Genomic DNA, 110,072 nt, shown 5'->3' on the forward strand with positions numbered 1-110,072 from the left:
AATGGTTACCTCTGCTAGGCGGGCCCTCTTTAAACAAACCCTCAAACACATCTTAGTCACACTCTGTCCTTAGGAATCAAGGCCAGTTTTCTAGGATAAACATGTTACATCTTCCTGAAACATCAATTTTACCAGTCTAGGGGAAAAACATTTTAAAATATGAATTTTTGAACACGGATAAGCAGTGGTCTAGATTGAAATCTCAGATACGTTTTACATAGCAAAAGTTGGGGACTGGCTCCTTCAGAGTCTGCCGGCAGTAGGGTATGTGTGCCACTGGGGGGTAGATTTTACAGCACTGGTGTGGAAACGGTGGGGATTTTAAGGCCGAGCTGGGGTGGGGGACGCCCTAGGGGTCCCAGCCGAATCTCGAGGGCCCGCTGCCCGGGTCGGTTCTGGAGAGAGAGGTCCTGGGCCTCGGCGCGCGGGCCTTGGGAAGAAACCGCAGGGGCTGCGGGGGCCGGGAGCCGGGGCGCCCTCCTCTCTCCGCTGCCCGGTGGGGCTGGAGGTGGGAAGTGTGGCCACCGGTCTGGCCGCTGAGAGAACTGGGGGCCGCAGCCGGCCGGAGGGCGAGGGCCGCAGTTGGGGGCTGCCGGGGTGGTGCAGGGGCCCGGCCGTTCCGCGCCCCGAGCCCCTCGCGGGTTTGTCCCGGGGTCCTCGGAGCGCGCCCCTAACCGAGAGACCAGAGGCTGGGAGACCCCACACTGTCTCCCTCGTCGGGGGCTTCTTCCCCCCGGTGCAGCGCCTGCAGTGGGCCTCCGCCGCCCGCCGGGTGCAGCGAGGGCTCAGCTCCCAAGCTTCCACCGCCCGCCCCCGGCCGGGGAGGGGGCGGTGGCAGGCGGCGGGCGCTGGGCGCGGCTACCCCGCGCGGAGGCCCGGGCCCCGCCGCGCGCCCGCCCGCCCTCCTCTCCCCTTCCGTCGCCGGGCCGTAGGCCCACGCCCAGTCTCCCGGCTGCTGTGTTGCTCGCGGCCTTTCTTTCCCGGGCTGGCTGGGCTCGCTCTCGGCTCGGCTGGGCTCGGCGGGCGGCGGGAGGAGGAGGAAGGAGGGAGGGAGCGGGCAGGCAGGCGGGCGGAAGGGGGAGGAGAGGAGCGAGCGGAGCCAGTCCGGAGGGGGCCCGGAGCTCGGACGAGGGGAGAGACGGAGCAGCGGCTCCCGGCCGGGCCAGCTCCGCGACGCCGCAGCCGCCGCCGAGTGAGTCGGAACCCGCGCCCGGGAGTCCGCGGCGCCGCGCGCAGGGGTGGGGAGGCACGGGGCGCGGAAAAGTTGGGAGAACTGCGGGGGCCGCGAGGACGCGGCTCGGCGGACAGGGCCTGGCGGGGCCGGGAGCGGGCCGTGGAGCGGAGCGAGGCGCGGGCGCACACCCTCGGGCGGCCGGCGCTGGGCGCCGCCGCTGGCTCTGGGGCCTCTGCCCCGCGCGCTCATGGCGGCGGCGGGCCTGGCGGAGGGCGGGCCGGAGCGCCTCGCGGGAGCGGCCGGGCCCCCAGCGCCGCCTGAGGGCAGGCTGGCCGGCCGCCCGGGCGTCCTCGAGCGCGCCGCCCGGAGCGCGGAGGAGTCCTCCTGGGCAACAGGTAGGAGCTGGGAGTTGAGGACGCGGGGCTGCCCACGGACGGCCGAGCCTCCGGCGCCCTTTTTTGGGGAGGAGAAAGTCCGGTGAGCAGTTGCACGAGAGCCCCCTGCTTGGCAGAGAGCCCGCGGCGCGGCCCCTGGCTGGGGAATCCCGTGGCTAGAGTGAGAGGAGAGTGAAGCTTTTTCTAATCGGTTCACTGTGCCCACTCCGGGAGGGAGGTCAGGGCGTCCATGTGCTTAACGGGAAACAGGAAGGAGTGGCTCAGAGTGTCTGCCCCTGGCCCCCGCCCCGTGGCTAAGGCTCTTATACCGTTATGGGGTGTGTGGGGCAGGGGTAGGGGGAGCTGCTGGTGAAACTGGTTTTCTGGGCCTCCCTTTGCTAATTTCTGGCCCGGAGGCTCTCTGGCAAGTAGGTTAATTGCATGTGTGGGGTTTTAATCTGTGGCCTGAGTTTAGAGGTTCACTTCCTAAGGTAGACTCTTGGTGTCAAAATCTGATCGATTCTTCACCTGAGTTGCTAGGTACAGGAGATAGGGGGTTCTGAGGATCCTGAGGAATGGAGTGAGCCCCTCTTTCTGGAGAAGTGAATCAGGAAAGGCCTCCAGCAGGCAGTCACTCCCACATCTGTCTTAGCGGAGGTTGCAGTCCCATAGCGGAGTCCAGGTGGCTGGGCCTAATGTGGGTGGCTGACTGGGCTTGTGATGGTGCTCCTAAGGGTAAGGACTGTCTGCAGCCTCCTCCCTCAGGGCCTGACCCTAATCATACAGTGACCTGCACAAACCCTGTTTTGAAGAGAGAGAGAGTTCCTTGTCTTCCTTGGTACCCCACAGTCCACTCCCTTCACTGGGGCCTCTGGCCGGCTTCCCCTCTGGGAGGGAGGGCCTTCACTTTCCCGTCACTGGCCACAGGCTGGCCGATCCTTCACTGTGCCTTTAGCATGCCCCCTGCCCGCCCAGCCCCCCACATCCCCATCTACTTCCTGAATTTGCCAGTCATTCTCTCCCTCTGGGGGCTGTAATCTCCTGCAGTCTTTGGCTGTGTTGGGGCCACAGAAAAACTAAAATTTTGAGACCTCTACTTCAGCCTGGAGGGATGACACACCTCTTCTTGGCTTCATCCATTGCTCACAGCTTTCTAGTTTGTGACCTGGTGTAGCTGCCTGAAAAAGTTTTCAACAAGCTGGACTATTCAGGTCCTCTGCCACTTCTTTCCACTTCTTTTTTGTAGACCGCCAGGCTCCAGTGAAAGCTGGGAGCCTCTGGGATCCTGTCTTTGTCACTCTCTCTTCCCTTACTGATTGTATTGTATCTTCTTCAATTATTTCTCCACACTCTGAGAGCCGTTGGGACTATTATCACGTTGAGTCTGTGAGATCTCTTCCTCATAGCCTCAAACTTCTGCCCTCCTAGCAGACTGGGTCTACAAGTCCCCTTGGGGACTCTCTGCCCCTTTTCATCTGTCTGTGGGAGTCTGGGATGGGTCAGTCAGAGTTGGGCAAAAGGTAGCAGCTGGGTGGAGCTCTGTTCAAGTTCCTGGTAATCCAATGCCCATGAAATCCCTGCTCAGCTGGCCGTTCTCCAGCCTGTGCCTCATAAAGTGGTGTCTGTGTCTCTGAGGCAGGTGTATTTGTGCATGAGAGAGACAGAGACACATACACATGCACACACCCTATTGTTTCTTCATGTGTGTGGGGGAGTAAATCGTTTGAGTGGAAAAATACCTACAGGTGTGATTTTCTCCACCAGGAAATTAAGTAATGTGACCCAGAAAAGCAAGCACGAAGGCACATTCCCTTTTCTTGACCCACCTTTTTGTTGGTGGGATCCATTGCTTGGCTTGGTGTGCCAGGGACGCCACTGGGAGTGGACTGGTAGGTTCTGTGGGGATGTATAAGTGCAGCTGGCGGGCCTGGCCCAGGAGCCCCTATTGTCTTCCCTTCCCCCTCACATGGAGTCCGAAGTCCTGACCCTGCTGAATCTGGTGCCTCTTCCTGCTGGGCTAGGCTCCAGGGGTGAGGGGCAGGGTCCAGGCCACCACTCCTCTGCTAATGGAAGTGCTGGGCAGTAGGGGAGGGCTGTGGTCACAGAAAGCCTGAAACCCGGGGGTGAGAGAGCCCCCATTCACAACTCCCAAAACATCACACTCTCTGCTCACACCATCTTCTGCTGTCCCTGTTTGGAGCAGGCAGGGGCCAGGTGCTACCTTGTCCTGGGATTGAGATAGTTGCGCTGTCCAGGCGCTTGCCTTTGACCCATCTCTGACTTTCTGCCTGCTTCTCTGCCTCCTCACCTTCTTTGTAGGCATGAGGCATTCCTGGGCCCCCGGGAGTCATGGAGAGGGACTCTATGCTTGGCCTCCAGGATCCCAGCCAGCCCTCTGAGTCTTTTTAATCCTCAAAATATCTGTGACAAAAGAAACTTACCTGCCGGTTTCCACTGACCAGGGTAGGAATGGGGCCCAATGTCTAGGCCAGACAGTACCCTTGGCTTTAGTCCTCAATGGAGGACAAATTGGGCCCCAAGGGACTAGCAGTCAGGTGACTGAGTCAGGTCTGTTTCTTCACCTCCAATCAGACTAAGCAAAGAAGGTGGCAAGAAGAGCTGGAGGGGTGCCACCGCATGTAGGCTTTCTGCCTTGTCCCTTCTTTACTAAATTTTCTACAACTTCTCTCAAAGAAAAAAGTGTGTCTGTGTGCACTGTCGTGTGGGGAGAGTTCTACTCTGATAACTGTGTTTAGTTTTGTTCAGTTCCGAAGGCTTCCATCTCTTTAACTAATTAAATATTTATTCTGGCCAAGGTGGAGAGGGAAGGGGCAGTGTCCTCAGGAGCTGAGGCCTGGAATGTGTGTGTGTGTGTGTGCGTGCGTGTATGTGTGTAGAACCCGTGCTGTTGGGGGCGGGTGGAGCTGAAACTCCTTTACTGTCAGAGCTGCCCTCTGCTTTCATCTGAAAGAGCAGTGACCAGGAGTGGGGACAAGAGGGTAAAGTCCTTGAGCTGAAATGCTGACCCGTGACAGGCTGAGAGGGATTTCGCAAGTGCTTCTGTGGTGGGTGGGGGCGGAGCTGTGGAGCAGCCCAGCTCAGCTGTGATATGATCAGCCTTCAGCGAGGCACCGGTTGGTCTCCAGTTCACAGCAGAGAACAATCTCCCAACTCTATTTCCTCCGCAGCAGGGAGGGGACCACCTTCCTTCTGTGTCAGCTTTTAGTCTCAAGGCCAGCCTGGAGACCACCTACCTGGCCTCCCTCCTCGGAGGATGAGGGCTTGGTAGCCTGGAAGCTTTGCCCTTGTCATCCTACTGGGTTCACTGCTGAGTCCTAGGACTGCCAGTTGTGTGGACCACCATCGCTGATTCTACACCATCATCTTGCTCCTTCTCTCAGCTCCAAGCAGCTGCTGTTCCCGCGTGAGCCTCAGATCGTACCTTCCTTCACTTGGTATCCAAGTGGTCACCACCACCCTGTAGATCCTTTCTCTTTCCGTGGACGAAACGGGGGAGGGAGGTGGTACAAAGCAGCAGCTCTTTCCTGAGCACTGAGGGTATTTGTGATGGGTGTTCCCTGAGCAGACTAGTATTTTATTTTCCAAAGGAGCCTTAATCCAAGTAGCTCCTAATTCTACCAGATGTCTTAGTCTGCTGTATCGACTCTCTATCCTCCAACTCCTGACTCCCTGCAGCCTTGTCTTCATTTTGTTTCTGAGAATAGGCTTCACATAGAGTCCTTCTGCCTTATGTTTGGGAATGGATGGCTTGGGCATGGGCTATTAATTTTGTGTGCAGTATTTTGATGTCCATTGATTGTCCTTGAGCTCAGCACTATTTGGGGGCATGATTTTGGTTTATTCTGGCCTCTTAATTTTCCCTAGGACCTGCTGCCTCAGTGGGTTATAGGGAAGGGGGAGAAAGGTCTTGCCCCAGCCCTGCAATCCTTTCTTGGGCTCCCTGGCAAGGAAGCTTCCAGTTATGGGTTGATTTGGGAGCTCTGATGGTTCAGATGGTAAAGAATCTGCCTGCAATGCAGGAGACCTGGGTTTGATCCCTGCCTCAGGAAGATCCCTTGGAGAAGGGATTGGCTACCCACTCCTGTATTCTTACCTGGAGAGTTCCATGGACAGAAACCTGGCGGGCTCAGTCCATAAAGTTACAAAGAGTCGGATATGACTGAGTGACTAACACATGGGAGGTCTAGGAAGAGGTTGGAGGGTGGGGGGAAGGGATGATGACTCTGATTTCACTTAAGATTTTTGGCCACGGCTTCTAGGCTAGATCCTGTCTAGTTTCCGTGTAAGAATAGCAAAATGATGGCGAGACCCCAAGGTTCTTGTCTAGGGAATCAGGACTTCCAGGGGATGTTAATGTCACCTTTGGTTGATATTAAGAGTAACTGTTAGAACTGGAAAGCCACTATATTACAGATGGGCACACTGATTCATCCACATGGCCAAGACCAGAGCCCAGGGCCTGAGTCTTTGCCCCTGCTCTTTTTGTTACACTGTGAAAACTGTCTTCCGTCTCCTTCTGCACTGCTGCCTGCTTTGATGCCCTCTACTTCTCCCTTCCTCACTCAGGATGCTCCAGACCTTACATGACTACTTCTGGTGGGAACGGCTGTGGCTCCCTGTGAACTTAACCTGGGCTGATCTAGAAGACCGAGATGGACGTGTCTACGCCAAAGCCTCTGACCTCTATATCACACTACCCCTGGCCTTGCTCTTCCTCATCATTCGATACTTCTTTGAGCTGTGAGCATACCAACCTACCCCCATGCCTTCCTTGGCTCCCAGCTGCAGTTTCTTGTACTTCAAGTTTGTCTCTTGCTGTTTAATTGGTCCTGCACACTGGTGTTCTCACCACCCAGGTCCCTGCCTACTGTGTGCCCCCCACTAAAGGCAGCATTGTCTTTCTGAGGGCTCAGCACCCCCAGGCCCATTCCTTCAATGGTTATTTGTTCTTGCCCTCCACCCGCCTGGTGGCTAGTGAACACAGGCAGCTTTGTCAGCTATGGGCAGCCCAAGGCAGCCAGAGAGGGGGTTGCTGGGAAACTGAGGCCCAGGATAAAGTTGCCTGAGCTTGCAATATCCCCCTCCAGGCCCTCTAGTTTAGGGGCTAACAGGCTTGCCTGCTTCAAGAGAGTCAGACACCCCTCACTCCTATCCCTTCCCCAGTTACGTGGCTACACCACTGGCTGCCCTCCTGAATGTCAAAGAGAAAACCCGGCTGCGGGCACCTCCAAACCCCACTTTGGAGCATTTCTACATGACCAGTGGCAAGCAGCCCAAACAGGTATGAGCTGCAGACCCTGTTCTGGGAGTTACTGAGTCCTGGTAGGGAGTGAGGAGGTGGGGTGCAGAAATGGGAAGGCATCTCCCCTTCCCTTCAGATGGGGCCAACTTGGGTCATTACTGGCAGAGGGGCGGGGAGGGCGAGTGAAGCAGAACATAATGGGCTTCTCACCCCACCCAGGCAGATGTGGAGCTTCTGTCACGGCAGAGCGGGCTCTCTGGCCGCCAGGTAGAGCGCTGGTTCCGCCGCCGTCGCAACCAGGACCGGCCCAGTCTCCTCAAGAAGTTTCGAGAAGCAAGGTAGGGGCAGTTGAGGCAAGAGAAACTGGGTGGCAGAGGAAGGTCTACTGTGTTTTGCTGGGAGGTGGGGCTGCAGCTGTATGTGGAGAAATTACTCCCGGGTGAGGAGGCACATTTGGTTGAGTATTTCCTTGAGAGGGTATCTGGGGGGAGGGCTGCGCCGTTCTTCCATTCCACTCTCCTAGCCATGTCTGCTTCCTCTTCCAGCTGGAGATTCACATTTTACCTGATTGCTTTCATCGCCGGCACGGCCGTCATTGTAGACGTGAGTGGGGATTACTTGGGGAGGGCAAGTGGGGGAGTAGGTTCTCTGGCAAGGTGGGGTGAAGCCCAGAATTTAGGTGCCTCCTCCTTTAACCTCTTATTACCATTTCTCTGCAGAAACCCTGGTTCTATGACCTGAGGAAAGTTTGGGAGGGATATCCCATACAGGTACATGATGGGTCCTGATTCCTTATATGGGGTAATTAGTCCTTATGTGGGGTGAGAATCAGTGTAGGATAGGATTGGGACATACACATCCTTGTGAAGAGTTGATCTCAGACACGTGGCAGAAGGGACTGCAGTCATGGTGTTAATCTTAAGTGCAAGGAGGGCTGGGTTTGGAGAGGCGAGACCATTGGGTCCAGTGGCTCTGGGGTCCGTTAAACTTCCTCTTTTCTCTCTCAGAGCATCATCCCTTCCCAGTATTGGTACTACATGATTGAACTGTCTTTCTACTGGTCCTTGCTCTTCAGCATTGCTTCTGACGTCAAGCGAAAGGTGAGTCATGGGGCTGTACCACTGAGTAGGAGCCAAAATGAAGCGCGGTATGAACCACCTCCCCTTTGACTTCTGGGTGCTTTGGATGGAGTTGTGGGATAAGTGGAATTAAAGGGGGAAGAACGGAAGCTAGGGAACAGGAAACAGTCCTCTGGAGGTTGCATCTTTTCTACAGGATTTCAAGGAGCAGATCATCCATCACGTGGCCACCATCATCCTCATCAGTTTCTCCTGGTTTGCCAATTACGTCCGAGCAGGGACTCTTATCATGGCTCTGCACGACTCTTCTGACTACCTGCTAGAGGTCAGGCTTCCTGGGCATTTCTTCAAGCCTAGAGACCTTGGTGCAGGTTCTTCTGTCCCTCTATCCTTTGCTTGGGGTAGTGGTGGGTGGGGGTGGGTGTTCCTGGGACCAAGGAGGTGGGGGCACAGAGCTAGTGTGGTTAAGTGGGATGTATGTATGAATGTATATGGGAGTCAGGAGCCCGTGATGATCGGTGGGGGCTATCTACACAGTCAGCCAAGATGTTTAACTACGCGGGATGGAAAAACACCTGCAACAACATCTTCATCGTCTTCGCCATTGTCTTCATCATCACCCGACTGGTCATCCTGCCCTTCTGGTGAGTAGGATACCAGACTAGACTGTTTGAAGAAATCAGGAATCTTCTCCCTGGCCCCATTTGTCTGTCCTCAGTCTTGACCCCCTCTTTTCTGTGTTAACAGTTCTTGTCTCTCCCCATCCCAAGGATCCTGCACTGCACGCTGGTGTACCCACTGGAGCTCTATCCCGCCTTCTTTGGCTATTACTTCTTCAATTTCATGATGGGAGTGCTACAGCTGCTGCATATCTTCTGGGCCTACCTCATTTTGCGCATGGCCCACAAGTTCATAACTGGAAAGGTAATGGTTCTGTCTCCATTCTGTAGGCCCTACTACTCTCAACTCTAGGAACGGCCCAAATTCCCTCCCATATCAGCAACCCTCTAAAACCTACTGTGGGGCCCTGGGTATAGCTGGAAAAAGCCCACCGAGAGAGGCAGTCCTTAGGGGTTGGTAACCCTGCTCATCCCTTTCACAGGTAGTAGAAGATGAACGCAGTGACCGGGAAGAAACAGAGAGCTCAGAGGGGGAGGAGGCTGCAGCTGGGGGAGGAGCAAAGAACCGGCCCCTGGCCAATGGCCACCCCATCCTCAACAACAACCATCGTAAGAATGACTGAACCATTGTCCCTGCTGCCCCTCAGATTAACGTATAAAGCCAAGGAAATACCCCACCCTCCCCACAGGGTCACTTTAAGCTCTGGGGAGAAGGAGAAAGCGAGAGGAGCGTGTTCTTCTCTGTGCCCCACCCCCTGCTACTGTCACCCAGTTGCCTTTAAACCAAATTCTTATCAGCCCATCTCCAGGAATGGGAGGTTGGCTATATCCTTTGTTGGGGGAGGGGGATTGGTCTTATTTTCCAAGTTGTCCTTTCTACTGATTTTGAGACCTTTCCTCAGTTCTGGGGGTGGGGGTTATAAGTCACATTCCTTACTCTTCAGAATCTGGCCCTGTCTGTCTGCCTTTGACTCCCTGACCTCCAGAGCCAGGGTCGTGCCTTACTGTCCCACCTGTGGGCCTCATTCTGCCAAAGTTGGACCAAGGCTCACCTTTCTAATCTCCCTAACTTGGACCAGAAACCAAAGCTGAGCTGACTTTTAACTTTTTCCCTTCTAAGATCCAAATGAACTGAGTGTAGGTGGGTGCACGTGACCCTTATCCTACCTCTGCCAAAAAGTGGGGGCCACAATGTGGACTGCTCAGACAGTCTTCTGTTACTTCTCTGCCAGCTGTCCCTGTAGTCACAGGTCCAAGATCTTACTGCCTCCTTTCTCTGGCCTCTTTCCCTAGGCTAGCTGGTTTGGAGTAGAATGGCAACTAGTTCTAATTTTTATTTATTAAACATTTGGGGTTTGGGTTTTAAAGCCTGAATTACAGCTAGCACCTGGCATTTCAGCAGAGGGACCACTTCAGACCAAAATGTACTGTTAATGGTTTTTTTTTTTAATTAAAATATATTAAAGATTAAGTAAAACATGGCAACAAGTGTTTGAGACTCTTATGAACTGAGAAGAGTGATCAACTAAATAAACTAAGGTAGTCTTCCTCATGCCTTCCTCATGGTTATGTAACCTTAAAAAATATCACATGGCAAATAAGAAAAAGCAAAGTAGAGAAAGGTCAGGATTAATGACAGCTGCCTGTTGGGAAGGGTGGGGGAAAAGCTCATCTCTCATCAAGACCTAGAACTGGGAACTGAGGGAAAGAAATCAAATCACAATCTTAGTTTTAACATCTTGTTACTTTCAAGAAACAATACAAACCAGGGATAGTAAAATACACAGCCCTCATTCTAGGAATAAAGTCTGTTAAAAGGATGAACACTTGAACAAATGTAGGATGGGAGGGGTGAGCCACAGGAGGACTGGAGGGATGTCAGGCCCAGGTTAGAGTGGTAACCTCTCCCACCCCCAGTGCCTCAGGAGGCAGGGGAGGGGCCCTGCCTGCTAGCACCGCAATGGAAGGGGTCTCCTGATCCAGAACCCCCATTTCTATCTACTAGGAGCTGGGGAGTAGCTAGACTAGAAACTTGGGGGTCAGAATTCAATAGTCAGGAAGACCCAGTTCCTGAGGAAAGGGCAGTTCAGAAGGTTAGGAGGAAGGCTGTCCTCTAAAGAAGACGCCCTCGGCATTCGATGGCCCCGCAGCAGCAAAGCAACTCCTTGCCTTCCACGCTGCCCACCTCATAGTTGTAGTCCCAGGTAAGCTCGGTGCCAGCCCGGATTCTCCTGAAGAGGAAGAGGAGGAAGGGGTGTGGTCAAACAGCAGAAACCCAGGCCTGCGATGACTGAATGTGCAGGGGGAGCTGGATCCCAGATGGAAGAGAGGCCCTTTGAATGTCCTGGCCCCTCCCCAACCTGGGCTTTTCCCACCCACCCATCCCCTTTCCTGATTCCCTCTTACTTGCTGGCGAAGAAGGCCACCCACGGGAAGCGGAGATCATGAGTATCCACGAAGACATTCTGGACAAACAGGTTAGGGCTGCAACTGTGCTGTAAGTTTAAGTACAGATTCACTTTGGAACCAAGGAAACAGAATCTGGTTTTGTGGGGTGAGTGAGAGCTGGATGAAAACAATGCCATTTGATCCTCCCATGGCAACAGAGATTTTGAAAGGCACCTCTTTAAAGATCCTTTGCAATCAAGAATTTTAATGAGAAAAGATGGGTTTATGGAGTTGTATTTAAAAGAACTAGAAATGTGAGGACTAGGGGATAACCAGCACATACAGGTGAGCGAAAGGGGTCTCACATTGAGGTAGCGGCCCAGGTTGCCTTCAAGCTTGGCATCGATGATGTAGCAAGACTCCTCCCCATCATAGAACTGGCGTGTGTTCTTACGAATGGGTGCACTCTCCCCCTTTTCCACAGATGCCATGTTGGTTGATTTAATGGCAATGCCATGGGTTGATTTCAAAGCAAAACCCCGGGTGGATTTTACTGCCACTTGGCGCTTCATTGGACCTGGAGAAGGAGAAGAATGGGGCTAGGTCCACCCCACCTCATGATTGGACCTTCTACTTCCTTTTTTTTCCTGCTTCCATTTTTATCCCACCCAGTGCACCTCAGGAATACCAATAAGCTGGGACTCTGAGGCAAAGGCCCAAGGTGGCAGTTTTTTTCAAGCAGGATTAGATCTGCTGGATACAGAAGCAGAGGGAAAAGAACTAGAAAGAACAGAGGGAGGGGATATGTCACACATTATTAACAGTTTAGCTGGAAGTCAGGGAGTCTTCCCAGGGATGCTTCCTAAGATCTGAATTTTTCCCCTACTGGTTCCTTCCTACTACTCCACAAATTCTTCCAGACTACCAGACATGTTCTTCTTGTCCTCAAAGTCATCCCCTTCAGAGCCAGAGGAGATGGTCTGGATATCATCACTGTCCACGGCTGCGGCTGAAGTCTGGCCAGCAGTGGGCTTCCGGCTGGTCCCACTTTCCCCCTCACTTTCTGTGCTGCTGGACAGGGTCAGGATATCCTGAGGAAGCAGAAGGGTGAAAAGAAGGAATAAGAGTAAATGGAGAGGGACTTCCCTGGTGGTCCAGTGGCTGGGATTCCACACTCCCAGGAGAGGGGACCTGGTGTGGATCCCTGGTCAGAGAACTGGATCCCACAAACTGCAACTAAAGAAGATTCTCCATGCTGCAAGGAAGATAGAAGATCCCGCGTGCAGCACCTGGGGCCTGGTGAAGCCAAAAAATATATATGTATAAAAAAAACGAGTAAATGCAAAGGACCTCTTGGAATCCCTGCTTTTAGGTACAGTTAGGCATGAAGGGGTTGAGACTATAGCAAGATTAGATGCTGGATGAAGGAAAATGAGGCAGGAAGTCAAGGCCAGAGAAAAAGGAAAATATCCAACAGTAATTACGGTGACAGACTTGACACGAGAAGAACGCTCCTTTACTCGCGCTCTAGAGTAAAACAGGAGGCTGGGTAAGGCACAGCTTGAGAAAGGCCACTTACATCAGGGTTTGGCTGAGCAGAGGCCATGAGTCGTCGGCTCTGATGCATACTAGTTTTACTTGGTGGGCGGCGAAGTCCTTCAGGCTTCACAGGAGAAGGATTGTAACCATAATTTCGAGAGCTTTCAGTAACTCTGATGGGAGAGGAAGACATGAGAGGGGTCAGGTTTACTGGCTGTTTCTCAGGCTGATTTTGTAGGCTCGAGAGAAGGAAGATTTGGAAACAGGTAAAAAAGCAAAGCACTTACATTGACATCCTGTTTCGGTCATCAGGGTCCTGGAAAACAGAGCGAGTGAACGGCTGAATGTCTCCATGGTTCTAGATAATATATCCAACAACTGTAGACTTCACCTCAGATGACCTCTAAAGATATCAGCCAGCGAGAGGTACACTATCTCAAGTGGGGTGTGTGTGGAGAAATTACTCTCCAACTTGAGAATAACGATCATTTTCATCAGGAAGCCCCACTGGGAGGGGTCTTTAACCCTTCCCAATAATAGGGCATTACAAAATGTGCATGGAAAACACCATGGGCAGAATATTCTAAGGACAAGGGACCGTTCACCACCTGTAATGTGCTAAGTTTCAACATCATTAAAAATATGTTAAGATCAATTCTTGTTTTTCTACTATAATGAAAACAATGATGTAGATAAATTGAGGTAGCAGTTTTAAAAAATTATTTTTAAATCCCCCACTTTGGAATGAATCAGGTACTTTCCCCACAGCAGGCTGATTTTAAAATAATTTGGTTCTTCAAACAAACACGGGGTCACAAGAATCAGACACGACTTAGCAACTACACCACCACAGGAATGTATCAGGGGGAAGATTAATCAGGTTTGCCATAAAAATCCATCAAATAAATCATCTGCATGTGAAGACTCATGGTGAGGGAATTCCTTGGCAGTCTATCCCGTGGTTAGAACTCTGTGCTTCCACTGCAGGGGACACAAGTTCAATCCCTGGTCAGGGAACTAAGATCCCCAAGCCATGTGGTATGGTCAAAAACGATAACAAAAGCACTCATGGTCTCGTCGTGAGATTGCGTTAAGTTTGTCACATCAAACTTATGTAACAGCCACAATTCTTAGAGTTTCCTGCCACTGCTTACCTCTTTCTTGGCCTGCTTGATGTCTCCCTCATCCTTGAAGCCAAGCCCTGAGGTGGAAGCCTTCTCAGCTTCCCCTCTGCTTCCCCCAGTGCGGCCTTCCCCACCTTCACTAGTCTTGAAGGATGAACGGCTATCAGAGTCAGCAAAGCCACCTTCACTGACACTGTTGCAGCTCAACCACGAGGCCACTTTGTTCTTAGGTGTCTCTTCAGAGGAAGGTGGATTGCAGCCACCTACAGGGATTGATGGAGGGACAGGAATATGTGGGGGCCCTAGGTCTGGGGGGCGAGAGTCCTTGGAAGACATCTCAGACAATCCATTCTCCTTCTGGCCCCGGGTCTGCCGTCGGGTAGCATAGCTGCGCCACACCGAGCTGGTGCTGAAGTCCTCGTCCTTACAGAAGTTGTCATCTGAGCTGTCGTCATTGGACTCCTCGGGGTCCTCTGTACCACTGTTGCCGTCTTCCTGGTCCTTCAAGTCTACACCACTGCTGTCAGAGGAGCAGGGGGCATCACTCTCATACCCCTCCTTGAAGTTCTCCACGCTCTCAATATGGTCCAGATTGGCAAAGTACTCATCACCCATTTCTAGGCCCTCCTTGTCAGCAAAGTCATCTGTCAGGATCTTCCCTGGGAATGAAGAGAAAGCCTTCCAGGGTTATGAGGAGCTTTTAGAAAGAATAAAGTTCATTTCATCAATACCTAGCCCCACAGTACAGAGTCAAATAACATTCATTATGGTCTCTTGTTTCCCTTTGATGATACCTCCTCCTTAGTGTCTTAACTGTGAGAGTAAGGGGAGCTTTAAATCTTGCCCTTTCTGCCACCCCATTCTCCCTAAGTTATGCTGAATCTCTGGGTAGAGTGATGTGGGGAAAAATGACACATGTCATTTTTTTCTAAAACCATGTCTCTCTCTGCTGAAACATGTCCACAATTTCATCCCTTTTTGTTCTTATTCTCCTGAAGCACTTTTGACCCTTCCTGATCCACTCAGACAGTCACATCACTCATGTTCTTTATAGAAGAAAATTCTGTCTTCTTCTTTCTCCTAGTTCACAGGTTAAGCATTTTATTCTTAAATTCAACTTGTCTCTGATTCAATGTTCCACCATGTTCTAACCCCAGAAAGCAACCCTTTCATCACTAACCTGCATAAATACAGACAAAGGAGCCTTTGGCAATGTCATCCAAGCAACGGATACCCCAGCCCTTGTTCTGGGTCTTGAAGAGCTGCAGACGAACCTGCAGGCCATGCTGTACCAACCGGTTTGTGCACATGTTAGGGTCACATTTGCAGCGTTTGTTACACTCATAAACTCTGGGAGGAGATCACAATAAAATCAATCATAACATGATCACTAGAGCATCTGTTACATTCACAGAACTGTTACAATTTTTAAGGTGTCATCATTTATCAGGTAATGATCTAAATAAGCAGACTTACTGAACTGTCTATGCTCTTCGATTTGTTTGGAAATATAGCTCAAAGAAATAACTCAGAAGGGGGAAAAGTGATTAATACAGATATTTATAGCACTAAAGACAGTTACAGTGAATAAAAGAATGCCCAACACCTGGAGAAAAGCTAAGCGAACCAGGATGTGAATATGGATTAAGAGCCATTAAAATACATCAGCCTGTAGAAACAGATACAATAAAATATATTTAAGGAAATCAGAAGCCCATATAATAGATACTGAAAGGGAGCAAAAGATGAGGAACTGGAAGTTCACGGGACTCTTGCTTTTGGTACTGATTTTCATTCTTTTATTCAGTGAACATTTATTAAACACCAAGAGCTATACTAGACAGTGGGAACACGGCAATGGAAAAGGTCATGATCACTCCTCTCAGGGAGCTCATTTCTATCTAGTTTAAGGTATTACAACTTAACTATTTAAAAAATAAACTATTGAAATTAATCAGAGAGCTAGTAAATATCAACATTAAAGGAAGATAATACACTGAGAAAACTGTCATATTCTTAGGGAGTATCTATTTTTATGCTCTATTTCATGTTATGATTTAACTTCTTACTTTTATGGTGTGTGAATTTAAGGAAGACAATTGCTTTTAGAAAGATGACAACAGTACAGTTAGTTGATGACATCAGTAAAATCTCTCTAGGCAAAGGTAACAGCAGCTTCTATTTACCAAGCACATATACTTTGTGTTTGGCATTATATCAATGCTTTATATACATTCTCTTATTCTATCCTTACAGCAGCCCTATAAAGGTATTTTTTTTAATTTATGAAAACATTAAAGCATAATACACATAGAGAGAAGAATATGTAAAAGTCTACAGCTCACCAATTTTTCACAAACTGAACACACCATGTAACCAATACCACATCAAGAAAGAACTTTGTTAGGTCTCTTAACACTCTACTGGGGTTGGGAAAGTATTAATGTTCATATCCTCTGTTAACTAAAACAGGATCAGTTTGGAAAGGACAAGTCCAGAATGTGAATTCAGGTGTAAGCACCACTAAGGGCTTCCCTGGTGGCTCAGCGGTAAAGAACTCACCTGCCAATGTAGGAGATGTGGGTTCAATCCCTGGGTTGGTAAGATCCCTGGAGAAAGACATGGCAGCCCACCCAAGTATTCCTGCCTAGGAAATCCCACAGATAGAGGAGCCTTGCGGGATACAGTCCATAGGGTTGGAAGAGTCAAGACAGGACTGAGTGATTGAACAACTACTACTAATCACCACCACATGGAACTTTCAGAACAGCTAACAGAGTACCATTCATCCATTCAACAGGATTTACGTGGTTACTATGTGCTGTGCCCTGGGTAAAATCTGCTGATGATACAATGGTAAGCAAGAGAAACAAGGTTCCTGCCCTCATGGAGATTACCTCTTAATGGAAAAAGAGACCAAAAACAAGTCAACAAATAAAATGAAAGTTGTCACAGATACTATAAAAGGACAAACTCTGAATGAGACAATTAAAGGAGTGAAAATGACCTAGTTTTAGAGTGACCAGGAAAGGTCTCTCTGAGGAGGTGACAGCAAAGCTGAGAGCTCAAGGTCAAAGAAGATAATCATGCAAACCACAGTGGAAGGATGCCAAGAAGAGGGCACAGTATGTACAAAGGCTCTCGAGGTAGGCTGGCAAACACTGAGTGAGCTGGATCCAGGCACTGAAGAGTATCAGTGTGGCTGGAACAGTTTTGGAAGGAGAGAGATAGGAAGGGGTCAGACAGTACACCGTCTTGTGATCCAAGATTAAGAGTCAGAATAAAACCCAAAGTGCAGTGGAAAGCTCTTGAAGAGTTTTAAGCAGGGGAGGAACATATTTGTGGTTATGTGAAAATACTTTTATGAAACATTTCAAACCTATAAAAAAGCTATAATGAACCCTCACAGCATTATCAAATCTAAACATTGTTACAGGATCCAATTTTATTACAAGTAAAACATCAATGATACAATGTAGCTAAAGCTAACAGCTGTCTTTTCCTTTGCTTAGTTTTCAATATGCATTCAGCTTAAATTTACGTCCTGATTTCCTCTGATGATACTCAGACACATCAGGCTTTCTATCAAACCCTCTTTCCCACAAGCTTCTCCTGCAGCCAAGTCTGATCTGCTCTCACACTGGCTGTTCTCTACATCTAGGGCACAGCTGTCAGCCTGGAAGCCCCCTTAACTTCACTATCATGTGGGATTCCCCTCACTCTTCTTTGGAGCTGGATCCACTGTTTCCTGGATCAGTATATGCCTTCCTCTGTCTTGTCTTTCCCCCTCACTTAGAACATTTCCAGTAACTTTCTGAGAGGGGAAATAATGGAAAAATCTGAGGTATTTCATGTCTAAAAAAATGTTAGCCTACTTTAACCCACAACTGATAGTTTTCCTGGGTTTAGAACTCTGGGTTAGGAATAATTTTCCTGTGCTTCCCTAGTGGCTGAGTGGTAAGGAATCTGCCGGCCAATGCAAGAGACACAGGTTCGCTCCCTGATCTGGGAAGATCCCACAAGCCACAGAGCAACTAAGCCCATGCAGCACAGCTACTGCACCTGTGCTCTAGGGCCCGGGAACTGCTACGAGCTCACGTGCACTACACACTGTGCCATGACAACGGGAGAGGCCGCCGTGGTGAGGGGCCTGTGCACGGACGGCAACTAGAGTAGCACCCCCCTTGTCACAACTAGAAAAGAGCCTGTGCAGCGACGAAGACCCAGCACAGGCAAAAATAAGAAACAAATAAAATTATATACATATAAAAGAAATAATTTTCCTTAGAATTCGGAATAGATTCCTTAATTGCCATCTAACTACAGACATTATTTTAAGAAGGCTGAAGTTACTCTGAATTCTTTTTGTGGTATCTTTCGCTTATGTAGAAAGTTTCAGTATTTTCTTTTTGTCCTCGGTGTGCTGTGGATATAATGATCATGTTTTACCACGTGCTTTAGTGGGCATCTATTTGCATCTGTTATGCTAGAACCTGATTTCACTTTGGAAACACAGACCCTTTCATTAAGGGGCAGCATCTGAATTATTTCACTGATCATTCTTTCCTCTTTGTCCTTCCTGTTAATTATGTATTGCTTACGTACTAGGCTAATTAGGTCACACATTCCTGTATATCCAACTTACCACATTATGTCCCACTTTGCTCACTGTCCTCTCTCTGCCTTGCCTGTCCTTCTCAATCTCACATGCTGATCTCATGTCTCTTCTCAGTCTTACATGTTTTTATCCCCTCTGTCCAATTTCCAGTTGCAGATCCCAGGACTTACTTCTGGGCACATTCTCTTTTCTATCATCAATGTTCTCTCCAGATGAACTCATCCAAGTTGTAACTACCACTCCTGAGCTGACGATTCCTAATTCTTTATGCCAGTCCTTACAGTTCTCTCTAGAAATCTCAATGCCTTCTTGACATTTCCACCTGGGTTGCCTAACAGACACCTCAAACTTAATGTGACCAGAACAGCTGAATTTCACTCCAACCTGCAACTCTAGCTCTAGTCTTCCATTTTGGTACAAAAACCAACACACACCTAGTTCTTCAAGTATAAAATTTAGGACTTGTCCTTGATTCTCTTCTCCTTCGCATTCCATAGTCAATCTATCACGTTCTGTAGCTCTATCTCCAAGTGCATCCCTGAGCACATGTGCCGCCAACTACTGAAGCTTGTAAGCCCCAGAGCTTGTGTCTGCAAACAGGAGAAATCATGGCGATGAGAAGCCTGTGCACCGCAACCAGAGAGTAGTGCTTCCCCAGCAACAGCTAGAGAAAAGTCTGCGCAGAAAGGGCAACCCACTACAGCCAAAAATAAATATATAAAATTATTAACAAAAAAACCATTTTCCTTAGAATTCTGAATAGATTACTCAATTGCCATCTAGTGTCTAGCATTATTTTGAGAAGGCCGAAGTCACTGTGAATCACTTCTCTTTTGTGGTATCTATCTTCTCATTTCTACTGCCACTTTCATTCTAGGACAAGCCCAGCAACCACCACTTCTTACCTGTGTTCCTGAAATTATCTAATTGAGCTTCCAAATTCTATTGCTGCTGCCCTAGAGCTTATTTTTCACAGAGAAGTCAGAGTAATCTTTACAAGGCGGACATCAGTAGTCTGCTTAAAATACTCTTAACAGCTTCCTATCACATCATGAATTTCGTTCTAATTTTTATTCTGATTTATAAAGTACTATAAATCAGGCCCCTGCCTATTTCTCCTCTCTGAATACGTCTCACTTGCCAGAGTAAACCACAATCTGTTAGAATAATCATATAGCTATGAAATCAGGTCATATTTACTGCAACAGAAAACTACTAGATACTACTCAATCATTTCAAGGAAAGCCCAAAGAAGAAATATGTGCTGGGAATTTGGTAAGTAAGATTTAATTGATAAAATGTCTGTTTCAGGTTTTTTTTTTTTGGCTTCAGTTTTATAATGCTGCTGTTTCCTACAAACACAGACAAACAAGAATTCAGTCTCTGAGGTGCTGAACTTTCCCCTGACTACTTACCCTGTGGGCAGACATTCTTCTAGTCTCTTGTATTGGTAGCCAGAGTTGGGGTTGATTTGGCCTCCTGGGGTGCAGGCTGTAGCCTGGATAGTTAGCTGATGGCAGGCACACTTGGACCTGCATAAAACAGAAGAGTACAACTACTAGAGCTGGGGGACTTTCTTCAGAGGCGAGAAGTACTACTGAGAAAAGGAGGGTGACAAGGTAGTAACATTTCTTTTTCTTCTCCCATATGTGTAAATGAGAAAGGAAAGGACAGTAGGAATATGACAGAGTAAGAGTAAGATAAAGAGACACAGAATAACAACTAGCAACTGAATGCATGATGGGGGGAAGCAAAGGAAAAGGAGAATCAGAGGAAAAAACAAACATAAGACACATGTGTTGCTGTTCAGTTGCTAAGTTGCGTCTGACCCTTTGTGATCCCATGGACTGCAGCACACTGGGCTTCCCTGTCCTCCACTATCTCTTGGAGTTTGCTCAAGTTTATGTCCAATGAGTCGTGATGCTATCTAAACATGTACCCAGGATTATGCTGTGGGGTCCCAGCCTCTCTGGAGGCCTTATAGAAGGAGCTACAGCTAAGAAAGCAGATCAAGGAAGGTGAGGCAAGGAGAAGTGCAGTATAAGGCAAAGAAAGTGGTGGAAATACAGGAAACCACAACAAAGTTGGAGGCAGGGCCACAATTCCCTAAGCAACTCACTTGTCCCGGCACCCATCTTTGCAGTCACAGCCGACAAGAAACTCAGGGCCTGTGTTAATGAAAACACCCTTGCCCGGGATCCGTTCCTTGCTGTAGGCCACCTGAGGTGGGGGAGTCGTGTCAATCTCGTTAACGCAGGATAGAGGAACGTCTTCCTTCCCATAGGTGATGTCCAAAATATAGTAAAAAGGCTTATAGGGCTGAAACTTTCGGTCCACAAGAACATATGGATCCAAACAGAACATCTCCAGGAAGAGGAAGTCACAGCCAGTCTCAAAAAGGTAACGCTCAATCTCCTGCATTGTCCGAAGGCAGAGGCCACAGGGTGTCTTATAGATAACATGAAAGCCCATCTTGCGGTTTACTCGGCGCCGGGCTGTCATTCGCCGAAAGTCATAGAGTAGTGGGACTAACAGAGGGTTCTTGCCCCGATACTGCTCACTTCTCATAGGTCTGACTCGAGACAGACAAGTATAGCTGCAGACATGAGGTAAGTAGAAAAGCTTCTCCATGGGGGCACGGTAGGAGGGCTCTGCAGGGGCCCGCTCCAGCATGCCATGGAAGGCTGGGGGTGCTGGGGGAGCTGGGGGTGCTGGGGCAGAGGTTGTGGAGCCTAAAGGTGACCTGAAAACGAGATGCAAGAGATCAGATCAGAAGGCAACAGGACCTCTCTGTTGTATAAGTAGCCCATTAGCTGGCTAAGCCACTTCTCTAACCTGTCAAATAGCTATACTCTTGAAGCTAAAGATGACACAAGTAAATCAAACTTCCCCTTGTCTTAATGGACAAGGAAACACCCTGGTTACTCTTCATTAACTGATAATAACTGTTTCAACAGTGTGTCTTTTCCTGAATTTTATTTTTTCCTGTGAATTATGGGACTAGCATCCAGTCTTCTATCCATGCTAGTTGCTTCTACTATGTTTCCTATAAATGCCCTTACTGACCTCCAGGATTCAAGGAAAGAGGCTACCAAGTTCCCTTTCTATTGTACTGATGACGACACCATATTCAACAAGCAGTCTTAACAAATGACTTTCTGGTGATTGTATTTCTAGGCACCTAGTTTCTAATTCAATTATTCTTACTTTTTGTTTCCTGGAAAATTCCAAGGTTAAAGCTTTCAAGTCCAAACTTCTCACCATCATAATCTTAACAAGGCCCCTTGTGGCCAAGGAACCTCCCCATACAGTGACCACTCAGTCCACATTGCCAACATTCCCCACAGAGAGCCTGAGATTTTCTCACCTATATGTCTGATTGATCCCAGGTTTCCCACCAGGGGCATTTTCACTGAGTGCAGGGGATGTAGGGGAGGAATGACCAGAGCCCACAGATCCTGGCCGGAAAGATGTGCTTTTTTTGGCTACCTGCTTCCGAGATTGGGCAAGCTGGCCTTCCAAGCTTCTAGGAGATTAGAGATCATACAGTAAGGGATACAGAAAATGTAATATAAAAGAAACTGCTGAAAAAGAAGGAATAGCACTCACTCACTGTCACCTGCCTGGGGGGACAGAGCTGGACCAGGTGGGGCAGGTGGGGCAGGTGGGGCTGTCGGCTGTGGGGGTTCCATAGGCTTGAACTGGGTTCCAGTACTTGTTAGATCCTGAGTGTACTGGACCACAGGACCTTTGCTTCTCACAGCACCTATAAGAAAAGGAAATTGACCATAGAGAACATAAGAGCTGTGCCATTTATATTCATCCACAGATCTGATTCTCAATTTATATAATAAAGCAACAACGGAAACATTTTAAGTGCTAAGACTGTTAGATCTCATTATTTATACCAAAAAGTGGGAATACTGACACAGGCTGACTTTCATTTAAATAGTAAGATTTTATCTTCCCGCCTCAGACAATTTACATTCATAATTATTCTATTGCTGTCATTGTTATTTAACTGCTAAGTCATGTCTGACTCTTTGTGACCTTATGACTTAGCCCACCAGGCTCTTCTGTCCATGAGATTTCCCAGGCAAGAATACTGGAGTGGACTGTCATTTTCTCCTCCAGGGGATGTTCCCAACCCAAGGATTGAACCTGTTTCTCCCGCATTGGCAGGTGGATTCTTTACTACCGAGCCACCAGGGAAGCCAATTATGTTATACTTTGGTAAAAATTTTCAAAAATACACTCTCTGATCAATTGATGTTGTCAAGAAAAATTAACCAAAAAGTATGCCAGGAACATATAAAAACAAAACCAAAATTTTAAAACAAGTTAACCACACGTGGTGGAGAAAAATTAGACTGGAAGGCACGGGATATGGCTTCAATCCCTGAACTGAGAAGCTTCCACATGCCACAGAGCAACTAAACCCATGTGCCATAACTACTGAGCCTGTGCTCTAAAACCCGGGAGCCAGAACTACTAAGCCCGCATGCTCTAGGGCCTATGCTTTGCAACAAGAGAAGCCACTGTAATGAGAAGCCTGGACACTGAAATGATGAGTAGCCCCTGCTAGCTGCAACTAGAGAAAGTCCTTGAGCAATGAAGACCCACGGCAGCCAAAAAAAAACAAAAAACAAAAACAAAAGACCACAGATAACATACACAAAGCAGATAATCCTCATGTGAATAACAGAGGTAGTTACTACCAACAATACCCCTAACCTAAGCCAGTTGTTTCAGATTTTTATGTGTTTTTGAGAACAAATCAGAGCCATAGCATGTTGAGGCAGCAACACAAATTCATCACCACTACTGGAAACTTAGGAACACGTCCTGTTTTCAATGTGGCAGTAGTGTCATCCTGGTAAACAAAGGATATAGCCATCGTACATACACCTCTTTGCTGATTCGTCCATTTCTTCCCTCTCCCAGATAGCTTTCAGGACTTACCCATATTTGGACGTGTTCTGAGCTGTCCCCCTTGCTTCTTCTCTAGTGCAGAGGCGGATGATGTCTTCATGCTGAACATGGGCTCCAGTCGCGTAGAGCCTCGATAGATCCATTCACATCTTTTGTCATCCTAGAGGATTGCAAGGAAGGAAAGGTGGCAGGGGAATGGGTTAAAGGCCAGAATCTACCCTGCCACTTGTGAAGAATACCATGTGCCTCCCTTGGGGGAAATCTCCCTGATGAACGCCCAATTCCCTATCTATTCAATAAATTTATGTGCTAGGCTCCACAACAGGCATCAGGAATTAAACAACAACAATAAAACCCCCCAAAACAAAAACACGTATATTCCTTGTTTAAAAAAATGACAAGAGATAGATGTTTATACTGAGTATAAGACATGTAACAAGGATCATTAGGATCAGAGGGCTGAGATAGCTCAGAGAAGAAATATAATTCTAAGAAAGGTGTGAGAGGGGAGAAAAGGACAAGTACAGAAGATTTAAGAGTTAAGCTGGGCCTTGAAAGATCACCAACACCTCAGAATTCACTGATCCCTCTTTTTTGTCCCATTACACTATCGATAACCGTGGGAAAACAGAACTAGCAGCCTTCTCTGTACCTACATGCATTGTGGATACTCCTGGAGAAAAGCAAAAACCAAAACACTATCATGCAGATTAGAGTCTTAAATTCAGGGACTTTATTTTTAATAACCACGCATAGAGGAATGAAAAAAAAGTAAAACATGACCCAAAACAGTGAGAACAGGTAAGAGAGTAACAAAGAAGAAAAGCTGTGGCATGGCTACATATCCACAGTTATGCTACGCTCCCCCACCCACCCGAATCCCCACCCCTGAGCCTCCAAAGAAGAGTACCAGAAAGAGGATCCTGACTAGGCTGCCGTCCACCTCCTCGACTCGGGACTTCCACCACGTGCCTTCCCACTCGGTCTTGATCAGCTGGCCACTCTTGAGCAACACCATGGGGCGGTTGGGGTAAGCGGTGATATACTCTTCTATGAAGTCTCGGCAGGAGATGTCTTCTATGTCCTCCCAAGTCTTTTTCACTGTCCCAAGGAAGAAGTAGGGCTGAGAGAGGGCAGGTGGGGCATGTCTTGATAGGGGAAAAGGGTTGACAAGGAGACGTTTGGCATTTTTCAAGTTGGGAGGGAGAAAAAAAATAAATGAAGAAATCATAACCTCAAGGGAAGCAAAACCATGACCACTTAAAAGTACTGAACCTAATGTGCAAACGCACACTCAAATTCTGCAAATACTAAATGAATTAGCAGTATGTAAACACAGGTGAGTCACTCATTTCCTAGACATGGATGTTTCCTCTTAGGAAAAGTCAAGTGGAAGTTCTTGCTTACTTGATAAGTCTAAAGGTAAATCAAAAAGAATCAGGTGGCACCATAAACTGATTTAAAAAAAACCTGTCCTTCCTTCTCATGCTCCATCAGGCTTTCAAAGGACCCTGAGTGTATTTACTGCCGTGTTATGTGGAAACAGCCATTTTACTTGACTTTCCTGCAACTAAAAACAGTTGCTTCTATAAGAGTCTCTCCTAAGCCAGAGTCACAAGTATAGAGGACACTATGAAGACCCCATCTAATACAGGCTCTGTAGAAAGCACTCTGAAAGCACTACACAGACTGCAGATTTACACAAATGTTAAACATGAGACTAGGAAAGAAGTAACATCTTCTCAAACTTAAATCACTCAGAAATGAAATTAAAACACATCTACAATACGTGCATCCACTCAAAGTCAGTCATGATCTTCTAATGTCTGACTCTATGGCTGCCAAGACCTAACACTAGACATGAGCAAATAAAACTGTTCTCTCTCAAAGAACATTAATCAAACTTATGCTCTCAGAGACTAAAACACCAAGAACATTAGGGCTTTTCCACTGGTTGTCTTAAGAAATACAAGGTAGAAGAGGAAGCAAAAAGAGCTAAGGAAAAAAGGAGGGACACTCACGTGGCCGGCAAATGGGATACAGTTCAGACTGTGTCACATAGGAAGCATAGCCATCATCAAAGAAAATGAGAAACCTGTAAGGAAAGAGTGATGGTACAAAGACTGCAGGTTATTATATTTAACATGACCAGAAATTATTATAGCTTCCATTCCTCTGGATCACAAACAAGACACAATCCAGGGAACATGTTCCAGTGTACTATTTTCTTTCTACTAGTCTTTCTTCTCATCCCAAGAGTTAAGAATTCTCCCTTAGGTTAGCACATGCAAACTATTATATATAGAATGGATAAACAGTAAGGTCCCACTGTATAGCACAGGGAACTATATTCAATATCCTGTAATAAATCATAATGGAAAAGAATATTAGAATTCTCCCTTAATCTAACCAACATATCCCCACTTTCCCAAAAGTGATTTATTCTTGTTATACTATTGGACTCTCACATTGCTGAAAAATATTTAGTCTCCATTTCTTCCTTCTGTATGAATTCTCTATTCCCCTAACCATTAATCAATCTGGATTACTCTCCCCTGACCAAATTTTCTCTTTGAGAAAAGGGAAAAGGGAAAAAAAGGGGGGAAAGGGAGCAAGAAAGAACCACCCACATGACTCTGTGGCAAAGAAAAGAGAGTTTCCAGCCACTAAGGACTAAGAACATCAGAGCTAACTGTGAGATCTGGGCTATGGCTTAAACAGGGCAGATGATGTGCTCCTGGTTTCCACTCTCTTTACAATCTTCTGTCTAGGTACCTGAGCTTGTTTTTGACGTTTGGTGTCTCAGCTACAATGCCAGCATAGAGCCAGACCTGATTCCCATCTTTGTATTTGGCCACTACTCGACTGCCCACATACAACTTGTCAGCAGGAGGGTGGTAATCGTAGGCAATGTGGTTTCCTGACAGAAGACTCTTTCCTTTGTTGTCAAATTTCACCTTGTACTTCTTCCCTGACCCTGAGTCAAACGGAAAAGAGAAACAAAAATTTTTAAAAACCATCAGTTTCTGTGTGAGACACTGATGCTATGTTCTGGTTGCTATGTGAGAGACAAAAGCCAAAGGCTGTGGGGAAAAGACACAATCAGTGACGGCGGCCTGTGGGCTATGCATTAGCCCTCCCTCTAGCCTGAACATACCAACTGTCTGGATGGCAATAAGGGTGCCTTTGTGCCACGTCTTAGTTCTTTTTTTGCCAAGGATGCGCATGTTGACGACCAAGTCACCATCTTTGCTCAATTCTCCAGGCATCTGACTCAAGGTTCCTAGGAAGAAAGCAAAGTTGCTATAAAGAGATATGGCACAGATTGGGGAAAGAATGGAAAATAAAGAGGGTACTGGGTTATTGGGACAAATGGGGTAATCTCTGATCCTTAACCACTTTTCCTGCTCCCTTGGCCAAGGGCAGAAATATAAGACACAGTTGACTCAACTCTTTACGCTAACAGGAAAAATATGAATTGAAATTCACATGTAACTCAAGACCATCTCACTGTAACCAAATATTTCTGACTCCTTATTAACAACATTAACTATTACTCATTAAATGCCAAGCAGCATGGTGGCTCAGACCATAAAGAATCCACCTGCAATGTGGGAGACCTGGGTTTAATAACTGGGTTAGGAAGATCCCTGGAGGAGGGCATGGCAACCCACTCCAGTATTCTTGCCTGAAGAATCCCCATGGACAGAGGAACCTGGTGGGCCACAGTCCATGGGATGGCAGAGTCTGACATGACTGAGCAACTAAGCACAGCACAGCTTTTATAAATCATTTTCCTGGGAGGGATCTCTTAATAGCTGCATTCTACAAACAAAGCTTCCTTCAGACCTCTTTTTTCGAGTTTGAGTTACTGTTTTCTTTAACCTTCATCTGAAAGAAGGTATCAAAAAAAGAAAGAAAGAAAGAAAGAAGGTATCATTAGCACGGAGCTAAAAAGGTATTTGGACAAAGGCATCACATGGTAGAAAGCCAGCAGACAAACGACTTAAGCCAAGAGATGTCCCCAGTGGTCCAGTGGTTAGGACTCTGCACTTTCAGTGCTGTGGGCCTGGGTTCGATCCCTGGTCAGGGTACTAAGACCCTACAAGCTGAGTGATGCAGCCAAAAAAAAAAAAAAGACTTAAGCAAACAGCAAGGAGAATCTGTGGTATTAAAAGAATCCTACAGAGGTAGAGAAAGATATTGAAATGTTAAAACACAGTCAGTAGCCATGAAATCTCTGTAGGACTTCACCTCTGCACCTATACCAAGATGCCTCCTGACTCTAACCTTTGTGTAGATCCTGGGAATTACTCTTCTTGTTGACAGCATCCATGAACTTCTGGACATCTTGAGCCGATTTTCTTAAGGCAGCCATAGCTTCACGGAGCTGTAAGGAAGGGGATAAGGGAGACAAGTTTTTAAATAGTAGCACCGTTTCTTGAGAATAACAACTTGTCTTTTAAAAAATGAAAAAGACTGAGTTATGTTTAGAAGCTTACAGTTACTTCTAGAAGCTTATAGTTACTCTATCAGGCAAAACTTGACCTTTCTTACAAATCTGGTTCAGAAATCAGCTTAAGGAAGCTTCCCTTGATTAATTAATCTAGCTTATCACTGCCAAATTCTATATTCATACAGCACTCAGTGTATGTATCTATAAGGAGCCTTTGCATTCTTATAACATCTATTAGAGAACTGCAACCCGTGAGGCTGACTTCAGGGTGACTGGTTATATCTTGATGACTGAACTGACTTAACGGTTAGGCCAAAAGTTTCTTCTATCTTCATATTCTTCTCTCTCATCCTTCTCCTACTCATTTCAAGTTACCTTCTGGTCTTTTGGAGTTCTGTTCCCAGCATCACCTAGATAAGAAAAATTGAGTGTAAAAGACTTATACATAAGAATTTCCAAGAAATCAAGAACCAAACTATCATGGGAACACTAATGATAACAACTATGAACCAGATATAGATACACATATCTATGTAAAAGTACAAAAAGCATTCAGAAAGATAAACAGCAAATAGATGACAATTCTTACCTGGGGACAAAATACTGGTACAGATGACAGTCTATGGGATCTGGGATGTTCAAATACTTGAATTTTTATAACTATAATTTTTTTATGGGTTATCTGAATGATTTGAAAAATGAAATGTGGCCAGTGAATTAAGCTAAAATGTTTCTTCTTGAGTAGTGCTGTCCAGTAGATAATGGTGATGGTTGTACAACCTTGTGAATACACTAAAAACCACTGAGTTATACATTTTAAAGGGGTAAATTTGTTATGTAAATTACATCTGATTTTTAAAATTTTTTAGTCAAATTTAAAGGCTTCCGTGATAGCTCAGTTGATAAAGAATCTGCCTGTAATGCAGGAGACCATGGTTCAATTCCTGCTATGATAGACATATTCTGTTTCTGCACTGTCCAATCTATTAAAATTTGGCTACTAAGCACATGAAATGAGTTTTAAATTTTACTGAAGTGAAGTAAAAGTTGCTCAGTAGTGTCCGACTCTTTGTGACCCCATGGACTATACAATACATGGAATTCTCTAGGCCAGAATACTGAAGGGGTAGCCTTTCCCTTCTCCAGAGGATCTTCCCAACCTAGGGACTGAACCCAGGTCTCCCACATTGCAGGTGGATTCTTTACCAGCTGAGCCACAAGGGAAGTCCAAGAATACTGGAATGGGTAGCCTATCCGTTTTCCAGCGGATTTTCTCGATCTAGAACTCAAACCATGTCTCTTGCATTGCAGGCAGATTCTTTACCAACTGAGTTATCAAGGAAGCCTTTGCTGCTGCTGCTGCTGCTGCTAAGTTGCTGCAGTCGTGTCCGACTCTGTGCGACCCCATAGACAGCAGACCACCAGGCTCCCCCGTCCCTGGGATTCTCCAGGCAAGAACACTGGAGTGGGCTGCCATTTCCTTCTCCAATGCATGAAAGTGAAAAGTGAAAGTTGCTCAGTTGTTTGACTGAGTACTGGAGTGGGGTGCCACTGCCTTCTCCGATGGAAGCCTTTAAATTTGACTAAAAAATTTAAAAAATCAGATGTAACTTACATAACAAATTCATCCCTTTAAAATGTTTAATTCAGTGGTTTTTAGTGTATTCACAAGGTTGTACAACCATCACCATTATCTAATTCTAGAACATTTTCATCACCCTGAAAAGAAATCCCACTAAGTATGGGGTTTCTATTAACAGTCATTCCCCATTCCACCATATTGGCAACCTCCAGCAACTACTAATCTACTATCTGTCTCTACGGTTTTGCCTTTTCTATACTTCACATAAATGGAATCATATGTGGTACGTCACATGAGATTTATCTATGTTGCAGCATTATTAGCACTTCATTTTTATGATTAATATTCCATTGTATGACTATATTATATTTTATTTATCCATTCATCAGTTGATGGACATTTGGGTTATTTATACTTTTTGGCTGTTATGAATAATGTTGATAGGCACATTTGTATATGAGTTTTCAAAAATAATTAAAAAATTATTTCTGGCTGTGCTGGGTTTTAATTGTGATGCACATGCTTTCTCTTTCTCTAGCTGCAGTGGGCGGGCACTACTCTAGTTGTGGTGGTGTATGGGCTTCTCCGAGCGGTGGCTTCTTTTGTTGTGGAACACTGGCTCTAGGGTGCTTAGGCTTCAGTAGCTGTAGGCTCAGCAGGGTGCAGCACACAGGCTTGGTTGCCCTAAGGCATGTGGGATTTTAGTTCCTGGACCAGGGATCAAGCCCATGTACCTTGCATTTGCAGGAGGATTCTTAACTGCTGGACCATCAGGAAGTCCCTATATGAGTTTTTATGTGGGCATATATTGTCATTTTTCTTGGATTATGGCTAGGAGTAGAACTGCCAGGCCATAAAGTAACTCAATGTTTAACCTTTTGGTGAATTCAAAGACTTGTCCAAAGTGGCTGTACCATTTTGCATTCTCACCAGCAATTTTAGAGGGTTCCAATTTCTCCACATCCTTACCAATACTTACATTACTATCTTTTTTCTTACAGCTATCCTAATAAGTAGTTTTGACTTGCATTTTCTTAATAGCTAATGATGTTAAACATCTTTTCATATACTTATTAGTCATTTACACATCTTCGTTGAAGAAGTATCTATTCAAATATTTTGCCTATTTTTAAATGGGCTATTTGTCTTTTTACTCTTAAGTTTAAGAGTTACTCATATATCCTGGAAAATACTAGACTTCACATTTCACGTAATTTTTTAATTTTTGGCCCTGCCATGTGGTTTGCAGGATCTTAGTTCCCCAACCAGGGACTGAACCCAGGATTTCCACAATGAAAACTCAGCATCCTAAACACCAGACCACCAGGAATCCTCACATTTCACATAATTTAAATAGCCACATGTGAATGGTGGCTACTGTATTATACAGTGAAGTTTCAGAGATTTATAACATTTAAAAATGGAAGGCAATGGTGATAATCATTTTGCAATAAATATATATATCAAATCATTATGTCTTATACCTTAAATACTATATTATCAACTATATCTCAGTAAAACTTGGAGGGAAAAGTGGCAAAAATAAATAAATGAAAAGCAATGTAAATGACCAAAAATGAAATAAAAATTTAGTGAGATCGTCAGATAAAAAAATCTATATGCAAAAGTCAACTTCATGTCTAAATACTAGCAAAACTATTTAGAAATGTAGTTTTTTTAAAAAGTTAGTGCAAGCTTTCTGTGGAGAAAATGAATCAACCTTAATGAAAAATATTAAGGACTAAATACATTATCTTTGTATGGGAGATTTAAATACTATGTAAATTATTAACTCTCTATACCCAGCTGTGGATGTGACTGGTGATAGAAGCAAGGTCCGATGCTATAAAGAGCAATACTGCATAGGAACCTGGAATGTCAGGTCCATGAATCAAGGCAAATTGGAAGTGGTCAAACAAGAGATGGCAAGAGTGAATGTCGACATTCTAGGAATCAGCGAACTCAAATGGACTGGAATGGGTGAATTTAACTCAGATGACCATTATATCTACTACTGCGGGCAGGAATCTCTCAGAAGAAATGGAGTGGCCATTATGGTCAACAAAAGAATCCAAAATGCAGCACTTGGATGCAATCTCAAAAACGACAGAATGATCTCTGTTCGTTTCCAAGGCAAACCATTCAATATCACAGTAATTCAAGTCTATGCCCCAACCAGTAACACTGAAGAAGCTGAAGTTGAATGGTTCTATGAAGACCTACAAGACCTTTCAGAACTAACACCCAAAAAAGATGTCCTTTTCATTATAGGGGACTGGAATGCAAAAGTAGGAAGTCAAGAAACACCTGGAGTAACAGGCAAATTTGGCCTTGGAATATGGAATGAAGCAGGGCAAAGACTGATGTTTTGCCAAGAAAATGCACTGGTCATAACAAATACCCTCTTCCAACAACACAAGAGAAGACTCTATACAAGGACATCACCAGATGGTCAACACTGAAATCAGATTGATTATATTCTTTGCAGCCAAAGATGAAGAAGCTCTATACAGTCAGCAAAAACAAGACCAGGAGCTGACTGTGGCTCAGATCATGAACACTTTATTGCCAAATTCAGACTTAAATTGAAGAAAGTAGGGAAAACCACTAGACCATTCAGGTATGACCTCAATCAAATCCCTTATGATTATACAGTGGAAGTGAGAAATAGATTTAAGGACCTAGATCTGATAGATAGAGTGCCTGATGAACTATGGAATGAGGTTCGTGACATTGCACAGGAGACAGGGATCAAGACCAGTCCCATGGAAAAGAAATGCAAAAAAGCAAAATGGCTGTCTGGGGAGGCCTTACAAATAGCTGTGAAAAGAAGAGAAGCGAAAAGCAAAGGAGAAAAAGAAAGATATAAACATCTTAATGCAGAGTTCCAAAGAACAGCAAGAAGAGATAAGAAAGCCTTCTTCAGCGATCAATGCAAAGAAATAGAGGAAAACAACAGAATGGGAAAGACTAGGGATCTCTTCAAGAATATCAGAGATACCAAAGGAACATTTCATGCAAAGATGAGCTCGATAAGGACAGAAATGGTATGGACCTAACAGAAGCAGAACATATTAAGAAGAGATTGCAAGAATACACAGAAGAACTGTACAAAAAAGATCTTCATGACCCAGATAATCATGATGGTGTGATCACTCACCTAGAGCCAGACATCCTGGAATGTGAAGTCAAGTGCGCCTTAGAAAGCATCACTACGAACAAAGTTAGTGGGAGTGATGGAATTCCAGTTGAGCTATTCCAAATCTTGAAAGAATATGCTGTGAAAGTGCTGCACTCAATATGCCAGCAAATTTGGAAAACTCAGCAGTGGCCACAGGACTGGAAAAGGTCCGTTTTCATTCCAATCCCAAAGAAAGGCAATGCCAAAGAATGCTCAAACTACCGCACAAATGCACTCATCTCACACGCTAGTAAAGTAATGCTCAAAATTCTCCAAGCCAGGCTTCAGCAATATGTGAACCGTGAACTTCCAGATGTTCAAGCTGGTTTTAGAAAAGGCAGAGGAACCAGAGATCAAATTGCCAACATCCGCTGGATCATGGAAAAAGCAAGAGAGTTCCAGAAAAACATCTATTTCTGCTTTATTGACTATGCCAAAGCCTTGACTGTGTGCATCACAATAAACTGTGGAAAATTCTGAAAGAGATGGGAATACCAGACCACCTGATCTGCCTCTTGAGAAATCTGTATGCAGGTCAGGAAGCAACAGTGAGAACTGGACATGGAACAACAGACTGGTTCTAAATAGGAAAAAGAGTTCGTCAAGGCTGTATATTGTCACCCTGTTTATTTAACTTATATGCAGAGTACATCATGAGAAATGCTGGACTGGAAGAAACACAAGCTGGAATCAAGACTGCCGGGAGAAATATCAATAACCTCAGATACGCAGATGACACCACCCTTATGGCAGAAAGTGAAGAGGAACTCAAAAGCCTCTTGATGAAAGTGAAAGTGGAGAGTGAAAAAGTTGGCTTAAAGCTCAACATCCAGAAAACGAAGATCATGGCATCCGGTCCCACCACTTCATGGGAAATAGATGGGGAAACAGTGGAAACAGTGTCAGACTTTATTTTTGTGGGCTCTAAAATCACTGCAGATGGTGACTGCAGCCATGAAATTAAAAGATGCTTACTCCTTGGAAGGAAAGTTATGACCAACCTAGATAGCATATTCAAAAGCAGACACATTACTTTGCCAACAAAGGTCCATCTAGTCAAGGCTATGGTTTTTCCTGTGGTCATGTATGGATGTGAGAGTTGGACTGTGAAGAAGGCTGAGCACCCAAGAATTGATGCTTTTGAATGGTGGTGTTGGAGAAGACTCTTGAGAGTCCCTTGGACTGCAAGGAGATCCAACCAGTCCATTCTGAAGGAGATCAGCCCTGGGATTTCTTTGGAAGGAATGATGCTAAAGCTGAAACTCCAGTACTTTGGCCACCTCATGCGAAGAGTTGACTCATTGGAAAAGACTCTAATGCTGGGAGGGATTGGTGGCAAGAGAAGGGGACGACAGAAGATGAGATGGCTGGATGGCATCACTGACTCAATGGCCGTTGAGTCTGACTGAACTGAACTGAAGGTTGAAAATTCCATATCCAAAGAACCAGCAAATCCACTCTTACAGTATCCTACGATATCCTAAAAAGATTCTTGCATGTGTGCATCAAGGATCAAGTATAAGAATATTTACAGCATTATTTATAATTGCAAAAAAACTAAAAACAAATGAAATGTCAATTGTTAGGAGACAGATAAACTGGCATGTTCACATAATGGAGTGCCACACTGCAGCAGTAACTGTATGAAGCACCGCACGTCAGCATGATACTGATGAAGTCATCGAAAAATCCATGCAGTGTCTAAGATTCCATTTACCTAGCTCAAATATAGGCAAAATTATAGCACTTTTGGTGATACTGAAGAGACAAGACTGGACAAGCCCCCCATGCAGAAAACAAATACAAAACTGGACAAAATGGCCAAAAAAATAAAATAAAATAATTTCAGGATGCTGGAAACTGTCCAAAGGCAAACAATAGATTGATAAGTATTTATTTCCGAAAAACTGCTTAACCTTATGGTAACAAAAGTGGGAGTCTACGGATCTCTTTCCTGGGGCAGCTCCCATCCCTGTTCCACTGTCAGCATGGTGGGCAAAAACTGTACCTTTACCATCAAAGGGCTAGCACTAACAAGTAGCTCTGCTAGTCTGAGGCTGTAGCTCTTGCTTAAGAGTGAACAACAAACCAGTCAGGGATTTAAGGAGATTCTGAAAATGAGAGAGCCACACTCAGGCTTTAGGTAAATTCTCTATACATTCTTGGGTGACTATTAAAATACGCACATGCAAAGAGGACACAAGTATGCCTGATTAACCCAAGGTCAAAGAAAAAAAAAAAATCAGGAAATTAAAATTTATGAGGTACATGAAAATTAAAACTCAACATAAAAAAACCTATGAGATGCATGCAGCAAAGCAATGCTTAGAGGGAAATTTATAGCTTTAAATGTTTATACCAGGAAGGAAGAAAGGTCGAGTCAATAGTCTCAGCTTCAACTTTAAGGAGGGACTTCCCTCCTAGTCCGGTGGCTAAGACTCTGAACTCACAATGAATGGGCCTGGGTTCACTCCCTGGTGAGGGAACTAGGGATCCTGTGAGGGATCCCACATGCCACAACTAAGACTCCTATGCCACAACAAAGATCAAACATCCTGTGTGCCGCAACTAAACCCTGGTGCAGCCAAAATAAATATTAAAAAAAGGAAAGAAACTAAAAAAAGAAAAGCAAACCAAACCCAAGAAAACTGGAAGGAAGAAAATAATAAAGACCAGAGTAGAAATCAATGAAATGGTTAACAGAAAAAGAGTAGCAAAAATAAATCAATGAACTCCCAATACTTGTTCTTTATAAAAGAACTAAAATTGATTAAACCAGTAGCTAGATTAACCAAGAAACAAGGATGAGATCCAAAAAACCATATCAGGAATGAAAGGGACATCACTATAGAACTACAGAAATTAAAAGGGATCATAAGGGAAAAAAGATCTTCACAACCCAGATAATCACGATGGTGTGATCATTGACCTAGAGCCAGACATCCTGGAATGTGAAGTCAAGTGGGCCTTAGAAAGCATCACTACGAACAAAGCTAGTGGAGGTGATGGAATTCTGGTTGAGCTATTCCAAATCCTGAAAGATGATGCTGTGAAAGTGCTCCACTCAACATGCCAGCAAATTTGGAAAACTGAGCAGTGGCCACAGGACTGGAAAAGGTCCGTTTTCATTCCAATCCCAAAGAAAGGCAATGCCAAAGAATGCTCAAACTACCACACAAATGCACTCATCTCACACGCTAGTAAAGTAATGCTCAAAATTCTCCAAGCCAGGCTTCAGCAATATGTGAACCATGAACTTCCTGATGTTCAAGCTGGTTTTAGAGAAGGCAGAGGAACCAGAGTTCAAATTTCCAACATCCGCTGGATCATGGAAAAAGCAAGAGAGTTCCAGAAAAACATCTATTTCTGCTTTATTGACTATGCCAAAGCCTTGACTGTGTGCATCACAATAAACTGTGGAAAATTCTGAAAGAGATGGGAATACCAGACCACCTGATCTGCCTCTTGAGAAATCTGTATGCAGGTCAGGAAGCAACAGTGAGAACTGGACATGGAACAACAGACTGGTTCCAAATAGGAAAAGGAGTTCGTCAAGGCTGTATATTGTCACCCTGCTTATTTAACTTATATGCAGAGTACATCATGAGAAACGCTGGACTGGAAGGAACACAAGCTGGAATCAAGACTGCCAGGAGAAATATCAATAACCTCAGGTATGCAGATGACACCACCCTTATGGCAGAAAGTGAAGAGGAACTAAAGAGCCTCTTGATGAAAGTGAAAGTGGAGAGTGAAAAAGTTGGCTTAAAGCTCAACATCCAGAAAACGAAGACCATGGCATCCAGTCCCATCACTTCATGGGAAATAGATGGGGAAACAGTGGAAACAGTGTCAGACTTTATTTTTGTGGGCTCCAAAATCACTGCAGATGGTGACTGCAGCCATGAAATTAAAAGATGCTTACTCCTTGGAAGGAAAGTTATGACCAACCTAGATAGCATATTCAAAAGCAGACACATTACTTTGCCAACAAAGGTCCATCTAGTCAAGGCTATGGTTTTTCCTGTGGTCATGTATGGATGTGAGAGTTGGACTGTGAAGAAAGCTGAGCACCGATGAATTGATGCTTTTGAATGGTGGTGTTGGAGAAGACTCTTGAGAGTCCCTTGGACTGCAAGGAGATCCAACCGGTCCATCCTAAAGGAGATCAGTCCTGGGTGTTCATTGGAAGGACTGATGTTGAAGCTGAAACTCCAGTACTTTGGCCACCTCATGTGAAGAGTTGACTCATTGGAAAAGATCCTGATGCTGGGAGAGATTGGTGGCAAGAGGAGAAGGGGACGACAGAGGATGAGATGACTGGATGGCATCACTGACTCGATGGACGTGAGTCTCGGTGAACTCCGGGAGTTGGTGATGGACAGGGAGGCCTGGTGTGTTGCGATTCATGGGATCGCAAAGAGTCGGACACGACTGAGCGACTGATCTGATCTGATGAATAACATATGACAATCATTTAGACAACTTTGATAAAGTGAACAAATTCCTAGAAAGACACAAATGAACAAAACCAACTTGAGAAGGAATAGAAAACTTAAATAAATATATCAGGTAAAGACAATGGAGGGCTTCCTTGGTGGTCCAGTGGTAAAGACTCTGAGCTCCCAATGTAGGGGGCCCAGGTTTGATCCCTGGTCAGACAACTAGATCCCACATGCAGGAACTAAAAATCCCATGTGCTGCAACTAAGATCTGGAGCAGCCAAATAAATAAATACAAATAAGTATATTAAAAGAAAAGAAAATGGATTAGTAATTAAAAGCCTTCCCACAATAAATTACAATGTGATATGCTGAATTGGATCTTGGAACAGAAAAACCAGAAATGGAATAAGGTCTGGAGTTTAGATAAAAAGAAAGTATCAATGTTTGTTTCTCAGTTTTGACCAATATCTAGCATGGCAACATGAGAAGAAACTGGTAAAAGGTATGAAGGAACTGTCTATTACCTCTGCAACTTTTCCACAAATCTAAAGTGATTTCAAATTAAAAAGCTTATTTATAAAAAAGCTTTCCACGAAGAAAAGTCCAAGCCAAGACGGTTTCATTGCTGAATTTATCAAACATTTAAGGAAGAAATAATACCATCCCACACAACTCAGAGGAAGGAACACCTCCCAACTCATCTTGTAAGGCCTGTATTACCTTGATGCTATAGCCAAAGACATCACTACAAAACTACAAACAGCCCTCAAATGTATGTGCAAAAACTGTTAAACATTTGCAAATCCAATACAACAACATATAAAAAGGATTATACACTAAGACAAAGTGGGGAGGGGGGCAAGGATGAGAGATTTATTCCAGGGACAAAAGATTGGTTTAACATCCAAAAAATAATTATTGTAATACATTCTATTAATAGGATAAATGATACAAGCCATATGATCATCTGAGGACAATACAGAAAAAGGAGCTAACAAAATCTAAAATTGAATCCAGTTATGATAAAAGCTCTCAGGAAACTAGGAACAGAAGCAACTTCCATCAATCTGATAAAGGATACCTACAACTTACACCATATTAATATGTAAATAAAATGTTTTCCTGCCAAAATCAGGAATAAGGAAAGGATGTCTGCTTTCAAACTTCTTTTCAACATCACAATGAAGGTTCTAGCAAGCATAATAAAACAAGGGTGGGGGAAAAAAGGACTTCTAGATTAGAAAGGAAGAAGTAAAATGACTATTTCCACATAGCATGATCTAATATATAGAAAGTTCTAAGGGAGCCATGAAAAACTTCCAGGAAATTGATAAGCTGATGCGAAAATTTATTTGGACTATATATGAAATACAAATGAATTTGGAGGATTTTCACAAAGTGATTTTAATACTTACTGTCAAGCTATAGTAATTAAGACAGTGTGGTGCTGGTAAAAAATAAACATTTAGATCAAGTGAAGTGAAGTCGCTCAGTCATGTCTGACTCTTTGAGACCCCATGGACTGCAGCCTAACAGGCTCCTCCGTCCATGGGATTTTCCAAGCAAGAATACTGGAGTGGGTTGCCATTTTCTTCTCCAGGAGATCTTCCCGACCCAGGGATTGAACCCAGGTCTCCTGCATTGTAGGCAGATGCTTTACCATCGTAGCCACCAGGGAAATGTGACCCTCAAATATATGGCCAGCTGACTTTCGACAAGCATCCTGAAAGGACACTCTTTTCAACAAGTGGTGGTGGAACAACTAGATAGCTGTTAAGTGAAACAAACCAACCAACTACCCTCAATCCTTACTTTAAGAATTTTTATTCTTCAAAAGACATCATTAAGAAAATGAAGAGGCCACATCTGAGAGAAAATGTTTATAAAACAGACCTAATAAATGAATAGTACCTAAAGTACAATAAGTCAGGAGACATATATATTGACTTAGAAAAGCCAACAGTAAAAAGACAACCAATTTTTTCAAAAAGGCAAAATGATCTGAACAGATAGTTGCCTAAAATACATACATAAATGGCAAATGTATGTGAAAAGATGCTCAATGTCTTTAGAAACATACAAACTACAATCACAATGTGAAGGAGTCCCCCAGTGGTCTAATGGTTAGGATTCTGGGCTTTCACTGCTGTGGCCCAAGATCCCGCGCAGAATGATACTGTCATGCACCCACTAGAATGGCTAAATGAATGACAATACCAATCACTGACAAGGATGTCTCCCATACTTTGCTAGCAGGAATGTAAAATGATACACTTTGGAAAACACAACAGCAGTTTCTTCAAAACTCATACGTTTACCTTAAGACCTAGCAATTCTACTCTTGGGTGGAATATCCAAGAGACATGAAACAAAACATGGACATTAAAACTTCCACACAAATATTCATAGCAACATTATTCATAATGACCCCAAACTGCAAACAACCCAAATGTTTATCAACTGAGGAATGGATAAAAACATATGGCTATCCATACAATGGAAAGTTATTCAACAAAAAAGGAACAAACTACTGATAAACGCAACAAGGATGAACCTCAAACACATTATGTTAAATGACAGAAGGCAGACATGATAGATGACATACTGTGACCCTACTTAATAGTAAATTTCTAGAACAGGCAAAAACTTCACAGAGAAAGCAAGCAGATCAGTGGTTGCCAGAGGGTGACAATACAGACTAATGACAAACAAGCATGAAGGCACTTTCTGGGGTGATGCAAGAGTTCTAAAACTGGATTGGGGTGAAGACTGCAGTACTATAAAATTATTCACTAAAACTCAACTTGTACACTTAAAGTAGGTGAATTTTATAGTATGTAAATTATACCTTAAAAATTGTTATAGACAAAACCAAATAATCTGCTTTGAGATATATATATATACACACACACATACATGTTAAATGCCATCTATTAAAAAAGCAAGGAAATTTAGAATACAGATTATACAGAATGGGGAAAGGAGAATAATTCAATCAGGAAGTAGCAGGTAGGGAAGATCCATGACACTAACAATCTTCTATTTTTTTTTTTTTCTGTAACAGACAAGTCCAATAGTTAGGAATATGAAGTTAGTGAGAACGGTTTCTCCTCTCTTATCGTCTATCTGCTCATCTTCCCATGTTTCAGTTTCAATCCAGAGACTTTCCAGTCCATAGCCTCATCTCTTACCTGAATCAATACTAAGGACATCATCGTCTTCATCAGGAATCTCAATTATTTCTGTAGGCCGGGAAGCTTCATCTTCAGAGCTGCTGTCCCGGTACTGTAGTCCCAGTTTGGAATAAAAGTCCTTCACCAAAGACTCACAGTTAGTCACTGCCCTAATATTGGAACACATGTAGAAAAGGTCAAAGCCAGCAGAAGCAGGGGTAAAAGCCATTAGAATTTATTTATATATATTTAACTATATAATGACTTCTATTCAAACAGATCATATTCCAAAGTGTCTCTGTTTTGAATTTAAGAGGCTTATCCCATAGAAAAAAAAAAAAAATTGTGGTTTCTTGAAAAATCCAAAGTAAGTTCAAAGCATGGTCCTTTCAACTTCATTATTTACCTTTTGTTGTTTGAAAATACATTCTAAGTGACAAGTAGGGCAAAAGAAACCACTCTTCTGGGGGTTTAGAGTAGAAATAAGGTTCGAGGAACTTGTTAAAGCTTCACAGTTACATAAAACAGCAAATCTTCACAATATGCACTCCCTAGATGATTCTAGTAAGAAAACAAAACAGCTGTTCTGAAGTAGAGTGTAGGATAAAGAAGCGGAAGGGACTCAAGACTTGGACTCCCCTACTGCTGATCAGTAGCTCAGATGGTAAAGAATCCGCCTGCAATGCAGGAGACCTGGGTTTGACCCCTGGGTCAGGAAGATCTCCTGGAGAAGGAAATGGCAACCCATTCCAGTACTCTTCCCTGGAGAATTATATGGACGGAGGAACCAGGTGGGCCACAGTCCATGGGATCACAAAGAGTCAGACAGGACTGTGTGACTAACTTTCACTGCTGATCATATATTAACTGCTGATAGATGAATATTATATGATGACTGTGCAGACAATTTGGGCCTTAACCTTTGAGGAAGAGCAAGGTTCTCCATGTCTGTACCTTCTAAAGTACAATGTCATAACAATTATACTATTTTAAAAATGTCTGCCAATGGGCAGATTTACTATTTCCTATGTGGTTCTTACCTGGATGCATCATCAAAGAGTTGGTCAACATGGGCCACCTCAGATTCCTTTTGTATTACCCAAGTCTCCAACTCTGCTAGTTGCTTCTTGCGCTGCTGTACACAGTCCATCTTTTCCAGTTCTTCATCAATGAACTGTCGAAGCTCCTCCATTGAGATGCCCAGCTCCTCAACCACGGACTGTTGCAGCTCTGCAATTTCTTCAGACTCCACTGCTGCTGTTGCAGCTGCCAAACCAAGGCACCCAGGGAGGGAGGACATATTGCTGTCCTCTACATGGAGCAGGAAACTAAAATTACTTTTGGAGTGATCATAACCACAATAGAGAATTTCAGTCCCCTAATAAAACTCATTCCTACTCAGCTACTTGTTACTCAGATATACGTAGTTAGGTTTGAGTCCATGTCCACCCCCCACCCCCAACCCCCGAGTTCTCCAGTGTCTGAAGCTGAGATTTTGTAGAGTTCTCATCTCCTATAGGCTGTAGACTATAGGCCTGAGTAAAATGAAAAAGTTTGACAGGGCACGGAGGACATATATCACACAAGGAGCTACCAAAAATAATGTTTTAGGAAACTGAAAAGAAGCAATTTATTGAGGTAGATATTTCTGTGACCTGTGTTCCTTGACTAATGAGATAAATCTTTACACGCTATGCTAATTTGAGCAAATACCCCCACCTGGAGGGGAAGGTTTGGTTTACAACTCCCTAATTCGTTGTTTTCTCTTTAATTACTTTTCTCCTTACATCACTTTGTTTTCACGTTGAAAGACACTTAAGTACACAAAAGCTTGCAGCACAAAAGGTTTTCCCAAAGTAAAATGAAATAAAATAATATGGGAATAAAAGGTGGCTACCTAAATCGACACTTCAAATACTCGCACATACAACACACACTGGTGTTAACTGCTTTTTCGATCAAACGGTTAAAGCAAAACTGAAGCCAGAACGCCATGCGACCCCAGTGCCAGTTCTCACTGTCTCCATTTCTCTTTTGACCACACGCCGCCCCACCCCCGCGCTACCCATTTTAGGGGTGCGTCCCACCCACCCGCAAATCCAGTTCAACACCGTCCCCGCTTGTCTCCGGGAAAGACCTCCTTCCCACCCTCGCCCGACCTCTTACAACAAACAAAACATTCCATACAAGCCCTTGGTCTCCGAATACCTCAATTAACAGTATTTCCCACACCTCCCTGCTTCCAGCTAAAGATGGCTCTTTCTCACCAGCCAGACCCCAGACTCACGACGCAGGGGTCGGCCTCGGTAGGAAAGAACGAAACCAAACAGAAAAGGGAGCAGGGGGAGGGGAAGAAGCGTGAGGGAGGGAAGGGGAAGGCGGGGGGGGGGGGGGGGGGCCGGAAAAAAAAAAAAAAAGACGCCGGAAGCAAGCCTGAGGTGCCGTTCCGGTTGCTGCGACGGTAGCCTGATGGGGTCAAACCCAAAGCCGCAGGGCTCCCCTCGAAGGCTGGGAAACTCAGGGGCGTACGCATGCGTCAAGGAAAATCCTTCCAGGGCACACGTTAGAAACGATTGGCGGGTAAAGTGGGCGTGGTTTAGATACATTACAGAAAGGCTCCGCCTCTTCTACCACCCCTCAACTGGTGGTAGTAGTACTAAGTTTGTTGTGCAGAGGCTCAGTCGGCGAACACTAAGGTTTAGAATTCTCCCTTGTACTTGAGTTTGTTGTGTTACATAAACCGTACAAATTGTAATAAGTCGAGTTCCGTTCAGTTGCTCAGTCGTGTCCTACTTTGCGACCCTATGGACTGCAGCACGACAGGCTTCCCTGTCCATCACCAACTCCCGGAGCGTGCTCAAACTCATGTTTATCGAGTAGGTGATGCCACGTCTCAGCCTCTGTCGTACCCTTCTCCTCCTGCCTTCAATCTTTCCCAGTATCAGGGTCTTTTCCAATGTCAGTTCTTCGCATCAGGTGGAAGGTGTAATATGAAAAACAGGAAAATAGCTTTTCCACCCCCATCACTTAACCACCTCTGCTCCTTTGAGGTAAATCAACTTAGTTTTCTAGGCTTGTGTGTACAAGATCAAACATGAATTTTTTTGTTTCTGTTTTCACTTAACATGTGGACGTTCCATGAAGTCAATTAAAAGTTTTCTTTTTGATAGTTGTGTAATACTTTGTAATATGGTTAAATCATACTTAGAAATTTGGATTGTGCTCAGTTTTTAGCCACAACAAAAATTCAACAATAAATATTAAACATCCTTTTGCAGTAGTACATTTATTTCTGTGAAAGAGATCCCCCAAAATGGAATCTGAGTTGAAAAAATATGTATTTTCCCCTATTTTTATCAGAATCCACTGTCAAATTACTTTTCAAAAAGGTTGAAACAATTTTTACTTTCACTAGCAAATCTGTGAAAGTGTCTCTTTCCCCACATTCTCATTTAGGACTGTTTGTTAACTTTAATTTTTAAGAATTTGATATGTATTTAAATGATACCTGTGTCAGGATAGACTAGGCTATGTTGCGGAAACACCACCAAAAGTTTAAAACAAGAAGCATGTGTTATTCGTTCACACCGCATAATCATCTCTAAAAGGGTGACAATGGAGTTCTGCTCACCACAGCTACTCAGAAACCCAGGCTGATGTGCCACCCTGCCGTAAGGAGATATCACTAGAGAGTTTCACACTGGTAACTAGAATGACTCAACCTACTGGCTTGAATGAGGCCCTACCCAAACAGGAGAGGGCCAGGAAGAACAGTCATGTCTCATCTCCAGAAGGATGGAGCTGCTGCTGCTGCTGCTAAGTCGCTTCAGTCGTGTCCGACTCTGTGCAACCCCATAGACAGCACCCACCAGGCTCCTCCGTCCATGGGATTTTCCAGGCAAGAGTACTGGAGTAATGTATTTGATGAATCAGCACTGTTGACTACCACGTAATCTCATTACTACTTTAATTTAATGAGTTCATTAAATAATTTAATTTGCTCAGCCATCTTTACACCAAGTGCTCCTAAATTCATTTAAAAAGTATAAGCCAACATTCTCTTTCTCTTTTTTTTTTTTGGCCATACTGCACCCATGTGGGATCTTAGTTCCCCAACCAAGGATCAAACCCATGCCCCCTGCATCGGAAACGCACTTAAAAAAATTATTTATTTTAATTGGAAGCTGATTACTTTATTGTAGTGGTTTCTGGCATACATTGACATGAATCAGCCATGGGTGTACATGTGTCCCCCATCCGGAAACCCCCCCACCTCCCTCCCCATCCCATCCCTCAGGGTTGTCCCAGTGCACTGGCTTTGAGTGCCCTATTTTATGCATTGAACTTAACTTGAACTGGTCATCTATTTCACATATGGTAATATACGTGTTTCAATGCTATTCTCTCAAATCATCCCACCCTTGCCTCCTACAGAGTACAGAAGTCTGATCTTTATATCTGTGTCTCTTTTGATATCTCAAATATAGGTTCATCGTTACCATCTTTCTAAATTCCATATATATGCGTTAATATACTGTATTGGTGTTTTTCTTTCTGACTTACTTCACTCTGTATAATAGGCTCCAGTTTCATCCACCTCATTAGAAATGTTTCAAATGCATTCTTTTTAATTGCCGAGTAATATTCCATTGTGTATATGTAGCACAACTTTCTTATCCATTCATCTGCTTCTGGACATCTAGGTTGCTTCCATGTCCTAGCTATTGTAAATCAATGCTGCGATGAACATTGGGGTACACATGTCTCTTTCAGTTCTGGTTTCCTCAGTGTGTATGCCCAGCAGTGGGATCGCTGAGTTGTATGGCAGTTCTATTTCCAGTTTTTTAAGGAATCTCCACACTGTTCTCCATGGTGTCTGTATTGGTTGCATTCCCACCAACAGTGTAAAAGGGTTCCGTTTTCTCCACACCGTCTCCAGCATTTATTGTTTGTAGACTTTTTGATAGCAGCCAGACCAGAGTGAGATGGTACCTACCTCATTGTGATTTTGATTTGCATTTCTCTGATAATGAGTGATGTTGATCATCTATTCATGTGTTTGTTAGCCATCTGTATGTCTTCTTTGGAGAAATGTCTGTTCAGTTCTTCAGGCCCATTTTTTGATTGGGTCATTTATTTTTTCTGGTATTGAGCTGCATGAGCTGCTTGGATATTTTTGAGATTAATTCTTTGTCAGTTGCTTCGTTTGCTATTATTTTCTCCCATTCTGAAGGCTGTCTTTTCACCTTGCTTATAGTTTCCTTCGTTGTGCGAAAGCTTTTAAGTTTAATTAGGTCCAATTTGTTTATTTTTGCTTTTATTTCCATTACTCTGGGAAGTGGATCATAGAGGATCCTGCTGTGATTTATGTTGGAGGGAGTGGAAACACTTTTAACCACTGGACTGCCAGGGAAGTTCATGGAACCTTCTGTGTAAGACTGAAAGTAGGGTCCAAGCAGGATCATCAAAGTTTTTGAATTCCTCCCCTGGTGACCGCCCTTTCAACTATGCTCATTTCACCTGTCCACCAGTTTCCTGGGACCATGCTAAGTACCTATTTCTTATTGTTACGACACCAGGAATTGAGGTACAGAGAAGTAAAAGTCTTCTCAAAATATTTGAAATTCAGAATGTTCCAAACTCACCTCATGATTGTATTTTCTTACCTGAGCTAGAAATTTTATTTTAATTCATTAATTATTTTGGATGCACCACGAAGCCTGTGGGATCTTAGTTTCCTGACCAAGAATCAAACACAGGCCCCTTGCATCCCTGCATTGGAAGTGTGAAGTCTTAACCACTGGACTGCCAGGGAAGTCCCTGAGGTAGAAATTTTAGATGTATTGTTGCTGTTGTTCAGTCATGTCCAACTCTTTGAGATCCTATGAACTGCAACAGGGTTCCCTGTCCTTTACTATCTCCTGAAGTTTGCTGAAACTCGTGTGCATTGAGTCAGTGATGCCATCCAAACATCTCATCCTCTGTCATTTCCCTTCTACTCTTGCCCTTAGGCTTTCCCAGCATCAGGGTCTTTTCCAATGAATTTGCTTTTTGCATCAGGGGGCCAAAGTATTGGAGCTTCAGCTTCAGCATCAGTCCTTCCAATGAATATTCAGGGTTGATATCCTTTAGTATTGACTAGTTTGATCTCCTTGCTGTCCAAAGGACTCTCAAGAATCTTCTCCAATGCCACAGTTCGAAAGCATCAGTCTTCGGTGCTCAGCCTTCTTTATGGTCCAACTCTCACATCCACACATGACTACTGGAAAAATCATAGCTTGACCATACAGACCTTTGTTAGCAAAATGATATCTCTGCTTTTTAGTATGCCGTTTAGGTTTGTCATAACTTTTTTTCCGAGGAGCGAGCATCTTTTAATTTCATGGCCGCGGTTACCATAGAGCCTGTAGATTCTAGGAATCTTTTAGACATATTACTCCTTATAAAACACACACATGGTATTTATTGGTTACTTCATAACAGGAAGTGTTTTAAGCACTTTACAGTTGTTAATTTAATTCTCACAACAATCTGATGAGGTAGGAACAATAATAATATTGTCTCCTTTTTTTAAAGTAAAATTTTAAAATTGAGATATAATTGACTCACAACATCATATACAAAATAATGATTTGATATTTGTGTATATTGCAAAATGATTACCACAATAAGTCTAGTTAACATGCTACCATACATAATTTTTTTCTTGGTGATGAGAAACTTTAAGATTTTCTATGTTAACAACTTTCAAATATGCAATACAATATTATTAATTATAGCTACCATGGTGTTTATTACATCCCCCTGACTTCTTTATTTTATAACTAGAAGTTTGTACCTTTCAACTCCCTTCACTCATTTTACCTACCCACCTCTTCCCACATCTCTGGAAACCACCACTTTGTTGTCAGTATGAATTGGATTTTGGTGGTCTTTTTGTTTGTTTGCTTTTAAGATTCCACATATAAATGAGATTATACAGTATTTATCTTTCTCTGTCTGAATTGTTTCACTTAGCATTATTCCCTCAGGTCCATTCATATTGCCACAAATGGTAAGATTTCATCCTTTTTATGAGTGAATAATATTCCATTGCATATATTTTTTTTTTTTAATGGATAGAAAACTGAGGCACAGAATTAAATAAATCTCCCAAGACCACAAAGTTAAAAAATGTTAGAACATGGCAGTTTGGTCCTACATCTTGTTGTCTTAAACCATTATACAACACATCTTGTTTATCCTAGCTTGTAAATGCTTTTTATATCTTTTCCCCACTTTCATTTCCTATTCTGCTGTCTTTATTTAGTCCTTCCTTCCTTCATTTCTCTCTCTCCCTCTCTCTTGCTTCCTTCTTTTCACTCCCTCTCTCTCACTCTTTCTTTTTTTTTCTACTACACCGTGTAGCATGTAGAACCTTAGTTCCCTGACCAGGGATCGAACCTGCCACCTCTGCTTTGGAATCCTGTAGTCTTAACCAGTGAGGCTTCCTAGGTGGCTCAATGTAAAGAATCTGCTTGCCAATGCAGGAGACTTCAAGAGATGCAAGTTCGCTACTGGGTTGGGAAGATCCCCTGAAGGAGGAAATGGCAACCGAGTCCAATATTCTTGCTGGGAAATCCCATGGATGGAGGAGCCTTGTGGGCTACAGTCCATGGGGTTGCAAAGTGTTGGACATGACTGAGTGAGCACGCATGCAGTCTTAACCACTGGACCAACACGGAAGTCCCCTAATTCTTATTTCTTGCCAGGACAAAGTAGCCTCCTGGTTGGTAGCCCTTACTGTAGATCGGTTCTATTAGTGGCTTTGATCATGTCACTCCCCTGCTTTAAAACTGTTTTCTTTATGTTCAAACTTCAATTATAAAATTTAAAGCTCTTCATAATTTGTCCCCCATTTCCCTCTCTGGCGTATTTCCCACTTCTCCATTTGCATTCCTGATTATTTGCTTTCCCCTCAATATGTTTATGTGTTTCACTTTTATATCTTCATTCCTTTGCTGACTGTGATCTATCTCCTGGAACAACCCTTGCCTTTCTGTTGTGTGCTAATGGCAACCCAATGCACTGTCGACCACCAGGCTCCTCTGTCCGTGGGACTCTCCATGCAAGAATACTGGAGTGGGTTGCCATTTTCTGCTCCAGGGGAATCTTCCTAATTCAGGGACCAAGCCTGTGTCTCTTATGTCTCCTATATTGGCAGGCGGGTTCCTTACTACTAGTGCCACCTGGGAAGCCCACCCTTCTGTTGGTGAAATACTAGTTCTCTAGGGTCAAACTATGGAGAAGGCAATGGCATCCCACTCCAGTGTTCTTGCCTGGAAAATCCCATGGACGGAGGAGCCTGGTGGGCTGCAGTCCCTGGGGTCGCTGGGAGTTGGACACGACTGAGTGACTTCACTTTCACTTACTTTCATGCATTGGAGAAAGAAATGGCAACCTACGCCAGTGTTCTTGCCTCGAGAATCCCAGGGACAGGGGAGCCTGGTGGGCTGCTGTCTATGGGGTCACACAGAGTCGGACACGACTGAAGCGACTTAGCAGCAGCCGCAGCAGGGTCAAACTAAATGTCTTCTATGTGAAGTTTTCGTAGTCAAACTTTAATATGTATCAGAATCACCTGGAGAGCTTGTAAACCACAGGCTGCTATCCCCACACCATCCCTGGAGTAGGTCTGGGTGGAGTTTGAGAATTTGCATGTCTAAGATTTTCCCAGGTGATACCCATGCTGTTGGAACAGGGACCAGAGTTTAGGAATCTCTTTTCTAGGGACTTCCTTGGTTAAAAATCTGCCTTCCAGTGCAGGGGATTTGGGTTTGATCCCTGGTCAAGGAACTAAGATCCCACATACCTCGGAGCAACTGTTAAGCCTATGTGCTTAACAACTAGAGAGCCACAACTAGAGAGCCCAAATGCCACAGAGAGACTGTGCCCTGCAACAAAAGATCCTAAACGACATAACTTGGACCCAAACCCAACCCAATGCAATGTACCTGGGACCATCACTTACCCCCTGTGTAATCAACTCTTGCCCCTGTGCTTCCATTACCTTAATTCTTTTCCTGTCATGAGTTATCTGGGCCTTTCCTCTGCTGGTTTGTGATCAACTCAAGGCTGAGTTCCTATCTTAATTATCTTTGTTTCCTCTAGCAACTGACCTATTGCCCCATACATGGAATACTCTGGAGTTTGTGATGATTAAAGGGAAATCTTTGCTCTGCCCTGATTATGTTACTGTTAAGATTCGTTCAATTTTCTGATATGTATGTGGGTGGGCTGAGGGTGGAAGTAAGGAATGGGGATGTTGAAGAGAAACAGAAGCAATTTGGAGCATCATATTCCAATCTGATTTCTTCATTGCCCTGAGAAACTGAAGCAATTAGTCCAATAGATCAGCGGTGGGACACAGGGAAGTGTCTTATGAGGACTTGCTGCTAAACATGCAGTCAGGGAACCTGCTAGAGACCCTAAATCTCTGGTCCCAACTCAGGGAGTACTGAATCAGAATCTGAATTTTAGTAAGACCGCCAGGTAATTTGTTCACTAAATTTTTTCTTATAAAGCTTTTTCAAAAAAATTATTTATTTTATTTTTGGCCACACTGAGTCTTTGTTGCTGTGCTCAGGCTTTCTCAAGTTGCAGCGAGCAAGGGGCTATTCTTCATTGTGATACTCAGGCTTCTCATTGCAGTGGCTTCTCTTGCTAGAGCACAGGCTCTAGGTGAGGCCTCGGTAATTGTGGTACTGGGGCTTAGCTGCTCTGCAGCATGTGGACTTTTCCCGGACCAGGGATTGAACCAGTATCCCCTGCGTTGCAAGGTGAATTCCTATCCACTGTACACCAGGGAAGTCCCTGCTCACTAAAATTTTAGAAATACTGTAGGAAAGGCAGGTTTGAGCTGTGTAATCCTTTCCAGGACAATAGTTAGGGAGCCAAACTCTGTTTTTTTTTGTTTGTTTGTTTGTTAAGAATTGAAGAGTAACTCCTGTCAGAGACAATCAGGCCCTGATATAAATTACATTATTTTTAATATTCTTTATTGTTTTAAATGTAATCCAATGGAATGACCTATTGGTATAAATCAGTTTTTTTTTTTTGGCCTTACCACATGGAATGTGAAATCAGTTCCCTGATCAGAGGTTGAACTTGTGTCTCCTGCAATGGAAATGTGGAGACTTAACCACTGGACCACCAAGTAAGTCCAACCTTATTAAAATTTACAAAATATTGAAAATAATAATAATAAGACAGCTTATTGAAGCTGAAACTCCAATACTTTGGCCAGCTGATGCGAAGAACTGACTCATTTGAAAAGACCCTGTTGCTGGGAAAGATTGAAGGTGGGAGGAAAAGGGGATGACAGAGGATGAGATGCTTGGATGGCATCACTGACTCAATGGACGTGAGTCTGAGTGAACTCTGGGAGTTGGTGATGGACAGGGAGGCCTGGTGTGCTGCAGTCCATGGGGTCGCAAAGAGTGGGACATGACTGAGCGACTGAACTGAATTGAATTGCCAGCTTAATAATGTGAAATAAATAACTGATACACCTGTACTCATGTCAGTGTTCATATTGGTGTGCTCAACACATTCACACCTATAATCTATTATTATACGTTGAAAAATCACAAACATATGCTACTTATTACTTGATCATGAGATATCATAGTGTGGGGGCTGAAACCTTGGAATGCCAAATGATCCTTTCCTTGCAGACAGACTTAGGGGAAATAGAATCATAATCTGAAAGTTACTGCATAATTTCAGAATCAAAACAAAGGAACATAAGGATTAACAACTCAGAGGGTTTCAGACATCAAGAAAGTAATGTAATGGAGCAAAACTGGGTGAGACAGAACTGTGGTCACTCGGGAAATACATATCTCACCTACAAGGAGCAGTTGACATTTAGCTCTAGCTAATTTTTCTCCTGTGTGGCACATATGATGCTGCCAGATCTCCAATTTTTCAAGGGAACTTAAAAACCGATTTTTTTGGTATGAAAGCTTCTGAGTTTTGATTATTCACAAATAGTTTAAAAAACTTTGTAAATTCTGACTTCCCTGGTGGCTCAGTGGTAAAGAATCAGCCTGCCAATGCAAAGGAGGTGGGTTTGATCCCTGATCCGGGAAGAGTCCACATCCCATGGAGCAACTAAGCCTGTGTGCCACAACTGTTAAGACAGTGCTCTAGAGCCTGGGAGCCACAACTACTGAACCTATGTGCCAGAACTACTGAAGCCTGTACACCCTAGACTACACTCTCAGCAACAAGAGAAGCCACTGCAATAAGAAGTCTGCACACCGCAACTAGAGAGTATCACCCACTTGTCACAGCTAGAGAAAAGCCCAGGCAGCAACAGACTCAGCTTGCCAAAAAAATAAAAAATAAAAAACTTGTTTTGTAAATTCTGCAATACTCTGTCAGCAATTCAACTTCTAGGAATTAAACTACATACCTCTGAAATGACATAAAGTGCTAAATTATCTTCTGCAACATTATCTGAAATAAAATGTTTAGAAACAAAATAAATTGTCATCAGCAAGTGTTGGTTAAACAAACTATAGCACACCCAAACAGGAGCATACTCTTCAGTAGTGTTATAAAAAAAAAAAGGCTAAGGAAGCTCTTTGTGCATTAATATGAAGTGATCTTCAAGATACATGATTAAATGAGAAAAACAAGTGCAGAACATGGTATATACCATGCTTTGCTGTGCTGTGGTCTACTTAGTCCCTGAGTCTTGTCTGAATCTTTGGAACCCAATGGACTGTAGCCCACCAGGCTCCTCTGTGCATGAGGATTCTCCAGGTGAGAATACTAGAATGGGTTGCTGTGCTCTCCTTCAGGGCATCTTCCCTACCCAGGGATAAAACCCAGGTCTCCCTCATTGCAGACAGATTCTTTACCAGTTGAGCTACCAGGGAAGACCCATATACCATGCTGCCGCTGCTGCTGCTGCTAAGTCACATCAGTCGTGTCCAACTCTATGTGACCCCATAGACAGCAGCCCATCAGGCTCCCCTGTCCCTGGGATTCTCCAGGCAAGAACACTGGAGTGGGTTGCCATTTCCTTCTCCAATATATACCATGCTCAGATCAGATCATATTAGTTGTTAAATATTTATTTCTTTATTTGGCTGTGCTGGGCCTTAGTTAGATCCCGAGGCACGTGGGATCTTCGATCTTTTTTGTGGCATGAAGGATCTTTAGCTGTGGCATGTGAACTCTTAGTTCTGGCATGTGGGACTAGTTCCATGACCAAGGATGGAACCTGGGTCCTCTGCATTGGGAGCGTGGTGACTTAGGCACTGGACCACAAATGAAGTCCCTTAGTTGTTAAATAATAGCAAAAATACACATTTTTATACATATATGTAAAATATCACTGGATGGATACCTAAGAAATTTATACTGGTTGTCTCTGAAGAGGGCAAATTGAAGGTGGGGACAAGGGTGGGAGTAAGAGTTTTGTTGTTGTTTAGGCACTCAGTTGTGTCCAACTCTTTGCAACCCCATGGACTGCAGCACACCAGGCTTTCCTGTCCTTCACCATCTCCCGGAGTTTGCTCAAACTCATGTCCACTGGGTTGTGGATGCCATCCAACCATCTCATCCTCTGTTGTCCCCTTCTCCTCCTGCCCTCAATCTTTCCAAGCATCAGGGTCTTTTCAAATGAGTCAGCTCTTTGCATCAGGTGGGCAAAGTATTGGAGCTTCAGCTTTAGCATCAGTCCTTCCAATGAATATTCAGGACTGATTTCCTTTAGGACAGACTGGTTTGATTTCCTTGCTATCCAAGGGACTCTCAAGAGTCTTCTCCAACACCACAGTTTGAAGGCATCACTTCTTCGGTGCTCAGCCTTTTTTATTGTCCAGCTCTCACATCCATATATGACTACCAGAAAAATCATGGCTTTGGCTATATAGACCTTTGTAGGCAAAAACATGTCTCTGCTTTTCAATATACTGTCTAGGTTTTTCATTGCTTTTCTTCCAAGGAACAAGTGTCTTTTAATTTCATGGCAGCAGTCACTGTCCATAGTGATTTTGGAGCCCAGGAAAATAAAGTCTATCACCGTTTCCATTGTTTCCCCATCTATTTGCCATGAAATGATGGGACTGGATGTCATGATCTTCTTTTTTTAAATGCTGAGTTTTAAGCCATCTTTTTCACTCTCTTCTTTCACCTTCATCAAGAGGCTCTTTAATTCCTCTTGGCTTTCTGCCATAAGTGTGGCGTCATCTGCATGTCTGAGGTTATTGATATTTTTCCCCACCCCACAGTCTTGACTCCGAGAGTTTTTACAGTACGCCATTTAATAGTTTTTGAATTCTGAAGCATAAAAATGGAGAGTTTATTCAAAAATATTACTTTAAAAATAAAAAGAAAAGAAGAATGTCTGGAAAAATATGCATATGTGTAAAAACAAATTACCTTAATAGCAGTTATTCTGGAAAGAAGATTTGTGAAACAAGGCAGTGTCTAGGAAATTTCTGCATTTTTAATTTATAAATGTTTATATATAAATTTATAAATTATAAATTATATATTTATAATTTATAAATTTATAAATGTTACTTAAGTATATCATCTATGAGGACTTGTCTAATCATTGCCCAGAAAGGGTTCGGCAGGGCAAAGTCTGGATGGCTCCTTCCAGCTGGTTTATAGATTGTGTGATGTCCTTTGAGTTGCTCCCTCTTGGCAACTGAACTCGCACAGTGTGATAACCTAGTGATTGTACTGTTTTCATCAGTCACATTTTTACAAATAGGTAGACTCATTCATCGGAGAAGGCGATGGCACCCCACTCCAGTACTCTTGGCTGGAAAATCCCACAGACGGAGGAGCCTGGTGGGCTGCAGTCCATGGAGTCGCGAAGAGTCAGAGATGACTGAGCGACTTCCCTTTCCCTAACATTTATAAAATTTTTTTTTACGTCTGTGCATTTATTACTTTCACAATAATTTTTAAATGTTAACTCAAAAATCAAATGGAAAATGCAACACACACCTGCACAAGGTTTGTAGATTATACTGGAGGGGTCTGCCCAATAAAACTTATTTGCAAACCCATTGGATTTCTAAGCCACCAGTTTAAGGTAAGTGAAAGAAATATTTAAGGACACCAGATTAACAGAGCTAATGTGGGCACTAAAGCCAGATGGATTCAAGGTCTGTGGGCTGCAACTCCCTGAATCTCCATACCAAGGACTATCTGACTATCAGGACTGGAAATATTCTGCTGTCCAATGGCTAAGTTGCTTTCTTTCCTGAACAGCATTCACCACATTGGCCCTGTGTGAGTTTGCCTTGGGTTGCTCCTTTTTCTCTGCTTCCACATTTGATACATTTCTAATTGATGCATTTTTCCCCCCTTGGATAAGTTAAGGGAGAAAGTAAGATAACAGTTAAATCTGTGCCTCTCTTATGACTGTATATTGATGCTCTGATTAAACATGTGTTGGTCTTGCATTTTATTTTAGATGGCGTGTGTGTGTGTGCGTGCGCGTGCACACATGCTCAGTCACTCAGTTGTATCCAACTCTTTGCGACCCTATGGACTGTAACCAGCCAGGTTCCTTTGTTCATGGGATTTTTCAGGCAAGAATACTGGCGTGGGTTGCCATTTCCTCCTCCAGGGCATCTTCCTGACCCACGGACTGAACCTATGTCTCCTGCATTGCAGGCTGATTCTTTACCACTGAGTCACCTAGGAAGTTATTCATTTAACTTTAGAAGGTGGGGAAAAGGTTAATTTCTGAGCTTCTGGAGGGGAACACACATCACCCTCAAGTGCTGCTTCAATCTAAATCTGCTTTTATTTTGTCCTGACCTGCACCTTACCATGAATTTCTTTTCACTCAATAAGGGTACGAATCATCTCTTTTCCAGTTTAACCAATATAACACCTTCTGTTCTGGTGAAGGCAAAGTCTAGTATCTCCAGTGGAAGCCTTTGGTTTCCTTTCCTCTATTTTCAAATAATCCTGAGGATTTACTCAAGCCAGGGATGGGGGAAGAAGCCCTGTTTCCAGGAATCAGGAACAGAGATAATCGTCAAGTCTCTGCTAACAGTGCATGGCTAGAGTTCTATTTCCAATACCACCTAGTATTGCTGCTAAAGCCTGGCTCAGCCTGGTCGCCAAGGATACAAGTCTCCTTGGAAGTGACTGTGTGTTGGTCCAAGTACCTGCACAAGCCCACACTTAGATTCCCCACACTTAGATTCCAAGATTATGCATCTAAGCCCTACACTTAGATTCCAATCTAAGCCCCACACTTAGATTCCAAGATTACGAAACTCTTAGTTCACATTCCCATATGAATTTGCTGTTGCCTAGAACATTTGGCCCAGCCTGGCTGGACCTGAGAGCTTTAGTCTCTATTATTTACCGTGCTAGAACCAATTCTCTCCAGCCAGACCTGTATTGAGCCTTCATCAGTGGCCTAGGTGCCTCCTTTCCTTCTAGTGAATTCTCTCTCTCTCTCTCTTTTTAATTATTTGGCTATTCTAGGTCTTAGTTACACCATGCAGGATCCAGTTCCCTGACCAGGGATTGAACCCAGGATCCCTGCATTGGGAGTGCAGAGTCTTAGCCATTGGACCACCAGGGAAGTCCTTCTCTGTCTCCCAATAAAAATATTTTAGGAACAAATTTGAGTCAGTGGTAGTGAGGTAGATGAGCCCATAGCCTGTTATGCAGTGAAGTTAAGTCAGAAAGAGAAAGACAAATATCGTATATTAACACATATATATGGAACCTAGAAAAATGGTACGGATAAATCCATTTGCAGTGAAGGAATCAATCCCTTGCAGGGAAGATGCAGATGTAGAGAATGGACTTGTGGGCACAGGGGTGAGGGGGTAGAGTGCAAAGAGAGAGTGGGATGAGATGGAGAAAGTAGCACTGACATATATACACTACCATGTGTGAAATAGTTAGCTAGGAAAAGTTGCTATATAACATAGGGAGCCCAGCCTGGTGCTCTGTGATGACTTACAGGGGTGGGATGGGGGAGGGGAGGGAGGCTTCAGAGGGAGGGGATATTTGTATAATTATGGCTGATTCATGTTATTGTACAGCAGAAACCAACACCTTGTAAAGCAATTTTCCTCCAATTAGAAAATTAATTTTTTTAAAAAGGAAGGAGAAAGTAACTTTATACTTCTTGAGTGTGGCCCACACATAGTGACTTCTAAAGAGGACAGCATGGAAGAGGGTGACAAAGAATAATAAGGAAAAAGTTTAATTAATTTATTTATTGCAACAGATTTTAGTTGCATCATGAGTGATCTTTCTGTGAGGTGGATGGACTCTCTAGTTGTGGCACACAGACTTGGTGCCTCGCAGCATGGGGGATCTTAGTTCCAGGACCAGAGACAGAACCCATGTCTCCTGCCTTGCAAGGCGGATTCCTAACCACCGGACCCCCAGGGAAGTCCCTCTAGTGAACTCTCTTATGGACTTTCCTGCCAGTTAGCGTAGCTCACTCTATCAAATTTCCATAACTTCAGACTTCGGAGAATGGAGTTATGATTTCCTTCTCTTTTCTCTTAAAAAGTCCCTAGGATGGTGATTGTGACACTTATCATCATGTATTATGTATTAGCTTCCTGTGACTGCCATAACAAATTATCACAAACTGGGTGGCTTAAAACAACAGAAATTTATTCTCTCAGAGTCCTGAAGACTAGAAGTCCAAAATCAAGGTGTTGGTATGGCTGCACTCCCTCCAAAGGCTCTGGAGGGAAAACTTCTTGCCTCTTCCAGCTTCTGATGGTTCCAGGCAAGGATTCTTTAGCTGTGGTTGCATAACTCCAGTCTCTGCTTTCATTTTCACATGACCTTTTCCCCTCTGTGTGTATGTCTCCTCTTCTGTCTTTCGTAAAGACATTTGTCGTGGGATTTAGGGCTTACCCCACTAATCCAGGTTGAATTCATTTTGAAATCCTTAACTTTACATCTGCAAAGACCATCTTTCCAAATAAGGTCATGTTCATAGATTTCAGGGATAAGGACATGGACAAATCATTTTGAGGGTTCCTTTTCAACCCACTAGATGTTATTTTCTAAGTGAGGAAATGTAGGCTGAGGGAAGTTAAGGGATTACCCAAGGCACATTAGTTCCCCTCTACCACAGAACTCTGCCCACTTGAGAAGGGCATCAGCTTTTATTAAGCTTCATACACTAAAAAAGTCCTGTTAGATTCTTATTATAGGATAACTGGTTCTTGCTGGCCTTATATTTGCATAACTAAAGGGACATCCTAAGACCACCTCTAGGAGGGCTTAGATGCACCTTCCCAAGCATCAGGTTTTACATGCGCCTGACCGAGCATCATGATATTATATTACGTTACCTCATAAAATTATGGCCAACTGTCTAGTTATCTTAAGAATATTAGATAATGGAGGATTGAAATCCATGGCCTTATTTTTAAATTTTTATTTACTGAGTTATTCATTTATTTTTGGCTGTGCTGCGTCTTTGTTGCTGTGTGGGTTTTTCTTTTTTTATTTTTTTTTTGGGGGGGGGTTTTCTTTAGTTGCAGTTAGAGGGGGCTACTCTCCAGTTACTGTGTGCAGGTTTCTTGTGGTGGCTTCTCTTGCTGCGGAGGACAGGCTCTAGGGTGGCCAGGCTTCAACACTTGTGGTTCCTGGGTTCGAGAGCACAGGCTCAGTAGTTGTGGTGCTCGGGCTTAGTTGCTCCACAGCATGTGGGATCTTCACAGAACAGGGGTCAAACCCACCTCTTCTGCATTAGCAGGCTGATTCTCTACCATTGAGCCACGGGGGAAGGCCCTCATGGCTTTCTTTTAAAAGATAAGTTCAACCTGTCTCTGCCCCGCTTTGGTAGCGATTTCCCTGAATAGAATGATACAGACTAGCTTGTGTTTCATCCCTATTATTATTCTCAACTCACCCTCATGTGCCTATTGTGGAATGCAAGGCGGAGGAGGCTGAGAAATAGGAGGTTGAGTAATAAACAGTCTGTTTCATAAATGTCTGTGTAAGAGATTTCAAATCTCCTGTGAAGGGAAGTCTATCAGGTTTTCTCACACTTCAGCTCAGAGATGGCTCCGTAGCTGTAGAGCTGGCCTCATAGGGATTCTTCACCAACTTGGCACACCGAAAAATCATCACTATTAGGAAGAGAAACAGGAGAACAACAAAGGCAATGGCAAAGCCTTTGTCTACATCAACACTGGGCAGGCTTGAGTCATCCATGGGAACACACACCTCTTTACCCTCATCCAACTGTAGCTACTTCCTCAGGAGTATCTTCAGATTTGTCATATTCCTAGACAAAAGAGGATAAAACAAGTTTATTGGCTTATATTTGTATGTATGTATTTTTTAAAATTGGGGTATGTGTGTGTTAGTTGCTTAATCATGTCTGACTCTTTGTGACCCCATGGACTGTACAGCCTGCCAGGCTTTTCTGTCCATGGGATTTTCCAGGCAAGGATACTGGAGTGGGTTGCCATTTCCTTCTCCAGGGGATCTTCCCGACCCAGAGATTGAACCCAGGTCTCCTGCATTGCAGTCAGATGCTTTACCATCTGAGCTAGTAGCTTGGGGTAATAGTTGCTTTATAATGTTGTGTACAATGAAGTGAATCAGTCAACCCACTCCAGTATTTCTTGCCTGAAAAATTCCACGGACAGAGGAGCCTGGTGGGCTACAGTCCATGGGGTTTTGAAGAGTAAGGCAGGACTGAGCTCTGCATTGCACTGTGTATCCCCTCCCTCTTGGACCTCCCTTCCATCGCCCCCCACCCCCCAGCCCACCCCGCTAGGTCATTACAGAGCACCATGCTGAGTTCCCCATGTTACACTGCAGGTTTCCACTAGCTACCTATTTTGCACATGATAGTGTATATGTGTCAATACCAATCTCCCAACCCAACGCACTCCTCTATGTATGTATTTTCTTAACACTGTTATGTTGAAACCAAAGAGTGTTTCCAAAACATTTAGCAAGATTTATTTAAGAGGTACTCATGAAACTGATAGGGCTTCCTTCCCTGGTGGCTCAGACAGTAAAGAATCTGCCTGCAATATGGGAGAGCTGGGTTTCATCCCTGGAGCAGGGAATCTACCCACTCAAGTATTCTTGCTGGGAGAACTCCAAGGATAGAGGAGCCTGGAGAGCTACAGTCCATAGTGTCGCAAAGAGTCAGACATGACTGAGCAACAAACACACACACATTCACACACACATGACACTGGTAACATTAGTATAGGTGACCTTCAAGATATAAGCATATGTAAAAGTAGGTGAAATACTCCAAGGCAAGACGTGAAAAATATGTGTAACTCAGAAAACAACTGGGGCTTCCTTGCTCTGTTAAATCCCAGTACAATTGTCTTGAACACCCCAATTCTGTGTTAAGTGCAAACCACTCTCTAATATTTTTTCAAATTCTGAGTACTTACTGTAATTAATTTATTGTGGTGTCAACTTACTAGGTATAAACATAATTGTTTTCTTTTTTCTTTTTTTTGTTTTATTTTTTCTAATCACTATGTTTGTGCTGTCATTCCTGTCTCTTAATGAAAAATCAGGTACATCCCAGAAGCGATCAAGTTATTAAGTCCACCATCAAAACAATATTGAAAAGAAAGTCAGAGGACTCTCTCTTCTCAACTTCAAAACTCACCATAAAGCTACAGTCATTAAAATAGTGTAGTATTGGCATAAGAATAGACATACACATCAATGGAATAGAAGTGAAAGTACAGAAATAAACATATATGTATTGTCAACTGATTTTTGAGAAGAGTGTCAACACCATTCAATAAGGAAAGAAAACAAATGGTACTTGGAAAACTGGATGCCCATGTTTGCTCAGTCACTTCAGTCATCTCTGACTCTTTGTGACCCTATGGATTGTAACCTGCCAGGCTCCTCTGTCCACGGGATTCTCCAGGCAAAATACTGGAGTGGGTTGCCATGCCCTCCTCCAGAGGATCTTCCTGACTCAGGGATTGAATCCACCTCCTCTGTGTCTCCTGCATTGCAGGGGAATTCTTTACCCACTGAGCCACCTGGGAAACCTGGAAAACTAGATAGTCATATGCAAAAGATTGAAGTTAGCCACTTACCTCACCCCATATATAAATATTAACTCAAAACAGATCAAAGACACAAATGTAAGAGCTAAAACTGTAAAATTCAGAGAAAAGGAATAAATTTTCATAGCATTGGATTTGGTAAAGGATTTTAAGATATGACAACAGTAAGAGAAAAAAAGATAAATTGGACTTCTTCAAATTTAAAACTCTTGAGCTTCAAAGGACACAATCAAGAAAGTAAAAAAAAAACCCACACAATGGGAAAAAATCTTTGAAAATCTTATATCTGATAATGGACTTGTATTTAGAATATCTAAAGTATTTGTACAACTAAATAATAGGAAGACAAATAACTCAATTAAAAATTAGACAAAGGATCTGAATAGATACTTCTCTAAGGAAGATTTACAAATGGCCAATAAGACATGTAAAGATGCTCAACATCATTAGTCATGAGGAGTTACTAAAGAACAGGCATAAGGTTTCAGTGAAGTAAGAGGAATAAGCTCTAGATATCTTCTGTATGACGTTGTATGTATAGTTAATGATAATCTATTGTACACTTAATTCTTTGGCAATGCCAAAGAATGCTCAAACTACCACAAAATTGTACTCATCTCACATGCTAGCAAATTAATGCTCAAAATTCTCCAAGCTAGGATTCAACAGTATGTGAACCGTGAACTTCCAGATGTTCAAGCTGGATTTCCTCTGCTGAAAATGCAGAGGAACCAGAGATCAAATTGCCAACATCCACTGGATCATTGAAAAAGCGAGAGAGTTCTAGAAAAATATCTACTTCTGCTTTATTGACTATGCCAAAGCCTTTGATTGTGTGGATCACAACAAACTGGAAAATTTCTTAAAGAGATGGGAATACCAGACCGCCTGACCTGCCTCCTGAGAAATCTGTATGCAGGTCAAGAAGCAAGAGTTAGAACTGGACATGGAACAAGAGACTGGTTCCAAATCAGGAAAGGGAGTATGTCAAGGCTGTATATTGTCACCCTGCTTCTTTAACTTATATGCAGAGTACATCATGAGAAATGCTGGACTGGATGAAGCACAATCTGGAATCAAGATTGCTGGAAGAAATATCAATAACTTAGATATGCAGATGACACCATCCTTATGGCAGTAAGTGAAGAACTAAAGAGCTTCTTGATGAAAGTGAAAGAGGAGAGTGAAAAAGTTGGCTTAAACTCAACATTCAGAAAACTAAGACCATAGCATCTGGTCCCATCACTTCATGGCAAATAGAAGGGGAAATAATGAAAACAGTGACAGACTTTATTTGGGGGGGGGGTCCAAAATCAATGGATGGTGACTGCAGCCATGAAATTAAAAGACGCTTACTCCTTGGAAGAAAAGTTAAGACAAACCTAGACAGCATATTAAAAAGCAGAGACATTACTTTGCCAACAAAGGTCTGTCTAGTCAGAGCTATGGTTTTTCTGGTAATCATGTATGGATGTGAGAGTTGGACTATAAAGAAAGCTGAGCGCCGAAGAATTGATGCTTTTGAACTGTGGTGTTGGAGAAGACTCTTGAGAGTCCCTTGGACAGCAAGGAGATCCAACCAGTCCATCCTAAAGGAGATCAGTCCTGAATAGTCATTGGAAGGACTGATGCTAAAGTTGAAGCTCCAATACTTTGGCCACCTGATTCGAAGAGCTTACTCATTTGAAAAGACCCTGATGCTTGGAAAGATTGAGGGCAGGAGGAGAAGGGGACGACAGAGGATGAGATGGTTGTATGGCACCACCAACTCAATGGACATGACTTTGAGTAAACTCCAGGTGTTGGTGATAGACGGGTAAGCCTGGCATGCTGCAGTCCATGAGGTTGCAAAGAGTTGGACACAACTGAGTGACTGAACTGAACTGATTGTACACTTAAAAATTTGTGAAGAAGGTAGATTTCACATTAAGTGTTCTAACTGTAATAAAATAAAATTTGAAAAAAGAAAGAAAAGAAATTGGCTAAAGCAGCCTGTGGCAGTAGAAAAGAAGGCAGAGTTGAGATTGCACTGAATGAGGGGGATTTTAAAAATATATATATTTTTATCATTTATTCATTTGGCTGGGTCTTAGTTGTGGCATGTGGGATCTAGTTCTCTGCCTGGGGTTCAAACCTGGGCCCCCTGCACTGGGAGCTTGAAGTTCCTACCACTGGACCACCAGGGAAGTCCCAAGGGGAATTTTTTTCTTTTTCTTGAGGACTAGGTATGGATACAGATAGGGACCAGCCTTAGCGGGGGGTCACAAAAAGAGAATCTAAGCCGAGAGGGCTTCCTGCTAGGATAAAATTATCTTAGAAAATGGCTGGAGGTGAACTTGGATTCAGCATTAGAATGACCAGAGTAGAAATATTGACCTGAAGGGATCTACAGTTAGATAACCCTAGTAGAGAATTTCTGAGGAGCTCATGAAAAAGGAGAGAAAGGGCCCTAAACAACATTCAAGCCTAGAGAGAAAAAACGATGCCAATAGATTTGTTTTGAAAAATGGTTTGGATCTTTAGGAGAGGTGTGCCTGTGTGCTTATTGTTGTTCAGTTGCTTAGTTGTGTCCAACTCTTTGTGGCCCCTTGGACTTCAGCACACCAGGCTTCCCTGTCCATCACCATCTCCCAGAGCTTGCTCCAACTCATGTCCGTTGAGTCAGTGAGGCCATCCAAACATCTTGCCCTCTGTCTTCCCCTTCTCCTCCTGCCTTCAGTCTTTCCCAGTATCAAGGTCTTTTCTAAGTTGGCTCATTGCATCAGGTGGCCAAAGTATCGGAGCTTCAGCTTTAGCATCAATCCTTCTTCCAATGAATATTCAGGGCTGATTTCCTTTAGGATGGACTGGTTTGATCTCCTTGCAGTCCAAGGGACTCTCAAGAGTCTTCTCCAACACCACAGCACAAAAGCGTCAATTCTTTGGCGTTTAGCCTTCTTTATGGTCCAACTCTCACATCCATACAAGACTACTGAAAAGCCATAACTTTGACTATGTGGACCTTTGTTGGCAAAGTAATGTCTCTGTTTTTTAATAGCTGTCTAGGTTTTTCATAGCTTTTCTTCCAAGGAGCAAGCATGAGCGCTAAGTCGCTTCAGTTCTGTCTGATTCTTTGTGACCCTTTGGGCTGTAGCCCGACAAGCTCTTCTGTCCATGGGATTTTTCAGGCAAGAATACTGGAGTGTGTTGCCATGCTCTCTCCTAGGGGATCTTCCTGACCCAGGGATCAAACCGTTGTCTCCTATGTTTCCTGCATTGGCAGGTGGGTCCTTTACCACTAACACCACCTGGGAAGTCCTTGGAGAGATGTAGAAAAAGCTGCTGCTGCTGCTAAGTCACTTCAGTCGTGTCCGACTCTGTGCGACCCCATAGACAGAAGCCCACCAGGCTCCCCTGTCCCTGGGATTCTCCAGGCAAGAACACTGGAGTGGGTTGCCATTTCCTTCTCCAATGCATGAAAGTGAAAAGTGAAAGTGAAGTCGCTCAGTCATGTCTGACTCTTAGCGACCCCGTGGACTGCAGCCCACCAGGCTCCTCTATCCATGGGATTTTCCAGGCAAGAGTACTGGAGTGGGGTGCCATTGCCTTCTCCGAGAGAAAGCTAAAATACTGTTTTGTTTTGTTTTGACTGCACCAGACAGCATGTGAGCTTTTAGTTTCCCAACGAGGGATCAAACCTGTGCTCCCTGCAGAAGTGTGGAGTCTTAACTACTGGACCACCAGGGAAGTCCTAAAATATTGTTTTGTAAAAGATTAGCTGGGGACTTCCCTGGTGGTGCCATAGACAAGAGTCTGCCTGAAAATGCAGAAAATGTGGGTTTAATCCTTGGTGTGGGAAGATTCCACCATGCCCTGGAGCAACTGCATTCATATGCCACAACTACTGAACCCTGGTTCTAGAGCCCATGAGCTGCCAGTACTGAGCCACAACTACTGAAGCACAAGTATCTTACAGCCCGTGCTCTGCAACAAGAGGAGCCACTGTCAGGAGAAGCCTGCACACTGCGATGAAGAGCGTAGCTCCTTCTCCCTGCAACTAGCCTGTGAAAGCAATGACGACCCAGCACAGCCAAAAATCAATAAATTTTAAAAATTAAAAATAAATTAGTTGACATGGTGAGAAGCTGAATTGCTCCATGAAATAGCATCAAGAATTGTGTTCCTAATGGGCAGAGTTGTCCGTTGGCAGAGAATTGTAAGGTTGTTGTTCAGTCGCTCAGTCGTGTCTGACTCTTTGCAACCCCATGGGCTGCAGCACGCCAGTCTTCCCTGTCCTTTGCCATCTCCTGGAGCCTGCTCAAACTCATGTCCATTGAGCCAGTGATGCCATCCAACTATCTCGTCCTCTGTCGTCCCCGATGACGAGAGAAAAACTAATCTGGTAGCTGGAAAATGTGGGAAAATTGGTAGATATTTGTACCATTTTAAGATCTATATCTCACTTATATGTATTGCATTCTTTATGCGTCATCCTTTCTACAGTGCTCTTTCAGAGCAAGGACACTTGTATTTTTGTGTTCCACATTTCAGTGGCTTATCACTAGGTGGTGCTAGTGGTACAGGCTACGTAAGAGTCTTGGGTTTGATCCCTGGGTCAGGAAGATCCCCTGGAGGAGGGCATGGCAACCCACTCTAGTATTCTTGCCTGGACAGAGGAGCCTGGCAGGCTACAGTCCATGGGTTGCAAAGAGTTGGACACGACTGAAGCGAATTAGCACATATCACTCTACCTCTGTTAATATCCTTTTGGGGCTACTTCCAAAGTATGTCTCAAATCCATTCCCTTTTCTTTACCCCTGTGGCCACCATTGTGCTCTAGGCCATCAAATGGCAAACACCTGCAAATATTTTCTGATTTTCCGAAAACATTCTTAGTCTCCTCCCCAAACCGCAAAGCAATCTTTAATAAATGTAATTCAATCAGTCTTCTGATTAAAATATTACAGCATCTGCCTACTGTCTTCAGTGGGTTACCAAGGCTGTCCACGATTTGGTCTCACCTTGTTTCTTGCCACTCTTCCTTGTACATTTTTACCCAGCAATGCTGGACTTGTCACAGCTCTATGAGTTTTGCATGATCCTCCTTTGCCTCCCTCGGAGAGGGCAATGGCACCCAACTCCAGTACTCTTGCCTGGAAAATCCCATGGGTGGAGGAGCCTGGTAGGCTGCGAGTCCATGGGCTCGCTAAGAGTCGGACACGACTGAGCGACTTCACTTTCACTTTTCACTTTCATGCATTGGAGAAGGAAATGGCAACCCACTCCAGTGTTCTTGCCTAGAGAATCCCAGGGACGGGGGAGCCTGGTGGGCTGCCGTCTATGGGGTCGCACAGAGTCGGACACGACTGAAGTGACTTAGCAACAGTAGCAGCAGCCTTTGCCTCCAGGCCTTTTCCATTAACATTATCTTTGTATTACTCCCATCCTTCTATGTTCAACTTTTAGGCCTTAGCTTAAATGTCAATTTCCTAGGGAGATATTCTAGTAACATTCACTATAGTTTATTTCAATTACTTTAATTTCTGTCTTTTCTGATAAAATAGTAATTCTACATGAGACTAAGGGCCCTATATAATTTGTTTTTATCCTAAAAGTCTGGGATATATTAGATGTTCAACAAGTATCTGTCCAATGAATGATATAGTACTATACTTTGCAAAAGTGAGCATGTAAAAATGTTGGTTGAATGAATGAATGACTTTGAGAATGTGGCATTGAAAGAAGAAGACTGTTGCTGATCTAAAAGAATAGTGGTAGCAGAGTGATAAAGAAGGAGTCCAGACTTTTGTGGATTAAACAACAAAAGGCAGTGAGGAAATGAAGACACCAAGATTTTAAATCATTTATGAGGAGCTCAACTAGGAAAGAAAGAAGTAGAATAGCAGCTAAAAGCCTAATGAAGAATCAAACAAGGGATTCCTTTTCAAAGGCAGAATAGAAAGGTATCAGGTAGGATGTGTTGGGTTGCAAGTGACAGAAAAGTCCACTTAAGTGAGATTAAACAATACATGAAATTTATTGACTTATGAGACTAAAGTCCAGAGTAAGGATAACTTTAAGTAGGGCTTGATCCAGAGAGTCGAGGTGTTTTCATGGTTTTGCCTTTATGTATCTACCTTTCTTCTACATTGGGGTTCCCTGGTGGCTCAGCTGGTAAAGAATCCGCCTGCAGTGCAGGAGACCTGGGTTTGATCCCTGGGTTGGAAAGATCCCCTGGAGAAGGGAACAGGTACCCACTCCAGTATTCTGGCCTGGAGAATTCCATGGACTATATAGTCCACGGGGTTGCAAAGAGTTGGGACACAACTGAGCGACTTTCACTTTCACTTTCATCCTTTCTTCTATGTTAATTTTATACCCGGACCAGCTTCCCTATGGTAGCAAGAATGGCTACAGAAAATCCAGACTTCACATATTTCTTCTTCATATTACCTCCTCCTCAATTCCAGAGGGAGAAAGAACAATTTTGTATCAGTCAGGATTCTTCTTTGCAAGTAATGAAAACAGGGCCTCCTTTACTTAAGCAAGAGCTTCCCTGGTGGCTGAGATGGTAAAGAATCTGCCTGGAATGCAGGATACCCGGGTTCAATCCCTGGGTCGAGACGATCCCCTGGAGAAGGAAATGGCAACCCACTCTTGTATTGTTGCCTGGAGAATCCCATGAACAGAGGAGCCTTGTGGGCTGCAGTCCATGGGGTCACAAAGTGTCCGACAGGACTGACCGACTTTCACTTACTTAAGCACAAAAGGTATTTATTATAAAGAGACCAGGTGACTTCCAGAATCAAGGAGAAGGAGACTTGGTCCCAGAAAACAGGGAGAAACCAAGGGAGGCCAGGCCCTGGGAATCATAACCCAGGTCAGCACAGGAAAAGTCTGGTTAAGGCGCTGTCGGCGCTGGACACTAGCCACCACCCCCGGACACTGCTGTTGCTGAGGACTGCTGCTACTGTCATTGGACACTGCTGGCCCTGCCATGCCTGAATTATCAATTGTGTCATCTTTGTGTCACTTGATATTCCAGACCCTGGCTGGAGCATCCGACTGGTCAAGGCTGAGTCACGCACCAGCACCTTAGCCACCCCGGGGATAGGAGAGGCAATATTCATTATCTCTAGGCGCTGTAGTGAAAATGAAGTTCTGTCTCTCATAGACTCACATAAAGGAGCATTTCTCTCAAATAAGGAGTTTTGGAAGTTGAGCAGACACAAAATGCCGAACATCTGTTTTTTGGTCTTGGTCCCAATCCATCTATATGCTGTTCCTAAGAGATTCACCTAAAATTTAAAGGCATGGAAAGATTGGAAGTAAAAGGTGTACGAGGTAAATACTCACCAAAACAAAACTGAGATGCTGTATTAATATCAGACAAAATAGACCTTAAGACCAGAAGCATTATTAGGGATACAGAGGACTAACAGATTATAATGAAGTGTGAAACTCAGTAGGAAGATGTAACAGTTCTAAATTGTATGTACCTAATAAAATAGTCTCAGGATAAATAAACAATAAGACTACAGGGAGAAATTGATAAAAATTGCCATTATAGTGGATAATCAAAATATTCTCAATTATTGATAGGTCAGCTAGACAGAAATCGGTGAAATACAGAATATTTGCTTGATATGGTGAACAACCTTGATTCATAGAACATGCGTCCAACACTTAGCAAATTTGTACTTTTCCATATACTTTTCAATCTCATTTGAGTTGGGTTTGACATGTGAAACTAAAAACATTCTAATTCCATTTATTAAATTCCTTTCTGCTGAAAATAGCTAGAATGGTTTCTGGTCTCTGCAAATAAGCCTTGATGTATATAGATACCAAGCTGAGTTTATCCCAGAAGTAGAAGCATGCTATGTATATAAGCCATATGAATACCACAGTTGTTGCAGAAAAAGCATTTGATAAATTTCAATACTAAAAAAAACCTACATTAATATTTTTAGCAAAATAGGGGTAGAAAAAAATACTTTTAACCCAATTAAGGGTATAACAAAAAAATATAGAGCAAACATCCAGATAATGGTGAAAAGTTGAAAGATATTCCTCTTAAAATCAGGAACAAGACAAAGAGGTTCATTACCTTCAATTTATTCAACATCATTCTGGAGGTTCTAATCAGTGCAGTAAAATAAGATAAAGAAAGAAAAAAACAAGGATTTAAAAAGAAGAAACAAAAATGTTCATTATTCACTGATATTATTTCCTATAGAATAGTCTACAGAAAATATGAGACATAAGTAGTTTAGCAAGGTGTTTGGATGAGATACACAAGTTAGTTACATATGTAAATGCCAGTAACAAACAATAAGCAAGTGTAATTTTTAAAAGACCATTTAATTTTAAAAGGGTCATTGGGAACTCCTTGGTGGTCCAGTAGTTAAGACTCAGAGCTTTCCCTGCTGTGGTCCTGGTTCAATCACTGGTCAGGGGAGTAAGATCCTGCAAGCCGTGTGGCGCCACCAAAAAAAAAGGGGGGGCATTATTTGCAGTGGCATAAGAATATAACAAACTTAGACAGCATAGTAAAAATCTTAGACAACACTTTCCTGACAAAGCTTCATATAGTTAAAGGTATGTTTTTTCCACTAGTCATGTATGGATGTGAGAATTGGACCATAAAGAAGGCTGAGCACCAAAGAATTGATGATTTCGAACTGTGGTGTTGGAGAAGACTTTTAAGAGTCCCTTCGACTGCAAGGAAATCAAACCAGTCAATCTTAAAGGATATCAACCCTGAATATTCACTGGAAGGACTGATGCTGAAGCTGAAGCTCCAATACTTTGGCCACCTGATGCGAAGAGCCAATTCACTGGAAAAGACCCTGATGTTGGGAAAGATTGAAGGCAAGAGAAGAAGGCGACGGGATAAGATGGTTGGATGGCATCACTGACTCAATGGACACATGGGTTTTCGAAAACTCAGGGAGATAGTGAGGGACGGGGAAGTCTGGCATGCTGCAGTTCTTGGGGCTGCAGAGTCGGACACAACACAGTGACTGAACAAAGTGAATGGAGAGATACACGATATGTATGAATTCCACATGATTAAGTTGTTAATTCTCCTCAAATTTACTTATAGAGGCCATATAACTCCAACAAAATTCCATCAAGGTTTTTGAGAAAACTGACAAACTGTTTTTCTTAAGTGTACATGGGAGCTCACAGGTACAAGAATTAAAAAGGCATTCTGAAGAGAGAGAATATGGTGGAGAGATTTCCCATATCAGTTATTAAGGTTTATTACAGAGCTATAGTATTTTTGACAGTGGGATATATGTGCAGGTGTAGATAATAGACCATTTGAAGAGACTAGAAAGCCCAGAAATGAACTGCACATTTAGGGATACTTGACTTATAGTGGAATGCGCACTGTCAACAGAAAAAGAATGGCCTGTTTAATAATGGATACAGGAAAATAAGATATCCATTAAAAAAAACCCCACAGACTCTTTGTGACCCCGTGGACTGTAGCCCGCCAGGCTCCTCTGTCCATGGGATTCTCCAGGCAAGAATACTGGAGTGGGTTGCCATTTCTTTCTCCAGGGGATCTTCCCAACCCAGGGATCGAACCCGGGTCTCCTGCATGGCAGGCAGATGCTTTATCCTCTGAGCCAGATGTGAAGAGCAAACTTTAAAACCTTTAGGACTTCCCTGGTGGTATAGTGGATAAGAATCCGTCAGCCAGTGCAGGGGGCATGAGTTCAATCCCTGGTTTGGGAAGGTTCTACATGTGGTGGAGCAACTACACTCAAGGGCCACAGCTACCGAAGCCTGTGTGTGTAGCGCCTGTGCTCTGCAACAAGAGAAACCACTGCAGTGAGAAGCCCACATACTGCAACTGGACCGTAATCCCTGCTTGCTGCAATTAGAGGAAGTCCAAGCACAGCAACAGAGATTCAGTGCAGCTAAAAGTAAGACGAGTTCTTAAAAACAACAACAACAAAAAATTTAGAAGAAAATATAGAATGTTTTTATGACCTCAGGTTAGGAAAAGATCTCTTAAACAAGACACAAATGGTACAATATGTATTTTAAAAGATGCATGAGTTTAACTTTAGAATTAAGAACTCCTGATCAGTTCAGACACCATAAAGTAAGTAAAAATACAAACCACACCACAAACTTGGAGAAACATATTTCTAAAAAAGGGTTAGTATCCAAGTTAGCAAACTGAATCCTCCAACTGAATAAATAAAGGACAAATAACTCAAGAGGAAAATTAGCAAAAGACATGAACTGGCATTAAAAAAAAGAAATATGAAGGGTAAAAAGTACATGAAAAGGTGTTCAATTTCACTAGTAATCATTGACATAATTTTTTTATTCACTAGATTGGTAGACATTAAGAAGTCTGATAATACAAAATGTTGGCAAGGATGTAACTTATTCAAAGTTCTTATACACTCCCCATCAGTAATATCAGAGTACAGATTGATAAAAATTCCCTGTAGAAAATCATTTAGCATTATCTAGTAAAGGCAATGGCACCCCACTCCAGTACTCTTGCCTGGAGAATCCCATGGACAGAGGAGCCTGGTAGGCTGCAGTCCATGGGGTCGCTGAGTCAGACATGACTGAGCGACTTCACTTTCACTTTTCACTTTCATGCACTGGAGGAGGAAATGGCAACCCACTCCAGTGTTCTTGCCTGGAGAATCCCAGGGATGGGGGAGCCTGGTGGGCTGCCGTCCATGGGGTCACACAGAGTCGGACACGACTGAAGCCACTTAGCAGCAGCAGCAGCATACATTATTATATTATTTTTATAAATCTCAAAACAAACAAAGCACTTTTTACAATAACAATACACTATTTAGGGATGCACACATATGTGATAAATTTACTTCTGAAAAAGCAAAGGAGGGAATTCCCTGGCAGTCCAGTGGTTAGGACTAAGTGCTTTCACTGTCTCCTACTGGGCATGTGGCCAAAAAAAGAAAAGGAAAAAGCCAAGGAGTGAGTGATATAGATTCATGGTAATGATTACTTCTCGAAGGGAGGCAGGCAGATGATCTAAAGGAAAGAACACTCAGGTAAACGCATTGAGATGGTTCAGTTATTATTGTATTTCATAACTAAAATATATTACGTGTCTTCTTTTCAATGTATCAAGTATTTTAAACATTTTTGAGAAGTGGTGGGTTAAAGTATTTGGTTTCACTATCTTGCACTGCAAATATGCTATCAGAAATCAAAAAGTTCTGGACTTTCCTGGTGGTACAGTGGTTAAGAATCAGCCTGCCACTGCAGGGGACATGGGTTCAATCTCTGGTCTGGAAGATTCCACATGCTGTGGAGCAACTAAGACCATGAGCCACAACTACTGAGCCCCCGTGCTGCAGCTACTGAAACCCAGCACCTGGAGCCTGTACTCCGCAAGAGAAGCCACCGCAACGAGAAGCCTGTGCGCTGCAATGAAGACTAGCCCCTGCTCACCGCAACTAGACACACTTCAGATGCAACAACAGAGACCCCGCACAGACAAAAATAAATAAATAAATAAAAAAGAAACAAAAAGTTCTTTGGGATCCAGTACTCATTGACTCCAGAGATCACTCTGGGTTTGTGAGGGTGTCCTCTGAAGAGCCAGAAAGAGAACAGTTTAGAGAGAGCTCATTAGAAACTGTTAATGGTCCGTACAGTTCTTGGTTTTGGAAGGGCAAAGGGTGTTCCTTCTAGATAAGTTAACCCCCAGTGAGAACAATTCAATGGCGATCATGAACTATAATGTGGTAGTGGAGAACATGGTTTCTACAGTCAGTCCATGTGGATTTGGATCCTGGCTCTAACAAAGCTTGGTGATCCTAAGCAAGTTACTTACATTTTCAGAACCTTGGTTTCTTCATCTGTAAAATGGGGATAATAATACAATAACCCTATGATATAGATGCTAAGATTAAATAAATATGTAGAAGATAGCACAGTGCCTGGCACATAACAACTGCTATGTAAGTGTTCACTCTTATTACCCTCCCTGGATTTACTATGTTCCTCATTTCTTGCACCCTTTGTCTTGCTATGGAGTATCTGGAAGGCATTGCTGTTTTAATTTTTCACTTAAGTGGAGTTATAGAGCAAGTTTTCCCCATATTACAGTTGCACAGTATTGCTAGTGTATAACATCAACAGAAGGAGGAGGCTGAGAAGGTCCACCCTTCAAAGCACTGGCAGCTAACTACTCCGGGTCATATACAGTTCATTTGGTGCTAAGAATGTAATAGATCTTCAGTGTATTATATGACTTGAAGAAAGGATTCCAATTTAAGCTTAGGCTGTGTGTTTCACAGAAATTAAGTGTCAAAACAAGTCGTTATGGTGATTGGAAATATGTCCTCCAGCCCCCTGGTTTATTTTTAACTTGAGACTTTCCTGGTGAAAAATTCATTCTAAGGGAAGAGCTAGTCTAGGTTCTGAGTTTAGCTAGAGTCAGAGAAGAGGTAAGATTCTGACCATACAATCTCTAAGAGACAGTGTTTTTTGACACTGAGCTCACTCAAATGTCAGTCCAAGGATATGGGAGAGTCAAGAACTTCTTTATCATTGCTCTTGTTACTTTATTTTATTTACAGACTTGTGTGCTTTGGGAACTAGAGATTACAAACAGGTCCCTCCCTATTATCATACAAACTCTATTAGCTTTCAATTTAACTTCAACGCATCATTTACTATTTAACAAATAAAGCACAAAAACTAGGACCCGTGGGCATAAAAAGATATAAAAAGGCCTGATTTCTGTCTTTAGAAAACTTACAGTCTGATATGGGAGATAAGACATATCCATACAACTGTGACACAGGTACGAAAGGATAAACACCAGAACAAAAAGTAGCAGGTCTCTCTGAAATTGTCTGCCTGACACTTCCCCTCCTGTCCACTCATATGGCTGTTAGGGGAGCTACCGTGTTCTGACACGGCCCCACCGTGCTGGCTGCCTCAGTTCAGTGGTCCGGGGTAAGCATCCCGGCTGGGCCAAAGCTCTTCTCTTGAATTTTTGTAACTGGAATGGGAAATGTGTCCTGGCATTTACCAGCTATTTAATATGTACTTGCTGATAATTAAATTGTAGTGAGAAAACCAATTTCAATGTATTTTTAGTACCTTGCCAGTGTCTTTATCCACTTGTATATACCTCAGATGTCATTTTCTAGATATATTTCTTTAATGCCTCATTATATATGGAGGCATATACCTTGTCTTTATTCATCAAAAAGGCCATATTCTCTCAAAAAATCCATATTATTTTACTCTGGTACTTAAATATCTCACTAGACCCCTTACAGTCTGGATAGTTTATTAATTTTCCAACTTCTCCTCTCAATTGCATTTCAAGAGACTTGTGTCTTTCCTATCATTTGTTCTCCTTATCACAGATTCCTAGCTATGATTTTATATACTGTATAAACCATCTCCATTTTATAAAGTTAAAGAGAAATATATACAAAAATATATACTTCCTGAATGTAAAGAAATCATTCCAAAGTTATCTGCTGATAAAAGAACCCAAAGGGAAGAGTCAGGAAAATTTCACTGAAGAGACAAATACCTGAATTGAATTGAGGCCTGAGAATGAGTAGCTCCTGGTGGCTCAGACAGTAAAGAATCTGACTGTAATGAAGGAAATGCAGGTTTGATTCGTGGGTCAGGAAGATCCCTTGGAATGGGTAATGGCAACCTGCACCAGTATTCTTGCCTGGGAAATCCCAAGGACAGAGGAGCCTGATGGACTATAGTCCATGGGATCATGGGGTCACAGAGAGTCGGACAAAGCTGAGCAACTCACACTTTTCAAGCTGATAAAGGTGGGGAAGGGGAGAAGCAGGAAAGGAGAAGAGAGGACAGCATAGTATGTTTGAGAAACGGTAAATGTTCAGTAAGTGCTTGAGATATATTCTCCCACTGAGTAAGCAGCCTAGGCAAGTTCACCTGGGCCCTTGTATGACACATTAAAGTTTTGGATTCAGCTTTTCAATCAGTGGGGAGTCATCAAAAAGCTTTTAAGCATGGAAATTACACCATTTGATGGTTGGGGAGCCTGGTGGGCTGCCGTCTATGGGGTCGCACAGAGTCGGACACGACTGAAGTGACTTAGCAGTAGCAGTAGAAATATTAGACTGGCAGGAAGATGGAGGGTGCATGAGAGCAATTAATCTAAAGTCTTTCATTAACATGAACTTCTAGAGGGCAAAAATCTGAAAGTTTTGTTTTTTGTGTGTGATTTCTCACAGCATTTATTAGCATAGTGCCCACACCCAGGTGGCACTAATGGTAAAGAATCCGTCTGCCAATGCAGGAGACATAAGAAACATGGGTTTGATCCCTGGCTTGGGAAGACCCCTGGAGAAGGGAATGGCAACCCACTCCATTATTCTTGCCTGGGAAGTTCCAGGCAAGAATGGACAGAGAAGCCTGGCAGGCTACAGTCCATGGGGTTGCAAAGAGTCGGACATGACTGAAGCGACTTGGCATGCACACACCACGCCTACAAGGAAATATTTGTTAACATGGAGACTCCAGTGTCAGAAGGAACACTCTGCATCTCTCGGGTGAAGAGAATGGATAGTATGACACTCATCTGGTTAACAAACTCAGCTAGGGTAAGATTAGTCATAGAAATCTTTCTACAAGTGATGACCAGGCTCAATTTGGAGTAAGGAAGGTACACTCCCAGTGAAGGAACCGTGATAGAGACAAGGAAACATGGGAATTTTTGTGGAACTACTGTTTATTTCAGTATGGTGGAGATCACAATACATAATAATGAAAGGTATAAAGTTGTAGAATCTCACAGTTGGAAGGAACCTTTAAAAGTAACCTTGTTGCATTAGCCTTCCAGTCATTCTTGCAAAGCCCCTGGGGGTAGGGTGAATTTAAAGGTACTGGTGTGGCATGCTCAGGAAGCAGAAATGTGGGACTGAAGTTCAAGGGTAAAGAAGAGCAAGATCTTTTGAGTTAAGAGTCACCCAAGGATAGGACAGTTGAAATTATAGGAGTAGATGAGATGGTCGAAGGAGAATTAGAAACAAGGGAATGTTAGCGGAGAAGGCAATGGCACCCCACTCCAGTACTCTTGCCTGGAAAATCCCATGGACAGAGGAGCCTGGAAGGCTGCAGTCCATGGGGTCGATGAGGGTCGGACACGACTGAGCGGCTTCACTTTCACTTTTCACTTTCATGCATTGGAGAAGGAAATGGCAACCCACTCCAGTGTTCTTGCCTAGAGAATCCCAGGGACGGGGGAGCCTGGTGGGCTGCCGTCTATGGGGTCACACAGAGTCGGACACGACTGAAGTGACTTAGCAGCAGCAGCAGCAGCATTTATGGTGGAGGAAAGAGGTCAAGGAACAGTAGATGGAATAGTTACAAGTAGAACTTGTAATAGTTACAAGACATGAGAGAATTCCAGGCAGAGGACAGTTTGCAAACAACCTTGTGTGCTTCAAAGAGATGGAAAATCTTCAATATTTGGAAATTAGAAAACATTATCTTGGATTCTCCTTCTCCACTAATTAAATCTGAATTCCTGAACTTTGAATCGAAGGTCTCTTCAAATTTCTCACTCATAGCTGCCATATTCCAATAAGTGGATTTTGCTTCTATTAGGCTTATATCTTTCCTCTCTCTCCCTTACAAAGTAAAATAGGGACTTCCCTGGTGGTCCAGTGGTTGAGAATCTGTCTGCCAACACATGGGACACAGGTTCAATACCTGGTCTGGAAAGATTACCCGTCGAGGGGCGACTAAGTTCGACACCACAACTACCGAAGCTCCTGTGCCCTAGAACCTGAGCTTGGCAACAAGAGAAGCCGTCCCAGTGAGAAGCTGGCATACCACAACTGGAGAAAGCCCATGAGCAGCGGTGAAGACCCAGTGAAGACAAAAAAAAAGTAAAATACATTCTTGTTGAAAAGAGAAAAGAAATAGGATGATAATGTTTTGATTCTTGGCTCTTATTTTTAGATGTAAGGATCTGATCCAGGTTTTATAGGGCTTGAAGTTTATACAAATTGGAGATCTGTCGTTAAGAAAAGAATGTGGTTGTTTAGCCACTGGTGCCGCCTGTGTTAAGTTGCTTCTGCTGCTGCTACTGCTAAGTCACTTCAGTCGTGTCTGACTCTGTGCGATCCCATAGACGACAGCCCACCAGGCTCCCCCATTCCTGGGATTCTCCAGGCAAGAATACTGGAGTGGGCCGCCATTTCTTTCTCCAATGCATGAAAGTGAAAAGTGAAAGTGAAGTTGCTCAGTCATGTTCAACTCCTAGCGACCCCATGGACTGCAGCCTACCAGGCTCCTCCATCCATGGGATTTTCCCGGCAAGAGTACTGGAGTGGGGTGCAATCGTGTTCAATTCTTTGCGACCCTGGACTGTAGCCTACCAGGCTCCTCTGTCTATGGGGTTCTCCAGGCAAGAATACTGCAGTGGGTAGCCATTCTCTTCTCCAGGGGATCTTCCCAACACATGAAACCAACGTCTCTTATATCTCTTGCACTGGCAGGTGGATTCTTTACCACTAGCGCCACCTGGGAAGCCCTGTTTAGTCACTACAAGATTTTTAATACAAAATTAGGTTTAAAGTTTTTAGAATGGAAAAAAAAAATCACAAGAAATTATTGGAGACATATATTGGAGAATTTTAGTTTCCATAGGGCTTCCCAGGTGGCGCTAGTGGTAAAGAACCCGCCTGCCAATGCAGGAGACATAACAGATGTGGGCTCCATTCCTGGGTCGGGAAGATCCCCTGGAGGAGGGCATGTCCACCGACTCCAGTATTCTGGCCTGGAGAATCTCCATGGACGTGACTGAAGCAACTTAGCACCGCATACATTCTTCTGAAATCTCTTGGATAAGATAGCTTTTCTTGACAAATATAAATGGCAGATAAAATTCAAAATCTGTTTTCCAGAGAGAAGACCTGCCCTAGAATCTTTTACAGTGGCTCTTAAGGTTCTTGTTTTGTCTGAGTTGAATAGTAGCTCTGCTCCCTAGAGTAGGGAAAAAGAGGGCATGAATTTACTGGCTTGTGTAAAATTAGGTCCTGCTAAAGTATGAAACAGAACAACAGTACTTATTTACAAATCTGTAGCAATGTCAGTTCCTCTTTCACTTAACACTTTCCAGAAAGATCAATCACCATTTCCTTCTCTTGTGTTCTCTTCTCAAGTCACTTAATTTTTCCCATCTGTAGTGCCACATGTTTCTTAAAACAAAAAAACAAAAAAACAACAACTAAACGTAAAAAGACCCAGATTTTTTTCCTGGCCGTAAGTTTAGTCTGAAAGGAAAGGTGATTGTGAAGAAATACAATAAGGAAACTTTCTTACTATAATCTCTAAAATCAAAGACATCCTCTAGTTAATAGGACTAATAGAGGACCCCCCCAAAAATAAGACTATCCCCAAGATATCCCCTTTAAGATATGTTTCACTTTTCAAAAGAAGCACTAATGGAAAAAAAAGCTCTTTATTTCCCCAGGATTCCCCAAGCTTGTAGAAAAGTGTTATTAAACTCAGAAGAATTGTTGGAATTATTCCCATAAAAACTTTACCAGGAAGGGCCATATGGGTATTTATTTACCTTTTGAGAGAGTGATATCCAAGGCTGGATGTTGGCAGGGCAGTCTCCTCCTACTCAAACACATCTCTTGGCAGCCTCTCCTCTTTTCATCAGCCCCTAGAAGGAGAGTAGTTGTGGCTCTCTCCCCTTCCCCACTCCCACACTGAACTCAGAAGCTTCATGAATAGTTCAACTAAAAGAGGATCAAGTTTCAGACACTCCCATAGTGAGTGAGAAAATGATCCCACTAGGTTAAATTGGAGCCTAGATCAGTAGAAGTATATTTCCACTACTCTGCTAGGGCTGAGGCAGCCAAGGTTAATAGCTCAAGTAGTATTGGCTAACTCAGTTCTTATGGGTGGTAGAGGCTGAGTCAATAGCCAGCTTTTTTGGTCTGTGCAATGATTCTCTGTGTTAGTACATCAGCCAATACATTGTTAGAAATGCCAATTCTTGAATCCCCATTCCAGCCTTAATAAATCAGGAACTTTGGAGGTGTAGGCACTTTTTTATTTTTAATATTTATTTATTTGGTTGCTTCGGTTCTTAGTCGCAGCACGCAGGCTTAGTTGCCTCCAAGGTATGTAAGATCTTAGTTCCCTGACCAGGGACTGAACTCACATCCCTTGCATTGCAAGGCAGATTCTTAACCACTGGACCACTGGGGAAGTCCTGGCACCTATGTCTTAACCAGCTTTTCTAGGTGACTGTGATGTATGCTCAAGTTTGAGAATTACTTGCCAACAAGATTGGGCGTCCCTGGTGGCTCAGATGGTAAAGAATCTGCCTACAATGCAGGAGACCTGGGTCAGATCCCTGGGGTTGGGAAGATTCCTTGGAGAAGGGAATGGCAAACCAGTCCAGCATTCTTGCCTGGAAAACTCCATGGACAGAGGAGCCTGGTGGACTACAATGCATGGTATTGCAAAGAGTCAGACACAACTGAGCGACTTTAACTCATTCACTCATTGCCAACAAGATCAGTGAATCTCTAAAACTTCCCCTTTTCTTCAAAAAGAATTTTCTTAGGATGTTTGGATCAGAAAAGTAAAAAACTATTTCATTTAGCATTAATTATTATGTTGTTGTTTTGTTGCTAAGTTGTGTCTGACTCTTTTGTGACCCCATGGACTGTAGCCTGCCAGACTCCTCTGTCCATGGGGTTTTCCAGGCAAGAATGCTAGAGTAGGTTGCCATTTCCCACTCCAGGGGATCTTCCATCTCCCCCTTTGCAGGTGGATTCTTTAACTCTGAGCCACCGGGGAAGATATTACACATGAACATATACTTCATGCAAAATTTAGCAATAGTTCCTCTAAGGTTTTATTTGGTTCTATAAAAAAATCTTGTATAGGATGTGTATGTTAAATTTCTTTATTTACCATAATTTATTATTATTTACAAAATAATGATTTTGTGCTTTTTCGTTTAGCAATGAATCTTGAACATCTTTCCATTTTAATACATATAAATCCACTTCATTTTTTTAAATGGCTACTGAGCACCCAAGTACTCCATTACAGAAATACCTGAAGTGGGCATAAGGGTTGTTTCTAATTTCTTATTATTACACCAACATTGCGTTGGATACCCTTGTACATATTTCTCTGGGTACTTGTAGAAATGTTTTGTGGGATAAATTCCTCAAAATGTTGGAAATATAAATGCTGCATTACAGGATATTAACATTTAGAATATTATTAGGTATTGCCAAATTACACACTAAAAAGGTTATAGCAATTTATGATTCATTTCTGTTTTTTTAACCATATCACAAATATAGGTTACTTTCTATCTCTGAAATGCTTGTCTAGTTAATATGCAAAAATAATAGTTTCTTAAAAATTTGCATTTCTGTAAATACTATGATATTTGATTTCTATTATTTGTATATCTTTTGTAGATTTTCTGTAATCTATCCTTTTTCTTCTTTTGACTAGGCTATTCATCTTTTACTTATTGAAAGAATATTTGTAGAATACATGAAGAATATTTGTAGAATATATGAATATATATACACAAATACAGGTATATTAAATATAGGTGTATTAAAATCCTTTTGACTTATAACTTTTTGGGATTGGTGCTGTTCCCAGTTCCTATCCTCTGCCTCTCTTACTCCCTCACTTTTGAATCTGCTCTTTATCAACATTAGCTTTGAGAATTCAAGCTCTTTTCTTTCGGGCTTTTCTTATTTCCCTGAGCAGTCTCACCCCTCCCACACATTTTTATTTATTTTAAAAATATTTATTTATTTTTGGCTGGGTCTTCATTGCTATGTGGGCTTTTCTCTAGTTGCAGCGAGTCGGGGCTACTCTCTGGTTGCAGTGCACAGGTTTCTCATTGTGGTGACTTCTCTTGTTCTGGAGCACGGGTTCTAGGGTGACCAGGCTTCAGTAGTTATGACTCGGGGGCTTCAGAGCGCAGGCTTAGTAACTATGGCACATGGGCTTAGTTGCTTTGAGGCATGAGAAATTTTCCTGGACCAGGGACCGAACCCATGACCCCTGCATTGCAAGGCAGGTTCTTAATCACTGAACCACCACCCAAGATACTAATCTGTCAGTCATTTCTCCAATTCTGGGTAAATTGCTCTGTTCATATTCTTTCCTTAGGCTTCTGAGTATTGGCAGAGAAAGTAATAACAATTCTGCATAGTTTCATGAGAATTTATGACTTCCCACTTTGGGACCTCAGGGCATTTCACAATCCTTTTATCATACTTTCTTTATTCATACACTTCTGAACCAATTACCTATAGCTGTACAGCTACAACCAACGCCATTTCTACTTCTTATTCTCAGTGGAAATTTCCATTGTTATTTCTCGCTGAGAATCAAAGTCATGGCATATGACTTGTCAATTTCTCTTTCTTCAGTTCAAAATGTGTATACATTTTCAGTAAAAAAGTGCCTTGATTTTTCTGAGAATAAACACTTCCACACAAAGCCCTAACCTATCTCTTTGTCCTGGTTAGGACCAGTCTTAATTTTCCTGAGCATATATTTTATTGCATTTTTAATTTGCCCCCTTCTATAAGCTCAGTCTATAAACATATTTTTCTATTTCTGATTTTTATGTCTCACCCCAACTAATGTTTAATTATTTTCTCTTAATTGTCATATTTCTTGAGAAAGTGGTATATGCTAACTACCTGCCTGTATTTACTCATTTTCTGAGAAGGCAGTGGCAACCCACTCCAGTACTCTTGCCTGGAAAAATCCCATGGACAGAGGAGCCTGGTAGGCTGCGGTCCATGGGGTTGCGAAGAGTCGGACACTACTAGACAACTTCACTTTCACTTTTCCTTTCATGCATTGGAGAAGGAAATGGCAACCCACTCCAGTGTTCTTGCCTGGAGAATCCCAGGGACGGGAGAGCCTGGTGGGCTGCCGTCTATGGGGTCGCACAGAGTTGGACATGACTGAAGCCACTTAGCAGCAGCAGCAGCAGCATTCACTTCTCATTCACTTGAACTGTGATTTTCTTTCCTTCTACTTTCTTTAGATTTGTCCATTCTTATCTCTGAACATCCAATGTTTTGCCCAAACTTTTATCTTGAAACTCCTTTGGCTTCCATTGCCTAGCTCTTTCCATATTGCATCTTCCTTCTTCCATAATCTGAAACAGGCATTAAAAAATTTGATTTACAATACTGTGTTAGTTTCTGGTGCACAACAAAGTGATTCTGTTACACACACATATATATGTATTCTTTTCCAATATGGTTTATTACAAAATATTGAATACATACATCAATAGATCCCTGTGCTATACAGGGACTATAGTGGGACCTTGTTGCTTATTTTATATATAGTACTTCATATGTATTATTCTCAAACTTCTAATTTATCCCTCCTCCCTTTCCCTTTGGTAACCATAAGTTTGTATTCTATGACTCTGTTTTGTAAATAAGTTCATTAGTATCATATTTTAGATTCCACGTCTATGTGTTATCATATGATATTTGTCTTTATCCATCTAAATTACTTCACTTAGTATGATAATCTCTAGGTCCAAAAGGCATTGTTTTATCCTTTTTTAATGACTGGTTAGTATTCAATTGTAGATATATACCACATGTTCTCTATCCATTCATCTATTGATGGACTTTACTTGCTTCTATGCTTTGGCTATTGTAAATAGTGCAGCTATGAACATTGGGATGCATGTATCTTTTCAAATGATAAATTTTGTCTGGATATATACCCAGGAGTGGGGTTGCTGGGTCATATGGCAACTCTATTCCTAGTTTTTTAAAGAACCTCCATACCATTTTCTGGGGCTTTCCTGGTGGTTCAGAGGGAAAGCGTCTGTCCACAATGCGGGAGATCTGGGTTCGATCTCTGAGTCTGGAAGATCCTCTGGAGAAGGAAATGGCAACCCATTCCAGTACTCTTGCCTGAAAAATCCCATGGACAGAGAAGTCTGGTGGGCTATAGTCCATGGGGTCACAAAGAGTTGGATACGACTGAGCGACTTCACTTTTATACCATTTTCCATAGTGACTGTACCAATTTACATTCCCACCAACAGTGTAGGAGGGTTTCCTTTTTTCCACACCCTCTCTAGCATTTATTATTTGTAGACTTTTTTTTTTTGTAGACTTTTTAATTAGATGACCATTCTGACCAGTTTGAGGTGGTACCTCATTGTAGTTTTGATTTGCATTTCTTTAATAATTAGTAAAGTTGAGCACCTCTTCATGTGAGTATTGGCCATCTCCATCTTCTTTGGAGAAATGTGTATTTAGGTCTTCTGCCCATTTTGGATCTTTTTTTTTTTTTTTTAATGATTATTGAGTTGTATAAGCTGTTTGTGTATTTTAGAAATTAAGCCCTCATTGGTTGTGCTGTTTACAAATATTTTCTTCCAATCTGTGGGTTGTCATTTCATTTTGTCTTTGATTTCCTTTGATGTACAAAAGCCTATAAGTTTGATTAGGTCCTATTTATTTATTTTTGTTTCTATTGCCTTGGGAGACTGACCTAAGAAAACATTGTTATGATTTACATGAGAGAATGTTTTGCCTATGTTCTCTTCCAGAAGTTTTATGCTGTCATGTCTTACATTTGTCTTTAAGCCTTCTTAGGTTTATTTTTGTGTAGAATGTGAAGGAATGTTCTAACTTCATTGATTTACATGTGATTGAAACAGGTATATCTTTTTTGTTGTTGTTGTTTGTTATTTTTTAATTTATTTTAATTGGAGGCTAATTACTTTACAATATTGTAGTGGTTTTTGCCATACATTGACATGAATCAGCCATGGGTATACATGTGTTCCCCATCTTGAACTGCCCTCCCACCTCCCTTCCCAGCCCATCCCTCAGGGTCATCCCAGTGCACCATCCCTGAGCACCCTGTCTCATGCATCAAACCTTGACTGGTGATCTGTTTCACATATGATAATATATGTGCTTCAATGCTATTCTCTCAAATCATCCCACCCTCGCCTTGTCCCACAGAGTCCAAAAGACTGTTCTTTACATCTGTGTCTCTTTTGCTGTCTCACATAGAAGGTCATCGTTACCATCTTTCTATATTCCATATATATGCGTTAGTATACTGTATTGGTGTTTTATTTTCTGATGTTCTATGATTCCAGGGCTTTCCTGGTGGCTTGGGGGTAAAGAATCCACCTGCCAATGCAGGAGATGCAGGAGACCCAAGTTGACCCCTGGGTCGAGAAGATCTCCTGGAGAAGGAAATGGCAATCCACTCCAGTATTCTTGCCTGGGAAGTCCCATGGACAGAGGAGCCTGATGGGCTATAGTCTATGAGATCACAAGAGTTGGACACAACTTAGCAACTAACCACCACCACCTAGGATTCCACATGTTTAATAAGCGTTATAATCTGCTTTTCGCACCAACCAATACTACTCAACTTCGACTGGACAAATCTGAAATTGCAGTTGGCATCTGTCATTACCATCAATATCATTCAAAAGCCTTCTTTGACATCACAGCCTTCTTTCATTCCAGAACAATTACATGGTAGGCCTTGTTGATTATTCTCTCATAACAGTGTTCATGGCAATCATTTTCTTTTGTTTCATTGGCCTATGTCAGTTCAGTCACTCAGTTGTATCTGACTATTTGTGACCCCATGGACTGCAGCACGCTAGGCTTTCCTGTCCATCACCAACTGCCAGAGCTTGCTCAAACTCACATACATCCAGTCAGTGATGCCATCCAACCATATCATCCTCTGTCATTCCCTCCTCCTCCTGCCTTCAATCTTTCCCAGCATCAGGGTCTTTTCCAATGAGTCAATGCTTCACATCAGGTGGCCAAAGTATTGGAGTTTCAGCATTAGCATCAGTCCTGCCAATGAATATTAGCACTGATTTCCTTTAGGATGGACTGGTTTGATCTCCCAGCAGTTCAAGGGACTCTCAAGAGTCTTCTCCAACACCACAGTTCAAAAGCATCAATTCTTTGGCACTCAGCTTTTTTTATAGCCAAATCTCACATCTATACATGATTACCAGAAAAACCATAGCTTTGACTAGACGGACCTTTGTCAGCAAAGGAATGTCTCTGCTTTTTAATATGCTTTCTAGGTTGGTCATAACTTTTCTTCCAAGGAGCAAGTGTCTTAATTCCATGGCTGCAGTCACCATCTGCAGTGATTTTGGAGCCCAGAAAAATAAAGTCTGACACTGTTTCCACTGTTTCCCCATCTATTTCCCATGAAGTGATGGAACCGATGCCATGATCTTCCTTTTCTGAATGTTGAGCTTTAAGCCAACTTTTTCACCCTCCTCTTTCACTTTCATCAAGAGTCTCTTTAGTTCCTCTTCACTTTCTGCCATGAGGGTGGTGTCATCTGCATATCTGAGGTTATTGATATTTCTCCCAGCAATCTTGATTCCAGCTTGAGTTTCTTCCAGTCCAGCGTTTCTCATGATGTATTCTGCATATAAGTTAAATAAGCAGGGTGACAATATACAGCCTTGACGTACTCCTTTTCCTATTTGAAACCAGTCTGTTGTTCCATGTCCAGCTCTAACTGTTGCTTCCTGACCTGCATACAGATTTCTCAAGAGGCAGGTCAGGTGGTCTGGTATTCCCATCTCTTTCAGAATTTTCCACAGTTTATTGTGATCCACACAGTCAAGGCTTTGGCATACTCAATAAAGCAGAAATAGATGTTTTTCTGGAACTCTCTTGCATTTTCCATGATCCAGTGGATGTTGGCAATTTGATCTCTGGTTCCTCTGCCTTTTCTAAAACCAGCTTGAACATCTGGAAGTTCATGGTTCACATATTGCTGAAGCCTGGCTTGGAGAATTTTGAGCATTACTTCACTAGCATGTGAGATGAGTGCAATTGTGCAGTAGTTTGAACATTCTTTGGCATTGCCTTTCTTTGGGATTGGAATGAAAACAGACCTTTTCCAGTCCTGTGGCCACTGCTGAGTTTTCCAACTTTGCTGGCATATTGAGTGCAGCACTTTCACAGCATCATCTTTCAGGATTTGAAATAGTTCAACTGGAATTCCATCACTCCCACTAGCTTTGTTCGTAGTGATGCTTTCTAAGGCCCACTTGACTTCACATTCCAGGATGTCTGGCTCTAGGGGAGTGATCACACCATCGTGATTATCTGGGTCGTGAAGATCTTTTTTGGACAGTTCTTCTGTGTATTCTTGCTACCTCTTCTTAATATCTTCTGCTTCTGTTAGGTCCATACCATTTCTGTCCTTTATCGAGCCCATCTTTGCATGAAATGTTCCCTTGGTAGCTCTAATTTTCTTGAAAAGGTCTCTACTCTTTCCCATTCTGTTGTTTTCCTCTATTTCTTTGCATTGATCGCTGAGGAAGGCTTTCTTATCTCTCCTTGCTATTCTTTGGAACTCTGCATTCAATGCTTACATCTTTTCTTTTCTCCTTTGCTTTTCGCTTCTCTTCTTTTCACAGCTATTTGTAAGGCCTCCCCAGACAGCCATTTTGCTTTTTTGCATTTCTTTTCCATGGGGATGGTCTTGATCCCTGTCTCCTGTACAATGTCACGGACCTCATTCCATAGTTCATCAGGCACTCTATCTATCAGATCTAGGCCCTTAAATCTATTTCTCACTTCCACTGTATAATCACAAGGATTTGATTGAGGTCATACCTGAATGGTCTAGTGGTTTTCCCTACTTTCTTCAATTTAAGTCTGAATTTGGCAATAAAGTGTTCATGATCTGAGCCACAGTCAGCTCCTGGTCTTGTTTTTGCTGACTGTATAGAGCTTCTTCATCTTTGGCTGCAAAGAATATAATCAATCTGATTTTGGTGTTAACCATCTGATGATGTCCATATGTAGAGTCTTCTCTTGTGTTGTTGGAAGAGAGTGTTTGCTATGACCAGTGCATTTTCTTGGCAAAACTCTATTAGTCTTTGCCCTGCTTCATTCTCTACTCCAAGGCCAAATTTGCCTGTTACTCCAGGTGTTTCTTGACTTCCTACTTTTGCATTCCAGTCCCCTATAATGAAAAGGACATCTTTTGGGTGTTAGTTCTAAAAGGTCTTGTAGGTTTTCATAGAACCGTTCAACTTCAGCTTCTTCAGTGTTACTGGTTGGGGCATAGACTTGGATTACTGTGATAATTTTATCACCATTTTAAGTAATTTAAAAAACTGGCTTACCATGAACTTAACCCAGAATTTGTGATAGTTAAAAAATTAATAGTAGTAGTGGTAATTGTTTCATATTGGAAAGCAGAAAAGACATGTAAAAGGTCAGGTTTCACAATCAACTTAATTTTTATTTCTACTAAAATTAGAAAATCTAAATGCACAATGAGCTTATCAGATATGGCAATGAGTGTTTGGTGACTATCAGATAATTCTGAACACTTGAATCTAAGATAGAGCTAGCACCATGTTTGTTTAGTTTAGTCACTAAGTTATGTCTGACTCTTTTGTGATTCCATGGGCTATAGCCCACCAGGCTCCTCTGTCTATGGAATTTCCCACACAAGAGTACTGCGGTGGGTTGCCATTTCCTTCTCCAGGGGATGGATGTTTCCAACCCGGAGACTGAAACCACATCTCCTGTGTTGCAGGCAGATTCTCTATAACTGAGCCACCAGGGAAGCCATCTAGCATTATGCTGCTGCTGCTGCTGCTAAGTCGCTTTAGTCGTGTCCAACTCTGTGTGACCCCATAGACGGCAGTCCTCCAGGCTCCCCCATACCTGGGATTCTCCAGGCAAGGACACTGGAGTGGGTTGCCATCTTCTTCTTCAATGCATGAAAGTGAAAAGTGAAAGTGAAGTCTCTCAGTTGTGTCCGACCCTCAGCGACCCCATGGACTGCAGCCCACCAAGCTCCTCCATCCATGGGATTTTCCAGGCAAGAGTACTAGAGTGGGGTGCCAGCATCATGGGGAGCTTCTAATTAAAGACAGCTTTTAGTAGTGTTAGATCCTAAGTGGTAGAGTAAATGGCAACCTCAAAGGTTGAAGATTTCAACTTGGGAGAGAATAGGAGTTGTATTCAATTTACATGGGTTGCATTCAGCTCTGAAAAGCATTTTTTCCATTCAGTTGCAGCAGTTGGATGTGGTTTGAAATATTTGAATAATGTGTCATCCATTTTTTTGTCTGATGAAGAAAGAAAATTATCATGTATTGTTGGGAAATAATAAACTCTTGGTAGTAAAGGCATTTGCATAAAAGTTTTATTTTCTTCCAAAAATCCTGATACTTGTTCTTAACATTAAAAATCATGGCATTTAGAATTTGAAGTAATAATTGAAGATTAATAAAAATAATGAAAATGTTGCTCAGATAAGCCTACTTAGAAAAATTAAAATAGTTTTTTTAGTATTATCTGTATAGGAAAGAAGGGGTTTTTACTCCAGCCCTTCTTTATTTTATTTACTTATTTATACATCTATGGCTGTGCTGGGTCTTTGTTGCAGTGCAGGCTTTCTCTAGTTTCAGCAAGTAGGGGCTTCTCCCTAGTTGTGGTACTTGAGTTTCTCATTGCAGTGGCTTCTCCCGAGCTCTAGAGTGCAGGCACAGTAGTTGTGGCACATGGGCTTAGTCGATGTAGAGTCTTCCTGGACCAGGGGTTGAACCTGTGTCCCCTGCATTGGCAGGTGGATTCTTAACTAATGGACCACCGCCAGAAGTCCTCCAGTCCTTGCTTAGAAACTATGAGAGCACCTTCCCCATTCCTGGCCTCCACACAATAAAAGCAGTCTTCTAACATTTGCTTGTTTCTTCTCAAAGATTATCCTTACTGGCTTGCTGTCAATATCACGGTAATCCAAGCCTATGCCCCAACCAGTAATGCTGAAGAAGCTGAACGGTTCTATGAAGACCTACAAGACCTTTTAGAACTAACACCCAAAAAAGATGTCCTTTTCATTGTAGGGAACTGGAATGCAAAAGTAGGAAGTCAAGAAACACCTGGAGTAACAGGCAAATTTGGCCTTGGAGTATGGAATGAAGCAAGGCAAAGGCTCATACAGTTTTGCCAAGAGAACTCACTGGTCATAGCAAACACCCTCTTCCAACAACATAAGAGAAGACTCAACACATGGACATCTCCAGATGGTCAACACCGAAATCAGATTGATTATATTCTTTGCAGCCAAAGATGAAGAAGCTCTATACAGTCAGCAAAAACAAGACCAGGAGCTGACTGTGGCTCAGATCATGAACACTTTATTGCCAAATCAGACTTAAATTGAAGAAAGTAGGGAAAACCACTAGACCATTCAGGTATGACCTAAATCAAATCCCTTATGATTATACAGTGGAAGTGAGAAATAGATTTAAAGGCCTAGATCTGATAGATAGAGTGCCTGATGAACTATGGAATGAGGTTCGTGACATTGTACAGGAGACAGGGATCAAGACCATCCCTATGGAAAAGAAATACAAAGAAGCTAAATGGCTGTCTGAAGAGGCCTTACAAATAGCTGTGAAAAGAAGAGAAGCGAAAAGCAAAGGAGAAAAGAAAAGATATAAGCATTGAATGCAGAGTTCCAAAGAATAGCAAGGAGAGATAAGAAAGCCTTCCTCAGCGATCGATGCAAGGAAATAGAGGAAAACAACAGAATGGGAAAGAGTAGAGACCTTTTCAAGAAAATTAGAGATACCAAGGGAACATTGGAGAAGGCAATGGCACCCCACTCCAGTACTCTTGCCTGGAAAATCCCATGGACGGAGGAGCCTGGTAGGCTGAAGTCCATGGGGTCGCTAGGAGTTGGTCACAACTGAGTGACTTCACTTTCACTTTTCACTTTCATGCATTGGAGAAGGAAATGGCAACCCACTGCAGTGTTCTTGCCTGGAGAATCCCAGGGACAGTGGAGCCTGGTGGGCTGCTGTCTATGGGGTCGCAGAGAGTCAGACATGACTGAAGTGACTTAGCACTAGCAGCAGCAGTAAGGGAACATTTCACGCAAAGATGGGCTCGATAAAGGACAGAAATGGTATAGACCTAACAGACGCAAAAGGTATTAAGAAGAGGTGGCAAGAATACACAGAAGAACTGTCCAAAAAAGATCCTCATGACCCAGATAATCACGATGGTGTGATCACTCCCCTAGAGCCAGATATCCTGGAATGTGAAGTCAAGTGGGCCTTAGAAAGCATCACTATGAACAAAGCTAGTGGGAGTGATGGAATTCCAGTTGAGCTATTTCAAATCCTGAAAGATGATGCTGTGAAAGTGCTGCACTCAAGATGCCAGCAAATTTGGAAAACTCAGCAGTGGCCACAGGACTGGAAAAGGTCCATTTGCATTCCAATCCCAAAGAAAGGCAATGCCAAAGAATGCTCAAACTACTGCACAATTGCACTCATCTCTGCTACTGCTGCTAAGTCACTTCAGTCGTGTCCAACTCTGTGTGACCCCATAGACGGCAGCCCACCAGTCTCTCCTGTCCCTGGGATTCTCCAGGCAAGAACACTGGAGTGGGTTGCCATTTCCTTCTCCAATGCATGGAAGTGAAAAGCGAAAGTGAAGTCGCTCAGTCGTGTCCGACTCTTAGCGACCCCATGACTGCAGCCTACTAGGCTCCTCCGTCCATGGGATTTTCCAGGCAAGAGTACTGGAGTGGGGTGCCATTGCCTTCTCCGTGCACTCATCTCACATGCTAGTAAAGTAATGCTCAAAATTCTCCAAGCCAGGCTTCAGCAATACGTGAACCATCAACTTCCAGATGTTCAAGTTGGTTTTAGAAAAGGCAGAGGAACCAGAGATCAAATTGCCAACATCCGCTGGATCATGGAAAAAGCAAGAGAGTTCCAGAAAAACATCTATTTCTGCTTTATTGATTATGCCAAAGCCCTTGACTGTGTGGATCACAATAAACTGTGGAAAATTCTGAAAGAGATGGGAATACCAGACCACCTGACCTGCCTCTTGAGAAACCTATATGCAGGTCAGGAAGCAACAGTTAGAACTGGACATGGAACAACAGACTGGTTTCAAATTGGGAAAGGAGTACGTCAAGGCTGCATATTGTCACCCTGCTTATTTAACTTATATGCAGCGTACATCATGAGAAACTCTGGGCTGGAAGAAGCACAAGCTGGAATCAAGATTGCTGGGAGAAATATCAATAACCTCAGATATGCAGATGACACCACCCTCATGGCAGAAAGTGAAGAGGAACTAAAGAGACTCTTGATGAAAGTGAAAGAGGAGGGTGAAAAAGTTGGCTTGAAGCTCAACATTCAGAAAACGAAGCTCATGGCATCTGGTCCCATCACTTCATGGGAAATAGATGGGGAAACAGTGGAAACAGTGTCAGACTTTATTTTTGGGGGCTCCAAAATCACTGCAGATGGTGACTGCAGCCATGAAATTAAAAGATGCTTACTCCTTGGAAGGAAAGTTATGACTAACCTAGATAGCATATTCAAAAGCAGAGACATTACTTTGCCAACAAAGGTCCGTCTCGTCAAGGCTATGGTTTTTCCAGTAGTCATGTATGGATGTGAGAGTTGGACTGTGAAGAAGGCTGAGTGCCAAAGAAGTAATGCTTTTGAACTGTGGTATTGGAGAAGACTCTTGAGAGTCCCTTGGACTGCAAGGAGATCCAACCAGTCCATCCAAAGGAGATCAGCCCTGGGATTTCATTGGAAGGACTGATGCTGAAGCTGAAATTCCAATACTTTGGCCACTTCATGCAAAGAGTTGACTCATTGGAAAAGACCCTGACGCTGGGAGGGATTGGAGGCAGGAGGAGAAGAGGATGACAGAGGATGAGGTGGCTTGATGGCATCACTCACTCGATGGACGTGAGTTTGGGTAGACTTCGGGAGTTGGTTGAGGTCTGGCGTGCTGCGATTCATGGGGTCTCGAAGAGTTGGACATGACTGAGCGACTGAACTGAACTGATTACTATATGTATAGTAATAAATTTTTAGTTTTCACTGGTTTGTTTTATGTTGAATGAGAATCAGGAGAAATGCCATTTGACTACCAACTGTTCTCTGAATAAAACACAAATTGGACTGACATTTTGCTTATTGTAGAGATAATATTCTTTGTGTACCCAGAGCTACAACTCTATCAGTTTTGATCACAACCTACATTTTACAGATTTTCTCATGCCTCACAAAAGTTTTTATATTTCACTTTTTCTGTAACTTGAATTTTTAATGACATACTAAATAAGAAATTTCTGGGCATTTTCCTTTGTGTACTGCATATATGCTGTGAAATGATTCATATTGTGTATATCATTTATGCCCACTGGAAAGATAAACATCTGTTTCCAAGTACAGGGCAGATAGTGCCCTTTCATGTTGTATATACTATGATTTTGTAGGATATTTGCTTAGGGATTTTGCAAAAAGTCCATTATACTTTCTCCCTGCAAAACATTTATTAACTTTGTTGCTAGTTGCACAAGTTTGTCTGAAACACAGTGGCATTTACCATTTTTAAAAAATGAGGGATGTAACTTGATATTTTTTTATCGTGAAAACATCTGTGTCATTCTGGAAAACATTACTTTGCATTTATTCCAGAAAGTTACATTTCTTGGCAATGGGATTATGTAGTTGGGTCAAAATTGACTTCAAAGCTTTGTTGGCTTTCCAAGTCACTGACAAAATTTCCTAATAGTCAAGGAGTAGTGGGGAAGGGACAAATGGGTGCTAACCCAATAAAATCCAATATTTAGATATCTGTAATTGTACTTCCTAGTTACTATTTTTTTAATTTATTGCTGCTTGGATGAACCTTACCACATTTAAAGCCACATAATAATTTATATGCTATATCTGCATTGCAATCTTGTTTAATAGCTAGTTAGCATTACTTTGCAATTTTGAAGTACTTGTTACTTTTTTTTATCACTACTTCTTATGTGTCAGTGTATTTCTTTTGAGTGAGTGATTTTTCTGTTTTTGGTGAATTGGAAATAAAACACAAGAAAGTGGTAACAAAGAAAATTTTAATTTTAACAAATGTAAACACTAATATACAAATTACGTTAAGCTATCTTGGTCGAGATAAACTATACTGATAACTAAATGAGAGAAATGGATATATGTAATCTTTGCAGTATATACACAACCTGTAAGAATTCAAAGATGCTCAATAGCATAATGGGATTTCTGTTAAAATTAGAATTAAATTTACATTAGACAATTTGTGAAAGCTATGTGAAATTAAATGAGTAGATACTTATAAAGCATTTTGGACCATGTCTAGCTCAAAAGTGCTCAATGCTTCCTGTCATTAGAAAATAAATCTGCGCAGTCATCAATTCTCTACTAAAAACCTTTCACTGTCCCGTTGGATCAAAGGAAGTTATATGCTTCACACTGCCTCCTGTTCTGGCTGTCGGTTACCAGACCATAATCGCCCAGATCGTCTCACATTACCAGTTCTATGGTGGTGGTTTAGTCGCTAAGTCGTGTCCGACTTCTTGCGACCCCATTGACAGTAGCCCATATCTCCTCTCTCCGTGGGATTTCCCAGACAAGAATACGGGAGTGGGAGTACTCGAGTGCCGTTTCCTTCTCCAGGGGATCTTCCTCAGCCAGGGATTGAACCTAGGTCTCCTGCAGAGACTCAAAACTTACTGAACTTTTATTGCCGGGGACAAAGGTCCTTAAAAGAGGAAAAAACTAGAAAAGAGTACAAATCACTAAGTGAACTTTACGCATTAGAGCACCTAAAAGATATTTACAAAATAAATCTTATGCAGAACGGCCAACCAGGCGAATCCGCCACCCAGAGAAGCTTTTTAGTAAAATTGTTTTTCATTGACGTCACACGATCATTGACCTCTAACTCAGAAGAGGCGGGATTAGGAAGACAGCTGGACTTCTTTCTCGCCCACCCTCCTCCACGGGACGGGCTGGAGGCTCAGTGGCCAGCCCGCCCTCTGACAGATTTTGGATTTCATTGGTCAGTTTTCCCGAGGAGGCTGGCTTTGAGACTGACCCCGCCTCAGACGTGGGCTCTCCCCGCTGTAGGGGCTGGGGACGGTGGGGGTTGCTGCGGCCGCCATCTTGGGCTCCGCGGTAGCGGTGGCGGCAGTACGGCGCCGCGTCTGGGGAGTGGCTCTTCCCTCCCCCTCCCCCCCGGTTCCGTGGCGGCGGCTCCTCCCACTGGGGGGGGTGGTGCGGCGGCAGTGGCATCTACGGCCATGGCGGCGACTGCTGCTAACCCCGGTGAGGAGACGGAGGACTGGGTTGTTTGTAAAGGAGGAGGGGCTGAAGGGGTTGGCAGCTGGGGAGACCCGGGCTGAGGGGCCGTAGTTGGGGCTGAGGGCGCTGGGGCGCGCGGGGGCGGCTATGGGGCGGTGGGGGAGGGGAGTAACCTGGGGGAGGGGCCGGACCCGGGGGAAACGGGGGAGACCCGAGGTAGAGGGAGGGAGCAGGTGGGTGCTAGTTGCGGATTCCTTGCCCGGAGTTCTGGTGGAGCGCCAGTCCGCGCGGGGCTGGCCCGCCTGCACTCTTGTGGCGGCGTTCTGGTGTGCGTTGTGCTCTTTCAACACTCTGCCCACTGTAGACCTGCTTGATGCCGAATAACTGGGCAGAGTGGCTCGTTTTACTTTAAAAGTAGTTTGGGCTTATAAACGCTGGACGGCGTTGCCGTTTAGCTGAGATGTTACTTCCAAACGTTTAGATTTTAAAGTTTCAAAATCTTTGAATTTATACTGTTTCTTAAAAACAGACAAACAAACCTGTATTCCCCCCCGAGGGGGCTGTCCTTTGAAACTTGCGTTTATTATTAAGAGGTGCCTCTAGTGTCATAAGCTGCTGAAGGCTGAGGTTTGTGTACAGTGTTTGAGTTTCAGGATAAATGTTGCCAACAGCAAGCATCCGGGACCCCAGGTTGAAATCTTGTTAGGTGGGTCGAGGTTGTCCCCCTTCTTTAAGTTCAGTTCATGCTGTGTCTCAATGAACATCTCTTCTATAGTGAGAGCTTGAACATTAAAAAAAAAAATTAACCAGTCATGTCTCAGACATAGAATAGGGTGTAGTGCAACAGGTCTGGACAGATCAGGTTTTGAAATTTCTAGTCCCAGTCCTCTTTCCAGTACATTACAGTTATTTCTCCCTGGGAAGTATTTCATTTTAGGGATCCTAGTTTACTTTGCTGACCTTGGCCATTTCTTAGAAATCCTTATCTTTGATAGCTTCAGAAAAGAAGTAAGAGGTGGGGATGAATAATTTGAAAGTATAGTAGTGGGAGGGCTTCACTGCTGTTCCCTTGTTAAAATTTAAATGGATTTTTTTCGTGCCTCTGAAAGGCAGCAGTATTTTGCAATACCCCGGTTTTGCTATTACAATTGAATCACTGTGAAATTTACTGTCTTTCCTACCATGTTTCTGGGAACAGAACTATTTAAAGAAGTTTAATTTGCCAGATGTCAATATCATATTTTTAAATCTTTTTAGTTTTTTCCTTTTAAAGGAAAAGGAGATAAAGTTAATGGCTAAAATTCCATTGCAGGAAGTGCTGAGTGATGGAATAAAATTGGAAAGATGCTATTATTATGGCAAACCTGACCTTGAAGTAAAATGACTTATCTGTTAACTAGGGAGTAAATAAACAAGATTTTAAACTAACACATTGCAAAATACTTATATAACCATAGTCAAGTTGCAAAGCATTTCTCTTATTAAGAGATGGAGAAGTAAACAAGTTTAGTGCATATGTCAGAAGCTTTTTTTCCAGCAGTGTGGGTGGGGTTGCTTTATTTTGTTTTGTTTTTTAAACAACAGTAACCAGAAGGACAGTCTCTTAACCACATTTTCATTAGCTGATCAATATCAGCTTAAATCTGTAAGTGGAAAATAGTATTTGTACAGAATGCTTGCTTATGAAGGAACAGTTATTTTGTTTATTTCCCTTTGGCAGCCTGCTTCTGCAATTTTTAGATTTCTTTTTGATGTTGGAGAATTCTCCCATAGCTTCCAAGTTATTGATTCCAAGTTCAACGGTGTTTAAATTAGAAAGTGCATTTTCTTCCTTCAGTTTTCCTTTTGCCTCTTTGTATCAAAAGGAAGAGATCAATTGTGGACTTTTGGTAGCCTGTTGCATATGAGGGCCATAAATGTAGGGACACAGGGTGGAAATGTTCTGTGCTCAGTGAAAAGATAGTAAATGGCTTTCAGGTCTGAATTCCTTGTGCATGGTCAAACCTTTTTTTCTTAGGGTCATTTTAGGCACTAGAGACATCATACATGTTTCTTTGAGTTTTTCTACTTTGTCTTTTTCCTAGTTAAGTTTCCCTATGGTTCTTGTTTGTTCGTTTTTCACATGTGTCTGCAAAGATTTTTGGTAATAATTATTTTACTCTTCTAAGCTTCCTTTAAGGTAATCCTTAGCATTAATAACAATACTTGATCATTTTAGTTGTGTTTATAGAGTTTGACTTAGAGACTGTTGGTGGTCCTACAGAGACTTTCAGGAGACCTGGTTCCTTTGCATTTTTTGCTGTGTGTGTCTTAAAATGGTGCTGGATCAAAAGAAGAGTAAGATATGGTTTATACTGTACTCTGAGTTACGTTGAAGTAATAGTTCTAATATGGTGGTGCCTTTTTTCTCTGTAATTGATAATTTTTCATACTCGTTAATATTTCTGTTTACCATTGGGAAGCAGAAGTAAGTGGGTAGGTGGTTCATGAAGGCTATATCTTTCTTGTCTGTGTAATACTAACACTTTTGAAAAACATTTTTAAAATCATGTGATTTGTAATACATTGGTTAAGGCACTGGTTGGGAACAGATTAGTTATTTGATTTATACTTCAGTATTCAAACCAGAGATATGAATGAGTTTTTAGTAGTACAGGTTTTTCCTCCCTTGATTCTAATATTCTCTTTAACAGAGACCTCTTTTTGTGCTATTAGGTACCATTTATTGTGGGTGCAGAATGGGTAGAAGGCAAAGGAAGGAATACATGTTTGGGTTTTTAAGGCTGACATTTAGGAAGACTTTTTCTTTTCACATAGTTTTTAACCTCCTTAGATTATAATTTTAAACTAAATTAGCTTAATTTTTATCTATTACCTTTACTTACTTTTTTCAGATACCGGAAAATAGGAGTTCATGTAGTATAAAATTAAGATGCCAAGATACTTAAAAAAAAATTATATTCTATTGCAAAAAACTTTTTCAGAAGTGTTTAAATATATTTTACTGATTCAGCAATTGAAAAACAGTTAACATTTTTGAAAAAGAACCTCAACCCATGTAGTTTTTAATTTTTAAAAATATTTTTACTTTTTGTTAAGTACGTCTTACTTAGCTGGTTATTTTCGGTTGGGCCTGGTGTTTGTTACTGCTTCTGAGCTTTCTCTAGTTGCAGCAACAGAGGCTAATCTTTGTTGTGCTGGGCTGGCTTCTCACTGCAGTGGCTTCTCTTGTAGAGCGTGGGCTTTAAGCACTCAGGCTCAGTAGTTGTGGCACATGGGCATAGTTGCTCTGTGGGATCTTCCCAGACCAGGGATTGAACCAGTCTCCCCTGCATTGCTAGGCAGACTGTTAACTACTGGACCGCTAGGGAAGCCTCTCCACATGTTTTTTAGACTATTCGAATTGTGGCACCAAATTGAATCTTTTCTGTTTTGTTAGAAATTAAGAAGTAGATACTGCTGCATTCTTGGAACTTGTTTTCTTGTTTTGAAATAGTGGTCTCTCACTTTAGTTATTTGCATTCCAGTCCTACTTCTCTACTCATCACTAACAGATGAGAATAATTTGTTGTTTTATGGATGCTTTGTGAAAGTCTTTTGTGGTTCTCTGCTATGGATGACTTTCTTCTAAGGTATTAACAATGGGGATTTCCGCAGTGCCAAGTGATGGTTGATTTTCAAAAAACTAAATTGCAACACTCAAGGAAACTAAACCCCCTTTCCCATGATTTTACTTAGGCTATGACATTTGGGGCATATTTAATTTCAAAATTGGTAAAATTTGAATTCTTGATTGGGGAAACTGTCTTTGAAACCATGGTGGCCCAGCTCCTAAAGAATCCACCTGCAATGTGGTAGACCTGGGTTCAATCCCTGGATTGGGAAGATCCCCTGGAGAAGGGAATGGCAACCCACTCCCAATATTCTGGACTGGAGAATTCCATGGACTGTATAGTCCATGGGGTTGCAAAGAGCCAGACAAGACTGAGTGACTTTCACTCACTCACTTTTTCCCCTTCAGGCTGTTGACAATGGTTATTTTAAATGTTAATTCCCCTGGTGGTATAGCCCTGTTATAGAGGTGAAAGGGTGACATTTCTGTCAGTGCTATCCAATGTCTCTATGGTTGTATAGCTGATTCCCTTTAAATATAACTGAAGGGATATATTTAAAGCTCTTGTGAAATACAAGGCCTGAACTCAGTGGAGTTTCTTTGGGCCCATCATTCACAGACAATGATAGGCCCTGCTTGTAGAGCTATTTGTTCTTAAGAATGCTGCTTAACATGCCATGATGATTTGAATAAGTAGACATTAACAAATGTTGAATTTGGATTCAAGATAACCTCTATCACGAAACTTCCCTGGTGGTCCAGTGGTTAAGACTTCAAGCTTCCAATGCAGGGGGCACGAGTTGGATCCCTGGTCAGGGAACTATGATCTCACTGGCTGTGTGGTGTGGCCAAAAAAAAAAAAAAAAAAAGATAACCCCTATCATTTTAGGCGTAAGGAAACAAACCTAGAGAAAGGAATGGGCACATTTATTAAACATGTATTAAGTTCTTAGTGTATACCAGGCTGCACGTTTCCTGTTTTGTTGGCTATTATGTATTTTAGAAACCATCTCTCAGTTTCCAGATAAATTATCTCAGTTTGCATCTCTTTTCATCATTTCTTTGTTTCGTATTTGCCTCTTCACATTTTTCTGTAGTTGAGTAGACAAACTAAATTTATTACTTTAACAACTTTTTCAAAAAAGATTTTTGTTGTGGACCATTTCTAAAGTCTTTATTGAATTTGTGACAGTATTGCTTCTGATTTATGTTCTGATATTTTGGCCACAAAGCATGTGGGATCTTAGCTCCCCAACCAGGGATTGAACCTACACCCCTTGCTTTGGAGGTGAAGTCTTAACCACTGGATGGCCAGGGAAGTCCCTGATTTCAACAACTTAATTACAATTTAAGTTTCATGAGAGCAGGACCTTTATCTCCCTTGTTCACCACAGTACCCTTCTGCTCTCAGGGGTGTCTAGTATGCTGAGTAAATATTGAATAAGTGAATGTTACAACACCTGGCATTGGAGATTTATATCTTTATGCACTGTTAACATGAAAATACCTTTGAAAGGATAACACTCATTAAACCATAACATCATGAATTCACTTATAATAGCTAACATTATAGGTCACTTATTCTAAATATATCATCTCTTTTAATGCTCGTGTATATTATCTCATTTAATCTTTGTAAGAATCCTGTGAGGTATGCATTAATATTCTTGTTTTTAGATGAGGAAACTAAGGCACAGAACAAATGATTAGTTTGTCTGCAGTCACATAGCTAGTAGGGGTAGAGAGAATTTTGGGGGCGGGTAGAGACATTGTGATTGCTGGCAGTCCATTTACACAAAATTTTTTTATAGGCATTTTATATACCATTTTAGCCACAGTGGAAAATAGTATGAAGGTTCTCATTTCTTTACATCCTCACCAACATTTATTGTTTGTGGTCTTTACACAGTCAGTATTCTTAACTGCTAAGTTACAAGATTTTCTCCATTGGACTTAAAGTCACTTTCTATAGAAGTGTAGCACAATTGATTCTTTTTAAGGAGGAGGGTGGGGTATTGTCTTTTTTTGTAGATGAAGGTGAAATACCACATATGGCAGCCAGCAGAGCACAGTTGCTTGGATGGCGAGATGAGTGCACAGTGCTGAAAAATTTGCTGGAAAAGTTTTGTAGTTCTTAAAATCTTTTCTGTAACATCCTTTATTCATAATTGTTTTTCAGCTCTTTAAAGGACTTTAAGGTTCTTACTGGAATCTTTCTCCTGGTTCTTAATAATCCATAATTGTGCCTTTTTGATTAACTTTTTGAATTTGGCTTCAGAAACAGTGCATTGCTTGCTTTTTCTCACTGACTTCCTGCTTTGTTCCTTAGGCCTGCTCATTTTCTTTCTCTTGTTCATTATGCTTCTCCAAGTCTCACTCTTAGGACTGGAACTCTTTAGTTAATAAGCCAGTCAACTTCCTTCATTTCTGTTTGCCCATCCACCTGACTCAAATTTATTTGGTAACTACTGTATCTCCTTCCCTTCATTTATCTTTTATGTATTGAAGACTGTCCAAAATGTTTATTCCTGTCTTTTCACATAAGCTTATTTTCTGTATTTTCATCTGTCTAAAAAAAAATCTCTTTTTGAATAATCTGAGAAGTCTCTGATGCTGGGAGGGATTGGGGGCGGGAGGAAAAGGGGACGACAGAGGATGAGATGGCTGGATGGCATCACTGACTCAATGGACGTGGGTTTGGGTGAACTCTGGGAGTTGGTGATGGACAGGGAGGCCTGGCGTGCTGCGATTCATGGGGTCGCAAAGAGTCGGACACGACTGAGCAGCTGAACTAACATATTATTTATTATACATATACAGGTATGTGGGCTTCTCTAGTGGCTCAGCAATGGCACCCCACTCCAGTACTCTTGCCTGGAAAATCCCATGGACAGAGGAGCCTGGTAGGCTGCAGTCCATGGGATCTCGAAGAGTCAGACACGACTGAGCGACTTCACTTTCACTTTTCACTTCCATGCATTGGAGAAGGAAATGGCAACCCACTCCAGTGTTCTTGCCTGGAGAATCCAGGGACGGGGGAGCCTGGTGGACTGCTGTCTATGGGGTCGCACAGAGTCGGACACGACTGAAGCCACTTAGCAGCAGCAGCAGCAGTGGCTCAGCAGTAAAGAATCTGCCTGCAATGCAGGAGATGCTGGAGACATGAGTTCAATCCCTGGCTCAGGAACATCCACTGGAGGAGGGTTTGGCAACCTACTCCAGTGTTCTTGCCTAGAGAATCCAATGGATAGAAGAGCCTGGAGGTCTACAGTCCATGGGGTCACAAAGAGTTGGACACGACTGAAGTGACCGAGCACTATACAAGTATATACCTACTCCAGTATTCTTGCCTGCAGAATTCCATGGACAGAGGAGCCTGCAAGGCTACAGTCCATGGGGTTGCAAAGAGTTGGACTTGAATGAGTGCCTAACACTTTCCCAAGTTTTATATATATGTGTGTGCATGTGTGTGTGTGTGTGTGTGTGTGTATGTTTGTATGTATATATAGATATGTAGTCACCAGTATTTCTTTAAGATTTGGTGCCCTTCCTAACTTTTCTGTATCTTTCATGACTATCACAGTTTTTCCAGTTCCCCAGGCTAAGTAACTAGAAGTGTTTGGATTCTTTTATGTTTTTATCAGATTTGTTATCACATCTTGTTTTTTTTTCCATTTAAAAAAAGCATTTTAAGCATATAAGAATATTAAAGCATATAAAACATTTTAACTATATAAAATATATACTTAAAATAGATTTATTTTTTAATTAATTTTTATTGGGGTATAGTTGATTTACAATGTTATGTTAGTTTCTGCTGTTTACAGTAAAAGTGTATTTGTCATACACATACATATGTTCACTCTAGTTTAGAGTCTTCTCATATAGATCATTACAGAGCATTGAGTATAGTTCCCTGTGCTATACAGTAGGTACTTAATAGTTACCTGTTTTATATATGTTGTTTGTTTTAGTTGCTAGTTGTTTCCAGCTCTTTTGCGACCTGAAGGACTCTAGCCCACCAGGCTCCTCTGTCCATAGGGTTCTCCAGGCAAGAATACTTGAGTGGATTGCAATTTCCTTCTCCAGGGGAATCTTCCTGACCAGGGATTAAAGCTGCATCTCTTGTATTGGCAGGCGGATTCTTTAGCACTGAGCCACCAGGGAAGCCCCATTTATATATAGTAGTGTGTATGTGTCAATCCCAGTCTCCCAATTTATCCCTCCCCCCCTTTCCCATTTGGTAAGCATAAGTTTGTTTTTTATATCTGTGACTCTTAAATTTATTTAAACATATATATTAAAAGTTATTTTAGTTGGTTTTACATGATTTGTTATAAAAACAGCAGTACTCTACCTCCTTCTCTGGTGACATCTGTTTTTCTTTTCTTTTAACCAAACTTTTAATTTTTTTATTAAATGTCCCAGAAATAGGAGATACAAGTTTTTTTGTTTTTTTTTTTATTCCATTGCTATTTTTATTTGAATTTCATTTTTTACAGATGTGATACAAGTTTTTAAACTGAAAAAGCCAGAACAATGAATGAAAACTAAGCTACTCAAGGCACATTATTACGAAATTTCAGCATCAGATACAGAGTATTTTATAAGCTCCAGAGAGGAGAAAATTGATGAGTGAAAAACAATAGCAATCAGATGGTTTTGCTTCTCTGTACAGTAATCACACTGGAAGATAGATGACAGTGGAGTGATGCCTTCTAAATTCTGAGGGAAAATAATTTCCAAGTTAGAGTTCCATAGCTAGGCAGACTATCAGTGAAGTGGAAGAAAGATATTTTCACATACTCAAGGTCTCCTGTATACTCTCTGCCAGGAGCTTCTAGAGGGTGAGCAGCAGCAGTAGTGTTAGTCGCTTCAGTCGTGTCCGATTCTGAGATCCCACGGACTGTAGCCTGCCAGGCTCCTCTGTCCATGGGACTCTCCGGGCAAGGATACTGGAGTGGATTGCCATTCCCTTCTCCAGGGGATCTTACCAACCCAGGGGTCAAACCTGGGTCTCCTGCATTGTAGGCAGATTCTTCTACCCATTGAGCTACAGGGAAGGCCTATACCAAGAAAGAGGACACATGAAATTCAGGGAAGAAGTGGTCGATAGGGTACAGCCCTTTCACAGACACTGTTCTTAGTTTCCCTGTTTTCAGGTTGGTAACCTCACTTACAGCTTTGCCTGGTGTTACCCGGGCCAGGGGACCTCTGGTTTAGTTTACACTCTTCGAGAGAATAAATCAATTTTTGACTGGGTTGAGGAGGGGCATTTTCCCTTTTGGAAGAAACAGGGAGAGGATCTGGAAATTGACCTGCTGCTTAAACAGTTACTGAACTAATCCTTATTTTAGCTTTCATTTGCCCTCCCCCCTACCCTCCCCCAGAAGCGCCCAGAGTCTCTAGTTCCTGAGCCTGGGGCATTCTGGTATGTAAATAGAGTTGGTTTTTTGCTTTGCTTTTTCCCTTTCTGGTTTAGAATTCGGTTCTTATGGGTCTACCAAAGGTAGTGGTCCCAGTTTCCATAAATTTATTATTCTTTTCTTTCACCCATTTTTTCCCCCATTTATATGGTTCTCTATCTTGTGTAAAATTTTTTTCTCCTTTATGTAATTTGAGGTGGTGGGGGCAGAAGAGATTAAAAGTAGGTGTATATATATTTAAAATACTGTTCTTATTCAGAAGTTACATAGTTTAAAACTTTAGAGGTTCCTGTACTTTTTCATCCTGCTATCCTAATTTAGGCCTTTTATCACCTCCTTTTTGGTTAGTCTAATTTGTTTCTCTGCTTCTATTCAAATTTTAAGTCTGTCAGATTGATCTTTTAAGTTATATTTTCTTGTCACTCCAACTTAAAGGTATGCTTTGTCTTTCAGTTGCTATTGAATCAGATTTAAGATTTCATTTTGACCTTCAGGGCCTTCTCACAGTTGGGTAGCACTTGACATGTTATATTTTCTGCCGAATACAGATTCTGTGCTTCTTCGTAGGCCTGTTTCCCTCTATCTCCTTACAGCTGTTTTCATAACCCCCCACCCCCCATTATGATTTGCTCATCTTCTTTTCTGTATATGGCATACCTTTCTCCTCTTCTTCACTTTTACTGAGGTTCAGCTTGACCTACCTTTCTGAAACTTCCTGGCTGGCTGGTCGGCAGCTTTGTTTCCTTTAGTTTTTCCTTCCTGTTGAGTACCTTCTCTGTGCTAAGGACTGTGTCAGACTTTAATTTAAACCACCTCAATTATCTTCTTTAAATTTCTCCAACTCTTAGATCCCAATTAAACCTATTATTGAAAGTATGGAATTTATTTTTTAAGGAAAAATTTTGTTTTTTCTTAGAAAAGTTACGTATACTAACTTTAAAATTTATAGGGTGAAATAGAAAAAGTTAATAGCGATAATATATAAAATAAACTCAGCCTTACTAATAATAGAGAAATCCACATCAAACCAACAATGATAATCATTTTATACCTAGAAAATTAGTAAAACTTTGAAGGATTGCTGAGATCCAGTGCTTTTGGAGCTATGGATAATTTATATCATTGGTGAAGTTCTCAATTGGAATGACTGAAACGGCAACCCACTCAGTACTCTTGCCTGGAAAATTCCATGGATGGAGGAGCCTGGTAGGCTACAGTCCATGGGGCTGCAAAGAGTTGGACACGACTGAGCAATTTCACTGGTTCAGTGGTCTTGGAGAGTAATTGGCGAAGTTTTAAATGTGCTTCTTTAGATTCAGAAAGTCATTTTCAGAAATTTTTTGTTGTAGGTAATCTTGGCATATGTGTTTAAAAATGTACAAGGATATTTGATGAAACATTATTTATGATAGTGATAGCTTGAACGTCATAAATGTGTGTGTGTGTATGTGTGTTAGTTGCTCAGTTGTGTCCGACTCTTTGCAACCCCAAGGATTGTAGCCCGCCAGGCTCTTCTGTTCATGGGATTCTCCAGGCAAGAGTACTGGAGTGGGTTGCTATTTCTTTCTCCAGTCATATATATATGTTCTGTGAAATACTGTGTAACTGTTAAAACAGAATGAACTAACAGTATTTATTGATGTGACATACCTTCTAGAATACATTGTTAATTGGAAAATAAAAGTTTCAGAATAAATATGATATGGTTCCTTTTCCTTTGTTATGTAAAAATTGCTAAGATCCTGTAATATATAGTGGAAGGATTCATAACAAAATGTTAACAGCAATTTCCCATGGCAGAAATTGGGGTATATGTACAAAAGACTTTACTTTTGACAGTTTGCTTCTGTATTGTTTGACTATTTTTGGAGACTTCTACATCTTATTTTCTGTATACCCATATTTTAATACATTACTTTTGTAATGTAAAAATTAGTAATGGCCAAATCAGTTAGCCTTTTTAGTGTTTGATGTATTTTTTACAAAGCTCCTATTTAAGGAGTACTTAGAGTATGTTAGGCACTGTTCACGTTTACTATCTCATCTTCGCAGAAGGTAGGTACTGTTACAGCTGCATTTTAAAGATAAACCCTGAGAGATTAAATAATTTGCCCAAGGTCATACATGTAGTAAGTGGTAACCCTAGGATTGGAATCTAGATTTCTGTCACTTTAGAGTTTGAGGTATGTTCTGTCAGATTTTCAGTGCATGCCACACACACAGGTACATGCACATAAATATTCTTTTTAAAAAATTGGGATCATGCATTTTCTGATTATAAAAGTAATATATGTCTAATATAAAAGATAAAACAAAATGGATATGGAGAAAATCGAATATAGAAGTCTCTAAATGCCATTCCAGAGATAACCACTGTTAATAGGTTATTGTGTAACATTTGCTCGCTCCATTCTAGCCATGAGGTCATGCACACTATTTCTAGAATTTAACAGGCATACTCTCACCTCCAGGCATCTGCACTCTGCCTAGAATGCATTTCCCCCAGATACCTGCATGGTTTATTCCCTTACCGTCTTCTGACCTTTCCTTAAATGCTGCTTTTTCAGCGAGGTCTTCCCTATCTAAAATTGCTTGAACTTTATATGCATCTGAGTTGACTCCCCTAGTTTATTTTTCTCTATATTTATCACTATATAACATACTGTTAGATCAAACCAAATGAAATTGCTGTTTATCCATTTCTTATCTATAAAATGTCAGCCCAGTTTATATTTTGTTTCTTGATTTATCTTGCTCTTCTACTAGCATGCAGAATTCGTAAGAGTTAGGATTTTTGTCTGTTCTTTTTATCTCTAGGGCTTGCAACAGTGCCTGACATATAGTAGGCATGGAATAAATATTAAATGAATTCTTCCAGGCTTTTGTTATGCATATAAGCTTACTGTATATAATTTTCTGTAGCTTATGTTTCCATTTTTCCATAGTCATATATGGTGAATAGCTTTCCCTTTCAGTGATGTAGATCCACCTCAAACATTTTTTTATATATTAAAATTTTTTTATTATGGGAAAGTACATATAACATAAAATTTGCCCTTTTAACTTTAAAAAAAATTTATATAGTTGAAGTATAGTTAAATTACAATGTTGTGTTAATTACTGCTGTATAGCAAAGTGACCCAGTTATACACACACACACACACACACACACACACACACACACACACACACACACACACACACACATATATATATTCTTTGTTTTAAAATTATTTATATATTTATTTTGGCCATGCTGGGTCTTAGTTGCAGAACATGGGATCTTTGCTCTTTAGTTGCAGCATGTGAACTCTCAGTTGCAGCACGTGGGATCTAGTTCCATGGCCAGGGATCAAACCCTGACCCCTTGCATTGAGAGCATGGGGTCTTAGCCACTGGACCACCAGGGAAGTCCCTCTTTTTTATATTCTTTTTAACTGTTTTTCAGTGTATAGTTTAGTGGTATTAGTATAGTCCTGTTGTTGTGTAGTCATTATCATTCTCCATCTCAAGAACTTTTTCATCTTACAAAATTAAAAACTCTAGCTATTATAACTCCCTGTTCCACAATTCCTCCAGTCCATGCCACAATTCTACACTCTATGAATCTGATTATTCTTATATAAAGCAGAATCCTGTAGTGCTTGTCTTTTTGTGAGTGATTTATTTCACTTAGCATAATAATTTCAAGATTCAACCATATTGTAGCATATTGTAGAATTTTTTTCTTTTCAAAGGCTGAATAGTATTCCATTGGCTATATAGGCTACATTTTTAAAAATCCATTCATCTTGATCAATATTGAGTTGCTTTTTCTTTTGGCTATTGTGACTAATGCTGCTTTGAGCATTGCTGTTGTACAAGTGTCTCTTCAAGATCCTGCTTTCAATTCTTTTTTGTATACACCCAGAAGTGAAATTGCTGGATTATATAGTAATTCTGTTTTAATTTTTTGAGGCATCTCTATTTTATCCTCAATAGTGGTTGCAGGTTTTACATTCCTACAGTGTACAAGAGTTTCAATCCCGCACATCCTTGTTAACACTTATTATTTTTTTCTTTTTTATGGTGGCCATTTTAATGGGTGTGAGGTGATACCTCGTAGTTTTGGTTTGTGTTTCTCTAATGATTAGTGATGTTGGGCATCTTTTCATATGCTTATTGGCCATTTGTGTATTTCCTTTGGAGAAATGTCTGTTCACGTTCTTTGTCCATTTTTAAATTAGGCTGTACTTTTTTGTTGTTGAGTTGCAGGAGTTCTTTATGTATTCTGGATATTAATCCCATATCACATAAATGATTCACAAATGTTTCCTCTCATTCTGTGGGTTGTCTTTTTACTTTGTTGATAGTGTTCTTTGATGCACAGAAGTTGCTAATTTTGATGAAGTCCAGTTTATCACTTTTTACTTTCGTTGCTTGTGCTTTTTATATATCTAAGAAATTACCAAACCCAGTATCAGGACGCTTTACCCTATGTTTTCTTGTATGAATTTCATAGTTTTAGCTTACATTTAGATCTTTGATCCACTTTGAGTTAGTTTTTGTATATGAGTAATGTAAGGAAGGATACAACTTCATTTTTTTTTTTTCAACTTCACTTTTTTAACATGTGGATGTCCAGTTTTCCAAGAACCATTTGTTGAAAAGATAGTCTTTCCCCACTGAATGGTCATGGGACCCTTGTTGAAAATCATTTGATCATATATGTGAGGATTTATTTTGGAGCTCTGTATTCTATTCCATTGGTCTGTATGTCTTTATATCAGTGATACACTGTTTTGATTATGATAGCTTTGTGACGTATCATCATTTTAATGGTGAGTACGAGTACTCTCTTTATCCAGTACTGAAGGCAGTTACAATCCTTGGGCTTGTAATAAAAGACGTGCAGAAAAGAGGTTTTGTGTTTTGGGTTTAGGTGCAGTTTATTATCAATACAGTTTGGAGGTAGATTTTAGATCTGATCTAAGATCAGCTCCTTTTAAATGGAAGAGGAACTTAGTGTGATGTCAAGTGTGGAGGAAGATTTTAGGAATAATAAGTAAAATTTTAAAAAACGTATCCAAAGTGGTTCATATTTATACAGTGTAGGAATATGATGAATTATTGTTACCAGTATTTTTTTTTTTAACATTTGAACATCTATTCAACTTACAATGCTACTTTTATCATTTCTGTTTTCCTCACTCATGTTTTCAGTGACTTAGTTTTATATTATTTCTTCTATTTCAGGAAAGGAAGTCACATTCAGAAGTGACTTTTCTATAAATCTGTGAGATTGTGTTGACTGATTGAAATATTTACTAGTTTGGGGTTTTTTTTTGTAATTTCTATCAAATGGTGATTTTAATAGAAGGTGCTTGAGTTCAGTACACTAAGAATACTGCTTAACTATGCCACACTTGACATCACACTAAGTTCCTCTTCCATTTAAAAGGAGCTGATCTTAGAAAATTAAATCCAGAGTATTTTGAAAGAATCATGCATCATTATTGTGTTAGTTCCTCAGGCCTGTAGTGACGAAGTATCACAAGCTAGAGGACTTAAAACAGCAGAAATGTATTCTCTCGCATCCCTGGAGGCTCTAAGTCTGAAATGAAGGTATTGGTAGATTTGGTTTTCTCTTTTCTAGCTTCTAGACACATCATCCAGTCTCTGTATCTAAATGTCCCTCTCCTTGCTTTTGTAAAGATATCATTCATTGGATTTAGAAAACATCCTAATCCAATATGACCTCAATTTTCACTAATTATACCTTCAGAGACCCTGTTTCCAAATAAGATCACATTCTGAGTCTCTGTGGACATGCATTTTTTACATTCTTCTATTCTACATTCTCTACGACTGGTGAAATCTGTTGAAGCCCTTCAGCCTCTTTGGATCACTGTGGAAATAAACGAGAGGCACGCAAGTTGCTCAGCACAGTGCCTGATACACAGTGAGGGCTTAGGAAAAATCACTGATTATCCACGCACTGACTGTAAAGCCAGGAGTAATACTTTTACTTTGAGTCTTCAAAAGTTCTTGTCACACTTTTGTGTTGCACCCACTCCAGAATATTAGTAAAAACCTCCCCTGGTTCGGGCCAGATCGGAGCCCTTGGTGAGGAGTAGAAAGACAGGCACGTGGGAGGAAACCTTGGGGCGCTGGTGGTGCAGGGCCTAGGCCCCAGGCTCACTGCACTGTGGCTTGCTCTCCCCATTGAACCCCTAGCGTGTTACTGCGTAAGATAACATTATACAGCGTTATGAAAAAATCAATTTTATTAAAAGTACAGTTACCAAAATAGGAGAAATTACAAGTTTGTAATGCAGTAATTAATGTTTCTTTATTAACACAATAAGGTGTAGTGACAAGTCTCATAATTGCTATATTCTCAAAATAGTATTGAATGTAACAATTCTGGATGTTTGTGTTAACTGTCATGTGATATGAAAATATCTGATTTCTGTTGATGACAAAGTCACAGATAGCTGCTGAAACCACTGTGTTTTACCTTACTTTCCTGATTGAAGGAAATGCTAAATTTCAGTTAATGATTAATGAGAATAAAACTTTTCTTCGTCCAAGTTTATGAGTAGGTTTTAGCCACTGACCCACAGATCAAGAGCCCTTGCAATAATGCAGTAAATGAAGAAAACTAAATAGTGTATAAGTATATAAAACTAAATATTGAATAAGGAAAGGTAAAATAATCATTCCTTACAGATGTGATTATGTATTAAGAAAATCCAGTAAACTAAATGCTTTTAGAGAATTTAGTAAAGTTATTTGATATTTGAGTACATAAACACACTGAAGTCAGTAGCTTTCTTTTATTCTAGCAGTAACCAATTAGAGGTTGTAATGGAGAAGATTTTATTCCAAGATATAATAGTATTAAGAGCTATAAAATACTTAAAAATAAGACTTATGTGAGGAAAACTGTAAAATTTTATCAAAGAGCATTAGGAAATGTCTGAATAAATGTAAGGCGTACCATATTCCTGGATGATGAAATGCAGTACCATACTACTGTTCCTTCAAAGTTCTTATATAAATTTAATGTAATTTAGTTAACCTTAAGAGTTTTTTGTTATTAGAACTTTACTTAAATTTTAAATTTCAAAAGGAAGATGAAGTATATGACATTAAAATGTTTTAAAAAGTTTTAAACTTTTTTTGAGGTGATTTTAGATTCATATTCAGTTTTGAGAAATAATACAGAGATCCCCTACCCTTAACCCAGTTTCCCCCAGTGGTTGTATCTTGCAGAACTATAGTATAATATCATGAACAGGATATTTACATTGGTAGTCAAGGTACAGAGTATTTCTGTCATCATAAGGGTCCCTTGTGGTGCCCTTTTAAAGCAACATCCGCTTTCCTCGTACTTCACCCTCTCCTTAATCCCCAGCAGCTACTAACCTGTTTTCTATTTCTGTAACTTTGCTATTTCAAGAATGTTCTATAAATGGAATTGTACAGTATGTACAATTTCTCTGGTCTTTGAGTATTACAAATAAAAGTGTATAAACATTTGGGTACAGGTTTTTCTGTAAATATAAGTCTTCACTTTTCTAGGATAAATACCTGCAAGTGCAGTGCTGGAATTTATGTTGATTGCATGTTTAGTTTCTAAAGAAACTACCAAACTATTTCCCAGAGTGGCTGTACTATATTATATTCTTACCAGCAGTATATAGTGATCTTTTTTTGTATCTTTCCTGTTTTTTATTAGTACTATTTGTAGCCATTTTAATAGATATGTTGTACATCTCATTGTGGCTTTAGTTTGCATTTCCCTCATGTCTAATGACATTCCATACACT

The 110,072-nt window shown here is 42.1% G+C and overlaps 3 protein-coding genes and 1 non-coding gene across 9 annotated transcripts; 1 reads left to right on the forward strand and 3 right to left on the reverse strand.

Moving 5' to 3' along the window:
- Positions 1–1,101: 1,101 nt before the first annotated feature.
- On the forward strand, positions 1,102–9,998 carry CERS2 (ceramide synthase 2). 4 transcript variants are annotated; one of them, XM_024989612.2, is made up of 11 exons: positions 1,102–1,569; positions 6,136–6,309; positions 6,733–6,850; positions 7,031–7,149; positions 7,357–7,414; positions 7,531–7,581; positions 7,819–7,911; positions 8,087–8,215; positions 8,428–8,534; positions 8,661–8,814; positions 8,993–9,998. In XM_024989612.2, exons 2-11 carry the CDS (start codon positions 6,137–6,139, stop codon positions 9,131–9,133), a joined length of 1,143 nt encoding a protein of 380 aa, XP_024845380.1. In that variant the 5' UTR covers positions 1,102–1,569; position 6,136; the 3' UTR covers positions 9,134–9,998.
- SETDB1 (SET domain bifurcated histone lysine methyltransferase 1) lies at positions 9,917–42,285 on the reverse strand. 3 transcript variants are annotated; one of them, XM_024984169.2, is made up of 22 exons: positions 42,216–42,285; positions 40,989–41,259; positions 39,967–40,118; positions 27,943–27,977; positions 27,402–27,501; positions 26,269–26,394; positions 25,887–26,088; positions 25,133–25,206; positions 24,022–24,212; positions 23,142–23,271; positions 21,789–21,945; positions 21,547–21,705; positions 20,299–20,922; positions 19,595–19,711; positions 14,742–14,911; positions 13,592–14,220; positions 12,725–12,753; positions 12,478–12,610; positions 11,824–11,989; positions 11,264–11,475; positions 10,917–11,005; positions 9,917–10,741 (listed from the first exon to the last, which is right to left on the reverse strand). In XM_024984169.2, the coding sequence occupies exons 2-22, from the start codon at positions 41,246–41,248 to the stop codon at positions 10,624–10,626; spliced, it is 3,873 nt and encodes a 1,290-aa protein (XP_024839937.1). In that variant the 5' UTR covers positions 41,249–41,259; positions 42,216–42,285; the 3' UTR covers positions 9,917–10,623. The 3 variants fall into 3 exon arrangements, with proteins under 3 accessions (XP_024839937.1, XP_005203886.1, NP_001178317.1); XM_005203829.5 differs by having other exon boundaries at positions 21,547–21,702; positions 42,157–42,285; NM_001191388.3 differs by having other exon boundaries at positions 9,936–10,741; positions 42,157–42,240.
- A 13,209-nt stretch (positions 42,286–55,494) lies between these two features.
- TRNAG-CCC (transfer RNA glycine (anticodon CCC)) lies at positions 55,495–55,567 on the reverse strand. Its single transcript has one exon. It is a non-coding gene; the product is annotated as a tRNA-Gly (tRNA).
- Positions 55,568–57,486: 1,919 nt separating this feature from the next.
- Positions 57,487–77,743, reverse strand: CTXND2 (cortexin domain containing 2). Its single transcript, XM_059884995.1, has 2 exons — positions 77,617–77,743; positions 57,487–58,255 (listed from the first exon to the last, which is right to left on the reverse strand). The coding sequence occupies exon 2, from the start codon at positions 58,180–58,182 to the stop codon at positions 58,018–58,020; it is 165 nt and encodes a 54-aa protein (XP_059740978.1). The 5' UTR covers positions 58,183–58,255; positions 77,617–77,743; the 3' UTR covers positions 57,487–58,017.
- Between the last annotated feature and the right edge of the window lie 32,329 nt (positions 77,744–110,072).

The sequence above is a fragment of the Bos taurus genome, chromosome 3, assembly GCF_002263795.3.
Source record: "Bos taurus isolate L1 Dominette 01449 registration number 42190680 breed Hereford chromosome 3, ARS-UCD2.0, whole genome shotgun sequence".
Lineage (NCBI taxonomy): Eukaryota > Metazoa > Chordata > Mammalia > Artiodactyla > Bovidae > Bos > Bos taurus.

Bases quoted from the DNA above. Each gene is read 5' to 3' on its own strand.
- CERS2 (XM_024989612.2), top strand. From the start codon at position 6,137: ATGCTCCAGACCTTACATGACTACTTCTGGTGGGAACGGCTGTGGCTC. The intron at 6,310-6,732 runs GTGAGCATACCA...TCCCTTCCCCAG, and splicing joins ATTCGATACTTCTTTGAGCT to TTACGTGGCTACACCACTGG. The intron at 7,582-7,818 runs GTACATGATGGG...TTTCTCTCTCAG, and splicing joins GGGAGGGATATCCCATACAG to AGCATCATCCCTTCCCAGTA.
- SETDB1 (XM_024984169.2), bottom strand. From the start codon at position 41,248: ATGTCCTCCCTCCCTGGGTGCCTTGGTTTGGCAGCTGCAACAGCAGCA. The intron at 19,712-20,298 runs GTGAGTTGCTTA...TGTTTTATGCAG, and splicing joins AAAGATGGGTGCCGGGACAA to GTCCAAGTGTGCCTGCCATC. The intron at 11,476-11,823 runs GTAGTCTGGAAG...CTCCTTCTCCAG, and splicing joins GGACAAGAAGAACATGTCTG to GTCCAATGAAGCGCCAAGTG.
- CTXND2 (XM_059884995.1), bottom strand. From the start codon at position 58,182: ATGGATGACTCAAGCCTGCCCAGTGTTGATGTAGACAAAGGCTTTGCC.